This window comes from Nesoenas mayeri (assembly GCF_963082525.1).
Source record: "Nesoenas mayeri genome assembly, chromosome: 24".
NCBI lineage: Eukaryota > Metazoa > Chordata > Aves > Columbiformes > Columbidae > Nesoenas > Nesoenas mayeri.
This window is the reverse complement of record NC_137546.1, coordinates 5,567,655-5,689,000: the sequence shown is the minus strand read 5'-3', so window position 1 is coordinate 5,689,000 and position 121,346 is coordinate 5,567,655. Positions and strand designations below refer to the sequence as shown.

The 121,346-nt window shown below is 53.5% G+C and overlaps 8 protein-coding genes across 8 annotated transcripts; 3 read left to right on the top strand and 5 right to left on the bottom strand.

The window, feature by feature from the left end:
• Positions 1 to 3,195: 3,195 nt before the first annotated feature.
• Positions 3,196 to 31,127, top strand: CROCC (ciliary rootlet coiled-coil, rootletin; the record flags this gene model as incomplete). The annotated part of the gene is made up of 34 exons (XM_080358779.1): positions 3,196 to 3,330; positions 4,122 to 4,307; positions 4,386 to 4,469; positions 4,552 to 4,643; positions 4,717 to 4,882; positions 6,374 to 6,480; positions 6,557 to 6,757; positions 6,832 to 6,928; positions 8,106 to 8,201; positions 8,322 to 8,447; positions 8,531 to 8,667; positions 9,892 to 10,053; positions 10,650 to 10,794; positions 11,589 to 11,957; positions 12,714 to 12,907; positions 12,991 to 13,118; positions 14,444 to 14,595; positions 15,190 to 15,291; positions 15,374 to 15,508; positions 16,217 to 16,348; positions 16,420 to 16,658; positions 17,827 to 17,986; positions 18,069 to 18,236; positions 19,064 to 19,424; positions 20,327 to 20,445; positions 20,517 to 20,637; positions 22,725 to 22,864; positions 22,938 to 23,141; positions 26,131 to 26,328; positions 26,410 to 26,559; positions 28,822 to 28,929; positions 30,093 to 30,203; positions 30,901 to 30,993; positions 31,080 to 31,127. 34 exons carry the CDS (start codon positions 3,196 to 3,198, stop codon positions 31,125 to 31,127), a joined length of 5,166 nt encoding a protein of 1,721 aa, XP_080214905.1.
• A 1,241-nt stretch (positions 31,128 to 32,368) lies between these two features.
• On the bottom strand, positions 32,369 to 42,068 carry MFAP2 (microfibril associated protein 2). The gene is made up of 11 exons (XM_080358892.1): positions 42,050 to 42,068; positions 41,048 to 41,149; positions 39,699 to 39,768; positions 35,436 to 35,507; positions 34,204 to 34,290; positions 33,840 to 33,866; positions 33,672 to 33,758; positions 33,473 to 33,514; positions 33,136 to 33,223; positions 32,955 to 33,028; positions 32,369 to 32,532 (listed from the first exon to the last, which is right to left on the bottom strand). The coding sequence occupies exons 2-11, from the start codon at positions 41,135 to 41,137 to the stop codon at positions 32,429 to 32,431; spliced, it is 741 nt and encodes a 246-aa protein (XP_080215018.1). The 5' UTR covers positions 41,138 to 41,149; positions 42,050 to 42,068; the 3' UTR covers positions 32,369 to 32,428.
• On the bottom strand, positions 41,860 to 62,305 carry ATP13A2 (ATPase cation transporting 13A2). Its single transcript, XM_080358893.1, has 30 exons — positions 61,651 to 62,305; positions 59,573 to 59,680; positions 54,785 to 54,858; positions 54,409 to 54,576; positions 53,471 to 53,529; positions 53,259 to 53,370; positions 52,769 to 52,848; positions 52,218 to 52,295; positions 51,597 to 51,666; positions 51,046 to 51,180; positions 50,734 to 50,800; positions 49,739 to 49,867; positions 49,473 to 49,628; positions 49,154 to 49,264; positions 48,992 to 49,038; positions 48,545 to 48,733; positions 48,262 to 48,468; positions 47,787 to 47,900; positions 47,481 to 47,637; positions 46,961 to 47,081; positions 46,606 to 46,730; positions 45,670 to 45,830; positions 45,145 to 45,255; positions 44,558 to 44,637; positions 44,158 to 44,310; positions 43,951 to 44,047; positions 43,616 to 43,839; positions 42,966 to 43,117; positions 42,710 to 42,882; positions 41,860 to 42,521 (listed from the first exon to the last, which is right to left on the bottom strand). The coding sequence occupies exons 2-30, from the start codon at positions 59,580 to 59,582 to the stop codon at positions 42,351 to 42,353; spliced, it is 3,531 nt and encodes a 1,176-aa protein (XP_080215019.1). The 5' UTR covers positions 59,583 to 59,680; positions 61,651 to 62,305; the 3' UTR covers positions 41,860 to 42,350.
• A 127-nt stretch (positions 62,306 to 62,432) lies between these two features.
• Positions 62,433 to 72,881, bottom strand: SDHB (succinate dehydrogenase complex iron sulfur subunit B). Its single transcript, XM_080358891.1, has 8 exons — positions 72,754 to 72,881; positions 70,703 to 70,830; positions 68,810 to 68,895; positions 66,736 to 66,872; positions 66,340 to 66,456; positions 64,624 to 64,725; positions 64,330 to 64,452; positions 62,433 to 62,651 (listed from the first exon to the last, which is right to left on the bottom strand). The coding sequence occupies exons 1-8, from the start codon at positions 72,826 to 72,828 to the stop codon at positions 62,574 to 62,576; spliced, it is 846 nt and encodes a 281-aa protein (XP_080215017.1). The 5' UTR covers positions 72,829 to 72,881; the 3' UTR covers positions 62,433 to 62,573.
• A 1,196-nt stretch (positions 72,882 to 74,077) lies between these two features.
• On the bottom strand, positions 74,078 to 84,179 carry LOC308049304 (protein-arginine deiminase type-2-like; the record flags this gene model as incomplete). The annotated part of the gene is made up of 16 exons (XM_080358861.1): positions 74,078 to 74,311; positions 74,724 to 74,852; positions 75,088 to 75,173; positions 75,854 to 75,947; positions 76,724 to 76,868; positions 77,109 to 77,260; positions 79,439 to 79,546; positions 79,629 to 79,740; positions 79,882 to 79,985; positions 80,166 to 80,344; positions 81,115 to 81,240; positions 81,839 to 81,956; positions 82,037 to 82,098; positions 82,274 to 82,343; positions 82,427 to 82,613; positions 84,088 to 84,179. 16 exons carry the CDS (start codon positions 84,177 to 84,179, stop codon positions 74,078 to 74,080), a joined length of 1,998 nt encoding a protein of 665 aa, XP_080214987.1.
• Positions 84,180 to 90,564: 6,385 nt separating this feature from the next.
• Positions 90,565 to 101,535, top strand: LOC308049270 (protein-arginine deiminase type-1-like; the record flags this gene model as incomplete). Its single annotated transcript, XM_080358813.1, has 16 exons — positions 90,565 to 90,656; positions 92,568 to 92,742; positions 93,219 to 93,288; positions 94,542 to 94,603; positions 95,333 to 95,450; positions 95,569 to 95,694; positions 96,271 to 96,446; positions 96,525 to 96,628; positions 96,939 to 97,062; positions 97,583 to 97,690; positions 97,776 to 97,927; positions 99,636 to 99,780; positions 100,034 to 100,127; positions 100,321 to 100,400; positions 101,081 to 101,206; positions 101,302 to 101,535. 16 exons carry the CDS (start codon positions 90,565 to 90,567, stop codon positions 101,533 to 101,535), a joined length of 1,986 nt encoding a protein of 661 aa, XP_080214939.1.
• Positions 101,536 to 103,098: 1,563 nt separating this feature from the next.
• LOC308049262 (protein-arginine deiminase type-3-like) lies at positions 103,099 to 109,349 on the top strand (the record flags this gene model as incomplete). The annotated part of the gene is made up of 16 exons (XM_080358805.1): positions 103,099 to 103,190; positions 105,211 to 105,391; positions 105,464 to 105,536; positions 105,612 to 105,673; positions 105,766 to 105,883; positions 105,976 to 106,101; positions 106,347 to 106,525; positions 106,612 to 106,715; positions 106,790 to 106,901; positions 106,986 to 107,093; positions 107,261 to 107,409; positions 107,538 to 107,682; positions 107,761 to 107,854; positions 108,130 to 108,209; positions 108,905 to 109,033; positions 109,116 to 109,349. 16 exons carry the CDS (start codon positions 103,099 to 103,101, stop codon positions 109,347 to 109,349), a joined length of 1,986 nt encoding a protein of 661 aa, XP_080214931.1.
• Positions 109,350 to 111,245: 1,896 nt separating this feature from the next.
• On the bottom strand, positions 111,246 to 119,912 carry RCC2 (regulator of chromosome condensation 2; the record flags this gene model as incomplete). The annotated part of the gene is made up of 12 exons (XM_080358669.1): positions 111,246 to 111,801; positions 112,571 to 112,648; positions 112,772 to 112,844; positions 112,947 to 113,052; positions 113,148 to 113,328; positions 114,582 to 114,748; positions 114,984 to 115,098; positions 115,375 to 115,463; positions 115,555 to 115,686; positions 116,779 to 116,922; positions 118,120 to 118,213; positions 119,577 to 119,912. The coding sequence occupies 12 exons, from the start codon at positions 119,910 to 119,912 to the stop codon at positions 111,697 to 111,699; spliced, it is 1,620 nt and encodes a 539-aa protein (XP_080214795.1). The 3' UTR covers positions 111,246 to 111,696.
• Positions 119,913 to 121,346: the final 1,434 nt, after the last annotated feature.

The following is a 121,346-nucleotide window of genomic DNA, read 5'->3' as shown; positions in this document are numbered from 1 at the left end:
GCTCTTTGGGGGAGGAAGGTGAGTTGCTAGAGGCAGGTTTGGGGTGACAGTGGTGGGTGGGAACCCCCGTTTATTCCCCCTGCCCTGCAACAGCACAAGGAATTTTTGGCTTGAATTATAGATATTCCAGCAGCTTTTCCTGCCGGGGTGGGGGCTAAAGGCCCTTAATTACCCCCAGGGTAAGATTTATTGCCCCAGGGGGTAAAATCTGTTGCCCCAGCTCTGTCCCATGGGGGTTTAACCCACCCCAGGACGCTCCTCCCCGGAGCTTTTCATGCCAGAGCAAACCCCTGGGCGTTAATGAGCTTAACGAGAGCCGGGATTTAACGAAAGGGCCGGTTGACTCTGGCCAAGAAGCTCCTTTCCCCGGCGGAACCAGGACCGTCCTGCCCGGGGGGGCCAAGCACTGCAAAGTAAGGACATTTCCCCCCATTTTGGGCACGGGGAAGTGGTGGAAATTGCTATTTTTTAACGTTTTCCTTTATGTTTCCTCATTCCTCTCTCCACAAGAGTCGCTTGTTTCGATTTGCAAAGCCCTGGTTTTATTCACAAAGCCCTGCTTGGCAAGGGGAGGGGATATTCAGTGGTATTTTTGGGGGGGTGAGTGATAAATGCGGCCACTCGTGGTGTCACCGGAGACATCGGGGACCCCCGAGGTGACCAGGAAGAGGAGGGTCCCCGCTCCCGCCGTCACGCAGGGAGGGGTAAAACCAAGGATTTCGGGCTAATCCCGACCACGCATCCGCTTTCCGCTCGCAGGCCACGCACGGAGCGCGGAAATCGCCATAAAAGGGGGTTTTGGGAGCAAAAAGGCCACGGCGAGGGGGGCGCAAAGGGCTCGGCGGAGCCCATGAGTGACCCTGAGGCCGTGGCTGAGGTGGGTGTCCCCGCGTGTCCCCGTCGTGCGTGTCCCCCCATGTCACAGCGGGAAGCGGTGGCTGCTCTCGCGGGAGCAGCGATGGGGGCGGCGGGTTCACCGGTTGCAAGAGGCGCTTGGGGAGCGGGTTTCGCGAGTGCAAATGGGGCTTTTTGTGATGGAAAAGGACGGATCTGCGGGGGGTTTGTCGTCCAAAATGCGAATTCACGGCGGGTTTGCGACGGCAGCTGTAGGTTCACGGCAGTGTTGTCATGGCAAATGCAGATTTGCAAGAGTTTTGGGGGCACAGCTGCGAAGCTGCAGCGATTTTGTCATTGCAAACACAAATTTGGGGTGGGGGGGTTTCACCACAAATGCAAATTTGCAGCGGTGTTGTGATTGCAGCTGCAAACCTGTAGCGGATTTGTGGTTGCAAACACAACTTTGCAGCAGTTTTGTGGTGGCAACTATAAATCCGCGGCGGTTCTGTGATTGCAGCTGCAAGTCTGGAGCGGTTTTGTGGTTGCAAACGCATATTTGCAGCAGTTTTGTGATGGCGACTGCAAAGCTGCAGCAGTTTTGCCATTGCAAACGCAAATTTGGGGATGGGGGGGGGTTCACCACAAATGCAACTTTGCAGCAGTTTTGTGATTGCAACTCTAAGTGTTCAGTTTTGTGAGTGCAGCTGCGAATCTGCAGCACTTTTGCCATTGCAAACGCAAGTTTGCAGGGGGTTTGTCACCACGAATGCAAATTTGCAGCAGCTTTGTGATTGCAACTGCAAATCAGCACTTTTGTGATTGCAAATGCAAATTTCCAGGGATCTCACAATCACAAACATAAATTTGCAGCAGTTTTGCAGTAGCGACTGTGAATCTGCAGCAGTTTTGCAGCTGCAGACACGGATTTGCAACAGTTATGTGGTTGCAACTATAAATCTGCAGCGGTTCTGTGGTTGCAGCTGCAAGTCCGGGGTGGTTTTGTGGTTGCAAACACACATTTGCAGCAGTTTTGTGATGGTGACTGCGAATCTGCAGCGGTTTGTTAATTGCAAACGCAAATTTGGGGGCGGGGGGTGTCCCTGCAAATGCCAATTTGCAGCAGCTCTGTGATTGCAGCTGTAAACTTGTAGTGGATTTGTGGTTGCAAACGCAACTTCGCAGCAGTTTTGTGATGGCAGCTGCAAATCTGCAGGAGTTTTGCCATTGCAACCCCAAATTTGCAGGGGTTTTGCCACCGCAAATGCCAGTTTGCAGCAGCTCTGTGATTGCAGCTGCAAACCTGTAGTGGATTTGTGGTTGCAAACGGTGTCACTCTGCATGTTGAAGTTGTGCAGGGTGAAATATTTGCAGCTGAAGGGGGAGAAAGATGCTTTTTGTGGCTTCGATCGCGTGCGTGGGGAAGGCTCAGCCCGGGCCCGTCCCCGCTGGAGGAACAAAGCGGCTCTTGGCTGCAAAGGGCATCATGTCCCCATCCCGGGGCCATGTCCCCACCCCAGAGCTGTGTCCCCATCCTGGGGCTGTGTCCGTATCACTGGACCATGTCCCCATCCCAGGGTGGAATCCTGGGGTTGTGTCCCCATCCTGGGGCTGTGTTCCCATCCCAGAGCGGTGTTCCCATCCTGGAGCCGTGTCCCTGTCACAGGGCCATGTCCCCATCCCAGGGTGGGATCCCCATCCCAGGGCCGTGTCCCCATCCTGGGGACCGTGTGCCGATCCCAAGGCAGTGTCCCCATCCCAGAGCCATGTCCCTATTATGGGACCGTGTCTCCACTCCAGGACTGTGTCTCCACCCCAGGACCATGTCCCCATCCTGGGGCTGTGTTCTCATCCCAGAGTGATGTCCCCATCCTAGAGCCATGTCACTATCACTGGACCATGTCCCCCTCCCGGGGCAGTGTCCCCATCCAGAGCCATGTCCCTATCATGGGACCATGCGCCTATCACGGGACTGTGTCCCCATCCCAGGGTGGGATCCCCATCCTGGAGCCAAATCCCCATCCCTGGGACTGTGTCCCCATTCTGTAGCTGTGTCCCTATCCAAGGGACCATGTCCCCATCCTAGGGCAGGACCCCATCCCAGGGTGGGATCCCCATCCTGGAGCCAGATCCCCATCCTGGGACTGTGTCCCCATCCCAGGGCAATGTCCCCATCCTGGACAAACGTCCCCATCCCAGAGTGGTATCCCCACCCTGGGGCCGGATCTCCATCCCATGGCCATGTCTCCATCCCAGAGCCAGATCCCCATCCGGGGACCATATCCCCATCGCAGGGCCATGTCCCCATGGCAGAGCCGCCCTGATCCCGGTCCCTGTCCCGCAGCGGCCGTGGCGGGGGCCATGTCCTCGCTGCTGTCCCTCCAGGAGGAGAACCGCATCCTGCAGCAGGAGCTGTCGCGCGTCGAGGACTTGCTGGCGCAGAGCCGGGCCGAGCGCGATGAGTTGGCCATCAAGTACAACGCCATCAGCGAGCGGGTAGGGCTCACCCCAAACCCCCCCTTTTAACCCCAAAATCAGGGTGTTAGGAGCCATAACCTTTGCATGGCGTGTGCGTGGAGCGGCATCTCGCAACGTCTTGGTGGTGGGAATTTCGGTGCTGTGTCCAGACCTGTCCCGACTTGTCGGGGCTTGTTCTGTGGGATTCACAAAGCATCTCGTCCCCCATCCTGATTTTATTTATTCTGCTGCTTTTCGGGAAGCGGGGACCCCCCCGTCGGCATCGCTCACCGTCACATCCCCTTGCCGTGGCAACGGGGGAATTACAAAGGGGCTTTGGGCAGCGGCCAGAGGCTGAACGCGGCTCCTGCGTGATCCGGAGACACAAATCAAGGGGCCGCTGGGTTTTTTTGGGGGGCAGCCCCTGTTCGTGCCTGGTTATTTATAAAAAAAGCGCAAATATCAGGAAAATAGCCCAAGGGGTTCACCGCCACTGAGCCCGAGGTCCCTTTACCCATCAGCAAGTCAGGCTGGGGCTTTGCTGAACCCTCTGATTCAAAGCTGGGTTAGTTTTAAAAACATACTCAAATTTTTGTGTTTATTCCCAGCCTGTGCATGCAAAGAGGGGGGGATGCAGAATTTTAGGGGGGGGGGTCTCAGCTTTGCTTGCGTGCGGGATCACCCCAAAGCGATACCTTTGCCTCGGACAGGGCGTCACGGGCGATTCGGAGGATGCTCAGCGGGTGCTGGGGGCAGGTTGAACACCCCGATGTGTGGGGTGGGGGGTGTCCCAGCATCTCCTACATCCCCCCGCTCCAAAAAATCCGCAGCTGGAGCAAACCCTGCGGCTGGAGACGGGCGAGCGGGAAGCGGCCGAGAGCCGGAGCCTGGCGCAGCACAACATCGAGCTGCGGCGGCTGCTGGAGGAGGAACAAGCCGCCTACAAGCGCAAGCTGCAGGCGTACCAGGAGGGCCAGCAGCGGCAGGCACAGCTGGTGCAGAAGCTCCAAGCCAAGGTAAATCCTTCCCCGGGGACACGGGGACATTTTGGGGACCCCCTCTGTGGTGTCGCCCACCCCATCCTCTCCGCCCAGGTGTTGCAGTATAAGAAGAAATGCGGCGAAGTGGAGCAGCAGCTGCTGGAGAAGGCGACGGAGCTGGAGCAGGAGAGGCTGACGGTGAGTGCTTGTTTTTAGGGGGTCCCCTGCACTAACCACAGCCCAAATTGGGGTGCTGATGACCAGGCTGCCCTCCCTGCAGAGCCAGCTGGATGTGAGCGGCTCGCAGCCCGAGGAGGAGAGCAGCAACGAGCTGGAGAACGCCCTGATCCGGCTGGAAGAAGAGCAGCAGAGGTGAGCAGGGGATCCCGTGGGAGCTGCGGGACCCCCCGTTGGTTGATGCTCCATGTGTGACCCCCCGCCCCAGGAGCAGCAGCCTGGTGCAGGTGAACTCGATGCTGCGGGAGCAGCTGGAACAAGCCAACGTGGCCAACGCGGCGCTGAGCGAGGACATCCGCAAGCTGACAGCCGACTGGGCACGGGCCCGGGATGAGCTGGAGCAGCGCGAGGCGGAGTGGAGGCGCGAGGAGGAGGTTTGGGGGGACCCCGCGATGTGGGGGGTGCTGGGGATGTGAGAGGGAGCGGGACAGGGGGTGGAGGGGAGAGGGATGCGGGGAGGGATGAAGGAGCACTGGGAGGGATGCAGGAGGGATGTGGGGCCATGGGAGATGTTGCATGGAGAAGAATCTGGGGGTACAGGGCATGCAGGATACGATGGGAAGGGGAGGTGAGGCAGAGGGATGTGGCGTGAAAAGGGATGTGGGGCTGGTTGGGAGAGAGGCAGGATCACTGGGAGGGATGCAGGACCACTGGGAAGGATGCAGGGTCACCAGGAGGGATGCAGGGTCACCAGGAGGGATGCAGGGTCACCGGGAGGGATGCAGGGTCACCGGGAGGGATGCAGGACCACTGGGAAGGATGCAGGGTCACCAGGAGGCATGCAGGGTCACTGGGAGGGATGCAGGGTCACCAGGAGGGATGCAGGGTCACCGGGAGGGATGCAGGGTCACCGAGAGGGATGCAGGGTCACCAGAAGAGATGCAGGGTCACCAGGAGGGATGCAGGGTCAGCAGAAGGGATGCAGGGTCACCAGGAGGGATGCAGGGTCACCGGGAGGGATGCAGGGTCACTGGGAGGGATGCAGGGTCAGCAGAAGGGATGCAGGGTCACCAGGAGGGATGCAGGGTCACCAGGAGGGATGCAGGGTCAGCAGAAGGGATGCAGGGTCAGCAGAAGGGATGCAGGGTCACCAGGAGGGATGCAGGGTCAGCAGAAGGGATGCAGGGTCACCGGGAGGGATGCAGGGTCACTGGGAGGGATGCAGGGTCAGCAGAAGGGATGCAGGGTCACTGGGAGGGATGCAGGGTCACTGGGAGGGATGCAGGGTCACTGGGAGGGATGCAGGGTCACCAGAAGGGATGCAGGATCACCAGAAGGGATGCAGGATCACCGGGAGGGATGCAGGGTCACCAGGAGGGATGCAAGACCATGGGGAATGTTACACAGACAAAAATTTAGGGATGCAGGGGATGCAGCATGTGATGGGAAGGGGTTATGAGACAGAGGGATGTGGGGATGAAGGACCACCAGGAGGGATGAGGAACCACTGGGAGGGATGCAGGTCCATGGGGGTGTTGCATGGAGAAGAATTTGGGGGTGCTAGGGATGCAGCATGTGATGAGAAGGGGATACAAGGCAGAGGGATGCAGGGATGTGGCATGGAAAGGGATGCAGGAGCACTGGGAGGGATGTGGGGCCATGAGGGATGGTGCACAGAGAAGATTTTTTGGGGGCAGAAGAGGTGGCACAGGATGAGAGGGTGACATGAGGCAGGGGGACGTGTCCCCCGTCCTTCTTCATACAGGGTGGGTGCTGGCTGTGTAGCACCCAGGGGGTGATGGGTACGGACATGGGGGTTTTACCTGGAGATTTGGGGATCAAAAGGAGAGGAATGGGGGCTGGGGGAGGCGAGGGACAGAGATGGGACCATGGCCGGGACTAATGTCACTCTGTCCCCCCCCCAGTCCTTCAACAGCTACTTCAGCAGCGAGCACAGCCGCCTGCTCAGCCTCTGGAGACAGGTGGTGGCCTTCAGGCGCCACTTTGGGGACATGAAAGCCACCACCGAGAGGTCAGTGCTGTCCAGGGGGTGTCTCTGGATGTCCCAAATCACCTGTGGGTCCCCAACCCCACGTGTCCCCCGGCAGGGACCTGTCGGAGCTGCGGCACGAGGCGTCGCGCACGGGCAGGGCTGCACATGCCGCCTGCCTGCACCTGGCAGCCAACCTGCGGCTGGCTGAGAGCCAGGCGGGCGCCGCGCAGGAGAAGCAGGCGATGCGGCTGGCACAGCTGGAGGAACAGCTGGCAGCGCGGGACGCCGACCTGGACAAAGCCACTCTCAGCACCAGGTAGCAGGGTTGGGGGTTATTTTTTGGGGGGGCTGGTGTCAGAGGGCTGCGGTGCTGCCCGTGTCCTGCTGCAGGCTGGCGGAGCTGGCGGCGGCGCTGGAGCGGCTGCGGGCGGAGGACGGGGAGAAGGAGCGGGCGGTGGAGGCGCTGACGCTGCAGCTGCAAAAACTGGTGGGTGCAGGGGGTAAGGAGATGTGAGGTGGGGTGGGAGTGCCCGGTCTGGGGGTGCAGGGATGTGCACTGGGGCACTGTGCAGGCTAAGGTGTGCTGCACGATGCACAGTGGGGCAGGATGCGCAATACACAGCTGCAATGCACGGTGCACACAGTGCATGCCCAGCAGCCGTGCACGATGCACAGCGGTGCAGGATGCGCAATGCACAGCTGCAATGCACGATGCACACAGTGCATGCCCAGCAGCCGTGCATAATGCACAGCGGGGCAGGGTGCACAATGCACAGCTGCAATGCACAGTGCACACAGTGCATGCCCAGCAGCCGTGCACGATGCAAGCAGGGCAGGGTGCACAATGCACAGCTGCAATGCACGGTGCACACACTGCATGCAGCAGCCGTGCACGATGCACAGCGGGGCAGGGTGCACAATGCACAGCTGCAATGCACGGTGCACACAGGGCATGCGCAGCAACCATGCACGATGCACAGCGGGGCAGGGTGCACAATGCACAGCTGCAATGCATGGTGCACGCAGTGCATGCCCAGCAGCTGTGCACAGTGGGGCAGGATGCATGCCCAGCTGCAGTGCACGATGCATGACAAGCCATGCGGTGCACCAGGGTGCAGTGCATGATGCTTGCTGAGCCATGATGCGTGCTAGAGCGTGATGCACAATGCGCACCAGTGTGTGATGCATGCAGGAGCACAATGCGTGCTGCACACCAGGGTAAAATGCACGATTCGTGCTGGGGTGTGATGCATGATGCATGCCTGAGTGCGGTGCATGCTTGGATGCAATGCACAATGCATGCTGAACCAGGCTGCACATCCCAGACATTACATGCTGCGGCACAGCACATACCAGTGCATGCTGCACCCCAGGGCGTGCTGCGTGCCAAATTCCACCCGCCAGGCCATGGTGCACACCGCGGTGCAATGCACGATGCATGCTGGGGTGCATTGCACACCGGGGTACATTGTACAACGCACACCAAGGCATAACGCACCCAGAATGCGATGTCTGATGCGTGCCGGGGTGCAATGCACACCCAGGCGTGATGCACCATGCATGTCCGGGTGTGATGCACGCTGGGCTGCGATGCACAACGCATACCTGGCTGCAGTGCCCGGTGTGCACCGGTTGTGCCTGATGCCACCTCGGGGGGCTTGCAGGAGAGCTCGCGTGCCCAGGAGCCGTCGCCGGCGGAGGTGGAGGCTCTGCGCGCGGAGCTGGAGCTGCTCCGGCAGACGCTGCAGGATGTCACCCAGGTCACAGTTAGTTTCCCCCGCTCCCTGCCTCAGTTTCCCCCTCCCTGCCCCCAAATGCTGTGAACCCCCCCCTGCCCAGTTTCCCTTTGGTGACCTGGGGTGTCCCCCGACCCCCCGCAGGCAGTGCTGGCAGATGACCCCGAGCACCCACCGTCCCCCCCGGTGTCCCCCCAGTGTCCCCTCTCACCCAGCGTCGCCACCACCGCCGTTCACGCCGCCCTGTGCCGCCGCCACCTCCAGCTGCAGGTGAGCCCGCGGGGCTGCCGGGGGAGGATGCTGAGGATGAGGATGACGATGATGGAGGCTGATCCCCCTGTCTGTCCCCCCAGGAGGCGCGGGGCCAGGCGGAGGCCGGGCGGGAGGAGGCCGGGACGCTGCGGCGGGAGCTGGGGGACAGCGAGAGGCGGGTGGGGACCCTGGAGCGGCAGCTGGAGCAGCTCAGCGCCGAGGCCCAGGGCCTGCGCAGGTAGCGGCTGCCTGGCTGGCTGTCTCAAGCTCTGTCCACCTGTCCCAAGCTCCATCTCTCTATCCAGAGCTTCGCCTGTCTGTCCTGAGCTCCATTCATCTGTTCCAAGCTCTGTCCATCTGTCCTGAGCTCTGTCTTTCTGTCCCGAGCTCTGTCTCTCTGTCCTGGGCTCGATCTGTCTGTCCCAAGCTCCATCTCTCTGTCCTGAGCAACATCTGTCTGTCTCAAGCTCTGTCTCTCTGTCCTGAGCAACACCCGTCTGTCCCAAGCTCTGTCTCTCTGTCATGAGCTCCATCTGTCTGTCCCAAGCTCTGTCTCTCTGTCGTGAGCTCCATCTGTCTGTCCCAAGCTCTGTCTCTCTGTCGTGAGCTCCATCTGTCTGTCCCAAGTTCTGTCTCTCTGTCGTGAGCTCCATCTGTCTGTCCCAAGCTCTGTCCATCTATCCTGAGCTCTGCCTGTCTGCCCTGAGCTCCATCCATCTGTCCCTGAGCTCCATCCATCTGTCCCTGAGCTTCATCTGTCTGTCCTGAGCTCTGTCAGTCTGCCCTGGCCTCTGTCTGTCTGTCCTGAGCTCCGGCTGTCTGTGCGTGGCTGTCCCTGTTCCTGCATCCATGTGTGTCCATCTGTCCCTGTGCATCCTTGTGTCCCTCTGCATCCTGACCTGTCTGTCTGCCTCTCCATCCCTGCGTGTGCCTGCACGTCCATCCCTCTGCATCCTGGTCAGTCTGTCCGTCCATCTCTTTTTATCTTTCCCTCTGTCCCCCTGCCTGTCTGTCTGTTCCTGCACACTCTGGCACATCTGTCTATCCTTCTAGCCCTTTGCATCTTTCCCTGTGTGTTTCTGTATATCTGTCTGTCCCCACACATCCTGGCTTGTCTGTCTGTCCATCCATCCCTCTGGCCTGTCTGCCTGTCTGTCCCTGCACACCCTTCCCTCTCTATTGGTCCATCCTTGGGCATTTTGGCCTGTCCATTTGTCCATGCGTTCCTCCCTGCGCATCGTACCCGCTGCATCCTGCCTGTCTGTCTGTACCTCCCTTCCTCACCATGCCTGTCTGTCTGTCCCTGGGCATCCCCTCGCATCTGCCTGTCCATCCATCCCTACACATCCATCTCTATCTATCCCTCCATCCATCCACACGCATCCCAGCACACCCACCCCTGAGCACCACCCTGTCCGTCTGTCCCCCCACCTGCCCCTGTGTCCATCTGTCCGTCCGGCAGGGAGCTGCAGCAGGCGGAGGCGGCGCTGGGGGGGGAGCAGCAGCGGGTGGGGGCCCTGCAGCAGGAGCGGGTGCAGCTGCAGCGCCGCAGCGAGGAGCTGGAGGATGCGCGGGACGAGGCCGCCCGTGCCGCTGAGGACGCCCGCCAGCAGCTGAAGCGCAGGTGGGTGCTGTGAACCCCCCCCCAGGTGCTGTGAACCCCCCTGGGGTCCTGTGACCCCCCAGGGTGCTGCAAGGTATTGGGTTCTGCAGCATCCCCCTCCCCAAATGGGTGCTGCAAAATCCCCATGGGTTCCCCTGCAACCTCCCCCCATATCTGGGTGCTGCCACCTTGTGTGTGTGTGTGTGTCCCCCATTTTGGTTGCTGCACCCCCTCACCAAGTGGGTGCTGCAAAATCTTAGTGGGACTCCTGCAACCCCCCTCCAAGAGGGACCCCTGAACCCCCCCAAGGTGGGTGCTGCAACCCCCTCAATGAGTGGGTGCAAAACTTCAGTGGGTGCTGCAAACCCCCCTTGCAAAAGGGTGCTGCAAAATAGTGGGTACTGCAACCCCTGCCCCAAGTGGGTGCTGCAAAATCTTAGTGGGACCCCTGCAACTCCCCCCAAGAGGGTCCCCTGAACCCCCCCAAGGTGGGTGCTGCAACCCCCTCAATGAGTGGGTGCAAAACTTCAGTGGGTGCTGCAGACCCCCCTTGCAAAAGGGTGCTGCAAAACAGTGGGTGCTGCAGCCCCCCCTCCTCATGGGTGCCCCCCCCGCAGCCAGCAGCAGGTGGAGGAGCTGGAGGCTCAGCGGGCCGGCGCGCAGCAGGAGCTGCTGGAGCTGCGGGAGGAGCTGAGCCGGGCGGCGCTGGAGGCCGAGGTGGCTCGGGGCGAGCGGGAGGCGCTGGTGGAGGCGCTGGAAAAGGTGGGTGCCCCTGCAACCCTCTGGACCCCTTGCAGTGGGTGCAACCCCCACTCATGCAGCAGGTGCACCCCTACGCAGCAAGCACCCTTATGCAGTGGGTGAACCCCAAGTAGCAGGTGCCCCTATTGTGCAGTGGGTGCAACCCCCATGCACTAGATGCAACCCCTGAGCAACAGGTGCAGTCCCATGCAGAGGATGGAATCTCAGGCAGCGGGTGCAAATGCATGCAGTGCGTGCAACTCCCTGCACGAGGTGCAACCCCTAAGTGACAAGCTCAGCCCGTGCAGCAGGTACAATCCCAGGCAGCGGTTATAACCCCTGCATGGGGTGCAAGCCTTAAGCAACAGGCTCAGCCCAAGCAGTGTATGCAGCCCCGTGTAGCAGGTACAACCCCATGCACTGTGTGCAACCCCATGCACTGTGTGCAATCCCAATGCAGCAGGTACAATCCTGTGCACTGTGTGCAATCCTGTGCAGGTGGTACAAACCCTGCACTGGGTGCAACCCCTAAGCAACAGGCCCAGGACCTGCAGCACGTGTCCCCTGAGCACCGGATTGCCCCCATGTGCAGTTGGCACCACGATGGGTGCTGCAGAGCCCGACTCTCCCTAGAATCACAGAACAGTTTGGGCTGAAGGGACCTTCAAAGGTCACCCAGTGCCACCCCTGCCCTGAGCAGGGACATCTTCAGCAGTTCAAGTTGCTCAGAGCCCCATCCAGCTTGGCCTGGGTTGTCTCCAGGGCGGGAACATCTACCCTCTCCCTGGCGGGAACATCTACTCCCGTGTCCCCAGGCGCAGGGGAGCTGCGGGCAGCTGCAGGCAGCACAGCGCGGGGCGGACGCGGAGCGGGCGCGGCTGCGGGACGCCCTGGCCCGGAGCAGCGAGCTGGCGGCGGGACTGGCCCGGGAGCGCTCGGAGCTGGGCCGGGGGCTGGAGCAGCTGGAAGCGGAGCGGGAGCTCGGGCGAAGCCGGGAGCAGCGGCTGGGCCGGGAGCTGGAGCGGCTGCGGGCGCGGCTGGAGCAGGGGCTGCGCCTGGGGGCGGCCGAGCGGCGGGGGCTGGAGCGGGGGCTGCGGGCGGCCCAGGAGGGATCCCGGGGGCTGCGGGAGCAGCTGCGGGGGCTGCGGGGGCACCAGCTGCGGCTGCGGCAGCACCTGGGCCAGGTGGGTAAGGGAGTAACTGGGAGGGATGGGGAGGGTGCATGTGGTAACTGGGAGGGTGTTTGGGGCAATCGGGAGCGGTGGGGAGGGTGAACAAGGCAACTGGGAGGGATGGGGAGGGTGCACAGGGGAACTGGAGGGATGGGGAGAGTTCGTGGGTCAACTGGGAGGGATGGAAAGGGTGCTAGAGGTAACGGGGAGGGTGCAGGGGGGAACTGGGAGAGGCAGGGGGAATGCATAAGGCAAATGGGAGGAGGCATGGGGTAACTGGGAGGATCAGGGAAGGTGCATAGGGTTAACTGGGAGGATGCATGAACTAACTGGAGGGACAGTGCCGGATGCATGGGGTAACTGGGAGGATGCATGGAGTAACCGGGAGGATGCATGGGGTAACTGGGAGGATGCATGGAGTAACCGGGAGGATGCATGGGGTAACTGGGAGGACCATGGCGGATGTATGGGGTAACTGGTGGCTGGGTGGGGTAACTGGGAGGACCATGGCGATGTATGGGGTAACGGGGTGGCTGGGTGGGGTAACTGAGAGGACCATGGCGGATGTATGGGGTAACTGGTGACTGGGTGGGGTAACTGGGAGGACCATGGCGATGTATGGGGTAACTGGGTGGCTGGATGGGGTAACTGGGAGGACCATGGCGGATGTATGGGGTAACTGGTGGCTGGGTGGGGTAACTGGGAGGACCATGGCGGATGTATGGGGTAACTGGTGTCTGGGTGGGGTGACTGGGGGGTGCCCGGCAGGCAGTGCAGGAGCAGAGCGCGGCGGGCGAGGCGCTGGCGCAGGCGCGGGGGGAGCAGGAGCGGCTGCGGGGGGAGCTGCTGCGGCTCAGCCAGGCCCGCGAGGATTTGGCCAAGGAGGGGGCCAGCCTGGCCGTCCAGCTCGCTGCCGCCCAGCGCCATGGCCAGGATCAGGCTCAGGAGGCAGCCGGGCTCAGGTGGGTGCTGGCGATGGGGGGGTGAGGGTGTCTCCCACCCCTGGAGCTGGATTTCGGCAGCGTGGCCGGTGATATTTGGGCAGGTTGGAGAAGGAGGGGCTGGAGAGCAGCATCTTCCAGCTGCAGCAGGAGCTCACCCAGCTCAGCACCCACAACCAGCAGCTGCAGGCCGAGGGCCGGGACCTGCGCCAGGCCAAGGAGGCGCTGGAGGGTGAGGGGACTGTCCCCATCTGTCTTTGTCCCCGTTGCCATCCTCATCTTCATCCTCATCCCAGTCTATCCCCATCCATCCTCATCTTTGTCTCCGTCTTTTTCAACATGTATCCTTATCTTCTTCATCATCCTCGTTCCTCTTCATCTTCATCCCCATTCCCATCCCTGTCCTCATCCCCATCCATCCCAGTCTTCATCCTTATCTCCATTCCCATCCATCTCTGTCTTCGTCTCCATCTCTGTGCTCAACCATTCCCTTCTTCATCCCCATCCATCCCCACCTTCATCCCCATCTGCATTTTCACCCCCATCCATCCCTGTTCCTTCTCATATTCATCCCTATCCATCCCTATTCTCATCTCCATCCTCATTTCCATCCCTATCATCCCTATCCATCCCTGTCTTCATCTCCATCTTCATCCTCAACCATTCCCTTCATCCTCAACCATTCCCTTCATTCTCAACCATTCCTTTCTTCATCCTCAACCATCACCATCTTCATTTTCATCCCCATCATCTTCTTCATCCCCATCATCTTCTTCATCCCCATCTTCATCCTCAAATATTCCCTTCATCCTCAAATATTCCCTTCATCCTCAACCATGCCCTTCATTCTCAACCATTCCTTTCTTCATCCATGCCCATCTTCATCTTCATGCCCATCATCTTCTTCATCCCCATCTTCATCCCCATCTTCATCCCCATCTTCATCCCCATCTTCATCCCCATCTTCATCCTCAACTATTCCCTTCATCCTCAACCATTCCTTCCTTCATCCTCATCTTCATCCCCATCTTCATCCTCAACTATTCCCTTCATCCTCAACTATTCCCTTCATCCTCAACCATTCCTTTCTTCATCCTCATCCATCCCCATCTTCGTCTTCATCCCCATCTATCTTCATCCCTATCATCCTCAACCATTCCCTTCTTCATCCTCATCCATCCCCATCCCCGTCTTCATCCCCGTCTTCACCCCCGTCTTCACCCCCGTCTTCACCCCCGTCTTCACCCCCGTCTTCACCCATTTTCAGCTTCATTTTCATCCCCATCCATCCCTCTCCAACACCATCACCATCTGTCCGCATCTTCATCCTCATCCCACCCCTCTTCATCTCCATCCTCATCCCCACCCTTCTGCAACAGGCTCACAATAAACCCTCTGCCACCGCATTTCCCCCGTGTCCCTGCTCCCGTCACTTAACCTCCCCACACACCACTCTCCCAGGGGTGTCCCCACTGGCCATGGGAGTGTCCCCACTGATGGAGGGGATGTCCCCACTGATGGAGGGATGTCCCCACTGACGGGGGGATGTCCCCACAGCGGAGCTGGCTGCCGCGCGGCTGGAGCGGGAGCAGGAGCTGCAGGCGCGGCAGCAGGCGGTGGCGGCGGCCGAGACGGCGGCGGTGACGGTGGCTTTGCAGAGCGCCCGCGACGCGCACCGCGGCGAGCTGGACCGCCTGCAGCGCGAGAAGGTGGGCGTGGGGCGGGGCGCTGGGTTTTTGGGGTGCAATGCTGATTTTGGGGGCATGATGGTGATCTTTATTTCTGTACAAGGCTGCAGTGCTGATCTCTGGGGTGCAATGGCGATTTTTAGGGCACGATGCTGACTGTTGGGGTGCAGTGACTATAACTGGGAAACAACGCTGCTATTTGGGTTGCAATACTGGTTGTTGAGGTGCAATGCTGATTCTTGGGGTGCAATGTTGATTCTTTGGATGCAATGTTGATTCTTTGGATGCAATGCTGATTCTTTGGGTGCAATGCTGATTCTTGGGGTGCAATGTTGATTCTTGGGGTGCAATGCTGATTCTTGGGGTGCTATGTTGATTCTTGGATTGTGACGCTGATTGTTGGCGTGCAACGATGATTATTGGGGAACAATACTGATTTTTGGGATGCATTACTTGTTTTGGGGGTGCAATGGTGATTATTTTTGGTACAATACTGATCATTGTGCTGCAATGCTGATTCCTGGGGTATAACATTGACTCTTGGGGTGAAGTGTTGATTTTTGGGGTGCGATGCTGATTTTTGGGGGTTCGCTGTTGATTTTTTGGGGGCGGCAGGAGGAGCTGGAGGCCGAGCGGGACCGGCTGGCGCGGGAGCATGAGGAGCTGGAGGCCAAGCTGGTGGCGACGCAGCGGCAGCGAGAGAGCGAGAAGCAGCAGGTGGGTGACCCCCGTGTCCCCCCCGTGTCCCCCCGTGTCCCAGCACTGCTGTCCCCCCAGGCTGAGCCGTGTGTCCCCCCAGGCGCTGGCGCTGCAGGAGCAGGAGCGGGTGGCGGCGGCGGAGACGCTGGGGGGGCTGCAGCGCAGTCTGGCCGAGGCCACGGCCGAGCTCGAGCAGCAGCGGCGAGAGGTCACTGGGCAGCAGGAGAAGGCGCAGGTGGGTGGGTGTGGGGGTCCTGGGACCCCCCCCGAATGGCACAGAGCCCCATGTGTCCCCCACTGCAAGCCCTTGTGCCCAGGTGTCCCCTATCCTTGCAGCCCCCATGCCTGGGTGTCCCCCATGTTCCCCCCATTGTAACCCTCATGCCTGGGTGTCCTCTATGCCCCCCCATTTCAAACCCCTATGCCTGGTTGTCGCCTGTGCCCCCACATTGCAAATCCCAATGTCTGAGGATTTCCCCCCCCAGTTGCAAGCCCCCATGCCCAAGCATTCACCCCCATCGCACACCCAGGTGTCCCCCCATGTCTGGATATCCCCTGTGGGTCCCCCCACTATGCCTGAGCCACCTCCCCATTGCAGATGCCCATGTCTCAGCGTCTATTATCCCCCCCTGCATTGCAAACCTTCATGCTGGAGGGTTCCCCCCATCCCATCACTACAAGTACCCTGATACCTGGACACCCCCCTGCATTGCAACCCCAAATGCTTAGGGCTCCCCATAATTTCAAGCTCTTTTCAATGACCTCACTTCTTGCACCCCCCCCATCTGCAACCCCCTCATCTCCCCATTCCAAGCCCCCCCAGCACTGGGGCTGCTCGGGTACCACCTGCATCCCCATCCCTGCACCATCCCCATTACAACATCCCCCCAGGGATGCCCACACTTTCAGGGAGGGGGTCCTCAAACCTCCGTGTCCCCCCCAGAGCCTGACTGCAGAGCTGCGCACCCTGCGGGCACGGGCAGACGAGGCAGCAGCATCCCACGAGCGGGAGGTGAAACATCTCCGTGACCAAGCGACGGCAGCGGCCAAGCAACGAGACGGTGCCCTCCGGGAGGTGAATCCCCAACAAAAACCTTCTCCCACCCCCCCAAAAAATACATTCCCCCCTCTAAAGCGCGCGTGCAGGCGGAGGAGGCGCGGGCGCAGCTGCGGCTGGTGGCGGAGGCGCGGGCGGCGGGGCGGCGGGAGCTGCTGGAGGCGCAGCGGGAGGCCCGGGAGAGCCGGGAGGGCCGGGAGGAGCAGCGGCGGCAGACGCAGGAGGCTCGGCGGGCGCTGGGGGACGAGGCTCGGGAGAAGGAGGCCCTGCGGCGCTCCAACGAGGAGCTGCGGGCGGCCCTGCGGCGCGCCGAGGGCGAGCGCATCAGGTGAGGGGCGAGGGATGCTCGGGGTGGTGCCGTGTTTTGGATGCTCTGGGGGATGCTCGGGTGCTGAAGGTGGGAGGTGCAGGGGGTGATACGGCAAGTTGGAGGGTGGTACTCAGGGTCAGGGGGATGCTTGGGACAAGGGGATGCTCGAGTTGGGAGGTGCTGGGGTCAGGGGGATGCTGAGGAGAGGAGGATGGTTGAGTTAGAATCATAGAATCACAGAACAGTTTGGACTGAAGGGACCTTCAAAGGTCACCCAGTGACCCCCTTCCATGACAGGGACATCTTCACCAGCTCAGGGTGCTCAGAGCCCCGTCCAGCCTGGCCTGGGATGTCTCCAGGGATGGTTCATCCACCACCTCTCTGGGGACCTGGGCCAGGCTCTCACCACCCTCAGGGGCAAAACTTCTTCCTCATGTCTGGCTTGAAGCTGGGAGACGCAGGGGATGGTGCAATGCTTGGGTTTGGGGTGATATTTAGGGTCAGGTTGATGCTCAAGACAAGGGGACGCTCAAATTAGGAGATATATGGGGTGGTGAGATGCCTTGGAGGGTGATGCTCAGGGTTGTGTTGATGCTTGGGACAAGGGGATGCTGAAGCTGGGAGCTGCAGGGGATGGTGTGATGCCTTGGAGGGCGATGTTCAGGGTGGGGGCGATGCTCAGGACAAGAGGATGCCCAAGTTGGGACTTAGAGGGGGTGATGCAGCAACTTGGAGAGTGGTTCACAGGGTTGGGGTGATGCTCATGGTCAGGTTGATGCTCAGGGTAAGAAGACGCTCAAGTTAGGGGATATTTGGGGTGTTGGAGGGTGATGCTTGGGGTTGGGGTGACGCTGGGGACACAAGGATGGAAGTTTGGGAGTGGGAGGCTGCTCAGGGCCAGAGGGACGCACTAGAGCAGGATGCTCAGTCCAGATAATGCTTGAGACAAGAGGCACTTGGGATGGGGCAGCACCTTAGAGGGGGGGTGCTGGGGGACAGAGGGGACATTTGGGGTGACAGCACTCAGGGTGGGGACTGTCCTGGGGGGATGATGCCTGGCAGGGGGTGTCCAAGGTGGGGGATACCTGGGATGGGGATGGAGCAATTGCTCAGGACAGAGCGATGCTCAGGGATGGGGAGATGGCCCCGGGGGGGGTGACACCAGCCCTGTCCCCACCTCCTGCAGCCTGAAACGTGCCAACGAGGAGAAGGAGCAGCGGCTGGCGCTGCTGGAGGACGGGCAGGCGGCGGCGGAGCGGGAGGTGACGGAGCTGCGGGCGAGCATGCGGGAGCTGGAGCGCGCCCGCCTCGACGCCCGCCGCGAGCTGCAGGAGCTGCGCCGGCAGGTGAGGGGGAGGAAGAGGATGGGTCCACCCCCCACCCCAATTTGGAGTGTCCCTAAGTTGTCCCCGTCTCCTCCTTGGGCAGCTGAAGAACCTGGACAGCGAGAACAGCAAGAGGAGCAAGGAGGTGGGCGAGCTGCAGGCGCGGGTGGCCCTGGAGGAGCAGCGGGAGGAGGAGAGCCGCCGCCAAGCCTTCGGCCTCAGGCAGAAGGTGGTGGAGAGCGAGGCTGACACAGAGGCCGCCAGGAAAGAGGTGAGGAGGTCCCTGAGGGTCCCCAGTGTCCCCGTTGCTCGGTGCTGCTCATCCCGAAGTGTTCCCTCGGTGTCCCTGCTGCTCCACTGCTTGATGCCATGTCCCTGGGTGCCCCTGTCACCCCCCAGCTCTCTCCCCTGCATCCCTGGGAGGTTCTTTGCTTCCCCCGTTGCTCCATCCCTGGCAGTCCCCATCATCCCCTTGCTCTGGACCTGGTGTCCCTGAGTGTCCCCATCACCGCACCCCTCTGTCCCCTGCACCCTGGGGCTCCTTGCCACCCTCTTGCTCCATCCCCACCATCCTTGGGATCTCCCATACCACCCTGCTCCATCCCTGGGGGGTCTCGCATACCCCCTTGCTCTATCCTGTGCATCTCCATCATCCCAGTGCTCCACCCCCAGCATCCTTGGGATCCCCCATTCCCCCCTGCTCCATCTCTGGGAGACCCCTCACCCCATTGCTTGACCCCCTGCATCTCCATCACCCTGTTGCTCTGTCCCCTGCACTCTGGGGATTCCCCATCAACCCATTTCTTGCACCCCTGTTCCCCTGTGCTCCATCTCTTGCATCTCCATCACCTCATTACTCCATCACCTGCATCCCTGGGGTCCCCAGTACCCCATAGCTCCATCTCTGGGGGTCCTGATCACCCCATTACTCCATCTCCTGCATCTCCATCACCCTGTTGCTGTGTCCCCTGCATCCCTGGGGGTTCCCCATCACCCCAATACTCCATCCCTTGCAGCTTCATCACCCCATTGCTCCATCCCTTGCATCTCCATCACCCCATTTCTCCATCCCCACCACCCCCTTTCCCATCCAACCAGCTCCAGCACCTGCAGCAGCGGCTGTTGGAGGCGGAGGGCGAATTTCGGCAGCGGGAGAAGGACCTGGCCCGGAGCTTGGAGGAAGCTCGTGGCAACGAGAAGAAGCTGCTGGCCGATGCCCGCAACCTGCAGCTGAAGGTGGAGGCGGCGCGGGGCGAAGCGGCGGAGCTGAGCCTGCGCCTGAGCGCGGCCGAGGGCCGGGCGCAGGGGCTGGAAGCCGAGCTGGCCCGCGGCGAGTCGCTGCGCCGAGCTGCCGAAACCCGCCTGGGAGGCATCCAGTCTGCCCTGCGCCGCACCATGGGCATCGGCCGCGCACGGGCCGGCTCCCCGGGCAAGGGTGAGGGTCCCTGGGGACCCCTGGGTGCTCCGTCCCTAGCTTTAGGGGAAGGGGGTGCGTCCCTCTGGGATCTCACTGCATCCTCATCACCTCATTTCTCCAGCCCCTGCATCCCTTTGGGTCCTTAATACCCCATTGCTCCATCCCTGCGTCCCTATACCTTGTTGCTCCATCCTCTACATCCCTGGGGGTCCCTCATACCCTATTCCTCCATCTCTGAGTGTCCCCAATATCCCACTGCTCCATCCTTGAGTGTCCCCCGTACCCCATTGCTCCATCCCTGGGGTTCCCATCACCCTATTGCTCTGTCCCCTACATCCTTGGGGTCCCCCATACCCTGTTGCTCCATCACTGGGGTCCTCAATCCCTCATTGCTCTATTCCTGGGGTCCCCAATATCCCATTGCTCCCTCCTTGGGGATCCCCATACCCTCTTGCTCCATCCCCTCCATCCTTGGGGTCCCCATCATCCTGTTGCTCTATCTCTGGTGTCCCCTATATCCTGTTGTTCCATCCCCTGGATTCCTGGGTGTCCCCCATACCCCATTGCTCCATCCCAGGGGTCCCCATCACCTCATTGCTCCATCCCGGGGGTCCCCCATACCCCACTGCTCCATTCCTGGGGTCCCCATCACCTCTTTGCTCCATCCTTGGGTGTCCCCCATACCCCATTGCTCCATCCCTGGGGTTCCCATCACCTCATTGCTCCATCCCAGGGGTGCCCCATACCCCACTGCTCCATCCCTGGGGTATCCATCACCTCATTGCTCCATCCTTGGGTGTCCCCCATGCCCCATTGCTCCATCCCAGGGGTCCCCCATATCCCCTGGCTGCATCCCGCTGCAGCACATCCCTCTGCGGCTTGTGATCCTCCCTTGAGCGCTGCACCCAGTTTGTCCCCACGCTACTCAGTTTATCCCCATACAGGTGAGGGACCGGGGACCCCCGGCTCACCCCCAGACCCCGATGCAGCGAGCGAACCCGAGGCGGTGCGGGCGGCCCTGCGGGATTTCCTGCATGAGCTGCAGGACGCGCAGCGGGAGCGGGTACGTCCCCCCTTTCCCCTCCTCATCATCCCCCCAAAAAGCCCCTTTTCCACCCCATTTTGTCGCCGCAGGAGGAGCTGCGGGTGCAGGTGGGGACGCTGGGCCGGCGGCTGGCGGAGGTGGAGGAGGAGCGGGACAGCGCCAGCGCCCGCGCCCAGCAGCTCCAAAAACTGGTGGCTGAGGGCGAGGAAGGTGATGCAGGTGGTTTTTTTGGGGTGCATCCCCCCAAATGGTGGGGGGTGGGGTGATTTGTCCTGTGCTGGAGCCTCACCAGTGAGAAAGGGGGTTTGGGGAAACTGAGGCACGGGGAGAGGTGATGAGGGATGCTCGGTGGGATTTCCCCCAAGGATAGCACCAAAATCTGGGTAAAATCAGTGAAATCTCCTGTGCAAACCCCAGGAAACCCAGTGAAACTCTTGTGCATGGTTAGTAAACCCCGGTGAAACCAGTAAAACCCGCTGTGCAGACCACGTACATCCCAATAACATGAGTAAAACCCCCCTGTGCAGACCCCATAAAGCTCAATAGAATGGGTAAAACCCCCCTGTATTGCACACAAACCCCAGTGAAACTGGGAAACCCCCAATGGATCCCCCTGTAGGCTCAGTAAAATTGATCAAAGACCTGTGCATGCCCCATAAACCCAGTGAAATTGGTAAATGTCCCCGTGCAGACCCCATAAATCCCAGTAAAATGGGTAAAACCCCTGGTGCATCCCCAGTATAACTGGTAAAAGCCCCTGTAGACCCCATAAATCCCAATAAAATGGGTACAATTCTTGGTGCATTCCCAGTAAACCACCCTGTGCAGACCCCTTAAATCCCAATAAAATGGGTAAAACCCCCTGTGCAGACCCCATAAATCCCAATCAAATGGGTAAAACCCCTGGTGCATCCCCAGTATGACTGGTAAACTCCCCTGTGCAAACCCCATAAACCCAATAGAATGGGTAAACCCCCCTGTGCAGACCCCATAAATCCCAATAAAATGGGTAAGACCGCTGGTGCATCCCCAGTATAACTGGTAAACCCTCCCGTGCAGACCCCATAAACCCCAATAGAATGGGTAAAACTGCCTGTGCAGACCCTTTACATCCCAATACAATGGGTACAACTCCTGGTGCATCCCCACTAAAAGCCCCTGCCCAGACCCCATAAATCCCAGCAAAATGGGTAAACCCCCTGGTGCCTCCCCAGTATAACTGGTAAAAGCCCTTGTAGATCCCCTAAATCCCAATAAAATGGGTACAATTCCTGGTGTATCCCCAGTAAAACCCTCTGTGCAGACCCCTTAAATCCCAATAAAATGGGTAAAACCCCCTGTGCAGACCCCATAAATCCCAATAGAATGGGTAAAACACCTGGTGCATCCCCAGTAGAACTGGTACACCCCCCTGTGCAAACCCCATAAACCCCAATAGAATGGGTAAACCCCCCCGTGCAGACCCCATAAATCCCAATCAAATGGGTAAAACCCCTGGTGCATGCCCAGTACGACTGGTAAACCCCCCTGTGCAAACCCCATAAACCCCAATAGAATGGGTAAAACCCCTGGTGCATCCCCAGTAGAACTGGTAAATCCCCCTGTGCAGACCCCATAAACCCCAATAGAATGGCTAAAACTGCCTGTGCAGACCCCATAAATCCCAATCAAATGGGTAAAACGCCTGGTGCATCCCCAGTATAACTGGTAAACCCCTCCCATGCAGACCCCATAAACCCCAATAGAATGGGTAAAACCCCTGGTGCATCCCCAGTAGAACTGGTAAACCCCCCCATGCAGACCCCATAAACCCCAATAGAATGGGTAAACCCCCTGTGCAGACCCCATAAATCTCAGCAAAATGGGTAAACCCCCTGGTGCCTCCCCAGTATAACTGGTAAAAGCCCCTGTAGACCCCCTAAATCCCAATAAAATGGGTACAATTCCTGGTGTATCCCCAGTAAAACCCCCTGTGCAGACCCCTTAAATCCCAATAAAATGAGTAAAACTGCCTGTGCAGACCCCATAAATCCCAATCAAATGGGTAAAACCTCTGGTGCATCCCCAGTATAACTGGTAAACCCCCCCCGTGCAGACCCCATAAACCCCAATAGAATGGGTAAAACTGCCCGTGCAGACCCTTTACATCCCAATACAATGGGTACAACTCCTGGTGCATCCCCACTCGAAGCCCCTGCCCAGACCCCATAAATCCCGGTCAACCGGGTAAAACGCGCAGTGCATCCCCAGTAAAACCCCCCCCACGAAGGAGTGTGACCCGGGGGTGTCTCTACCAGGGCGCCGCAGCGGGGGGGAGCTGAGCAGCGCCCAGGCCGCGCTGCTGCTGCAGGAGGAGACGCTTCGGCGAGCCGAGCAGGAGCGCCGGGCGCTGCGGGACAAGGTGGCGGCGCTGGAACGCAGCCTGCAAGCCGCACAGGTTGGCACGGCCACCGCGCTGGGGACAGTCCCTGCCCCGTCCCCGGCGCTCTGAGCCGCCCGGTGCCCCGCAGGAGAGGGCGAGCGCGGCGCGGGGCGGCGAGGCCGAGCTGCAGGAGGCCAAGCGGCGGCTGGAGGCTGCGGAGAGCCGGGGCCGGCGGCTGGAGCTGCAGCAGCAGGTGCTGGAGGGCGAGCTGCAGCGGGCACGGGTGGCCCTGGGCGAGCGGCGAGCGGAGGCGCAGGCGATGCAGGAGCGCGGGGAGCGGCTGCAGAAACAGGTAATGGCATGAAACGCTCCAAATCCGCATCGCCTGGCTTGGGTTTTTTAAGTTGTAGGATTGTTTTGGTTGGGGAAGATGCTGAAGATGAGTGAGTCCAATTGTTATAGAATCACACGGAGTCCCAGAGTGTCAGGGGTTGAAGGGCCCTGGAAAGCTCATCCAGTGCAATCCCCCCATGGAGCAGGAACACCCAGATGAGGTTACACAGGAAGGTGTCCAGGTGGGTTGGAATGTCTGCAGAGAAGGAGACTCCACAACCCCCCTGGGCAGCCTGGGCCAGGCTCTGACACCCTCACCCCCAACAAGTTTCTTCTCATATTTAAGCGGAACCTCCCGTGTTCCAGTTTGCACCCATTGCCCCTTGTCCTGTCACTGATTGTCACCAGCAGAGCCTGGCTCCATCCTCCTGACACTGCCCCTTTCCATATTGATCCCCAGGAATGAGCCCCCCTCAGTTTCCTCTTGTCCAGCTCCAGAGCCCCAGCTCCCTCAGCCTTTCCTCACACGGGAGATGCTCCACTCCCTTCAGCATCTTGGTGGCTCTGTCCCCACTCCCTGTCACTGCCCTGTGTCCCTGAGAACCTCATCCGTTCAACCCCTCCAGGGGTGGTGACTCCACCGCTGCTTATTGGGATTTACGGAGTCTGCACATGGGCTTTTACCAGTTTCACTGGGGATGCACCAGGGGTTTTACCCATTTTATTGGGATTTATGGAGGATGCACCAGGGGTTTTACCGGTTTTTACCGGGATTTATGTGCAATACAAGGGGGTAAATGGGGACATTAAAGCCAGGATTAGGCCTGACCCACCCCAGCGCCCCAGGACAGAGTTACAGACACCAGGACGGACACATGGATGGATAGACAGACAGACGTGCAACTGTCCGTGTGTCCAACTGGGCATGAAAACACAGCATCACCCCCAGGGCACCCCAGAATCCATATGTCTGTCTGTCCGTGCCCCGTCCATGTGTCTGCAGCCAGGATGGGGTCTCAGTCATGCCCGTGGACCCTGGGTGGGTGATGGACACACAGACGGAGGCACAGACAGATGGACAGCTGCACATCCAAAGAGATGCATGGACAGACAGACACATGGGACAGCTGCAGGTCCAGCTGGACGTACAGATGGTGTCACAGCCACCAGACACACGGACAGTTGGATGTACAGCCAGACACACAGACAGTTCTATGGCTGGTTGGACATCCAGACAGACACACGGACAATTGGGCATTCAGACAGATGGACAGTTGCATGTACCACTGGACAGACAGACACTTGTATGTGCAGCTGGACAGACAGATGCCCAGCTGGACACTTGGCTCCCGCATCCCCAGCACAAACTGCCCCAATAAAAGACATTTTTTTTTCCCCAAAGATCCTACTTGAAAATCAGCAATTTCACACCCCACCCTGACCCCAGCACCACGAGTGGGTGACAGACACACGGACACAGACAGACGGACACATTGGGGGGCAGCTAAAGAGCCCAATCCTGTGCAGGAGTGGGGGCGGGGCAGGGGTGTGTCAGGGGTGTGGTGGGGGCGGGGCGGGGGTGTGAAATTGCTGGTTTTTGAGCGGGACCTTTGGGGCAAAATGTCCATTTTTGGTGAGTTTGTGCTGGGGGATGGAGGAGGTGCCGTGTGTGTCCAGACAGATGGACAGTTGTGCATCCACCCGGACTGACGGACACTTGTACGTCCAGCCGGACACTTGTACGTACCACTGGACAGACGGACACTTGTACGTCCAGCCGGACAGACACACACCAGCCGGACACTCACCTGCTGCACCTCCAGCACTAATGCACCAAAAATGGACATTTTGCCCCAAAGGTCCCCCTCAAAAATCAGCAATTTCACACCCCCACCCCACCCCCACCACACCCCTGACACACCCCTGCCCCGCCCCCACTCGTGGGCAGGATCGGGCCCTTTAGTTCCCCCACAATGTGTCCGTCTGTCTGTATCCCCATCCGTGTGTCTGTCTCTCACTCATTGCAGTGGGGGCGGGGCAGGGGTGTGGCAGGGGTGTGGTGGGGGTGGGGCGGGGGTGTGAAATTGCTGTTTTTTGAGGGGGACCTTTGGGGCAAAATGTCCATTTTTGGTGCATTAGTGCTGGGGGTGCAGCAGGTGAGTGTCCGGCTGGGTGTGTGTCTGTCCGGCTGGACGTACAAGTGTCCGTCTGTCCAGTGGTACATACAAGTGTCCAGCTGGACGTACAAGTGTCCGTCTGTCCAGTGGTACGTACAAGTGTCCGGCTGGACATACAAGTGTCCGTCTGTCCAGTGGTACGTACAAATGTCCGGCTGGATGTACAAGTGTCCGTCAGTCCGGGTGGATGCACAACTGTCCATCTGTCTGGACACACATGATACCTCCTCCATCCCCCAGCACAAAGTCACCAAAAATGGGTATTTTCCCCCAAAGGTCCCGCTCAAAAATCAGCAATTTCACACCCCCGCCCTGCCCCTGCCACACCCCTGACACACCCCTGCCCCGCCCCCACTCCTGGGCAGGATCGGGCCCTTTAGTCCCCCACAGTCTGTGTGTCCGTCTGTGTCCATGTGTCTGTCACCCACTCGTGGCACTGTGGGTGTGGCAGGGGTGTGAAATCGCTGATTTTCGAGCAGGGATTTTGGGGCAAAAATGTCCATTTTTTGGAAGGTGTTTATGCTGAGGGTGCAGGAGGCGAGTGTCCAGCTGGGTGGGTGTCTGTGTGTCTGTCTGTGTCTGTGTGTCTGTCACCCACTCGTGGCACTGTGGGTGTGAAACTGCTGATTTTCAAGCAGGGACTTTGGTGCAAAATGTCCATTTTTGGGTGGGGATTAGCGCAGGAGCCAAGTGTCCATCTGGGCGGGTGTCTGTGCGTCTGTCTGGTGGCACATCCAGCCGGACACCTGTACATCCAGCCAGTGTTTGTTCAAGGTTTATCCCACCCCCCGTGACCCTACCCTGACCGTGCCGCTGGTTTTCGGGGCGCAGCTCACGGAGAGCGAGCAGCGCGCCGGCGCCTTGCAGGTGGCCATGGAGCGGCTGAGCGCGGCGCTAGCCCCGAGCGCCTCCAAGGACGACGCTGCGAGCGCTGCGGTGACACCCGCCGATGGCCCCGGCACCCACGAGCGGCTGCAGCAGCTCCAAAGCGCCTTGGCCGCCGGCGAGCTGGACCGCCGGGCCCTGCAGGTGCGAACCAGCGCCCCGAGGTGGTGGGGGGGTGAGCCTGGGGTGGCTTTTGTCACTCTGGTTGTCCCTTTGGTGTCCCAGGAGGGGCTGGATGTGGCCCGGCGGGCGCTGGGCGAGGCGCGGGAGGAGAAGGCGGCGCTGCGGGAGCAGCTGCGGGCGCTGCGGGGGGAGCAGGAGCTGCTGCGGCGCTGCAAGGAGGAGCTGGAGGCGCAGGGGAGGCAGCAGCAGGAGGTGAGGGGGGAGTCCCCCAATTCCCTGTCCTTTCACCCCACCCAGCCCCCTGGATCCTTTTGCCCCCCGCAGCGCTCTATTGCCCCCATGCACCCTCTTGACCCCCCTCCCCAGGGCTCTATTGCCCCCATGCACCCTCTTGACCCCCCTCCCCAGGGCTCTATTGCCCCCATGCACCCTCTTGACCCCCCTCCCCAGGGCTCTATTGCCCCCATGCACCCTCTTGACTCCCCTCCCCAGGGCTCTATTGCCCCCATGCACCCTCTTGACCCCCCCTCCCCAGGGCTCTATTGCGCCCGTGCACCCTCTTGACCCCCCTCCCCAGGCTCTATTGCCCCCATGCACCCTCTTGCCCCCCGCCCCGGGCTCTATTGCCCTCATGCACCCTCTTGCACCCTCTAACCCCCCCATGCAACACCCTATTGCCCTCATACAGCCGCAGCACCCTGTTGCCCCCATGCACCCTCTTGCACCCTTTAACCCCCCCATGCAGCACCCTATTGCCCTCATATAACCCCAACACCCTGTGCCCCCCCCGCCATGCAGCATCTTTTGCCCCCCCACTCTATACATCACCCTATGGACCCCCATGTAGCCTCAGCACCCTGTTGTTCCCCACCCCATGCAGCCTTCAGCACCCTTTCCCACCCCCACAGCACTCGCCCCCATACAGCCCCCCCACTTCTGCCCCCCCCACTTCTGCCCCCCAGCCAGCATCCTATTGCCCCCCATGCATCCTCTTGCACCCTTTAACCCCCCTATGCAGCACCCTATTGCCCTCATATAGCCCTAGCACCCTTTTGCCCTCCCTCCATACAGCCCCCGCACCCTTTCCCACCCCCCAGCACCCTATTTCCCCCATATAACACCAGCACCCTTTTGAGCCCCCCATGCAGCACCCTATCACCCCATACAGCCCTTCATCCCCTTCTGTGCCCCTGCCAGCACCCTGTTGCCCCCCATGTACCCTTTAACCCCCCAAATATAACACCTATTGCCCCTATATAACACCAGCACCCTTTAACCCCCCCATGCAGCATCATTTGCCCCCCTCCCACCTTATGGACCCCCTCACATAGCCCCAGCACCCTCTTGCCCCCCCATATATCCCCCTGTACCCTTTCCACCCTCCATAGCACCCTATTGACCCTATACAGCCCCCCACACCCTTAGCCCTCCACGCCAGCACCCTATTGCCCCCATACAGCTCCCTGCACTCTCTTGCCCCGCCTTGCATCACCCTAGTGCCCCCCCCATTTCCATCGCCCTTTGCCCCCCCATACAACCCCAGCACCCTCTTGCCCCCCATGTAGCATCCTCCCCACCCTGCATCACCCTATGGCCCCCCCATACAACCTCAGCACCCTCTTACCGACCTTGCCACCCATGCAGCATCCTTCTCCCCCCCTACATCACCCTATTGCTCCCCCTTTGCATCACCCTATGGCCCCCCATACAACCCCAGCACTCTCTTGCCCCCTATGCAGCATCTTTCCCCTCCACGTCGCATCACCCTATTGCCCCCCCCACCTTCTATCACCCTTTGCCCCCCATACAACCCAGCACCCTCTTTCCCCCAATGGAGCATCCTCCCCCCCACATCACCCTATTGTCCCCCCCTCCTTCCATCACTTTATGCCCCTCATACAACCCCAGCACTCTCTTGCCCCCCATGCAGCATCCTTCCCCACCGCATCACATCACCCTATTGCCCCCCACACCTTCCTTTGCCCCCCATACAACCTCAGCACCCTTTTGCCCCTGCCTTGCATCACCCTATTGCCCCCCCTTTCGTCATCCTATTGCCCCCCCTTCCATCACTTCCATCACTTTATGCCCTCCCATACAACTCCAGCACTCTCTTACCGACCTTGTCCTCCATGCAGCATCCTTCTCCCCCCACTGCATCACCCTATTGCTCCCCCTTTGCATCACCCTATGGCCCCCCATACAACCCCAGCACTCTCTTGCCCACTATGCAGCATCTTTCCCCTCCACGTCGCATCACCCTATTGCCCCCCCCACCTTCCATCGTCCTCCCGCACAGCCCCAGCACCCTCTTGTCCCCCTTGCCCGCCATATAGCATCCTTCCCCCCCTACACATCACCCTATTGCCCCCCCACACCTTCCATCGCCCTTTGCCCCCCCATGCAACCCCAGCACCCTCTTTTCCCCCAATACAACCTCAGCACCCTCTTGTCCCCCACCCCTCTTGCCCCGTTGTCCCCCCCGTGCCCCACACGCGGGGGTCTGTGCCCCAGGAGCTGCGGGGGGCCCTGTCCCGCGCGCAGGGGGAGCAGCGAGCGGCCGAGCGCGTCGCCCAGCGCCTGCACAAGGAGAAGGAGGCGCTGAGGGGCACCCTGGACAAGGTGAGATTTGGGGACACACACAAACACCCCAAAAAACGCATCCTTGTGCAAGGCGAATGGAGAGCCCTAAACATGGCTTAGCTATAGGGCAGAAAATACACTTTATATGTTGATATATCTGCCGTGCGCTGCTCCTCTGTGCAGGGAGTCTGTATGCACCTCAAATATATACATCTAAAATACCTAGCTTTAAAGGTGCCCTATTTTATAATTTATATACAGCATCCGCTGTATTTTAATATGTGTTAGCTTCTATGTTATATATATGATCTGCTATACTTTATATTTTATATTTTTAATCTATAATATATTTTTAGAAATATATTATCTGCTATATTATTTATTTTTAGATTTATTCTCTCCTATATTATCTAATCTTCTGAATTATATATATATAATCTGCTCTATTTTATATACAAGAACTGCTATATTTTATATATATAATCTGCTCTATTTTATATACATGATCTGCTATATTTTATAATTTATATATATATATATATATATATAATTTGCTCTCTTTTATATATGATCTGCTATATTTTATGATTTTTTATCTATATAATCTGCTCTATTATGTATATGATCTGCTCTTTTAAAAATATAAATGATCTGCTCTATTTTATATTTTTATATACCATCTATATATCATATACCATACATAATATATAATAAATAATACATAATATGTAATATATAACACATATAACATATAATACATAACATATAATATGTATTATATTATATAATATATACTATATAATATATAGTATATTGTATATAGTGTGTTATATGTTATATGTTATCTGTTGTATGTTGTATGTTATATATAGAATATGTAAGATATATAATATACAATATCTTAAATACATATAACATAATATAAAATATACTATATGCTATATAGTATATACTATATAGTATATATTATGTTATATATGACATATTATATGTTATGTATTATGTATTTTATATTTTATATACATTACATGCTATATTCAGATAGTATCTGCTATATAGCATATATTACGTTATATATGACATATTCTATATTATGTATTTTATATACATTACATGCTCTATTTAATGTGGATAGTCTCTGCTCTATATAACGTACCCACCACCTGCTGTACTGTCTCTGGTTCCCCACGGCATTGCCGCAGGTGCAGCGGGAGCAGCTGCGGTGCCGGGAGGACTCTCTGCGGCTGCGGCGCTCGCTGGGCTGCGCCGAGCGGGACCTGGCGCAGGCTCAGAACCGCGTCCGCCTGCTGCAGGTGCCGGACTGGGAGGGACCGGGACACACTGGGCTCAGCTTTGGGGCTTATTCCAGCTTGGGGAGGTGCGGGCGCTTGGACTGGGATGGACTGGGCTCATTCCAGTTTGGGAAGGTGCTTGTACTGGGAGGTACTGGTTCCAATTTTGGGGCTTATTCCAGCTTGGGGAGATGCTGGTGCTTGTACTGGGCTCAGTTCTGGGGTTTATTCCAGCCTAGGGAGGTGCTGGTGCATGTACTGGGCTCAGTTTTGGGGTGTTTCCCATCTTGGGAGGTGCTGGTGCTTGTACTTGGATGTACTGGGCTCAGTTCTGGGGCTTATTCCAGTTTGGGGAGGTGCTGGTGCTTGTACTGGGATGGACTGGGCTCAGTTTTAGGGTGTTTCCCAGCTGGGGGAGATGCTGGTGCTTGTACTGGGATGGACTGGGCTCAGTTATGGGGTGTTTACAAGCTTTGGGAGAGGCTGGTGCTTGTACTGGGATGGACTGGGATGGACCTGGCTCAGTTTTGGGGCACTTCGCAGCTTATGATGACATGGGGCTCATCCCAGTTTGGGAAGGCACTTGTACTGGGATGTACTGGTCTCACCCAGCCTGTAGGGCTGTACATGCACTGGGAGGGCACTGGGCTCTTTCTGGGGCTCCTCCCACTTTGGGGACCAGTTTTTGGGGTGACACCCCCCCCCATTTCTCCCCCAGGCGCAGGTGTCGGTGCTGGAGCACCCATCCCCAATGTCCCCACGACTGTCGCCCCAACAAAGGGAGGGCGGCCACCACAGCCTGGAGGAGCAGGTGAGACGGCGGGGGGGGGGGACACCCCCCACATTGGGGACACCCCTGTCCCCTCCTCACTGTCCCCCCATCTCCCCCCATTGCAGCTGGCGCTGCTGAAGGGACAGGAGCTGCGTCCCCCCCCCGGCGTTTAGTGACCCCCGCAGAGACCAGCACAACTCAGCACACGGGTGACCCCCCCCGCTCCAAAAACACCCCATTTTGTCTCAATAGTCCCTTTTTTCGAACAAAAAAATTGCACTTTCCCAACAAGCCCATTTTTGAGGGTTTTTACCCCTTTTTTCTATGGCGATTTTTAACAAAAGAATTGGAAATGTTATTTTTTGTAACCCCACAACCAGCCAAGGTGCTGGATTTATCCCCCCCCACCTCAATACGTGATGCTCCCCCCGCCCTCACAAACCCCCTAATTCACATCCTCATCTTTTCCCTTTATTTCTAACAAAAAGTGGGATTTTTCTATCTCTATTTTTGGAATTTGAGGGTTTTACTGGTGCTACTTTGGGGGGGGGAGCTGAACCAGGCTGAAAATCAACCCCCCCTTATCACTCCTGGCCTAATAAATGTGGATAAACCCAAACTGGCAGCATTTGAGGGTTTATTTTGTGGGTGGTTGTTTTGGTTAATTTTGGGTTATTTGGGTTGGTTTTGTGTTGTTGTGGGTTTTTTTTGGGGGGGGGTTGGGTATATTTTGGGGATGCCCTAATGGGTGTCCAGTGGGACATGAGGATTGATTTGGGTCCCTAAATAGTAGTAATAGTAGTAATAGTAGTAATAGTAGTAACAGCAGTAATAGTACTAATAGTAGTAATAGCAGTAATAGTAGTAATGGCAGTAATAGCAGTAATAGTAATAATAGCAATAACAGCAATAAAAATAGCAATAATATCAATAAGAGACCCCCCCGAAACTCAGACATCCCTCCAAAAATAAGAACCGCCCCCCCCAAATAAATCAGAACCCTCCCAAAAAATTACACCCCCCCAAATGGAAAAAAGCCCAATGAAATAAGACATGAGAACCACCCCCCCCAGAAATGTGAAAACACCTCAAAAAATGACAACCCCCCAAAATCAGCCATTGAACCCCCCCAAAATCAGACATTGAACCCCCTCAAATCAGGCATTCCCCCCCACTCTGAAATAACAAGTCGGGAGCCACATCGACCCTTACGCTTTATCTCTTGAATACTCTACGTAGAAAACGGGGCGGCGGGGGCTCGCACCCCCCCCCCCCACTTTTACAATATAATAATGAAAGTAATAAAAATAATAAACCCTCCCCCCCCCCCTTTTTATTTTTATGTGCACAAAAAGTAATTGATTTGCTTTGGTTTGTTTGTTATACATTTTCATGCACAGTTTCTTTAGCACCACGGTGAGATGGGGATGGGGCTGGGGTGCTAAGGGGGGGGTGTGTGTCCCCCCCCCAGCGCTCAGCACCCCCCGCAGCTGCGGGCGCAGGAGGCGCCCAGGGTTTGGCACAGCCCGCTGGTCGCCATCACCCCGCACTTGGAAAACTTGTCCCGGCAGAGATCGGCTGCGGGAAATCAAAATTAAATCCCATTTATTACACAAAATTAACCAAAATATAGGGGGGGGTGACCCCTATAATAAAACAAAATAGAGGGGGTGACCCCTATAAGAAAAAAAAAAAAAAGGGGGGGTGACCCCTATAATAAAACAAAATAGGGGGGGTGACCCCTATAATAATAAAAAAAAAAATAGGGGGGGTGACCCCTATAATAAAACAAAATAGTGGGGGTGACCCCTATAATAAGGGGGTTGGGAACATGATGCTGCTCAGTCCCCATCAAATAACATCCCACTTTGGGTCACTGGTTGTAGAATGGAGCAGCTTTGAAGTTGCTGAGATTTTGTTTTCCACCCACCCCCACCAAGAGGAAAAGGAGGTGCCCCCCCCCCCCAAAATTGGGGGTGTCCCCCCTGCCACAGTGTTACCTCGCAGCAGCTCTTCGTGGGCGCACACGGTGCGGACGCAAATCTCCTTGTTGATCACGTAAACCCGGCGCAGGCTGGATGGAGAGGGGGTAAAAAGATGGGGGGGTTATTACAAAAGCAGAGGGGCTCCCCAAAATATATAGGGGGGCAGGGAAATTGTGTGTCCCCCCTCCCGGCTTGCCTGTAAAAGCAGATTTCATTCAGGCACTGCTTGCAGGGCTTGTGCACTGAGTAGAGCCTGGTGCAGGGGTATTGCTCCTCCCGGCAGTCTGCGGGGGGAAATAATGGTGTTTAATTTGGGGGGGGGATGAAAAATAGAAGCGGGGGCTGGAAAATCCTATGGAGGTGACCTGACACCCCAGGGGTGAGTGTAGCATCCCCTAGATGCTTGCCCCCGGCATGAAGTTTTGGCTGCGTGGCAGAGCATCCTCACCCCAGTTGGGATAAAAGGGGGGATGGACCCCCCCACAGGGACCATGAGGTTAAATTCAGGATGGGGGGGAGGGTTAAACACTCACCGAGGGGTCCTGGCTCCGTGGGTTCAGTCTCGGGGGCAACAGCTGTGGGGGGGTAGAGAAAATTAGGGATGGAGCAAAACATCTGGGTGCCCTTTGCCTGGGTTGGAGCATCTGGTACCCGGGAAGATGCTCCAGGGGGGGACACAAAAGGGATAGATAGAGACACCCCCCCCCCCCCCCCCCCAAAATTGTCACCCACCTGGGGTGGGGGCCGGGACGATTTCTTGCTGCGATTGCTGCTGGGACTGGTAGCGAAACTGCTCCTCGGGGGCACGGGGGGTGACATCTGTGTGGGGACACAGTGCAGGTAACACCCCCCCCCCCAAAAACCCTGCGTCCCCCCCGGCATCCCGCAGGAACCACTTACCGTGATAGTCGTAATAATCCTGAATTTCTGGGGAATAAAACAACACGGAGACTGAGGATGGGGCTTTGTTACAGCTTCAAAAATATTTGAACATCATATATAATACATGATAATATAACTGATAATAACTATATTATACTAATATTAAGCATATTTATGCTATGGCAAATATTGATTCTATTTAACATCTATTGGTATATTTAATATTAAATACAATTGATTTAAAAAAAGGATGAAATGAAGAATATTGAACTAAAAAAGAGGCATCAGAGCGATGGGGATTTGGGCAGAAAAAGCAAAATGAATAAAGGAAAAGGATGGAGGGGGAGGTGGGTGAAGCCTCTTCCCAGTTCGGGGCTCTCACCTGATTGCTGGTCGTACTGGGAATACTGGACCGGCTCGGGGTAGGTGATGCCTTCAAACCTGCTGTACTGTCCCTGGGCCAGGAGCGCTGCTGGGGGGGACAAGTGGCACCAGGAGGGGACGGGGTCACCCCCAGCCCGGCGGGGGTTGGGGTTCCCCTGCACTGACCCCAAAATATTGTCCCAGACTTATTGTCCCCCAAAATATTGTCCCACAGTTATCGTCCCCTAAAATATTGCCCCAGAGTTCTTGTCCCCCAAAATATCATCCCAGAGTTACTGTCCCCCAAAATACCGTCCCATAGGTGTCCTCAGGGACACGCTGCCCGAGGAAGAGGAGGGAGAGGAAGGTGCGATGCTCATGGGTGGGGGACCAGTGTCATTTTTACGTTATCGGGGCCCCAATGTCCCCCACCACCCAGGGGTGACACTGGGTGACCCTGACGTCCCCCAGTACCCAGGGGTGACACCGGGTGACCTCAATGTCCCCCAGCACCCAGGGGTGACACTGGGTGACCCCCATCTCCCCCAGCACCCGGGTACCACTCCAGCACCCCCCTGTCCCCAGTGATGCTCCCGACACCCCAGGGCACCCCCTGTACCCCCCAGGACCTCATCCTGCTGCAGTTCTAGGGGGACAAACAGGGCTCAAGCTGCCTGAGGACTTTTTTTTGGGGGGGGGGACGACACCATGTCACCCCCCAACCTCAGAACACACCATGACCCCCTCATGGTCCCTCCAGCCACCACATCCTCATCAAAGCATCCCTGGGAATAATGCTGGGATGGGATTTAATTTCTCTTCCCATCGCCCCCCCGCTCTGCCCCCCCTTTCCCAGGGCTCCCCCCGCCCCATTTAACATTTTCCAGCTGTTCTCCAGCCTTTGTGCTGGTTTCGCCCAAATTTTTCCTGGCTCCAGGCTCTGGGGTCTGTCACCTCCCTCCTCGTTTCCATCTTGTCTTTGCCAGCCCCCCCGGGCTGGGGGGGGCTTATAAATATAAGGTTTTCTGGATGTCATGTGCCCATTTTGTGCCACCCCCTTTGATGTCTCCAAAACACAAGGGATTTGCTGGATGCCAGAGTCCAACCTAGAGCTAAATCCCAGCCTAAATATAAGCCTAAACTAGGGGGTTGGGTTAATTTGGGGGGGGTGGGAATGGAGAGTCATTGGGGGGGTGGTTGGCTCCTGGGGTGTCACCTCACCTTGGGGACACTCGGGGAGGGGACACTCACCTGGCAGGCACAGCAAGAAGAGTCCAACTGCTCTCATCCTGATGGCAGCGATGGGGGAGCAGCCGGAGGACACTGGGGGGGCACAGAAAGGGGAGTTATTATGGGGGGGACACACACATGGGTCCCCCAACCCCTCGGTTCATCATCCCCGCTCTGTCCCCCCATGATGTCCCACACATCTCTGCCTGAGATGGAAATTTTTGGCTTCCCCCCCACCAAAAAAAATAAGAACCTAAACCAAACCACTAAAAATTGAAGAAACTTCAGAAATAAATTAAATTAAATGAAATTAAAAATAAAATAGAGCAGGCTGGGCTTTGCCAACCCCTCCCTCCCAGGGGAAATATTGCGAGGAACAAGCCCTGAAATCCCCGCGGGGGTGACAAATGAATCAGCGCCGTGGGGGGGATGGCTGGACCCCCCCGGTGACACCAGCCCCAAGGGCTGGAGCGTTTGGGGCACCTTTCCTGGGGCTTTTAGCCCCATTTTGTGGCAAAGGGCTGAGTTTTGGGGGGTCCTCGCTGTCGGGGGATGATGCGTTTGGTCAGGCATCCCCGAAATCTGAGGGGATGGGGAGATTTGGGGAGGAAAAAAACAGTTTTAAGTAAAATCCCGAGTGTCTGTGTTCCCCGAGGGGGACACCAGCCAAGGCCCCTGCCTGTTTCTCCCCCCCTCGTCACCGCTCCAGGAGGGGAAATTTGGGGTAAAATAAGCGAATTCTCCCCAAAAGCTCCTTGAAACCCAACCATTTGTCCATTGGAATAAGGCATGTTGGGTTTCCCAGCTTCTGGTGGGGATGGGGAACGTCTTCTGGTACCACCAGCTTGGCCACTGGAGTGGGGAAACTGAGGCACGGGTAGAGATAAGCTGGACCTGTTGGTATCTCGTCCCTGCTGAGGAGGAACATAGCCTCACCATCACCAAACTGCTGCGTCTTCTGGTGACCATGGTCACCCCAGCACAGCACCTTCTAGCGACCACGTCCTGCACCATCACCAAAGTGTAGGACCTTCTAGTGACCATGTCCCACACCATCAAACTACAGCACCTTCTAGGGACCTTGTCCTTCACCATCACCAAAGTGTAGGACCTTCTAGTAACCATGTCCCGCATCACCAACAAAGTACAGCACCTTCTAGGAACCTTGTCCTGCACCTTCACCAAAGTGTAGAACCTTCTAGTAACCACGTCCTGCATCATCAACAAAGTACAGCACCTTCTAGGAACCTTGTCCTGCACCTTCACCAAAGTGTAGAACCTTCTAGGGACCATCTCTTGCAGCATCACCAAAGCATGCAGAGACCATCTCTAGCACCATCACCAGTGTGTAGGACCTTGTAGGGACCATGCCCCGCACCATCAACAAAGTACAGCACCTTCTGGAGACCTTGTCCTGCACCACCACCAAAGCGTAGGACCTTCAAGGGATCATGTCCTGCACCACCACCAAATTACAGCACCTTCTAGAGACCTTGTCCTGCATCACCACCAAAGTGTAGAACCTTCTAGGGACCATCTCTTGCAGAATCACTAAAGTGTAGCACCATCCAAAGACCATCACCAGCATGTACGAGTTTGTAGGAACCATGTCCTACATGGTGACATACTGGGTACAGGGGTTCCCAGTACCATCAACAAAGTAAAGAACCTTCTAGAGACCTTGTCCTGCACTTTCATCAAAGTGTAGAACCTTAAGGGACCATGTTCTGCTTCATCAACAAAGTATAACGCCTTCTAGTGACCATGTCCTGCACCACCACCAGAGCACAGCACCTTCTAGCCACCATGGCCTCAAGATCACTGAAGCGTAGCATCTTCTAAGGACCATCTTGTACCACCACCAAAGCATGGAACCTTCTGGGCACTGTGTCCTGAACCTTAACCTAAGTGTAAAACCTTAAGTGACCACGTCCTGCTTCTTCAACAAAGTACAAAACCTTCTAGTGACCATCTCTAGCACCATCACCAAAACATGCCACCTTCTGGGGACCTTGTCACGCACCACCACCAAAGCGTATGACCTTCAAGGGAGCATGTCCTACACCACCACCAAAGCACAGCACCTTCTAGCTACCATGACCTCAAGATCACCAAAGCACAGCACCAAAGGACCATGTCTAGCACCATCACCAAAACATGCCACCTTCTGGGGACTGTGTCCTGCACCATCACCAAAGCACAGGACCTCAATGGACCATGTCACACACCACCATCAAAGTGCAGCACCTTCTAGTGACCATCTCTTGCACCAACACCAAAGCACAGCACCTTCCAGGGACCATCTCCTGCAGCATCACCAAAGCGCAGCACCTTCTAAAGACCGTCTTGTACCATGACTAACATGTAGGACCTTCTAGTGAGCATGTCCTCCAGATCACCAAAGCATTATTGCATCTTCTAGCAATCAAGCCCTTGTACTACCACCATAGGTGCCTCTTCTAGGCAGCACGTCCTGCTCCATCCCCAGCCTCGCAGGAACTGGAGAAGTTGACAACTGACTTCCAGACCTTTCCCAGCTTTGGGAAAGCTGGAAAGTTGGTCCCAACTTGAGCTGGGACCAGATAACCAAGCTCAGAGTTTGGTGGTCACAAACGAAGCTCCATCCCCAACCCACCGGTACACCTTGGTGGGACCTGAGTCCCTGCAAGCCCCATCTGCTTCCCACAACAAGGGAAGCCCCAGACCTGGGTTTAACCGAGGTAAAACTTGTCCTGGGATCAAAGGGATTGCGCAGGGATGAGCTGAGATCAATGTGTGGCTTTGGTGGGGTCTGGGAGGCTTTATGGAGCCTTAGCTTGGGCCCTGGCCAGGACAAGGCTGCTGTGGGGGACCGGGGGCTTTTAGGGCCACCTCAAAGTGACAGAAAGGGGCTGGAGATGCCCATCTGGACCCTTCCCAGTCCCCCAGATACTGGGATCCTGCGGGATACTGGTGCCAACGTCTTGTGGCCCCGAATCACCCTGATCCGGCGCCCGTGTCCCACCAGAGACAGTCTGGGTGCAGATGGGGACATCCCACGCTGTCCTCACATCGCTCCCCCAAATCCTCAGCATCAAGCAGCCGCATCAGCCCATTTTTTACCCCAAAACACCACCCGAGGCTCCTCTCAAGCTCTAATTCCCCCGGAATTTCCCCCAAAGCCGGGGAATCTTGGATGGAGCCGGCGGGGATTTGGCCGGAGAACGGGGACAGATGGTCACGTCTCCTGCAGACGGCAATACCAACATCTTCTCCTCCCGATGGGGGACACCACAGCGCCCACCACCCCCTCCAAACTCCGGGGGTCACAATGCCGGGTGGGAGACCCCACAACACCACCCTTAAACTCAAGAGGTGCCGGTGGCACCTTCACCCTCCTCCTCCTCACCTTTTCCACCCAAGGAAACCACTAAGACATCCCGGGAGGGACCCAAGTTACCCCCACCCCAAAATCTCCTCTCCCCCCCGTGCGGGGGTCCGGTGACTCCAACCCCGCCAGATGTTTTTGCAACTGCACATCTGGGAACAATCAACCCCGCAGCAAGAACACCACAGTGTCTGCCTTTCATTCTGCGAAACCCCACCTTCCCCCCCTCCCCCAGCAGCGTTTTTTGCCTTTTTCCCTTTCTTTTCTGTTTTTTTTTGAAACTCTCCATTTGCCAGAGTGGGAGAACAAAGGGAATAGGGAAGGATTCGAATGGTTTTTGGCCCCCAACCAAAGGTAAAATCCAATCAAATAAATAAACCAAACCAAACTTCTTTCCCCCCACGCCCCATCCTCATTTTCACACATCGCATTTTCATTACATTCCCGTCCCCCCTTTTGGGGCAGAAAATACATAAAAGTATTAAAATATCCCTTTACAGACTCTTTCCAGGATGGAAAAATATCTACAGCTTCCTTTAGGGTATTTTTAGACTTCTTGGAAATGGTTTAAAATCAACTACAACAACTGTCAGGCCGCAAAGAGGGGTCCCCCCTACAGCCCGCACCCCCAAAATGAAGTGGGTTTTCTTTTTCTGAGCTTAAAAAGGTTGGAAATGGGTCTAGTGAGCTCGTCTGCTCCGACCCGCGGAGTTTTTTAAGGCGGTTTTTGCAAAGTGCTAAAAATGGGGGTTCAGCCCCATTTGGTGTTGGAAAGGGGGGTCCCCAGCACCCTATGGGTGGGTTGGGGGGTCCTTACCGCGTTAATGCTGCTCCTGCCCTCGCCCGGCGCTTTGGGCTCTTCTGCTTTCCAAAAACACTCCAAAATGAGAGTTTAAAAAAAAATGCACAATTCCTACCTCCACCAAGGGGGATCCGCTGGGTCCTAATGCCACACCTGAGCCGGCCCCTTTCTCCTCCCCAAGCTGCCTGATGGGGGGGGAATAAAGGAATAATTAGAAATCAAATCACTGTGTGTATATTGATGCGACGGTCAGCAAGGTTTGGGGTTTTTCTTCCAACTGGATGAATTTTAGATGAATTTTAAAAGCCAGGAGGAGGGAGGATTTTTTGCACAGCGCCAAGCACGCCGGCGCGGTTTAGGCTGGGCTTAGGCTGGGTTTAGTGCTGCTGGAGGGGGAGATGAAAGGATCGCATCAGGGCATTGCTCTCAAATCCCAAACTCCCCAAACTTTAGGAGCTTGATCCCAATCACCCCAAACCAAACATCAGCGCTCCATCTACCCACCCCCCGGAGCAGCGAAGATGCTGCAACCCCGCGGCGGATTTAAAGCTTTATCCCAGGATGGAGAGGATAAAACTATTTAAAACACGTAAAAGTCCCCTTTTCTTTCCCAGCCGGGCTGAGGATGCCGGAGCAGCTCAGCATTGCTGACCGTGGGGCCCTTTTTCCCCTGGCTCGCTGGCGGTTTTCCGGAGGACGTGGGATCCCGGTTGCATCCCGCTGGGAATGGGGATGCTCCCAAAAACCCCCCAGCCCGATAGGGACGGCGAGTCTGGAGCTGAGAGATAAAAGCATTCACATTTTAGGTGTGTTTATAGACAGTAATGGAGCAACTGAGAGTGCAGGAGGGATGGGATGGAGGGAGAAGCTCTTTGGAGATAAGGATGAGCAATGGGGAGATTTGCACCCATTGCACCTCCTGCACCCATTGCACCAACCCCACAACCATTTCTACTGAAATACGAGCGTTTCTGCAGCCAGGACGGGGTCTAATTACTTTAAAAATAAGGAAAACCCCATCTTTTCAGCCCAGAAGGAGTAGGGTGGGGGTTTAAGCTGCTCCCATCTCATATCAAACCTGTTTTTCCAGGCTGGAGGATGGATAAAACCACCACGACGACTCTAAATACATTTAATAGCTGCTCCCTTAAAGCTTCTACACCCAGCACCGTCCTTGTCTCCAGCCTTGTTGACCTTTAATTAAGGGCAGGAGCTGCCTGTTAATGATTAAATGGGCTTTGCAAACCAACCAGTCAAGCAAAAGACCCCGGTTTAGGGGGCAAAAATCAAGAGGCAAATGGGTCCCTCACACCCCAACCGCTTCTCCTTTTAAAATCACCAAGTGCAGGCAAAAATCTCCAAGGGTTGTATGTTGATTTTTGATGTTTTTTCTTCTTTTTGAAGGGCAGGAAACCTCTGGTTTAATAACTCCAGCCTTGGCTGGGACTGCAGGAAACCTCTTACCTCTGCTTGTGCCTCATTTCCTGAGCTAATCCCCAGCTCCCGGAGGGCAGAGAGGCGCCGCCGGCGCTCCGAGGGGTTGAGACTTTCCATGCAGGCCAGTCCCTGCAAAAACCAGCTTTAGAGCCAAGAACCAGGCTTAAAGGAAGCTGAAAACCCCCCAAAACCCCTCAGAGGACGATGCAGACAGAGCATCCCCCCATCCCCGCGCATCCTCCCCTTTCGGGATGCGGCATCTCCATCCACCGGCTTTTCCTCCGTGGAAGGAGCGAGGTTTTTGCAGTTTTGGCGAGGATGACCTGGGTTTTTCCAGTGATTATGATGATTATTTTCTAGGAAATTCCAGCTCTGGGGTTATTTAACTCATTTGGGCTGGTGAAATCCCAGCGGTGCCGCCCCCTGGGTTCGCTCTCTGCTTTCGAGCATCGAGGAAAAGCATCTTCCAGGCCAGATGGGTGAGTGAAATGACCCTAAAACCTCCTGCGCTTGCTCATCTTCTCTGTTTGATACTCACACAACGTCGTCCTGCCCCAAGCTCCATCCACGCACAAGCAAAACCCTCAAGAAAATACTGTTAATTTATTAGACAACGCTCACGACAGCACCATATGGAAACCGAAAAGCTGTATGTCATGTTCCCGACTGCATTGACATTGGAGTAGAGTTAAAAAATAAAGAGATTTGGGGTTGTGTTTTTGCAGTTTTTGGGGTTCTTTTAATGCTACAAAGGTCCCGTGCTCGGCAGGGGCATTGCAAGTGGAGAGGCTGGTCCCTGGGTGGTGGGGATTGAGCAGCATCCTTGGCAAGGTGGGGATGGGGGGGTTGTAAACCGTTCCTACACATCTAGGGCAGCCGTGGGGGGGGGTATTTTTCACAGTGAGCAGAAACATGACGCTGGGTGGATGCTCTCGCCATGACAAGATCGAGCACCCTCTTCATGAGATCAAGGAGCCTCTTCATGGTGGTTTTGACCAGCCAGGAGATGGAAAGGAAAAATGTGTGTACCCTTATGTACTCCCAGCATGGGGAGATGGGTCCAAGGCTGGTGCAGGAGAGGAGGAAGAGCTGAACTGGACCATTTCTCCTCTTTTCTGGACCATTTCTCCTCGTCTTCTGGACCTTCTCCCCCAGTTTGCTGCTCCAGCACCTCCTCCTCTCCAGCCATGGGACCGGCACGTGTGGCTTCACAGCTTTGACACCACCGCTCTCCCCGTGGGGTCCTGCCCACCGCATCCCTCCATTTATGGGGATAAATAAATAAACGACGGCATCCGAGGGCTGGCAGGCGGGCGGAGCCCGACACGGGCTATCTAATGGCGATGGACATCTTGGGGGTGGCGAAAAGCGGTTCGTTCAGAGGCGGCCAGGATGGTTGCTGCTGGCTCAGCTCCTTCTCCAGCCTCTTGAAAAGCTTCTTGGATGCTTTTTTTCGGCGCAGCTTGCGGAGGCAGCTGAGCAAACCGTGGTCCAGGGCAGTCTGAAGGAAAAATGGGAAGGGGAATGGATTTTGGGGAGGTTGTGGACCTCAAGGAGAGGGCAGAGCCAATGCCAAGGCGAGGCCTGCTCCCTCAGTGCCCACAGCTCCTGGAAAATAATTGCTGGGACAGACCCAAAAGGACAACACGTGTCCCTCGCGTCCCCAGTGCCCACCCTGGGGTGTCCTACCTCCAGCACGAAGGCAGCGAAGAAGTTGAGAACAGCGATTCCCAGCAGCAGCAGCTTGAAATTCAAGTCGTCGATGCTCTGCAGCTTCAACAGCGTTTTGGGGAAGCCCAATGGGTAGAGGGTCAACCACACCATGAGGCCAAAAAGGAGGATGAGGACCACCAGGAAGAGCACTGAGGGCGAGAAGGAGGAGGGTTGAGGAGGAGGAGGAAGGTTTAATGTCTCCTTTTGTCCATGTAGCCGGCATCATCCTCACCGTTGGTGTAGAGCGGCTCCCGGAATGGGTACCCCTTGGACATGGCCACGGCCAGGATGAGATACTGGAAGCCCGTGATGCAGAAGAGGACCGTGTTCTCGTAGTTGGGCAGGTTTTGGGGAGCTGTCACCGTGCTGTTCAGTGGGACAAACCTGAACCGGGTTGGGGGACAAGGTTGGGGAGGGTCAGATGAAGGGAGAGGCAAGGAGAGGGTTTAAACAGTGACCCTGTCTTCTCCATGAGCAGATTGTTCATGGACCTTCTCTCTACAATTATCTGAAAGAAGGTTGTAGAAAGGGGGGGTTGGTCTGTTCTCCCAGGTGTTAAGAAATAGGATGAGAGGAAACAGGCTCAAGTTGCGCCAGGGGAGGTTGAGGTTAGATATGGGAACAATTTCTTCCCCAAAGGGCTGTGGGGCATTGGAACAGGCTGCCCAGGGCAGTGCTGGAGTCACCATCCCTGGAGGGCTGGACAGACGGACATGAGGTTCTCAGGACATGAGGCAGGGACAAGGGTGGGGAACAGTTGAACTCGATGATCTCAAGGGTCTTTTCCAATCAAAATGATTTTAAGACAAGCACCCAGGCTTCATTGCAACCCCCTGTTGTGGGTTTCCCATCACCAAAGCCACATGAAGCCGGGTCCCTCACCAGCTCTGCGAGACGGTGACGAAGTAGCTGAGCACTTGCACGGTGATGAGCAGGGTGGTCTGCAGGAGCAGGCTGCCCAGCACCAGCACGCTGATCAAGGCTCCTTGGGGACGCTCCACTCCCAGGTCCTGGGCAGGACCCGTCCGACCCATCAGCACCGCCACGGTTGTGGTGATGATCAGGTCGAAGAAGAGGAATTGGAAGTCGCTCAGGTTGGTGTTGATCTGGGAAGGAGAAGCCACCCGCTCGCAGCCACAAGAGGGCTGGGAAGGTCACCCAGCGGTGACAAGGTGACCCAAAGGCACCGCAGGCATTTGGGAAACCACAGGACTCACCGTGTAGAGCAGCAGGACGGACACAAACTGCACTAAGCTGTACAGCGCCATGTACTTAAAGACGCCAAAGGAGGTGACCAGCGAGCACCTGCCCTCCCTGCGGAGAAAAACAGCCTCACCCACCACCCCCCTATGAATTGTCCCAAAGTGGGGACACAGCGGCACCCAACAGACCCCCATCCTGGGTTTTATCCCCCGGCAGCTCACCGGATGATGGTGGGGACGCACTCGATGTTGGCCACACGGGAGGTGAACGGCGAAGCCACCGACGCCTCCGCCTCGGACAGCGAGATGCCCACGTCGGCGGCTTTCAGAGCCCCGCAGTCATTGGCGCCGTCCCCGCACATCCCCACGCAGTAGCTGCGGTGAGAAGGGAGCCAAGAAGTCACGATGGGACAGGGGAAAAACCTGGGGCTTTGCAGTTGCACCCCTGTATTCAGGATAAATCCACTTCTGGTTCTCAGGGACATGAGTTAGTGCCAGGGTCGGGTTAATGGTTGGACTCAATGATACTGAGGGGCTTTTCCAAGCAAAATGATTCTGTGATTCTATGAAAAACCCCTTGTCCGCCTCTGTCCCCCATCCCTTGGGGCTGGGGGGTCCTTACTTGAGCTCTTGCAGGCTGCAAACCAGCTGAGTCTTCTGGTCGGGCGACATGCGGGCGAAGACGGTGGCTCGGATGAGGATCTGCAAAGAGGGAAAAGGCTCCACGATTGTATCGCAACACCCCACAGCCCAGGAGGAGCCGGGTGATTCTGAGCTTTCCCAGCTTAGCAGAGCACAAGGTATCATCCACTAGTGAAGAAACAAACCAAACCCTTTGGGCATTTTGCTTTGGAGCTCCAAGGCTGCACCGTGAAACCCTAGTGAGGTCAACCTTCATAGAATCATAGAATATTTTGGGTTGAAGGGACCTTCAAAGGTCACCCAGTCCATGACAGGGACACCTTCACCAGCTCAGGTTGCTCAGAGCCCCGTCCAGCCTGGCCTGGGATGTCTCCAGGGATGGTTCAGCCACCACCTCTCTGGCCAACCTGGGCCAGGCTCTCACCACCCTCAGGGCCAACAATTCCTTCCTCATGTCCAGCCTGAATCTCCCTCCTTCAGTTTAAAACCATCGCCCCTTGTCCTAATCCAACAGGCGCTGATATAAAGTCCCCACCTTGCCGGAGGATTCCCCGCCATCGGACTCACCTTTGGCAGCAGGTCAGGGAAATGCTCGCAAACCACAGCGAAGGATTTGCCGTTGAGCGCGAAGTGGCAGGGCTGGGGCTGGAGGCAGCAGCCGTCCCGCCGCTGCAAACCCTGCCAAGGAAAACAAGCTCCTTTTTTCTGGTTCTTTTTCTCCAAGTCGCGCTCAAATCCCTGCTGAGCCCCTGGGCGATGCTCTGCGCCAGCATCCTCAACCCACATGCTAAAGCAGCTTCCCTTAAACCTCAATTTCAGGCATTTAATAGTGGTATTTTGGATAAAAAGCTTGTGTGAGCAAGCCCTTCGTATCAAACCTGAAGCAGGACCTGGCTGCATCTCACGAGGGTGTTTGGAGCTTGATGTGCTCCCAGGGAGAAACAGGAGCAAGTTATTTTCTCCCATTTAACAAGGGGCAGAATCACACCCATAACTGCCTCTCTTTTCCCAGCTTTGTTATTTGTAGAGTCCTGCAAGGTGACCAGCAGCTTTGGCTTTACAAAATCCCCCAAGTGTTGCCTCGGGACTCACCTCCAGCTGCTCCTCGCCCTGGGAGTGCTCGGCGAGGACGAATTTCAGAGCGGCGGGTTTGTCGTGGCCGGGGGGGGAGGCGCTGACGAAGATCACCCCCTCTTTGGCTTCCACCATGCGGCAGCTCCTGGCCACGTTCACAGCCGTCAGCATGTTGTCCCCTGGCAGACAGAGGTGGTGGGGGCTGAGAAACCACCAGCGCAACGATGTTTGCCAGGGTCTCGCATGGCTGTGAGATCCAACCCACCGCATCCCCCTTCCCGGTTCACTTTGGAGGTCCTTTTGCTTCCCCATTTTTTGCGGGAAAGCTCCAAAATCTCATTGCTGCCCTACACCAAATCATAGAATACTAATAGTTTGTGTTGAAGGGACCTTCAAAGCACATCCAGTGCCACCCCTGCCATGACAGGGACATCTTCACCAGCTCAGGTTGCTCAGAGCCCCGTTCAGCCTGGCCTGGGATGTCTCCAGGGATGGTTCATCCACCACCTCTCTGGCCAACCTGGGCCAGGCTCTCACCACCCTCAGGGCCAACAATTTCTTCCTCATGTCCAGCCTGAATATCCCCAAAGAAAAGCAGCAGCTCCAAACCTTGGCAGCGCCACTTGGTTTGGTGCAAAAGACCCAAAGGTGACTCCTACATCCCTCTCATTAGCTGTGCAATCCGGGGTGCTCAGGAGAAGTCAACATTTATGTCATTGCAGTGAGACAGGGAGCAGTTTTGCTATTTAAGCCACCCACTCTGGGTTTGCAGGTTCATGCTGCACCCACAAAAAAGCAGCCTGCACCAGTCCAGGAGTCCTCGCCGAGCATCCCAGCCGCTTCAGGCCACGATTTCTGGTGGAAAAGCCCTTCATCCCTTGCACAGCATCAAGGATCATCCGTGTCCCATCACCGCCCCAAGCCGGGTGTCCCCGGTCCCCTCCGCAGGGTCACCTGTCACCATGACGGGGCGGATGTTGGCGTTCCTCAGGAGGTGAATCACGGGTGCAGACTCTGGCTTGAGGACGTTTTTCATGACGAGGAAGCCCAGGAAGGTCAGGCTGCTCTCCGCAGAGTCCCTGGTGGGACACAACGAGCTGGTCAACACCGTCTTCAACACAAGGCAGAGCAGAAAAATGGGTATAAACAGCTAAAAATCCATCTAGGGGGCAGCCAGCGATTGCTTTGGTACGGGGTAGGGTTTAATTCCTTGCAGACTACGACAGGCTAGGCTGCTAGGACAAAAGCATCCTGTGAAATGCTCAGAGTGAACATCTAAACAGTGAAAAAACAAGTTGTTGGCACCAACCTTGGGAGCTGCAGGGCCTGCTCGAAGGTTGACACTGCGCTCAGGGGTTTGCAAGCCAGAGCCAAGACTCGGAAACCATCGGTGGTGTAGTGTCGCAGCATCTGGGAGAAATCCATGGGGACTGCGGCCACGAGGAGAAAAGCAAAGTCAGAGCAGGTCCTGAACCCAGTGGGGTAAACCCAGCAAGGGGAGCTGGGGCTGGAGCTGCTGAAGGACTTTGGATGGTCAAGGAATCAAGGAATTGTTTTGGGAGAAGAGATTCAGGCTGGACATGAGGAAGAAATTGTTGCTCCTGAGGGTGGTGAGAGCCTGGCCCAGGTTGGCCAGAGAGGTGGTGGATGAACCATCCCTGGAGACATCCCAGGCCAGGCTGGACGGGGCTCTGAGCACCCTGAGCTGGTGAAGATGTTCCTGCTCATGGACTGGATGAGCTCTGAAGGTCCCTCCAACCCAAACCAATCTATAATCCTACGATTCACAGCTGGGCAATGACAATGAACCACCGTCCCCCAGTACATACCAGTTTCCTTCCTGCACAGACTGGCCACCATCTCGGGTGCGCCCTTGGTGTAGACGTGGGCCGAGGCTTCTCTGGGCAGCTTCACCAGGACACTCATCCTCTGCAAGGAGGAGGAGAAGGGGAAACGCCGGAGGATGCCCAGGGGTGACTGGTGCTTCTGCGGAAGAGAGGGAAGGTGTCAGGGCCAGGCAGGAGCTTCTCCAGGAGGTACAAGCTCTCCAGGGGCCATGGAGGACACAGCAACCCTCTGGGGTTACAAACCGAGTGACTCGGGTAACCTGAGCCGCTCTGGTCCACAGGACCTACCCTGTCTCGCGGCTGTTCTTCCTCGGGCGGAGGTTTCATCACAGCCAAGACCTTTGTCCCAAACTGCTGGCAGGCGGGCAGCTCACCTTCCTCCTCCTCCATCATCTCCAGGCGCTGGAACCAAGGCAGATGCTGAGATGACAAAGCCCTGCCTGGCAAGAACCAAGCCCTATCCACCCCATAAGTGGTTTGAAACACCCCCTTCTCCTGGCAGAGCAAGATCATGGAATCATAGAATGGCTTTGGTTGGAAAAGCCCCTCAAGCTCATCGAGTCTAACCGTTCCCCACCCCTGTCCCTGCCCCATGTCCTGAGAACCTCGTGTCCGTCTGTCCAACCCTCCAGGGATGGTGACTCCAGCACTGCCCTGGGCAGCCTGTTCCAATGCCCCACAGCCCTTTCCAGCAAGAAATTGTTCCAGAGATCTGATACCTCCTTCTTTACAGACCCGCAGCTTTGCCCACTGCTTGTCTTACCCAGCCAGTGGACTCCACCATCTTGAGGTCCACAGGGTCCCCAATGGGCTGTGCCCGCAGCAGCGTGACGGTGTGACAGGCGGCAAGAGAGTAGAGCAAGGGACCGGCGGGCAGGCAGCGGGGCTCGTGGACGATGGGCATGAAGTGGTTGTTCTCCAGCGGGACCACCCCCCAGACATCCAGACCTTCCTCTGTCAGGGTTCCCGTCTGTGCAGAGGGGACAATGGGTCCAGACGAGCCCCCCCGAGATGGAAACTGTGGTCCCATTGTGCCCAAGACTCACCTTGTCGAAGCAAACCAGGCGGATCTTCCCGCAGAGGTTGATTCGGGGAGGGCTGATGCAGAAGATTCCTTGTTTCTTCAGCCTGTTCTGGGCGTAGATGGTGCCCACGGTCATCGCAGCTGGGAGAGCTGGGGGCACGATGACAGTGATGAGGTCGAGGGCGCGGATGATGATTTGCCCCACGGGGACCTGGTGGGTGGGGAAGAAGAAGGTTGGGCATCCTGACAGCCCTCACCCATCTCCACCCTACACTCAAGGATTCAATTTGTTGGCCCTGAGGGTGGTGGGAGCCTGGCCCAGGTTGGCCAGAGAGGTGGTGGATGAACCATCCCTGGAGACATCCCTGAGCTGCTGAAGATGTCCCTGCTCATGGTAGGGATGGGACTGGATTAGCTTTGAAGGTCCCTTCAACCCAAACTGAGGATTCACCAACTCCAACAACCCTACCTGGTTTTTCACCAAGATGAGGATGCTGTACAGCGTGCCGATAAAAGCTGTGCGGGAGGAGAACGGGCTCGGTTACAACACAAAGCAGATGATGAAGGGTGGGTTCAACCATCTAAAGAGGAGTTTGGCTGCTCCTGGCCATGCCTCCACCCTCAGACATACCCAGGACGGCGAGGAACAGGACAAACTTCACAGCATCCTTGTAGAACTTGAAGCTCACGGGTTTGGGGTAGAGGATGGAGCTGATGAGATCCCCTTTGGCAGTGCAGAACCCTGCGGAAGACAGGAAGGAGGTAAATATGTAATCATCGCTCTAAACACATGGCTTAATCCTGGCTCTTCATATAATTATAGAATCACTTTGGTTGGAAAAGCCCCTCATGATCATCGAGTCCACCCACTGCCCCAACCCTGGCACTAACCCATGTCCCTGAGAACCTCATCTACACACCTATTTTGGTGTTTTTTCTCAATCCCTCACCTGTGCGGGTCACCACAGCCAGCACGTCTCTGTCCACGTAGGACTTGGCTTGGATGACCTGCGTCCCGCAGAACAAGGTGTGCCGCCGGTGCTCCTCGGGGGAATAGACGCCACTGCCCGCCGGGAGAGGGGTTTTCATCACCGGCACGCTCTCCCCTGCGGCGGGAACAGCACGGAGCAGGGTTTATCACCCTGGGGGGTCAGGATCCGCCCAGCCTGATGGGAAGGGGCTGCTCCCAAAAAATCCCCCGTCCCGGGGCTCTCACCCGTCAGCATGCTCTCGTTGACCATGCACTCGCCCGTCAGCAGCGCCGCGTCGCACGGGACCAGCGTCCCGTCCGTGGGGAGGCTGATGCAGTCGCCCGGCACCAGTTCTGCAGAGGTGACCGTCTCCTCTGGGAAAAACACAACCGTGCTCCGGCATGTCATTTTGGTTGGAAAAACCCTCAAGATGACCGAGACAAAGTGTTCCCCACCCCTGTCCCTGCCCCATGTCCTGAGAACCTCATGTCCGTCTGTCCAGCCCTCCAGGGATGGTGACTCCAGCACTGCCCTGGGCAGCCTGTTCCAATGCCCCACAGCCCTTTGGGGAAGAAATTGTTCCCACATCCAACCTCAACCTCCCCTGGTGCAACTTGAGGCCGTTTCCTCTGCTCCTGGCGCTTGTTCCTGGGGAGCAGAGCCCGACCCCCCTGGCTCCAAGCTCCTTTCAGGCAGTTCAGAGATCAGAAGGTCTCCCCTCAGCTCCTGTTCTCCAGCTGAACCCCCAGGTCCCTCAGCCGCTCCATCACATTGTGCTCCAGCCCCTCACCAGCTCCGTTCCCTTCTCTCCACTCGCTCCAGCACCTCAAGGCCTTTCTTGGTGTGAGGTGATCCCGCCATCCCTCTGGCCGCCATTTTGAGCCCTGAGGTGATCTTGGTGACGCCATTTTGAGCCCTGAGGTGATCTTGGTGCTGCCATTTTGAGCCCTGAGCTGAGGGGCCCAAAACTGCCCCAGGATTCACGTTTTGGCCTCACTGTGCCCAGCACAGGGACGGTCGCTGCCCTGGCCCTGCTGGCCACACCAGTGCTGGTACTAGCCAGGATCCTGTGGCCTCTTGGCCACCTGGGCACACACTGGCTCATGTTCAGCCGCTGCCACCAACACCCCCAGGTCCTTTTCCAGCCACTCTCCCCTGAGCCAGCAGCATTGGAGGTGTCATCGCAGCACCACCCCAAACGGCTTTGTGAGCCCTCGTTCCTCGTGGACATTGCACTCACCTCCTTCAGGACGACGGACCCGGACACCGACCGACATCTTGGCCATGTTTTGCAGGGTGGCACTTTGCTGCAAGGGAGGGAGCAGTTACCAGCCACTCCTGGGCAGCTCAAAACATGCAGCAAAGCTTCATTAAACGCGTCTCAAAAGCTCAGGACCGCAGAGGAAGGAGGAGAAAACCTGCCCCAGCATTGGAATATGGGTTGTGTTCACCCAGCTGGGCTCAGAGGGAGTTCAGCAGCAGCACGGAGGTCAAACAGTATCAGAAAACGGGCTGTTTTCTGAGTGCTGCATGTCCCAAACCCACCACCCACCTTCCTCGTCTCGTAGAGGGACAGCCCTAAGGAGACGGTGGAGATGAGGAAGATGCAGGCGGCGTAGTAGTAATAGGCATCACAGACCCACAGCACGATGCTGAACACTTGGAAGATGTAGAAGGGGTTGAGAACCTGGAAAAGAAGAAGGAGAAAGAGCAGATTTGGAGGGGTCAGAGCTTCCTCCAGCCCACCACGAGACCTCCAGGCTCCTTGAGGGACAACTGCTCATGCAGAGGGGAAACTGGCCCTTCCCTGGGGATAAATGAGCTGATTTCTCGCAAACCCTCCATCCTCCCCGGCTTTGCTCTATGGTCAGGACTGCTGAGGATGCTCAGCCACCTCTGGGGATGCTCGTGTCTGAGCTAAGAGGCAGGATAGGTCCCCTCCACAGCTCTGCCTTCTCTGATCTCTGCCCCAAAACAGTCCTGAAGTCCTCTCCTCCCCACCAGAGAGGAAAAGCCCACAAAGTGAAGGACACGGAGATGGGGCAGGATCTGCCCTGGGACAACTCAGTGTTTTCACAGCTGGGCCCATCAATGCACACACACCTCCTCCACCAAGAGCCTGGCGTAGGACTTGACCGGCACCTCAATGAGGTTGGGTCCATAGATCTTCGTTCTGCAAACAGGAGAGAAAAAAGCAAAGGAGGAAGCAAACGGGTGCTGGGGAAAAGCTGCATTTCCATCCTGGGGGCCCTCATGCTGCCCAGAACTCCATGGGAGCCTGGTGATGTGGAGAAGCCAAGCCAAGCCAAGGAAACACAGCTGACCCGGCTGTCTTATGTTTTGAGGTCTGGGTGCAAGAAAAAACCAGATTCTAGAATTCACCAGCCCCTGGAAAAGCGTTATCTGCACTGCTTGGGTGTCCCAGGGGGCTGGGAGATCCCATGTGGGCCGGTTGTGATAGGACAAGGGGTGATGGTTTAAACTAAAATGGGAGATTCAGGCTGGACATGAGGAAGGAATTGCTGGCCCTGAGGGTGGTGAGAGCCTGGCCCAGGTTGGCCAGAGAAGTGGTGGATGAACCATCCCTGGAGACATCCCAGGCCAGGCTGGACGGGGCTCTGAGCACCCTGAGCTGGTGAAGATGTCCCTGCCCATGGCAGGGGGGGCACTGGGGAGCTGGGAATGTCCCTTCAACACAAACCATCTGTGATTTGATGATTCTACCTGGTATTGTGGTCTTGCTGGTCAAGCCCAGCCTGGGAGAGGTGGAGATCTGCGCAGGTCCAACCTTCATCCAAGACACTGGCAAGGCCGAGGGGAAAGAAAAAACAGAGAAACGGAGTCAAAGTCAGCAGGAGCTTGGCCGGGCGGAACAAAACCCACGGCCAAGTCCTTCGCAACAACAAAAAAACCCCCTTTGAGTAAGGGAGAGCATCTTGTTCCTTGGCATCTGCCGAGGAGCAGGGACAAAAGGGGCACAGTTTGGAGAGCTGCGAGCGGCACAGCGCGGTGGGACCATCCAGCATGGGGCTCTGCCAAAATACTTCACCCACAAAGACAGGGAACATCAACAACTCAGGGCCAGAGGCAGCGCTGCTTCCCCGACCCAACACCCCTGGGATTGGCTCCAAAGGTTTCACAGCGTGGAGAAAAGCTCCAGTGCGGTTCTGTGGCTTCCAGCCAGGTCAGGATTATTCCTGGGGGGGCTGAGGGGTCAAGGAGAGGAGCAGAGACATGCAGAGAGGATTGCTGGGGCAGAGGGGGTGGAGAAATACCTGACTTTGCAGAACGCCTGCCGCTGCTCCATCCAGACGTAGCGCATGCCCTCAAAGAGGTAATACCGCAAGATGTTCTTCTGAGCAGGGCAGGATGGGAAAAGTAAGGTGTTAGAGGGACACAAGGGCAGCCCATGCCATGGGAGGTGGGAATCGGAGAATCATTTTGGTTGGAAAAGACCTCAGGATCCTTGAGTCCAACCATAACCCAACTCATGTCCCCAAGAACCTCACGTCCGTCTGTCCAACCCTCCAGGGATGGTGACTCCAGCACTGCCCTGGGCAGCCTGTTCCAATGCCCCACAGCCCTTGGGGGAAGAAATTGTTCCCATATTCAACCTCAACCTCCCCTGGCGCAACTTGAGGCCGTTTCCTCTGCTCCTGGCGCTTGTTCCTGGGGAGCAGAGCCCGACCCCCCTGGCTCCAAGCTCCTTTCAGGCAGTTCAGAGATCAGAAGGTCTCCCCTCAGCTCCTGCTCTCCAGACGTTACCTCCTCTCTCTCCTGCAGCCGGACGGTGTCCCTGCTCTCCTCCTCCTCCGACACGCCAATAGCGATGCTGCTCCTTCGATCCTCCAGCCTGGCCCCGGGGTGATGCTCCAGGCTGCTTGGGATGCCAAACCAAGCGTTCATCCCCCCTCTCCCACTGCAAACACCCCCTTCCCTGTAGCCGAAATCTCGAGGAGCGTCCGCTGGTATCTCACCTGCCCTCACCCAGCGGCTCTGCGCACACACGGGTGGTGAAGCACTGTCCAAATCGGTCCTGCAACACAGCATGGGGCTGAGCAGAGGGAAATGGGGTCCCCGGGTGTCCCCCCCAGTTCCTTTGCATGGGGACAGTGTCACAGGGAGTCCCCAGGGACCTGTCCCAGGTGATCGGTGGGTTTCAGGGATGATCAAGGGAAATGCAAAGGCAGGCTGGCTGCTACGGAAGGGGAAAGCACGGCATTATTCCAGGAATAATATTATATTATTATCAGATTATATTATGTTATATTATATTATATCACATTATACCACCTTATGTGATTGTTACATTACATTACATTAGATCATGCTATATCACATTATGTAATGTCCCATTATGTTACACTTTATCCTGTTATATTATGTTACATTACATTATATCATGTTACATCACATTATATCATGTTACATCACGTTATGTTACATTATATTACATAATATTACATCACATTAGGTGACATATTACATCATATCATGTTATATCACGTTATATATTACATTATTTTACGTTATATCACATTACGTGATGTTATATTATGTTATATATTACATTATATTATATCACATTATGTGATGTTATATTACGTTATGTCACATCATGTTATATCACGTTATATTTCATTATATTACATCATGTTATGTGACGTTATATTACACTATATTATACCATGTTATATTATATCACACTACATTATATTGCATTATATTATATTAAATTCCATTACGTTCTATATAATAATTATTCCTGGAATAACTTGGCTCTGGGGTAGCAAGTCACTTGACGCGAGGAGACGTCAAACACAGTGTGGGGAGGGTGACAAGGGACATCAAGGGACATGCCCAAGGCCCTCCCAGGACGCTGGTGGCAGAGTCTGCACCCCAGTTTGGGACTCACCCTGATGATGACCCAGTCGGCCTGGCCGAGGGCGCAGGGTTTGCATTTCGCCTGCACCTCCAGGCTGGGTTTCCAGTGGAAGAGGACGAGGAGCAGCCCGGCGGTGAGCACGGAGCCCGCGTGGCACAGGGCCACCCGCCACCGCTTGGTCTGGTAGCCCGTCACCTCCTGGCAGACAGAAACCCCACCTTTACAGGGACACTTATCCCCAAAATAACTACCAAGCATCTAAATCAATAAAAGCCCCGAGCCTCCTAGCGTGACTTAACACCAAGCAAACAGCAACCAAGTCATTCTGGGGCTGGAAAACCACTGTTTTTGCAGATAACACGCAATTTTCGTGCCTCCCTCCCCGCGGCGAAGCCCTGGGACCTACCATGCGGGATTTCTCAGCGTCCGGCTGCAGCGTCCCGTAGCCCGGCCGCCGCCTCCCCAGCAGCCTGCTGCTGTCTGCAGGGAGAAAGAACAGCGAGGAAATAATCAGGGGAGCTGATTCGAAAGGGTTATTTAGGAGATGTTGCAGTGACGGGCTCCCAGCTGTGCTGGTGACATCCCTGGGTGTCCCCTCTGTCACCCAGCCCGGCTGGTGCTGTGCAGGGGGACGCTGCGGGCACGGGGACACCCAGCGCTGCCCGGTCACCCTCCCGCAGCACGTGACGGTCACACCAACAGCGCCAAAGGAGCTTGGGGAGAAAAGCTGGCACGGAACGCAGCGGTTTGGCAGCTGGGAAAAGGGAGCGGGGCTGGGGCAGCGCCAGGGCGAGCACAAGGAGAGCTCTCCCGGCCGCTCTGCACGCTTGTTTGCTCCTCGTGTTTCCCTCTGCATGGAGGACGTGGCCACAAAATTTGCTTTTGACTGGTTTTAATGATGCCCAGCACGGCTCAGCACCTCCGATTCCTGCTGGTCGTTGCTGCGCTAAAACGGCCAATCTGGAAAATGGGGATCGCCAGGGAGGTTTAAATTGGATGTGGGGAACAACTTCTTCCCCAAAGGGCTGTGGGGCACTGGAACAGGCTGCCCAGGGCAGTGCTGGAGTCACCATCCCTGGAGGGCTGGACAGACGGACATGAGGTTCTCAGGACACGGGGCAGGGACAGGGGTGGAAAATGGTTGGACTGGGTGGTCTTGAGGGGCTTTTCCAACCAAAATGATTCTGTGACCCCCAGTGGGATTTTAACCATCACCCTCCACCCCATGAAGTTAAACACACTGATACCCTCAATCTACTCTGAATTACACCCCAGGGAGTCCCAGCTCTGGCAGCTCAAAGCAGCAGGGAGAAAACACGTGGCACAAACACAAACCAGGAGGTATTTCGGTAATTCCCACCCTTGAAACGTGAGATAATTTCCCGGTTCAGGTTTCCAGGGCACTCAGGCAATTCACGGGCTGGGCGAAAGCCCAGGGGCCCGTCCTCTGCCAGAAAAGCCCCCCACAAGCTCATAACAACAGCAATTAATTATAACCATCATCATTTTGATGATCACCAGGGTTGGGTCTCAATCTCCCCCCACAAAACAGCCAGTGCTGCTCCAAGGTATAAGTTTTGCGTTGGGGAAGTGGAGGGGGGGGATGAGCTCAAGGGAGGGTTTATTCAAACAAAAGCCCCCCCTAGGAGGCAAACAAGCAGCTGCAAGGTGGGGAGACATCGATCTCCCCACTGCCACCATCAAACCCCGCGAAAAACCTCGATTCCGGGCAAAACGAGGCCGGGAGCAGCAGAGGAGGCAGAACAAAGGGGACGGAGACAGGGTCCCGGGCACTAAGGCTTTTCCCCAGCACCCAGGGTTTGCAGGAGGGGGGAAAATTACTGCAACACCCCCAAACCGACCCAAATTTGCTCCCTGCGCCTCGCTAAGCCAGGCTGGGCGGCAAGAAGCACAGCCCACCTCGCCACTCGAACTCCGCTCTTTGCAACAACTCAATTATTACCATTTTCTTGACCTTTTCCCATAAGCAGCAAATTTTTCGGAGCGGCGAGCGGGCGCAAGCGGCTCCGTCCATGGAGCTGCAGCTCTCGCACAACCATGTCCCCACCCCCAGGGGGTTTCTGACCCCCCGTTCCCATTCCCGCTGCTCCCCAAAATCCTGCAAGCGAGAAGGAGCTCCGGCCTCGACTCACCGCGCTTTACCCCGCTCGGGATGGGGCAGGTAACACCATCCTCAGCCGTGTCCGGGACGCATCCGGCACCGGCCGGGGGGGAGGGCAGAGCCCTGCGGAGCTGCGATACCGGTTTTGAATCGCGACGCAAAGGCCACACCTCGTTGGCAAACACAGCGTGGGGACAAGCGGCTGTCCCTGCTCCCGCTCCCAAAGCTGAGGGTTTTGCCCCAAACTTGTTTCTGAGAGCTCTGGGAAGAGATTTGCTTCTCTTGCTGCTGATAAATGGGGTATAACAGTCCGGAGCTGTTGTAAATTTGAAGGGGGGGTCAGTGGTGTCCCGGCCCAGCTTGCAAAGGGAAAAGGGGACACAATTCCCCGCTGACACTGGGTTTGCATGGCCAAAGCGCAGCTGCCAGGCTCCCAGGAGAGTTAAAATCATAGAACAGAATCATCAAATTATGGTTGGAAAAAACTTTAAGATCATCGAATCCAACCATTCCCCACCCCTGTCCCTGCCCCATGTCCTGAGAACCTCATGTCCGTCTGTCCAGCCCTCCAGGGATGGTGACTCCAGCACTGCCCTGGGCAGCCTGTTCCAATGCCCCACAGCCCTTTGGGGAAGAAATTGTTCCCACATCCAATCTCAACCTCCCCTGGCGCAACTTGAGGCCGTTTCCTCTGCTCCTGCCACACGTGCAGGCTGGATGTTGCCCACAAGATCCACCCAGCACAGTCACTGCTCCAAGCAGCAAGGTCTGGTGCTGTCTGCTTGATGCTATGGGGTTGACAATGTCAATCCAGGCCCTTGGGGACGAGGACACTGAAAATCACGATGTGGCAAAAGGAAGGAAGGATGAGGGAAGAAAAACAGCGTTTGGTCACACAGAGCAAGATTTAACCCCTTGCGGAGTTTGGGATGGGAGACGTCACCGCCGTCAGACCCAGCGAGGGCTTGGGATGAGACGGCGTCAATTCTCCTGCCTGTTTCACCGAGCCAACGTAAACTCATCCACACCAGAAACGCGTTGCCTTGCCTGCCACCGGACGGAGCAAACGTGTTCTACCAGCTCCCGTCTTGCCCCATCCGGAAAAACACCCCGAGGTTGGAAGAAACAAAAGGATGAGACGAGCTTGAGACACGATGGGGACACGGCAGATGGGGACTGAGTGGAATCGCTCTCATACATCAAATCCTTGAGACGGGCGAGAAAATAAAGTAATAAAATCAAGTCCTTGCGGGCAAAGCGTCCTCCCAGTAGCCCCGTCCACCTCTAACTGGTTTTGGTCCAGGTCTGCAGGGAGGGTTTGTCTGCGAGGAGGAAGCCGGCGGCACAACCAGCGTTTCCTTTGCCACGTGCTGACGACAGCGGCGGCTGAATCCGTCCGGACCAGCACTGCCCTGACCTCTCCTGCACTCGAGTTTTGCAAGACCTCGGCGTGCGCTAAAACCACCCGCTGAGCTGGAGAGAGCGCCCGGCGGCTTCGGGAGCACCCGCGCTTGGGCAAAACAACCCCATTTATATCCAAAATGCATCTTTTCTCTGAATTCTTGTTAAATAAAGAGCTCCTAAGTTCTTTAAGGAGAGAGGAGCCTCGCTCCTCACAGCCCATCATGACCGTTTTGCTGCGTTAGGCCAGGATTAAAGCACCTCCTGCCTCTTGAGCCAGCATCCCAGCGTTAAACCTGGCTACCCTTCAGCAAAATAGGGGGAGGTTCAACCTCCGAGTGCTGCTGCGCTGCAGGTTTGGAGCAAGAAATGGGTGGTGGGGACCCCAAGGGGTCAGCAGGGTGGTGGGGACCATGGTGGCAGCACAAGGACCATGGTGGCACCATAAGGACCGGCCACCGCATCATCACCCTCCTCCCTTTCCTTCCTCCCGCGCCGATCGGGGCAAATTCAAAAGGAAACAGGCAAAGGTTGCGCAGGCCGAGCTGCTTCCGTCAGCCGCCGAGACGAGGGGTGCAGGGCACCTCGGGTGATGTTTTGGTGCCATATCGCATGTTTCCGAACCCCTGGATGCTTTTTTTCCCCATCACCCTCAACCCTGCAAAGGGTTTTTTGGCTGTAGGGTTGGCCAGTTCGAGGCTGGGTGGGTGACATGGTGTGACATCCCCCAACAGCGCAAAGGGGACAGAAAGGTAAAGCAGTTCTGCAACGTCCCATGATAGCATTTTCCAGCCCCATTGCATCCCGGGGGGACATTGCTGTGCTGGTCCCCCCCCCAAATCTGTGACAGTGGAGGGGGGGCAGCATCTGCTTGGCTACATCAGTGGCTCCTGATTTTGGAAACCTCGTTGCACGGGGAAGCAAAGCAAAGTGAAGTGAAATAAAATAAAGCAGAATAAATAAAATAAAATAAAATAAAATAAAATAAAATAAAATAAAATAATAAAATAAAATAAAAAGCAAAAATAAAGCAAAGCAAAAAGGAGCAAATTAAAATGAAGCAAAGCGAAAAGAAGTGAATGAAAATGAGGCAAAGTGAAAAGAAGTGAATTAGAATAAGGCAAAGCAAGAAGAGGCAAAATAAAGCAAAAAGAGGCAAAATAAAGCAAAAAGAGGCAAAATACAGTGAAGCAAAATCAAATAAAGCAAAGCAAAAAGAGGCAGAATGAAGCAAAGCAAAGCAAACTAAAATAAAGCAAAAGCAAATAAAGCAAAGCAAAAAGAGGCAAAATAGACCAAAGCAAAATAAAAGCGAAAATAGACCAAAGCAAAATGAAGCCAAATAAAATGAGACAGAAGAAAATGAAGCAAAAAGAAAAGAAAGCAAAGATAAAGTGAAGCTGCCCGCCCCCCCCCCCCCCCCCACCTTCCAGCACAAGCCGTTGCACAAGCAGGGGCCGAGCGGGGGGTGAGCGCAACCCCCGGGTGGGGGGGGACCGCAGAATGCACCCGCGGGGCCACGCACGATGCGACCCCCGTGGGCCGCGCACGGAGCTGCAAAGCGCTGCAAAGCGGGAGGGGGGCCCTGCACACCCCCCCCCCCCCCCCCCCCCCCCAATATATGTGTGTGAATGTCCCACCCCCCCCCCCCACCGTGTGTGTCCCGCTGACCTGAGCTCATGTTGGGGACACGCGTGGGCCGGGGCCCCGCGCGCGCACCCGCAGCTCCACGGCGCGCGGCGGAAGGGCGGAGCGCGGGGGACGCTGGGACTTGGAGTCCTGCACATCCCCCCCCAAAAAATAACAATTAAAACAATTAGCAAAACACTCCATAGGTGCTGCTCCCACCCCCCACTCGGGGCTTTGCAACCCTCCCCGTGGAAGGGGAATGCACCCGGGTCCTGCCCCAAAAAAGGGGGTTGCACCCCCATATCTTGCAAGGAAATGCATGAAGCTCTGCCCCAAAAAGGGGCATTGCACCCCATTTCCTTGCAAGGAAACACAAGGAGCTCTGCCCCTCCCAAAAGCTTTGCAGCCCCATATCTGGCAAGGAAATGCAATGAGCTCTGCTCCAAAAAAGTGGCTTTGCACCCCATTTTCTTGCAAGGAAATAAACTGGGCTCTGCCCCCAAAAATGGGTTTTGCAGCCCCACAGCTTGCAAGGAAATGCATCAGACTCTGCTCCCCCCCAAAAAAAGCTTTGCACCCCCATACCTTGCAAGGAAATGCAGTGGACTGTCCCAAAAAAGGGGCTTTGCACCCCCATATCTTGCAAGGAAATGCACCCAGCTCTGCTCCCCCAAAAAGGCTTTGAACCCCTATATCTTGCAAGTAAATGCAATGGACTGTCCCAAAAAGGGGCTTTGCACCCCCATATCTTGCAAGGAAAGGCACCAGGCTCTGCCCCCCAAAAAGGCTTTGCACCCCCATATCTTGCAAGGAAAGGCACCAGGCTCTGCCCCCCATAAAGGCTTTGCACTCCCATATCTTGCAAGGAAATGCACCAGGCTCTGCCCCCCCCAAGCTTTGCACCCCATTTCCTTGCAAGGAAATGCAATGAGCTCTGCTCCAAAAAAGTGGCTTGCACCCCATTTTCTTGCAAGGAAATAAACTGGGCTCTGCCCCCAAAAAGGGGTTTTGCAGCCCCACATCTTGCAAGGCAATACATCAAGCTCTGCTCCCCCAAAAAGGGGCTTTGCACCCCTAAATATTGCAGGGAAATGCACTGGGCTTTACCCCATAAACGGCTTTGTACCCACATATCTTTCAAGAAAATACACTGGGCTCTATCCCCAAAAACGGGCTTTGCAGCCCTAAATATTGCAGGGAAATGCACTTGGCTCCACCCTAAAAAAGTGGCTTTGCATCCCATTTTCTTGCAAGGAAATACACCGGGCTCTGCCTCCAAAGAGGGGGTTTGCACCCCCACATCTTGTAAAGAAATGGATGGGGCTCCGCCCTAAAAAAAAGGCTTTGCACCCCCATATCTCACAAGGAAATTCACTGGGCTCTGCTTCAAAAAATAAGACTTTGCGCCCCCAAATCTTGCAAAGAAATAAATGGGGCTCTGCCATAAAAAAGGGGCTTTTCACCCCCTTTTCTTGGGAGGAAATCCATTGAGCTCTACCCCAAAAAGCAGGAGGGTTATTGAAGCCAATAACCATGTGCAGCCCCATTAAGACCAGCAGCCCCCTCCAGCCCAAACCTGGCTTTTGGGGCTCTTAATTACCAAAAAAATGCCACCAGAATTAGACAACACCTGCAACAAGAGCTGCTCCTGCCCCCCAAAACCAACCCTTGCACAAGCGACTTTTGGTTTCTTACACAGAAAGGGAGATAAAACCCAGTATTTCCATTAGAAGGAAGAGCTTGTGCTTCTCCCGAAGCCAAAAACGACGCAGATTTTGTTATTCAGGGCGGAAAAACCTCAACCATCGAAAACCATTCTGGTTCCTTTGCACTGCGTTTCCATCTGATCCTCTTCTCGCCAATGGTGGCTTTTAAAAACGAAACGAGGTAAAAACCAGTTTGTGTTCAAATAAAACCCATAGAGCTCTTTTATTCAAGCTGTTGATGGGCAACCCTTCGATTGAAGCCAGGAGATGCTATTTCAAAGCAGAAGGTATCGAAACCTCATCATTTTGGGAGTGACAACATGTCACAGCTGTCAGACACAGAAAACAGGGACAGTTTGGTGACATGGAAGAGCAGCCCACCATATTTTCAATATAAAAAAATCTCTGACCTACAGAATTCGGTGTCACATCAGCTCTTGGGAATGAAGACATCGGCTCCAGCAATTAAAAGAAATACATTTCTGCAAATGAAAATTAAGACGGTGACATCAGTTTGGTCTCTCCAGACACCCACAAAGCTCCCTGACCATAGGATAGATAAATGTATGGAAAATAAGCCCAACCAACCAACAAACCAGCAGCATTTTTTGGGCAAGGCTTTCCAGAGCCGTACACAACTTTGGTGCCACCTCCATTTACCTTTGCTGCCCAGTGGCAGCGGGTTGGTTACCACACCATGTGTCAGGACACTTCTAGAAGTTCCTACTATATCTAGACAAATAAAAAGCACACATTAAAAATCTATTAAACAGCAGAACACAAAGCGCTTCTTTCCTCTCCACCTCCCTATGTTGCTGCAAGCAACAATTTACCATGAACATAACGAGTTTTAAAAACCTAGAGCTAAAGATCACTTGTACCAGAGCAATGATTCAACCCTAAGAAACCTGCTCTAGGACTTGGAATAAAGATGCAGGTCCTCACTCCAGGCCCAGAGGATTTCAAAGCAGGGTGAAACTCCCCCAAAATTCCCGTTTCCCAGCCAATTCCATTGTTTTCTTGCTAATTGCCATGGGGTTTATTACTTGCAGGTCTCTTCCCACATGTGCATTTGATTTAAAGACACAGGATCAAAGTCATTAGAGAAATGCTCTTTTTTGTCTCCGGAGATGCTTTCAAATCTTCATCCCACAGCAGAGCCGATGCTCAAAATTGGCTTAATAAAATAACAACTCTTGGTTTTTACAGTTATTTATTGTACATGCAAACCTATGGCAACAACACCAAACCCCCTGGTGGAACCTTCTCTTGCTAAATCAGGTATAAATTACTTTTGGTAAAGCACGTTTGTGTGTGATTCTTCCAGTTGAACAGCGTTACGCGGCGGTCGCCTTCTGTTTGTACGTCGCCATCATCTTCTTGATCTCAGCAATTGCTTTGCCAGGGTTCAAACCCTAAAAAGAAGGAAAAGTTTCAGTTAACTCCTTTGGAAATGAGCATTTTGGAGCATCCTCCCCATCTTCGCCTTGATTTAAGTCGCTAAACTCACAAATATGCTGCTGTTTGTACAAAAAGCAGCTGGCAGAGTGCTCAGCACCCCGTGCTCAGCTCCTCTACCCAGAGGCTGCACCAGCAGCGCTTTCCCACTGCTTGAAGAAGGGAAAAAAACCACTAATTTGACTTGGAAGGAGCTGTTTTAATCAGCAACACGAGGATCAAAGAGAAGAGCGAGGGACAGAGCGATAGGAACTTTTAATGAAGCTCAAGCAGGGCAGAATCCAAGACTTTTACAGGTATTACAAGATGATTTCTGGAGGTAGGAAACTGCCTTGTAAAACATGGCACATGAGATGTGTTTATTTGCCTTGTGTGCAATAAAAAAGCTGTATTGGAGGACACTAGGGAAGGGAGCAAGAACATGAACTCCTAAGATTAAAATGCTCCTCACACAAGCTTTCCAAAGAAGGGTTTTTTCTACAATACAGACAAATGTCATGTTGCAAAAGCCCTTAATCCTGCGGCACTGCTACTAAACCAAGCGTGTTCAACCTCAAAACGAGATGGGGGAGATCACGACCACCCGTGATTCCGGCCACAGGACGGGGAAGGAACAGGAATTAGCTGGGCACAAACTTTGGGGGCTGATTGAGACAAGAACCGGGATTAGAGCACACGAGGGGAAACGTGTTGTTAACCAGAGATTTGTCTCTGAGTTGAGACAAAGCATCAACGTGCCATTTATTTCCCAGCAAGATCTTCGAGCTGAACCTTCACCTTTAGCTGAACTACAGGCGACATCAGATGATGAGCTGGCTCCCCATACAAAGGGGGAATTATCTGTAGCCAGTGAATCACTTGAGAAAAATAACACACACAAAAGATATCAGCGTGCAGAGGTCCTGACCAACGCCTGGCGACTCAGATCTCCAGCATCTCATCGTCCCCACATCTCAAGCATTTGCCTCCGTGTTATTTCGCAGCTCAAGAGTAATGGCCCCACCGCCAGGCGCAAGGAAAGGCTGGCAAGAAAACACCACAGCTGGCAGGGAAGCAAAACTTGATAATCTGCCCAACAACAGGCATGAGGTCACAGCAATAAGGAAAAGACATGCTCTGATTTGGGAGAACTTGCTCGGTTCTTGAAAGAAATAAAGAGATCAGCTGGGAAATGCCCTGACAACAGGATGTCAGCACAAAACACATCCCCCAAAGGCACTAAAAACTTGCCGGAGTCTTCTCCATGATACAAATTGCACAAGACAGCAAGGGACAGCTGCTACTCTTGCAGTTTAAGGTTGTGCTGAGTGGGGGTTAAGTGTGTTAATCATGCTGCTGATCAGACTATGCAGGACAAAATTTCCCGGTCAGCCCCCTACAGTCACGCTCCTAAACCTTGGCAACGGGTTCTCGAAGTCATAGCCTTGCTCACGAGGAAGAAATGTTCCTGTGACGCAAAATAAGAACATTACCACGTCCTCTCATACCATGAGCACAACTGTTGGCAACTCGCTGGGGGTCAAGAGGTTGAACGAGCCAAGGCAAGCGGCAGCAAAACAAACACCAAAGCGGGTGTTTTCCTACCGGTTTCAAACCCGGTGCTTGGAAACACGTGCAGGACACACACACACATACCTTCGGGCAAGTCCGCGTGCAATTCATGATCGTGTGACAACGATAGAGAGAAAACGGGTCTTGCAGCTGCGCCAGGCGCTCCTCTGTGTAGTCGTCTCGAGAATCGATCATCCAGCGATAGGCCTGAAAGTCAAGGGCAGGGGACACCCCAAAATGCTTCGTCAAGGTGGTGTCATCACGGGAGGTTTCAAAAGCAACACCTAACTCCAGAATCCTAGGTCCTATGTCGTTCTATCCCACTTGCAAATATCTGTAGTGATTTCACCAGGAGCCCCTATAGGGATCTGGCCTTACCTGCATCAGCACGGCAGGACCCAGGTACTTGTCCCCGTTCCACCAGTAACTGGGGCAACTGGTGCTGCAGCAGGCGCACAGGATGCACTCGTAGAGTCCGTCCTGGTGGGACAGCACAGTCAAGACGCTGCAGAAACTCATGACAAAGCCTGTTTTTTAAAGAGGGGATTTACGAGAGCACGTGCTTCCCTCACCGCCTGCCCCTCTAGAGACTCCAAAAACCTTACACTGAAGCAGTTCCTCTAAAACAAGCTGCATGAGATCCTCCCTGCTCAACCTGTGCAATGAACTGGGGGGAAAAGATAAAGTGGAATAAAAGAGAAGTGAAAATTGCTTGATCTTCCTGCATTCCTTCCTTCCAGCCTCTCCCAGCAAGCAGCTGAGGAAAAGCACAGACATGCAACCAATTAACAGCTCAAAATTGTGTTAAAGAAGAGCAAAATTTGCCCAGCAGCTTCAAAGAGCTCATAGTTATCGTGTGTTTTCAGGGGATCTCCGGGCACTTATAGAACAGGAATGGTGTGAGTCTTTAGCCATTTTTACAGAAATCAAGGCCTTTTTATTTTGGGTGCTGAAGAACTTTAGACCTACATGGAAGTGACACTGGGCAGACAACTGTTAAATCCCCCCAGGTCTCCCAGTTCAATCACCCCCCCAGGCTAAGAGAGGGAGTCCAGTCTGGCTTAAACTACATCTCTGCAAGTTGCTTTTTTGTGCAGGTAACTCATTAAATTTAGTTTAGAAAGACACAGGACGCCAAAAACCTTCTAGGAGCTTGTAGGATATCTACTGCATTGGAGGGGCTGCTCCAGTCCACTTCTGGAAAGACTTGTCAAAGCTATTTGAGTTAACTCCTTGCTTTAAATTTATTTCTAATCACAACATTTCAAATAATTGATGATTTTCAGAAAAAGTGGGAGTTTTTCAGCTGACACTGTATCTAAGGTTCTCCTGCACGCAGACCATTCTCAAAGCAAGAGAAATGTCAGAAATGAGATAAAAAGCAAATTTACTAGTGGTGAGAAAGATTCAGGTAGCTCTTGCAGCTGCTTTTAACTTTGCTTCTTCCTACCTAAATGAGAAAGCAATTGCGAGGATGCTGCTTTATGAAAAGCACGTGTAGGGAGAGTCCCCTTTAGTTCTTATGTATAGATTGGATAAGGTCATGAAGTGGTGCAGAACTAACGCTTGCTCTTGGATTGAGATGCTTCCAGATTGTACAAATCCTGCAGTTCAGATACTGGCAGCACCAGTTGTGCCGTGTGAACACACGATGGAAAACTTCCCAAGATCCTAAAACTTGCGCGAACGCGGAGTTTAGCTCTTGCCATTAGTTTTTGAGGCTAAAACGCAGCTAGACGAGACAGACAGCACTGCACCCAACATCCTACGTGCCCGGCGTAAACTGCAGCGCCTTATCTCCCTGGGGTTATTACAAACCTGGAGCCTTCGCAACGTTTGTACAAACACACGTGGTTTCGCAGCACAGACAGTGGAAAATCAGAGTCCCCATCACAACCATGACTGCGTTTCGTCAGCAAACATTTCCCCAAGCAATACAGGCATGCTGTGACGCTGCATTTCAGGCAGCAGATGCCACCCACGCCGGGTTTTGCACCAGACGGCTTTGTCATCAAAGCAACTTGAAGCTACTGCAGGCTAACGCTTAACCCCAGTCTTATCTGGAAGGGATTTAAACAGAAAAGAAGCAGTAACCAGTTTCTGACGGTCTTCGATGGACTGCAGATACTGCTCCTTGCCCTGTTTTGACTCATCCTTCTTCTTCAGGTAAGGCTCGATGGATTTGTATTGTGCGTAGAAGTTACTCAAGTCCTAGGAGTCAAAAGGCAAAGAGGTCACGTTTAATAACCCAAAGCGATGCGCGAGATTGAATGGGTGGCATTTTGTACTTTAACCTGTCACATTCCTCCAAACAAGGACAGATTTAGTGAAGCTCAGACCCACCCACACCAGAAAACATCAGCATGAATAAAACGTGAATTGGGAGACCTGATATTGTTGGTACCTCCCAATGTTTCCCCCTCCAACCCCATCTGGACCCCCCGCTGCCCGGAACGGTGTCACCGCGGTCACAAGCTGACAGATACTCACGGGAACAAGGTCCTTCACCACGTACATGTGCGGGAGAGGGTAGATTTTAGTGATTTTGTTGAGATTGGGGTCAATTCTTTTGATACAGGCCAGCGTGTTGCCACCTGCGATGTTCATAGCACAAGAGCCGCAGATGCCTGAGTGGGAAAAGAAGAATAAAACATTCAATATTTACCCTCTTATCCTCCTTGAGGAAGATCCTCTTGGCCCCAAACATGCCCTCAAGTTGTCGTCAAGAAACTCTGTACGTGACAAGAAAAATGCCTCAAGTTGTCACTGGGCCAAACACTTCATTTAAATAAAGAACAAACACAAGAGTCACTTTCATTAAAGCTTAAACACATTCTCAGCATTGAACTTCCTTCCACAACAGAAAACAAGCAGCTTGGCCGCTTCACCACTTTCGCATCATTCATTAGTTTCATATTAGTGGGGGAAACGCTCAGCTTTGCTCAGAGGTTTGAAGCACAAGTTTGTATTGATGCGAAACAGCTACCGCTGAGATTTTAAAATGGGAAGCAGGCGCAGCCCTCATCGGCCCCACAGTTACGGTCGGAACTTCCCTGAAGGTCAGGAACATAAAACAAAGTCCCTAAGATAGAGGCTTCTTGCTGTGCTTTCTGCAGCGGCGTAGAGCGGTGCCATAAACTGCGTTAATTACGTCCCAAAGGCGAAAGGACAGACAGTAAACCAGAACAAACAGCATAAAAATAGCTAAACAAATGGATTAAATGACACCGCTAACGATCTCCCAGTTACAGAAGGATCAGATGTAGCCAAGGAAAGGCCAAGGTTTACAGGGAAAACCAGTGCAGAGCTGTCACAGATACGGCTCCGGAGCTCGGGTGTCCAATTCAGAGCGATGTCGAAAACATCCCATTAGAAAGAAGACAAATGTTGAAAGGGCAAAACTCTCATTTGGGAGGATTTGACACATATCAGTTGATAAGAGAGACAGAAATGCCACCGCTCCTCACAGGCACGAGCTGCTCGGCCGTCCCATTGTTGCCAGATAAAAGCTGGCGCCCAAACAAGGTTGTTCCTCCCACTCCAGAAACGGTTACCAGTATTTTCCAGTCAACTGGAGAGGGAACTGGGACTGCAGACACAGGCCCATGAGTGTGCAACAGCAACGCGCCGTCATTTTTATTGCATGGTAGAAAAAGGGACAAGATTGAGCCAGCTCAGCTCAAAAAAATCCATCTCCAGGTTCTTAATGAAAATTATTCAGGGCAATTAATTCCAGCTGCTCAGGAGCAGAGCTGGTTGTCCAAATATCAAACACTGCATGAAATTCCTCCGCCTGCTATGCAGATTCTGCAGGAAACGGCTGCGTTGAAGCGGCTTTTCATGTAGGTCCAAGTCCAAACATCTTCAGGCAGCAGCTGCGCCTGAATTTCTCATACTTGCAAACTCACCTCATTAAATCCAAAGTTGTTTCATTAGGCGTCCTCCCTTCCTGCATTTCCACAACTATCACTTTAAGCTCAGCATCCCAACATTATCCAGGAATTAGGATTTTTTTTTTTAAATAGGAAAGCCACCTCTAATGCAGCCAGAAATGCCGATTTGTACCCAGAGGAGAAGCCGCCGGTAGCTCTGCAGCGTAAAACCACCAGATGGCCTTTTGCTCAATCATTGAGCTTAATCAGAGGGCCAAAATAAAAGAAATTCCTGAAGCTATTCCTGGAAGTCCCAAGTCCTTTTCCAGCTACACCCTTTCCAATTCCAACAGCAGCTCCTACAATTCACTTCCTCACGCCTGCCTCCTCAATTTTGCTGCTGTCACCTCTCTCGCTGGATTTCCCTCCACCGGCCGTCACTGGAGGGCAGCAAGATAAACGAGATTAGGCCAGAAACAGGAATTACCAGGGCTGTTTAAGCTTTATTGCTCACAGCTCAGTGTTCTGCGGTTCCGCCCTGGGAATATAAGCTTTAACTTTACTATCTGATTCATTATTTCAAAGGCTGGAGGAGAGGGTTGTTTTCCAGTGGTTACACGTACACCGTCAGCAACCAAGAGTCTTCAAGGACAATCTTCAGTTTAGGACAGTGGGGAAAACGTCCTTCTTACCTTCCCGACATGATCTGCGGAAGGTCAGAGTGGAGTCCACCTCATTTTTTATCTTGATCAGAGCATCCAGCACCATAGGCCCACATCTGTAACAGGAAAAAGAGAAGTCGGTGAACCCCAATAATTCATCCCCCAGCCTCAGTACTTGACCTCTGGCACCCCAACTGAGCAGCACCTAAAAGGATTTTGAGCAACTGCAATTAAAAATAGACTTTTTTTGCCAATTTCAGGCAACAGGACAGATATCTTGATCAGCAGCACAACCCGTTCGCCTCAGGACACTCAGGAGAGAAGCCCTTCCATGTCTTGATGCCCAGAAGATCTGGCTCAGCTAGAGAAAGTTCAAACACAATTAAAAACCGAGTCCCTTCCTACCGGTTCTCTCCTTCTGAATCAGGTTTTGACAAGCCTGTCTATCTTTAGTCACAAGAGGCAGCGCTGCACACAAACCCAAACAATTTCGGACAATTTAGGTAATGTTTTATACAGCAGATGAGGCAACACCCAGAGATTATTAACTGGGGCAAGTCAGACAAAAATTTGAGTTCTCTGTCATGCGCTTCTTGAGCAGAGCTGCGTGGTTTTGTAGCTGAAGCTTTTGGAAAGAGCTTGAGGTGAATTCCTCTGGCAAGAGCACGAGGAAATCAAGGCGCATGTGTCCACACGGAGGTTTCTGTGCCACAAGGAAGTCTGCACCCGTTTGCAGAATTATGGAGAAGAGCTTTCTTGGCAAGAGCTTTTTTGACACTGCTTTCCATGTGAGTTATTTGTTATGGTAATGGTACTTTGTGACATGCAGTTTCTGGATTTATGACCCATTCTCGATAAGCATGAATCCAGCTTGCATGTGCATCTTTGATAAGGTTCCAATTGGATAGTAGTGACCTTTCTGAATGTAATTCTAGGAGGAAGATTAAAAAGCAGTCCAGAAAGTGACAGGTTTGGGACAAATAACATATGAATTCAGCTCTGCTGGCAGGCATGAGATCTAAGCCATGATAAATTAGAGACAGGCCAAGCAGGATGCTGAATTTCTGCTGCATCCTTGGGTAAAATCCCACGAGCAACCCCAATGGTGCCACATTTTCCCTGTACTCTAAATTCAGTGTTTACTAATTACACATGCTACAAAAATCATATATCTAGTAAAGTTTCAGAAGACATTGAGAAGAACCTACTGGGCACTACTCATCTGAAGGATACTGTCTCATGTGCTAGTGGAGTCATATACTTGTCCTCATTCAGCTGCTTGGTAATAGCCTGCTTCTGCTTGCTTTCTGTTACCCCAAAGTGTGCAGTTGGTTACTGCAGGTTTAACAAAATGTGGAAATTAAAAGTAACTAAGTGTTAAGAAACCTAAGAGAAGAGTTGGTAAAGCTACCACCTTGTCTGCCAGGTCTGGGACTGTGCAATATAGGTAAAACACTTTCCTTTTGGAACATACCCCAAGAACTGTATAAATAAAGCTTATTAAAGCCACAAACACAATTAAGTTTTCAACAGAACTAAGGGACACGGATAAAATCTCAGAGAAGTGGCAAAACAAAGCAACAGCTATTGGGACAGTGGCATTCAGGGAACAGTTTTGTTTGCCACACTTAACACTGACAGCTGAGGGAGGGAAAACTCATCCCATATGATCACAGTCAAGATTCATCAAGAGATAACTCTTATCTCACCAGTGCTGAGGACAAGCAGCTCTAACACAGCTGAGGCACCACCTTCCCAGCCACTCTAACGAGATTTTAACAATAACGAGGCTGCTGCCACCCTTTGCTCTCACCCAAGTGCTTCTCAAACACCTTCCATTATCACTCTGCAGATAACCTGTGCACACACAGGCCCAGAGCACCTGCCCAGCAGCAAAACCTCTCCCCGCCGGGCCACACTCACTTATTCAGATCCACTTCGTATGTCTGCATGCGGGGCTTGTCCCCAGGCTTGTCGGGATCCCATCGGTAGATAGCAAACTTCTTGATCCGAGGCGCGGCTGCGGCTGCAGTCTGCGCTCCCCGGCACATCTGAAGTCAAACAACAGCAAAAAAACAGCCCTGAGGTCCCTTGAGGTGGATTTAATTGAGGAACAAAATGACATAAGGATGTGTGGTTTGGGGCAAGAGCTGCAGGACCCGTCGCCGCTTCATGTTCGGGCACTTATATGGTTTTTGGCAAATCCTTCCAAGGCAGCTGGGCCCAGGCAAGCAGCTGTGTCCTGGGGCTCCTTCCTGCTCCGTGATTAAGAGGAGATAATACAAAACTAACGGGCAGCCCCAGGTGCTCCTGTGGACACTCCTTTCACTCCTCCACAGCCCTGAACACTCTCTCTGCCCCACAACTACCTCTAAAGCTCCCAGCTGTGTCTCTACCCCACTCCAGGGCAACAACCTCCAGCTCCCAGTGTCCCCCCAGGAGCTTCTTCCCTCTTTGGGCCACTCACCTCTACTCACCTCTCCCCAAATTTCCCCATATCCTTATTCTTCTTGGTCCCACATCTTTTCCAACTTGTTTCTAGAACACCTGCATCTTCTACAATTCCTTGTCAAACATTACCTCCCCTAAATCCTTTCCAGACCCATTCCCGCTCCTTTTTGCCCCCCACATCCTCTCTAATATGTCCCTCACACATCCTCTTGCCCCTCCAAGTCCGACGCCCTTTCTCCTATCTGCTCTGAACCCTCTTCCCATCCTGCACCCCCTCCCGCCCCCCAGCTCCCTCCCAACCCTTCACTGACACCCTGCAGCTCTCTCCTAAATCCTTCAGTTACCCCTCCCACCTCCCAGTTCCCCCTCAGCACCCCCTCCTGAACCTCAGCTCCTTCCCAACCCTTCCTGCAAGCCCTCCAGAACCCCCCAGCCTGCTTTGCACCCCCTACACCCCCCCAGCTCCCTCTCAGCATCCTCTCCAGCCCCTCAGCTCCCTGCACACCCCCTACACCCCCCCAGCTCTACCTTAACCCTCTCTGCACCCCCTCTTGCCCCCCAGCTCCTTCCCAAATCCCTCTGCACCCCCTCCTGTGCCTCAGCTTCCTCCAACCCTTCCTTCACTCCCTCTTGCCCCCTCTACACCCCCTCCTGCCCCCCAGCTCCCTCCCAATCCTTCTTACAGACCCTATAGACCCCCTAGCACACACTGCACCCCCCCTGCCATCCAGCTCCCCCCCAATCTTCCTGCAACCCCTCCTGCCATCTCAGCTCCCCCCCAATCTTCCTGCACCCCCCCCGCCATCCCAGCTCCCCCCCAATCTTCCTGCACCCCCCCTGCCATCCCAGCTCCCCCCCAATCTTCCTGCACCCCCTCCTGCCATCCCAGCTCCCCCCCAATCTTCCTGCACCCCCCCTGCCATCCCAGCTCCCCCCTAATCTTCCTGCACCCCCCCTGCCATCCCAGCTCCCCCCCAATCTTCCTGCACCCCTCCTGCCATCCCAGCTCCCCCCCAATCTTCCTGCACCCCTCCGCCATCCCAGCTCCCCCCTAATCTTCCTGCACCCCCTCCTGCCATCCCAGCTCCCCCCTAATCTTCCTGCACCCCCTCCTGCCATGCCAGCTCCCTCCCAATCTTCCTGCACCCCCTCCTGCCCCCCAGCTCCCTCCCAATCCTTCTTACAGACCCTATAGACCCCCCCAGCACACACTGCACCCCCCCTGCCATCCCAGCTCCCCTCCAATCTTCCTGCACCCCCTCCTATACCCCAGCTCCCTTCCAGACCCCTCTGCACCACCTCCTGCCCCTTCCTTCCCCTCAGCTCCCCCTCAACTCTTATTGCACCCTCTCCAGCCCCCCTAGCCTCCTCTTGCCCCCCAGCTCTGCCCAACCCTTCCCTCATCCCTTCCAGCGCCCCCCCTGCCCCTCTCCTTCCCCTCAGCTCCCTCCCAGCCCCCCAGCTCCCTCCAGCCCCGCCTCCCTCGCCCGGCTGCCCGGGGCAGGGCGGCTCCAGCCCCTCACCGGCCGCGGCCCGGCCCGCAGGAGCCGTGCGGGGACGCGGCTCCTCAAGGAGACTGCCACCACGGCCGCCGCCATCTTGGTGTTGCGCACTTCCACCCCCGGGAGGGGAAGGAACGGCCAAGGGCCGCCATAGAGCGCGGGTGTAATCGGGACAAAAGGGCGGGGCTTTTCTGGCGGCCATCTTGGGTGCGGCGCCATGTTGGGTGCGGCGCCATGTTGAGTGTGGCGCCCTGTGGCACAAGGCGGGATGGCGGGGTCAAGACGCCCCCATCCCAACTTTTTAAGGAAAGAAGGGGATCGGTGCATCCCCCTTTTAATTCCCAGCCGAATTCTTCCTAGAGAGAAGCAACCCAGAGCTTTCCACCTGTCACAACCCCAGGAAGGGCAAAATGGTGGGTGCTGAGGGGTAAAATGGTGTCCCCTCCCTGAGGGCTTCCCTCCTTTTCTTTCGCCATTATCGCCCCTTATAATTTAAATTTCTTCATCTTTAGATATTGCATCTGGGCAGGAACAACACCAGGTACCAGTATAGGTTGGGGAATTACCTGTTAGAGAGCAGCGTAGGGGAAAGGGAGCTGGGGGTCCTGGGGACAGCAGGGTGACCATGAGCCAGCACTGGGCCCTTGTGGCCAGGAAGCCAATGGGACCTGGGCTGGGTTAGAAGGGGGTGGTCAGTAGGTCAGAGAGGTTCTCCTGCCCCTCTACTCTGCCCTGGGGAGACCACACCTGGAATCTTGTGTCCAGCTGTGGCCCCTCAGTTCCAGCAGGACAGGGAACTGCTGGAGAGAGTCCAGCGCAGCCACCAAGATGCTGGAGGGAGTGGAGCATCTCCCGTGTGAGGAAAGGCTGAGGGAGCTGGGGCTCTGGAGCTGGACAAGAGGACACTGAGGGGGGACTCATTCATGGGGATCAATATGGAAAGGGGCAGTGTCAGGAGGATGGAGCCAGGCTCTTCTTGGTGACAACCAGTGACAGGACAAGGGGCAATGGGTGCGAACTGGAACACAGGAGGTTCCGCTTAAATATGAGAAGAAACTTGTTCCCAGTGAGGGTGGCAGAGCCTGGCCCAGGCTGCCCAGGGAGGTTGTGGAGTCTCCTTCTCTGCAGACATTCCAACCCGCCTGGACACCTTCCTGTGTAACCTCATCTGGGTGTTCCTGCTCCATGGGGGGATTGCACTGGATGAGCTTTCCAGGTCCCTTCCAACCCCTGACATTCTGGGATTCTGTGATTCCTCACAGCAAATTGATTTATTAACTGAATCACAAGCAACACACGCTGGAAAAGCCGCCAGGGACCAAGGCGGAGGGGGGAACAGGCCCCGCTATGGCATCATGCGCCACCATTGGAAGGTGAAGGGCCGGCGCTGGACGCTGGTGCCGCAGCGAACCTCCCCCAGGCTGCCGTGGTAGGAGGACACGTCCTCAAGGAAGCGGCAGCGCAGGCCCAGTGGCTCCAGGAGGGAACGGGCCCGTCGCTCCAAGCAGCATTCACCTCCCGTCACGGGGCCGAAGGGCTTGGGGATGCCCAAGTCCTTGGCCAGAACCATCATGGTGACCTGTGGGGTGACACAGAGGGGGAACCCGGCGGCGTCAGGACTGGGGAAGGTGAAGAGAAGCCGCTGGATGCCCTCACCCATTGGCATCGCCTCAAAATGGGGGCACGGACACTACTTTTGGCAGCCCACCCTCCTGCTGACCTCCAAATCCGGCAGTGTTTTCCCCCTTTTAATCATTAAAATGTGCCTCACACCTTGACATTTCACCACTTTGAGTGGTTTTCACGTCAAAATCATACAGTTTAACCTAACCGCAAGCAACATGAAGCTACAAAGCTGTGGTTGACCTGGGTGTATTTGGAGATACTTTCTTTTTTTGGGGCAGCTGTAAAGACTGCTTTTTTGGGGCAACTCGTTCGAGCTGAATAAGCTGTTTTTTGGGGAGGATCCAAGGAACGGGAACGCTGCTCACCATGTTGGGGAAGTAGGACACAGCTTTGCCCTGCTTGTCAAGCTTGAAGAGGGCGGGCAGGTCGATGATGTCCTCCTCCGTCAGCTCCAGCTCCTTCTTCAGGATGTCCCTGTTCCAGTCGATGCAGCGCTGGAGGAGATCGGGAAAAGCAGGCCGAGATTTGAGGACGTGGGTGGGCACAATCCCCAAAACCATCTCACACAGAAGAGCTAAAATGTGTCACCTTCTTTAAGGGTTTGCACCGCCTCAGGTGATTATTGCAAGAAATATATCAATTATTGCAAGAAATATATCAGTTATTGCAAGAAATGTATCCATTATTGCAAGAAATGTATCCATTATTGCCAGAAATGTTGGTTATTACCTGGACATACTGGTTCTGCTGCGCCAGGATGTCGTTGGAAAGAACCTTGTTAATGGTGACGCGTTTTGTGTCTGTCCCCGAGTACCCTGCAAATGCAAAAACACCCTCCAAATGAAGCGGTGCTGGTAGGAGCCCGGCTTAAAATAGGCCACAGAAATGGGAAAAAGAATAAAAATACAACAAATTCTGATTCCTTGAGCTTGGAGTTAAGGCTGCTGGGAATCCCAATTCTTGGTTTATGGGGAAATTGGGTGGAAGACAAACCTCTGCCTGTTGGGAAGAGCACTGGAAAGGTCCTGTCATCCACCCTCCTGCCCATGGGGGTCATTAGCTCCTAAATTTCTCCCCTCAGCTCCATAAAAGCAGAGGTGCCACCTCCAGCCCTTGTTTTGGGGCAGGCATGTGCTGGGGGTGACCCTGGAGGGACAAAACTCTTCCCTTGACCCTGCTGTACATGGATAATATTCAAATTAACCCAAACCAGCAAGGGAGGGAAGGGTAAGCGAGACAAAACGCTGCTAATTTGAGTTGTCCTTTGTGCATCCCCTCCGTGCAGAGGTTCTTGATCCATCCCATCCCACTCGCTTTCCCAAAATAGGGCTTGAGGAGGCCGGGAACGGTGGCCCGACCAGGTGTGAAGGACAAACCATGTGGGAAAGTGTCCCCAACGTCCCTCCCCCAGCCCATGGACACCCGCATGTCGGTCAGGCGCTGCCGCCCTCGCTGGCATCAAAGCTGGGCCTGAAGCCACCCGCTGTCCCCTTGCCTTTGAACATGGTGGCTTCACCCTGACCCTCCTTCTGCTTCTCCCGAAAGAGCTTGTAGCAGGCGGCGGGGCTGGCCATCAGCATCCGAAACCGCTGCGGGGACAGAAGAAGAACAGCAGTCACCAAAAGTGCCTCATCCAAAGCCTTGGGGGACTTATTTTTACAAGGAATTAATTTTTTGGGGGTTGGACTAGATGATCCTTAAGGTCCCTTCATTCTATGAGTCTACAAACTTGAGCTTAAACTCTTAAAATTAGGCATCTTTGCGGTTATTTATTCATTTTTTTAAATGCAGCGCTGAGAAGGTGTATCTAAATGAGCTATCGGTGATTTGTGCTGTTGGTAAATCCCCGTCTAACAAACCTCAAGGGGTTAAACTGCTGCCTGGGCTTGGCTGCAGCTGGGTCTAATTCTGCCCAGCCCAGGTGAGGTCTATAAAGCCCAGGGAGGCCTTGTAGGGGATTTTTTATGTAGGTACTACTTTTTTGGAACCTTTTGGTTAAGATGTGATTTTCCCCAGCAGGAAAAGTCCTTTATCAGAAGCACTGAAAACCAGGAAAGGGCTTTTACAACCATCTGGAAATGCTGAGTTGCCAGGAGCCTTGGCCAGTGTGTGTGAATATTGAGATTTAAATTTCTTGGATTACCTTTGCAAGTACCTTTTTTCTTTTATCTGTGTTGATTATTCACCAGGAAAGTCTGTTTTTTCCATTCAGAGCCCTCCTTTTGGGGATAGGAGTGAGAATTCAAGCAAATAACTGGCTGGGATTGTCAAGGAAAAGAGCTTTGGGTTTTTCTCTAGAGGTGCCCCAATGGGATTAGTGTCTGAGAGGAGAAACCGTGGAGCGGTGTGGGGGTTTGGGGGCTACCTTTGCGTCGGAGGCGGGCACAAAAGTGACAAATTCGTTGATGTGACCCACAGCCAACCAGTCGGAGTAGAGCTCTATGGGAGCCTGGACTTGCTGGGCATAGAGAAAATCCCACACCGCCTTGGTCATCCTCCTCCCTGCGGATCTGTGGGTGAGAGAACAAGGGCAATAAATACTTATGCAGCAATATGGACATATAAATAATTTGAGGGGGGTGCGAATATGAAGGCAGAGGTTGGTTGCACACACTCTGTAAGGTGTCAGATTTGCAGCTGGTCAGGGAATGGCTAATTAAGGCTCTTAATGTGGTTTTTTTTTTTTTTGTTATATTTAGGGGCAGTTGTGGTTCCTTTGCTCCCGAACCCATGGATTTCACCTCTCTTACATGGGGAAGCTGCTGCCGATGAGGATCCTCCCCAGGGGATACTCCTTCCCTGCCACGGTCACGGGTGGGCTGACCTCCAGGTATCCGAAGGAGTCAAGGCTGGTGGTGGCTTCAAAGAGTGGCTCTCGCCTCACGTACCCAAAATCAGGGCCCTGGGGTAAGAGAAATCTCTGTGGGCTTTGCATGAGCCCCCTTTGCCTCCATATCTCTGGTTTTATCCCTCCTGTTGAGCTCAGACCTGCTCCAGTGGGTACAAGATAACAAGAATGAAGCCTTTTGGTGGATAAGGAGAGGCTCAAGGGAAGGCAAGAGGATAAAGGTTGTTCCTAGGCTATTTTGACTCAGAAATAAATGGTAAACGCTGGGAGTGGAGCTCAAGCCTTGAGCTGGGCTGAGATCTCCTCTGCTATCTCATAGTCAGTGTTTAAGTGTTGGCATTAAGCTAATGAGGTGCTTGGGTAGCCCTGAAGTGTCTGGATGGTTCTTGTTGAGCTCCATGAAGTTCAGCTCCTGAGGGTAAATCCACCCCAACTATAAGAGCCACCCCAAGGGCTGCACTTTGTTTAAATCCCATTTAAACCCTGATTTTCAACACTTAATATATATGGGATTTAAGGTGTTGTGCGCACGGGGGTAATTAACGCTCAGTTGTGATGTGCCAGGGTCAAATGCTCAAGGGGAGTGATAGCGGCGTTTAAAATGGGGCAAAAATGGCAGCGGTGGGACACAAATCCTGCCTTGAGCCCATCCTTGCGCTCTGGTTTATGTGGACTCAGAGCTCAGGGCATCCCCTGGGGACAAGCTCAGGGATCGGTTGGGTTTGCATTAAATCCCAATCGCTTATAAGTGTTGGGTTTCCTTGGGGTAATATATTATATATATAAGTTGGTAAGAATGCATGGGGAGACCTGAGGTTGAGTGGTTATGATCTAGAAGTTGCTTTTTTTCTTTTAAATTGAGGGTGTTCGGAGGAGCTGGGAGCTACTGCTGCCTTTCCCCAAGGCTCCCCCTACGTTTTTGGGGTGCATATCTAGAGGATCAGATCCTTCCCCTGGGTGCTATGAGAGGGATCGAGCATGAAACAGCTGCTCTTGGCTTATTTCAGTTTAATAAATGGCGGAGCTGATACGGTTTCAACTGTCAAGGCGCTGGTTCATCCCAGGTTTGAGTGTCGCATCCAAGGCCTATCAGTTCCAGATTGATTTTTGAGGGGCTTAATTGCCTCCCGTCTCCTTTTTCCCTGGCGTGGGGTCCTAAGGGTTTAGGGCTTGGCCGGGGCGAGAGGAGGGCCCGTCCGTGTTGTGTTTGGCTCAATATTCTGAGCTGGAAAATGAGATTGGAAAGATAGGAGTGGGGATTAGGGGAGGCTTCAAAGCAGAAATTGGAGTATGGCGTGTTAGCGGCTCCACAGGCTGAGATTGCTTCGCTAAATATGAAGCGGAGCAATTCCTGAAGAGGAATTCGTCCTGCTTGATGAATCTAGGACTGTGTGTTCTCATTTCAGGCATGAGAAACGATGTATTTTAACACTTCTGAAAGTGCTTAACCTTCCCCACAGTGACGTGCAACAATAACAAAACGACAAGCTATCCTCTTCTCCCATTAATTATGGGGAGAATATCAGGGCTGAGGCTGCTCCCAGAGCCTGGCCGGGTGTACGGGGTGGCTTTGGTGGCTCCTTGGGGATGTCCCACCCTTTCTGGATGGCGATATCTCAAAGGGATCATCCAAACCATCTTTTTTTTTCCATGTTTTTTGATGCTGGACTCTCCCAAAATGCCCCAGCCAGCATTCCTGCTTTCTTTGCGCGCCCTGCCTGTGACTGGCCCTTTGCCTCCGTGAAGAAGCCCCGCAGAGATGTTTTTTGGCAGCCGATTGTGTGTTGTTTCTCTTCCAAGGAAGTAAACTGACCCTCTCACACTTTCCTTTCCTGTTCGGGAGCCGCTGTGTAGTCACGAATGCGGAGAAGGGAAGGAAAAACCAGCCAATTCTTGGATATTCAGGGTGGAGAAATCCATTCCTGTCCTGAAGCATGGCAGGAATCCTTTGTTCCCTGAGGTCCTCCTTGCCCATCTCATCCAGAACTTTGTGGATAAAGGGTTTTCTGGGTGGTTGGGATGTGGATTAGGTTCTGATCCTTGTTTTTAGAAGGTGAGGAGGTTGTGGATGGAATAGTATCTCCATGCAGTGCTGTTAACTCTGATTTTTCAGCTAATTCATTACAGGGCCTCCAAGGAGCCAAGTGCAAGTGAGACTTTTAGCAGAGGTTAAATGGCATAAAAACCTTCAAGCTGCTCCTTGGGCACCACAAGCAACTGTTCTGCTCTTACCAGCAGCTCCTTGATGGGGAGTTGCTCCATCCCTCCGTCTCGAGGGGAGTCCAGCACCACCGGGAAGCTTTTATGGGGGGCATGAGTGTAGCCAAACTCAATCTCATCCTAAAATAAAGGGAGGAAAACCCACAGGGGGCACATCAGGGAAGGAAAAGGTTTTGTTTTTTGCACTCTGGTGTCCACCTACCTGCATCCAGCGGTCGCCGCGGTTGATGTAGCCGGAGCAAACCTTCAGCTCGCAGCCAGCTTTGTTCACCAGGTTTTTGATCTCCTTCATGAAGAGGTAGTTTTCCTTCATGCTGGGAAATGGGGTGGCAGGAGGGAAGGGGTTGAAGGGCTGCTGGAAAATCAATGTTCCCTCTGCCTGTCACCTCCCCAGCCTGTCACGGTGACCCTCAGGGAGACCGTGGGGCTGATGCTGATTTGGTTGGGGACTTTACCTGCAGACAAAGACATTCACTGGTGCCAAAGTGTTGGGAGTCATGATCCACGGCGCTACTCTGAATGTTACCGTGTCGGTGAAGATTGGGGTGTGGGGGATACCCTGGGGGAAGCAAGTAGAAATCAGGGACTTTCCACACCCTGGTTACCACTATTTCCCCCCAAATACCTTATTCTTGAGGTCATTCTTGGGGTAAATTAATGGGGACCACACCATTCAATCCCCACCCCCTTCGGGCTGTTGCAGCCTCCCATCTGCACCCCTTCCCCTGGACCACCAAACCTCAGCCAGTGTCTCCAGGAGGCTGACGTGGATGGAGACCAGCCCAGGGAAGGTTTCATCAGGAAAACGAAGACCCTCAACAAAGAAGTCGAGCTCGGCAGCCCCGCCAGTGTACTGCACAGCATGGTACAGCTTCCTCCGGCCCAGCACTTGGACGTAGCGCTGCCCAAAGAAGGGGTCTGCAAGAAGAGAAAGTGGAAAATGGGCAATTTCCAATGTTTTGGGTTTTTTCCAGCCTGTTTTCTTGTGCACAAGGAGGTACCGTGGTCCCTCTGCGCTGGGATTCTCTGCCTCTGTGGGTGGATGAGACTTCACCTGGAAGAACCTTAAAACAGTTGTGGGGCTTGCAATTTTATAACTAAGCACAAGAAAGGTGAGGAAAAAGTGTCTCAGCCTTTCCTTGGACGGAGCAGTTACTGGGGAGATGTTGCCACGGGGGTTTCTACCCTTGCAGCCCCCTCTGACCTGCTGTGGGGTGACAATGCCACCAACCCCCCTGCCACTGTATGGAGGGACAAGACCAAGTGACTTCATGGCACATTTCTGGGCTGCATGAGAGTTTTTTTTTGATCCCAGGGAGTAAATCACTGTGCCCATAAAGAATAAGGAGGGAAAATGTTTTGTAGAGTGTGTTGCCACCCTGGATAAAGTGTCTGGATATCAGGACAAGTGGATTTTATTTATTTGCTATTCTTTTGCTGGCTGACCTTGGGTAAATGGCTTTGTGGCCCTGTGCTTGTTCATCTCCAAAGTTTTTCAGCTGATTGAGAAGAGAGAATATTCAGTGCTGGAAAAAATTGGAGGAGGGATGCTGAGGACATGGTTTGCATCAAAATGCCACTTGCAGAGTGTAAAGAGGTCAGAGATGGAAAGAAAAGAGCTCACAGGAATCTCAAAAACACCACAAATGAGGAGGAAGAGGCAGAGGAGGAGGTGAGGAAGGACTTACTATCCACATAATAGACCCCAACTTTGTCGGCGTCGGAAACGGGAACATAGAGGATGATTTTGTACCCCCGGCGCAGACGCTGTGGCCCTTCAGTCCTCAAGATCATCCGAGACATATCCAGCAAATCTGGGGTTGCAAGAAAGAAAATGGTAATAGCATGATGGATGATTGCACGGTGCAGCTCTGCCCATGCTCCCTCCTGGGATTTGCGTCTCCCACGCAAAAAAATCTGCTCTTCCCTCGCTACCGGCCTCTGCAAGCTGGAAAAACAACCTGCGGCCCTGCTACTAAAGCTTAGGCTTTGAAACAAATGCTTTTTTTTTAATTTTAATTTTCCCCAACAGCCCTGACCCAGCCGGTCCCCGGCCTCGAGGAGTTGATGGGCATCGACTCCGCGTGGTTTTAGTTTTCCAGGAATGGACGGGAATTCCTGGCTGGCGTCGCCGCGAGCTCCTTTCACCCGCACAAAGCATTCCTGGGCCAAGCTCTGCAGCCGGTGGCACCTCTGCTATTTTTCTGGCCGTGCTTCATGCCCTTGCTTGACTGCAATTTGTTTTGCATGGCATTAAAAGAAAAATTCCCATGTTGGGAGCTTACTCAGCAGCTTGGTGGAGAGCAGCTCATGGGAGCTGCTTCCCAAGTGAAAATGCATCTCTAAAATGTTAAAGAAGGGCAATAACGGAGCGTTTTTTGCTTTCTATGATTTTTCGTTTGAAGCTGTTACCTTCTTTGCTGAATACCCTTTCGTTGTCACAGTCGGATGCTGGAGTGAAGGGACTCTCCTTATCGCAGCTGACGAGCAGGATGGCCCCGTGTCCCTCCGGGCCCCAGGTCCAGCTTGCCTAAAACACCTCCTGGGCCTTAGCAAGCTCAGGCTTTTGCAAGCCCGTGGACTTTCTGTGCAGCAGAAAGGCTGAATTACCTTGTTGGGGTTGTTTTGTTCCACCACGCCATCCCGATCCGCGTCAACGTCCAAAGAGATTCCTGGATGGGCCGATTCCAGTGTCACCTCAGGGTATAGTGAGCTTGGGTGGCTACAGAAGCCCCCCCAGGCCCAGCAAATTTGGGTCTATCTTTGACCCCCCATCCCAGCATCCTCCTTCAAGGGACCGAGGGGGTGAAAATGGATTTTTTGCATTGCAGAGACCTTCTTACTCACCGATGCCGGTGAGGAAGACCCCAGCTTGGTTGATGTGCTGCCCTCCCTCTGCGTAAAAGCTGACGGTTACCTGTAAACCCCCAAATCCTTGCTTGGGGATGGATTTTCTCCCTCCAGGTGGGGGTTCCCCATCCCAGCACCCCTACTTCTTACCTTGTTATCGTTGACCTCAGTGCTGGCCTGGCTCATGCTGAACCTCAGGACTGTCCCCTCGTCCAGCGGCCATCGTGTCCCGCTGCCGGTGGCTGATCCGTCCTCTGCTTGGCCCCGGCACGTCACCTCCACGCTCACCCCCTCTGTGTGCTTCACGCTGAAGGAAACTGCCCCGGCTGGGGCCGCCCTGCCAAAAACACTCTATTTTTATATGTTTGCACCAAAAAAACCCCTGGTTCTTGCTGCAATGAACTTTGCTGTGCAAAACACAGCCAAGACTGGGGCTGGTGTCTCCACGCTCACCACTGACATGTTTCTGTGTTTCCTCCCTGCCTGTGAATGCTTGAATTGTCTTTTTTATTGTGTAGACAAGCACATGCTATTTTAGCAAACAGAGTCTATTCTGCAGCCATCAGTGTGGATTATGATCCATAATAATCACAGCCAAAGCATTTAGTGCCGCTGGAACCGAACTTGCATTTGCATTTCAATGAAGAAATCCATGTCTCTTTTCCAGCCGAAGCAAACCTGGTATTTAGCAGCTTGTCATAACCCAACTGAGAGACTTTACCGTGAGAAACTCTAATTTTTGAGGTGTTTTTACCCAACTCTGAAGCAGCTGGTGCTGCACCGCTCCCAGTTTGATGTGCCCTTGTTATTTTCCAGCTGCTCTGCACATCCCCATCCCCTTGCCTGGCTCCTTGTCCCTAATTTCCCCGTCTTTCCAGGGTTTTTATTTTTGGGCTGCTTTCAGCTCCTGCGGCGCAGGCTCCCTCAGACCGTACATGCTTCTGACACCCGAGCGTTCGCGCCCTATCACCGTTACAGCATCATTTATCAAATTTCTGGATGCCAGTGGTCCCGCCAAACCTGCAGCAGGGTTAGAGGGGGGGGAGAGGAAATCTGAGCGCTCATTAACTGCTGCCCTGGCATTTCTTAAACGGTTAAATTATGTTTAATTATGCACGGAAAAACTGGTTTGGTTTCCTTGTTTTTTGCTTTTGGGAATCCCATCGGGAGAAGATTTGACCCAGATTGATGCCAGATGAGTTGTAACTGTGCCGCTTGGCTTGAATATTGAGGGCGAGATTTGCAGAAGTGGCGAAGACCAGGATTGACTGTAAAACGAGCTTTTAAACTTTTTCCTTTGAGGAGGAATAATTATCTTGAAATGCAGCGTCAGGTTTGTTTTAGGGGAGCAGGGCTGGTGTTGTGGGGCTTGTGTCCTGTCCCAGGACACTGTTTGCTCACTAGATCTTGTTTTTTCTCCCCTCTCCCAGCTGCATCTCGACATTTTCAGTCTATCCCTGTGGCTCCTGCTCATCCCTCCGCTCTCCAGCACCTTTCTGAGATGACGCTGGATCCATTGACTGCAAAAGGATCAAACCCATCGCTGTCACAGACTCGGGGTAAATATTAATACCGTAGCAAAAATGTGGATGCTCAAAGCTTTCCTGGGATCTGTGCAGATTTGCAAAGACTGGGGAGGATTTTGCTCATGAATTCCATTAAATCACAGCGTCAGGGCTGAGAGTTTTGGAGGAGAATAAGGAAAAATGAGGAGAGGGGGATTTGCAGAAGGATAAAAAAGGAGGTAAAGGTGGGGAGAAAAGTGGAAGCTCAGCAATGGAGGAAGGGGAGAGTTGGGGCGTCCCACTCACCCATAGACGTCAGCGGAGATATGGGTGCCCAGCACGCACAAGGCCTCGATGCGGTTCCCGTGCTGCAGCCTCAACGTGCGCTCCCCCGACATCTCCGCAGCCCAGATGCCCCGACGATGGGCACACGCGCCCTTCCCCACCCGCTTCGGGTGCCACCGAGCCCCCCAACAAAACCCAACCGCTTCTCCTTCCTCCCTGCCACACCTCCCTCCTCTTCCTCGCCTGGCCCCACAGCAAATCCCTCAACCTTGGAAGCATGCGGAGTTTGGGATGACGACTCCGCAGCCCCCACCCTGATGCAATGGGAGGAGGCGGCTGGATTGGACCCTCTAAAGCCCCATGAAAATGATCTCGGAGGGGAGGGAAGGGATGGAGAGGGAGGGCAGCTGGCCCTGAGCCTGGCCGGCTCCCAACCCTACGCAAGGAGCTCCCCCAGCTGTCCCCAGCATCCCCCAGTCCCTCCAGCATCTCCCCCACCCCAAACTGGGACAAGCAGCCCAACGCAGGGGCGATTTTGTGCCGCTTTGCGTTTTCCAGCTGGCATTTCCATCTGTGGGGTGTCCGCTCTTATCTACTCTATGGAAAAACTCTGGCTACACTTGGGAAATAAAAATACATTTCCCAGCCCTTAGGATAAAGCAGGACACTCTTTTTTTTGTTTTCCCCTTATTTTCAGAGGGAAACTCAGCAGCGAGTTGCCAATGAGGGGAAATTGGAGGTGGTTTTGCACAGCAAACCTGTCGCTTGCCACCCTGCAGCGGAGCACATTGGGAGCAATTGCCGCCCACACAGGTGTTTGCATTTTCATTAGCATCGAGCTAAATATTCATCTTTTAAAACCAAAACTTGTGCCCCAGATTTTGGGAGCCACAAGCAATTAGCGAGGGGCAGAAAATGTTCAGGTTGCTGTTCCCTATTTAAATCCCTTTTGGGCTCTTCTTTTTTAGTGCTCTCTTCCCTCTGTGGCTGGGGCATAGGAAATAACTCAAATCCAGTTTCCCATCTGAAGTAGATCCTGTTGTGTTTGTGTTTTTTTGTGGTTTTTGGTGTTTTTTTTCCCTCCATGACCTGAGCAAATATGAGTGAGGACTTTGAAACACACACCAAAAAAGGGGCAGTTTTGCTGCTTTTCGGCAACGCAAAAATGACATTTTGTGGTAACGGGGAGGTTTTATTGAAGCCCGTAGATGTTCTCTCTGAGAAATATAAGAAAATATAAACCACTTTGCTCTTGGCTTGTCTCTTTTGTAGAACATCATGAGTTAAATGACGCCCTGACCCAGGAGCTGACCTGCTGACATGTTATTTTTGAGAAGCGTCGTGATTTATCTATTTAACCCCTGGCTATTTAAAGCGCCAGTAGTAGGAAACGCTGTTGAAAGAGGAACTAGAAAGAGAAATAATTTAAAAAGAATAAAAGAAACGGAAACTGTGTTGTTTGCACAAGCAGACTGTGCTTTTAAGCACTGTGTGAGACTTATTTTGTCTCTTTTTACCCCAAATTGGAGCCAGGGGCTGGAGTGGCCTCATCTTCTACACCCTCCTGGGACCTGCGGGCTGGGGAAATAGAGGTGTAAACCCATCAGTTTAGAGGAAAATGAACAAAAAGCAACTTCTCTTTAACCATTTTCATTTCCCTATTCCTCCATCCAAGGATTTAGTATTGCAGTTATCAGGGAGGAAAACATGTGCTCTTTAAATCCTCCTCTTCTTCAAAAAGAAACCCAACAAACCCAACCCCAAATCCTTCCCATCTTACAGAAAAACCCCAAGGTCACCGCATCACTTGTAAGTTTTTAGAATTCCCAGCAGGATTTCTAATTGGTCGCATGGTTTCTTTTATATATCTATTTTTAAATGTATTTATATTCCACCTGATGGTGCTGGTTTGGGTTAAATCCCCCAGCACTTGTCAGGCAGAAGGAAACTTGTGGACCCTTAGGAGTGAGTGTCACCTGCTTGCAAATATGGGCTTGGAACTTTGGTTTCTCTGTGGATTTTGGGGTGATCTGAGGTTTATTTGAGCAGCCCTGGCTCCCTGGGAACTTGCAACAAAATGAAAGAGAAGAAAATGCCCCATTTTTGGGGAAAAAATGGAGAAGGGCAACTGGATTGCGTGGGGAAGGGGCTGGGAGAGCAAATTTCTGCTGCACTGGTCCCTGTCTTTGAGGCATCGATGTGGAAGGAGGACGAGGTGTTTGCAAACTTCCCAGGCTTTTTGGAAACTGAGTTTGGTCTTTGCAAACTCTGGAGGATCTTTGAAAACTTCTTGGGGTCTTTACAAGCCTTTGGGGGGACTTTTAAAGCTTCTTGGACTTCTTTGCAAGCTTTCTGGGGTCTTTGGCTTCCCAGAGACTTTGCAAGCCTTGGATGTTCTTTCCAAGCAGGTTCTGTGTAAATTTGGGGTGTCTTTGTAGAGCTGCAGTGGGGGAAATATTAAATCCTGCCTGGGGAGGCTTTGGCAAAGCACCCACCCCTTGAAATATCTCAATTTGGGGAGGAAGGAGAGGGACAATTGCACTCAAGAGGCATCCAAGGCATCCTCTCTGTACCTGCATTCAGTGCTGGGGACAAGTGCAAGGACCTACTTGTCCCCAGGGAGTGAGGGGTGACAAAGCCTGTGTGACACCCCCCAAACAGTTGCTGAAGAAACCTTGGGTTATGCTGCAAAAATGCATTTCTTTTTTGCAGGAGGCAAAAGTGCTGTTCTTGCTGCTGACTCTGTGCTATCAGGTGGGAGATCAGACAGGGTAAACCATCACAGGATGTATATAGATTATATATATATATATATATGTACACACACGTAGATGTCTAGAGGCTGGTGGTTTTGTGGCTGTAGTCAATCAGGTCAGAGGAGTTCTCAGCTCTTTTTTTCTAAATCAGATCTGCCAGATTAGGAGCTGCTCTGCATGAACTTCCCCGCCGCTCATGGATCTCTGCCTGCCCTAATTTTGAGGACCTGGGAACACATCCCAGCGCTGGAACTCGCAAATAACCCCGGCCAGCTGATTCCTGAGGATTTCCACGTGCGCATCGCCCAGCGTCTCTTAAGAAGCTCCGAGCCGGTGGGTGCGAGGGAGTTTGAAGCTCCGTGGATGCTTGGTGAGGGATTTTGGGGGAGGGGGATTGCTGCATCTTTCCATCAGGCACATGCCTTATTGCAAAGAGTAGGAGGAGAATATTCCCCCCATGGAGTCTTTTCAAGCCGACCTTTTGAGGTGCAAACAGGTGCCTGTCCCAATCGAGCCGTGAGGTGCTGCCTGTTCCTGCCCGCGCTGCCTTTATTTTGGAAGAGGCAGGTGGCTTCGAGAAGGTGAAACCAACCCACCGGTGAAGGATGAAGGAGCTCGGGCGAAGCTGAGCCCACCCGTGGCTTTATTGCTGTCCCCGGGGGGGGGCATCCAGCACACCCCAGCAAGGGAGATATTTATAGGGCAGTGAATTTTAACACAAAGCTGGGGAAGAACATGGGCAGGGCAAGCACAGGGGTGCTTTCCCCAAGGGAAAAAGCAGTTTTATGGGGTGTTTTGCTCTGCGATTGCCAGGTCTGAAGTTTGCCAGCAGGCAAACACCTTGATTTTGGGGAGAAGAAAGGATGGAGGGGGATTTTTTTTTGCTTTCTCACCCAGGAGAAGGTGGTTGCAAAGCCAGCTCTGACAAGTCCTGGCTGTGGATGTTTTACTAGGATGGAGACCAAGCTCTCTTGGGTTTTACTGGCTTTAAAAGTATATTTTACCGGTCCAAACCTGCTTCCTGCCCTTTTTCTTTGGCTTCCGAGTGGAATGGGGAATGCAGGTCTTTGGGAGGGGACTTGGTCCACGCCTGGGATGCTCCTACCCCACTGTTACAACCACACACCTAAAGAAAATAAACCCTCCTGCAAACCCGAGCGGGACTCGATAACTGGTTTGATGCCTTGCTCTACTGCGAGTAATTAGGCTGACATGGCTCTTAAAAGTTCCTGCCTGCAATTATGCATGCAGACTAATAAATAAAGTGTAATTATCGGCTTAGGGAGATTATCAAACTTTCCTTAATGGAGTGGCAGTGCAGGATGGGCGAGAAAAAACACCCTGAGGGAGTCTGGGCTATTAGAGGGGTTCCTGGGGGAGCACCGAGGGGTCAGATCTTGCTCCATCATTGCTAGAAACAAGCTGAAATTGGGAAAAAATATGAAATGAGCCTGAAAAAACAAGGCTGACCAAGCTTGATGTGATGGAGAGGTGGGATCCCATCTGTCGTGTACCAGAGATCTGAATAGCAGCTTCTCAGGACAAAGGTGTTATTAGGAAGAAACACTCAACTCTGAATGGGCCAGATGACTTAAAATTGTCATTCTCCTTGCAAACGGACATGATGGTGCTAATAGGAGGTGGAGGAGGAAGAACAGATGAGCGTAGGTACCACCCAACGAAGATGAAGTGTTTTGGGCTTGAGTGAGCGTCCGCGGTGACCATGGCAGCTCAAAATGAGCCATGACTAAACTTAGAAGTCCTCCAAACTCAAAACGAAGGTGAGGTTTTGGCACTGTGTCTCCATCCTTTCTGGCTGGGTGTGATCCTGGGTGGATTTGGAGAAACACATGATGTCCAACCTTCTGCTGAAACTGTCGTCCTCACTGGGAGCTTAAAACCACCATCATCCTCCTCCCTCCAGATTACAGACCGTACCAGCCTGACCCCGTGGGGATTAAGGTGTGTTCTCCTGTCCAGCACAGGGCTCAAACCAGCCAAGCAGGATGCGATGCTAAAATCAGCACTGTGCCCAGTCCAAACCAGTGTGACCAGCAGGCATGAGTGGGAAATCCAGCTCTCTTCCATAGAGATGCTGCTGTGGCCGGAGTCTTCCTCAGAGGATGCAGCGAGCTCCTCGCCCACTGTGCTGGCTGTTATTTGCCCCAGCCTGGAGGCTTTTGGGTGTATGTGAAGGCTTGTGCCTCCCTCAAGAACCAGCAAAACTCACAAATCTATGAACATCAGGAGTTTGACTCACGCTGGGTTTGGGGAAACGGGGTTTTATTCAAAATCTCAAGCAGGGCGAGAGCCTGGAAATGCCGCTAGCGTTCCCCGCTCGAGCATCCTGGCTGCCTCGGCAGGCTCCCACGATCTGATTAAAGCCGCGCTCGCATACGAGACATAGTGCTGTTTTGTTTGTTTTTTTCTTTTCTTCTCTCTGCTGCAATTAAAGTCGGAAGGAACCCTTTAATGTAGACTGGCTGGGAGATGTTTAAAGCAGCAGGTTTGATCTCCCAGGGGAACGTGCACGCGGGTCACTGCTCCTCCGGCTGAGGACGTGCGGCTCGCTGCGGCGATGGGGACTGGTCCTTCTAGCTCTGCTGAATTTCCTTTCACCTTTTTGGCTCGCAAGGGGTCCTGCCGCTGGCAAACCTCTTTTTCTCCTGGCTCCGGCCCCCTCCTGCCCATTGCATCACTAACGCCCTGTGAGAACAGGGACCACGTTGCCCTGTCCCCTTCGCTACGAGGGTGAAACTCGCAGCAACGCGACGCTCGGCATGTTTTCCAACCCTGTGTTGCTCTTTTCCTCCATCTCAGCTGCTGCCTCCATCCCAGAGCGCAGTGGAAACCTCCTTACTGGCTTCGGTGGGATTAATTTCACCCAGTTTCCCCCTGTGCAGGCAGGCGAAGCCTCCGGGCTGGCCCGCAGAGCGGTGCTGTCTCTGGCAGACGGCATCTTCCAGCCATGGGGATGCTTCCCATGGGAGCTTCGCCTCATGCCCAATTCTCCCGAAACTTGAGGTCCAAGCGAAACACGGAGAACTTTTAATTTCCACTGAAAGCATATTGTTGTTTTGTTGTTTGTTTATTTTTTTCCCCTTCCCTGCCTGCTAAATAACCAGTTTTCCCTGCACTCGTTTCTACCTGTCGTGCTCCTCGGGAGTTGTTATGATGGGAAGGACTGACCTGAACAAACATTTCCTTTTGTTCGGCTTTATTCGGGCATTGCCCTAATGGGGTAGCCGAGGCCGTGAGTCAGACCACAGAGAGGCTAGCTGGAAAATTTGGGTTGTTTTAAAGAAAATACTTTATTTTAATGATACTGTGTATTCTAATAACACATTGCACGACAGGAGGAGTTTAAATGTTTAATGCATTAAGCTTTGGAGTGCTTATATGGAGCTAGAAGGGAATAAAAAGGTGAGAGGCCCTGAAAGAGCTCACTGCTGAGCATCCTAGGGCAGGGCTGGATGTCACCCACCCTGTCGTGCCTTTTGTCCCCTCCCTGGAGTTGCCTGTTACCCCCCGGGGGCTGCCTTATCACCTCTATCTCCCCATAAGTGGGGAGGCAGCTTGTTGGGTGGCGGAGGTGGAGACGACAGGGTCCCCTGCCTAAACCCCGTCATCGAGGGGAAGGAGGAGTTAAATTCTCCTGCCTTTTAATCCAGTCCTGCTGGTTTACCTACCGAGCCAGGCAGCAGCTTCCTTCGCATGCAGCCGCCGTCCTCGGTATATCATCATGCCTCAACGTCACGTTGTGCAGATGTCCACCAGCCACGCCAGCTACGCTGTCTGCGTGTTGGGTACCGAGGTCTTCCTTGATACACGCCGGTAATGCTTGGGATTGGGGTATCCCCATGGTTTTCTATCAGGCTGATGGGTTTTGGGGGCACCCAGCGGTGGTTTTGCTCTTTGTTTGGAGGAGGAATGGGTGCTAGAGGGGAAATCAGAGCTCATTTTGAGCCCACATTGTGAGTTCATCCAAGGATTTGACAAGATGCTTTGACATAGACGAGGCTCTTAGAGATGTGGTTTAGTGCTAGACGTAGGTTATAGTTGGGCTCAACCTTAAGGGTCCCTTCCAACCAAAATGATTCTATAATTCTATAATTCTGTCTCTATGATTCTATAGTTCTATTCTGCCACATCTCCCACTGGATCTGTTTTAGGGGAGCTGCGCCCAAAGGAGGGACGTCGGTTCTGGCAAAACGTGAGGCGTCGAAGCGTAGTCGAGCCGTGACAATTCGCAGGCAAAGCCCATGCACACCCCGGCTAAGCGGGATCTATTTCTGGCTGTAAAAATATTAGGCAAGAGCAATTCAAGATGAGCAACTTGGCCAGAGCTAAAACGGGGTAAAGAATAAAATGTGTGGCTCAGGCAGAAAAAATCCACCAGCAGGTTTGCACGGGTGATTTCACAAATTGAGATTTTTTTTTTCCAGCATTAAATACAGAGGTTGCTTTACTGGCCAGATACGAGGCTGTATTTACCTGGCTGTTACACATTGTCATTATTTAATAAATTATATTTATAATGATAGAGACTACAGGACAAGCCGGTCAGGATCGCATCCAGGGCAATTATTGGGATTGTGTGTTGGAGCCTGGCCAGGATGTGCTGTTGTCCCCACAAAGGGCTTCAGATTGAGCTAAAAAAGTATTAATCTTCCCCTCGGCCAAATGTGAACATATAAAACCTATTTTTGCAATTTTTTTTTTCTGAATTTGGACTCAAAGTAAGCTCAGTCCCATTTAAACGTGGGGCCTGAGCCCCAAAATGAGGATTGTTTTGTTCCTGGAGAGCGTTGGATGGGGGGAACTCCGTGATGGATGTGTCAAGCTTTGTGGTTTGATTTGGTTTGGGGCAGAAAATAGAGCACAGTGGGAATCCGGTGGCGACGCTGAGGCGCAAGGGCTGTAAAATCAGGGCAAACAGACCCAAATGCGAGAAGTCGCGGCGTGCAACTGCACACGGGTGGATTTACGGTGTTGGCATGATGTTAAATACAAGGGGTGACAAGCGAGATGATGCTTTAATCTCTCATTGCAAGCTGCTGCAAGCACCAGAGATGCGGTGCCGAGAGCAACACTGGGGATAAATCTTTTCTGGGGTGTTTTGCTTCATTTTTTTTTTCTTGTTGTTAAAATTTACCACTCTGACCCTTTTTGCGTATGGCTGGGGCCACCGGCTCCCAACAGCAGACAGGTCGGAGCACTCGTGCTCCTGGGATGGAGGTGCTGGGGCTGTAATGAGCAGGTAGGCAACACTTCAAAGGTGAAGGACGTCATGAGATGGGGTGCGGGTTCTCCGTGCTTGGATTCAGGTTCTGCCCCAGTTTGAGCACCTCTCGGGTCTGTGTATAATCCTGTGATAACCATCTAGTGGTTGATATCAAAAATTGTCCTGGCTCTTTGTTGGGGTTTTGTCCTGGGATGCTGCAGGTTTGGAGGTTTTCTTGCTGTTGTGGAGAGAGGTTGGATGCCCAAACTTCAGCTGTTCACAATCTGGGCTTAACCACAGACGGACATGGGGAAGAACCAGTGGGAGCTCAGCTTGCTCAATGCCGCCACAGAGATCCATATGAAATTCAGACGATGTGTTTCATCACCTGAAGATGGTTTCTGAGTCCTTTCCACCCAGTTACGACTGGATTTTAATTCCAGGTTTATGTATTTGGCTCCACAGAGAGAAGAACAGGAGGGACAACTTGATTTCTAACCCAGCACCATGCTCTGTTTCAGATGTACCCCCAAAGCTGCTGTATCCTTCGATGTCTATGCCACCTCCGCGGTGACCGTCCACATCATCCACAACCCCACAACAAAACCCATGATGAACTCCAGGTGGCCCCTGGATCCTGATATAGAGGTTGCAGTGACCATTGGTGTCACCAGCACAGCCATCAATGACAATAAGGTTAGTTATTTTTTTATGCACTGAAACAGGAAAAATAAATTGAATTTTCCAGGAAAGAAGGGAGGGTTGTGAGCAGGCTCAAGTATTTTGAGGTAGTGGTGTCATCGCGTTCATTTCCATGGAGGACACTCAGACTTAAAAGGAATTGTGTAATTATCGTGTATGAAAAATGAAACCAAGAAGGAGAACATGACATTTTGTGCCTTAAATACAAGATAGCAATGGTTGCAAAACCTTTTGACAGAAACTCTGTGCCACGCAGAAAAAATCCTCCAACCTTGGCTTTTTCTCTGCCTGTTTTTGCGCTGAAGCAGGCAGAAATTATTCCACTGAACTGTGATTAATGGAGAATGGCTTGGATGAACCCTCCAAGAGCTTGTCATGTAGTGTTGATTGGTTAACCCCAATTAGTGGGAAAACCTACTCAGCATGACGGGAGATGGGACTTGGGTCATGATCCAGGGATGTCTTTACAGGTGAAGATTTCATACTATGGCCAGGAAGACAATGAGCTTTCGGTGGCTTGGTTGTACCTCACCTGCGTAGGTAGGTGTTACAACAGTGCGCCTTCAAACGCGGCCAACCCTTCCTGCTGCCAAGATCTAGTTGGGTTCTAGTTGGGAGTTAAGTGGGGGGCGCGGGCTGCCCATCTGTGACGTGCAATGAAGGTTTGGGTGTTGACTGATGCTGACAAGCAAGAGAGAAATAATTAAAATGCTATTATCCTGCCTTATATAGTGCAAAAAAGACAAAGGCTGGGCTGTGTCCCCACCCAACGTACACGCCAAGCATCCTCCTCTGCTTGCCAAGACCATTGCATTGGCAGAAGAGGATCCAAAGACACCATCTTACCCAACTTTGGCCGGCATCCCCCTCCTCAACCTCCATTGCAGCTGGTGCAGAAAAATAGGAAGCAAAGTGTAGTTGTCTGACCTATTTTAGAAGTTTAGGATGAGATGAATCATTCCCTTGAAATACCTATTTTCTTCTGCTGACTACAAAGGGAGTCTAGACAACCAGTCTGGATGCAGAGCCTTCTACAGGGATGGATTAATTACCCTAAACTTGTGATTTTTCTAAAGCTTTCACATGACAGTCACACCTGTGTCCTTAAGTCATGCAGATGCTTCCCAAAATTGCACCTAACGAGGCTGATGGTTTCCCACATCCTGGAACCAATGGGCTCTGCTGGAGCCACCACCATCTGCAGGGCTTTCACTTTACAAATTCTCTTCATTTCCTTAGATGTAGGGCTTTGTTTTCAGCTTCTCCACGTCCGCTTCTCTACATCAAGGAGAGGACAAACTCCACTTCAGTGTCTGTGTTTTCCACCCATTCAGAGGTGTATTAAGATGAGCTTAATACAGGTTTAAGTAGAGTTTAAATGAGGTTGCTGGTAAAACCTCTATTGCGGCAGAGGCAGAGATTTGAGCCAAGAGCAGCTGTTTAAAGGAAAATCCTTCTCAAACATTGCATCAACCCTAGTAATTATTTAGGTGTCCACTCACCCATGGTAGAAACACTTCATGGCTTCACGAACAAAGCTTGAAATTGCTGGAAACACAAAATATACCACAAAGTGACCCAAGGCAGGAACAGATAGGTGGAGAGTGAAGGGGGAAAGCCATGAAAAAGCCACAGGGTTGGCTTTTCTCTCAGTGTTTTGTTGGAGACATTGAGTCTGGAGTTGATTTGGGGTACAAAGGTGGAGCTGGTGTTGGGTGACTTGTGGCTGGTGCCAAGGATGAGCCCAAAATGCCACCGAGAGCCAGTGGCTTCCTTCTTTCTTGATCTTTCAGACGTATCCCTGGATGTGGACTTGAACCGTAACGGCAGAGTGAAGAGCAGAGGGAAGGACAAGGTAATGAGAAGCTTTGCTGTAGGCAGCGGACAGAGCGTCAATGCGGGGCAGACCCATTTGAAATGTCTTCCCCCAAAATCTCCAGGAAGGAGAAGGACTCGGGTGGTGTTGCTGGAGTCTAAATTAGGGAAAATCACTTGGCAAATTCTCAACCTATTATTTGAGGAAGAAAATACTTTCTTTTTTAAATTCTGTGCCAGAATCTACCTCTCCAGCCCAGCCCCAAGGATCGAACAGGATAAAACACTCTGCTTTATTTTCTTTTCCTTTTCTTTTTTTAACTTTTTGGATGTGAAACATGCCACTGAATGAGTCAGCTGCAAGTTTGGCAAACAGCAAGAGATTTACCCCTTTGGCAACAAATCTGCATATGCCCAAGTACTTACACCCTGGTAATTAGCTGCAACCCAATCGGCGGCACAAATTGTGCATCGTGATGAGATGTATTTCTAAAAACAGCGTAGTGCTGTCCAAATGAGGCCTGGCAGATACTCTCTGGCTTGTTAGAAGATAAGATCTGTTTGAAATAGTCTTTGTTGGCCCTGCGAGAAGCTGAGATTAGGAAATTTAGTGGCTTGAAAGCATCGCTCCTGTCTCCTCACCAGCTTTGACTGCATGTTGTGGGTTGTCCTCCAAGCGTGCCCGTGGCGCTGGGGTTTTCCCCGGGCCGGGAGGAGACTGAGATGGGGAAGATCTTGCTCACATTCCCTTTGGGTGCTTCTCTTCCAGGCCAAGTGGACGTGGGGTCCAGATGGACAAGGCGCTGTGCTGCTGGTCAACTGCGACCGGGACAGCCCCGGCGCGGTGGGGACAGACAGCGGGCAGGTGGACATACGGACCACCGCAGGTATGGCGTCATCTGCAACGTGAGGAGAACCATAAGGTCTCGCCAGGGTGTTTTCCCACTTGCAACACCGCCGTCACTTCTCTCCGTGTCCCCTCTCCCACCTTTTCCCTCGCTATAGACCTTCAGGACATGTCGCTCATGCTGCTGCGGACTCAAGGTCCCGGTGCTATCTTTGCCGAGTATCAGGTGGTTCTGCATGTCTCCGAGTCGGACGCAGATAAAGTGCGGGTTTTCCACGCTCTCCGTGAGTATTTCTCCTTTCTGTGGGCAAATGCTTAATTTTTTATTCACTATCTGAGCACCTCTGATTGCTGGAAACTCTCATTTGTCCCCAAAGCTCCTCTGCTGTTGTAGATTATGAGGTTATCTAGGAAAAATCAAGTGAAAAAGCATTTTAAATAGGCTTTTCTCAGCGGGATTGCTGAAATTTTGACATTCCCACGGGGGTGGATAACGCCGACGTGGCTTCCGGCACCTTTTTGGCGCGGGCTCTGACCCGACCGCCGAAGCAGCTCATCTCGTCGGGCAGCACCTTTTGCCTTTGAACGCCCTGGCAGCTGGATCTCCAACAGCTCCCTGCCGAAAAATCAGGTCAGGGAACGCAAGCGTATCATTAGTTGCTTAACTCGAGCCACGCACCTTAAAAGGTTTGGACCTGAGGGTATAGAGTCCTCTTTGTAGGAAGAAGATCAAGTGTATTCCCCAAAGACGAGGCGGCACACCCGCTTGTCCGCGGACTTCCTAGCCGGTGCCTCCTTGCAGTCCCATGGACAGCTTGGTCACCCCGTCTGGGCTTGGGTATTTTTTGGTTTTTCTCCAGGGACTGACTCACACCCCCACTACAAACCCGTGTTGGGGCCGGACAAGCTCTCCTACGTGCTGGACCACGTCGGTAGTGGAGAAAACATCTTCTACGTTGAAGGGTTGGCTTTCCCTGATGTGGGCTTCTCTGGGCTGGTTTCTTTCAACGCCAGCTTGCTGGAGGTTCCCCATCAGGTATGTGCCCCATGCCCTGCAAAATCCCCCAATTTGGAGTTTTCAACCACCACTCTCTGGTGTATTTCCCCCTTGCAGAATGCGCCGGGCACCTCGATTTTCACAGATACAGTGGTTTTCCGTGTGGCGCCGTGGATAATGACGCCCAACACGCAGCAGCCTCTGGAGGTTTTTGTCTGCAGGTAGGAGGGACGTCAACCCATCGCTCTCCTGCTTTGGGGGGACTCCCCAAGGGGGAGTTTTTGACCCTTCCTTGCTACGTAGGGTAAACCAGGTGTTATGCATGCTATATAGGAGGCAATATTTGGATAGAGAGCCCACTGGTGCTGCTGCAACCCCAAGGAGAAAGGCTGGAGAACCCTCTCCAGGGTCTCACCTCACCCAGAACTCTTACCCCAGTGCATTTAGGAAGGAGGAATGGGCTGCACAGTTGGACTGGGAGGGCTTTTTGTGTTCCCTCCCTTAAGTGTTCACTCCTTGCTCTCCCCGCAGCATCCAGCAGGGTTCTGACTCCAACGAAGCCTTTCTGGAAGGACTCCGGGCCCTATTGAAGAAAGCCAACTGCAAACTGACCATCTGCTCGGAGGTGGAAACCCGCAGTGACCGCTGGATCCAGGTCAGCAGTTGATGTTTGTCAGATCATACACCGCTCTCCCGGTCTCTCACAGGCTCCTGGGGCATGTGGGGTGTCACCCACCATCACTGGCACCCCAGGAGAGACCAGCTGAGGTGCTTGGGGGAGTGAGAGGTGAACTAAATCATAGGGAAATGCTGCTGGTGGTGGCAGCAAGCACAGGCAGGAAAGTTGTCCAGGGACTCAATAGGTCATTGCAAGGGGGACCCCATTCCAAGAGGGACCTCATGGCATTTCACGAGACAGTAATGTCCTATAGGACATTGCAAAAGGGTTCCCACTGCAAGAGTGACCCTACAGAACATTGCAAAAGGGTCCCCATTGCAAGAGGGACGTTGCAAAAGGGTCCTCACTGCAAGAGGGACCCTATTGCAAAAGGGGCCCCTTGGGGCTTTTTAAGGCTTTGCCAGTTTTCCCCATTTGCTTTGCCACCCTCACCAAGGTGGCTCTCACCCTGCCAGGAGCCTTCCTCATCTTCCTCCTCCTCTTCTTCCCACAACAGGATGAGCTGGAGTTCGGCTACGTGGAAGCGCCGCACAAGACCTTCCCTGTTGTCTTTGACTCACCCAGAAACCGAGGCTTGAAGGATTTTGCTTTCAAAAAGATCCTGGTGTGTTATCATGTCGCCACCTCCCCTTTATCTCCCTAAAATTCCCCACTTGGGGGGTCCCCATCACCACTCCCCTCTTCCCCAGGGCCCCGATTTCGGCTACGTGACCCGCGAGTCCCCTGGGAGAGAAGTCACCAGCCTCGATTCCTTCGGCAACCTGGATGTCAGCCCGCCGGTGACGGTGCGAGGGAAGGAGTATCCCCTGGGTCGGATCCTGATCGGCAGCCCCCTGCCTTGGTGAGACGCTGCGGGGCTCGAGCTCTCCCTCCGGGATGTGGGGAAGCAGCGAAAATGCCTGTGCAAGAAGGGGAGCAGAAATTTGGGGCCGGTTCCCATCAAAATGGGAATTTGGGGTTGGTTGCTATCAAATCCCAGATTTAGCGTGCGTCGTTATTCCTTTGTCCCTTACAAAATCCTGCCACTGGCCTGATTTTTACTCCCTCCCAAACCACTGATGCTTTTTCTCCCATCCTACAACGCCGTAAGCATCCTGGCTATTATTTCCACCCACCCCCATTAAAAGTAGGGCAATCCAGGAAAGGGTAAAGTCCTGAAGAACTGGAAATTGTTTTGCTCTGGGCAGGCAGTGCTAGGCAGCCCCACGGGAACAACAGCGCCCTGCAAAATCCTCCACAAAGGAGGTTCTTTTCCTGGAAAAAAAGAACAACGGAGGCGAATCCCGATGGGGTTTGATCTGGGATAACAAACGGGATTCTCCGCCCCCAGCCCTGCTGTAAGCCAGAGCGTTTGCTTCGGTTACGGCAGCGGGTAAACGGCATTTTCCCAGCCTCACTGGGACCATAATTATCCCTTATTAGCAGGAGTTTAATTAATGTTTTCCCAGCCTGCTGCTGTCTGTCTAAGAAAACTTCGCCCTCGCACAAAGCGCGTGATTGAAGATTGACAAGGATGGGGGAAATTAAACCCAACGGCGTCTAAGCAGAATTGGGGGTGCGATGCACAATTGCCTGTAGATATGTACAGCCTATATATATAGTAATATGTAGTATAGGTCTATATTAATATATACTCCAGATATAATAATATAGAGAAGAGTATTAAAGTAGAATGCAGATATAATAATATAGAGAAGATATATTAAAGTAGAATGCAGATATAATAATATAGAGATAAGATATTAAAGTAGAATGCAGATATAATAATATAGAGATGAGATATTAAAGTAGAATGTAGATATAATAATATAGAGAAGAGTATTAAAGTAGAATGTAGATATAATAATATAGAGAAGATCTATTAAAGTAGAATGCAGATGTAATAATATAGAGATGAGATATTAAAGTAGAATGTAGATATAATAATATAGAGAAGAGCATTAAAGTAGAATGTAGATATAATAATATAGAAAGGAGATATTGAAGTATAACTTAAATATAATAACATAGAAAGGATATATTGAGGTATAACATAGATGTAATAATATAGAAAAGAGATATTGAAGTATAACGTAGATATAATAATACAGAAAGGGATATTAAAGTAGAATGTTGAGATAATAATACAGAAAGGAGATATTGAGGTATAATATACATAAAATAATATAGAAAGGAGATACTGAGGTGTAACATGCATTTAATAACACAGAAAGGAGATATTGAAATATAACATAGATATAATAATATAGAAAATTGATATTAAAATAGGACATAGAATCATATAGAAAAGGAATATTAAAGTAGGATGTAGATATAAAAATTAATATACGTAATATAGATATATTAAACCAAAATGTCTAGATATATTAATATATGTAATATAGATATATGTTGCTCAGACTATTTCCCTCCTCTTCCCAGCGTTTCCCATAAAACCAGGATGTGCAGCTGCATTTTCTCCCCTTGGCACGATGTTTGGGGGAAGGATGGGGGTCAATCTTTGGGGGGGATGCGATGGCCACCCGCTTTCTCCTCCCTCTGCTCCCCAGGGCCGCCGGCCGGCGCATGTCCAAAGCCGTCAGGGCTTTTCTTTACGCCCAGAAAGTGCAGGCGCCGGTGGAGGTTTACTCGGAGTGGCTGACCGTGGGCCACGTGGATGAATTCCTCACCTTCGTCCCTGCTTACGACAGGAAGGTACCGCTCCCTGGAGTTGTCTCTGCTCCTGCACGGAGCATCTTCTGCAAACACAAAAAATAATAAAGCCATTTTGCAGTTGCTCATCCTCCCCAGTATGGCTGGGTGATGCGCTTTCTTCTGGGGTGGTTTTGTTGGGTGGCATCTCCCACATCTGGGGCTGGGTTTGAGGTCAGCTTGGTGTCTCTTAGGAGGACATGGGGATAAAATATCCCACCAGCAGCAAAGTGTGACTCCTGGGCTCTCTCTGCAGGGTTTCCGTCTTCTCTTGGCCAGCCCCAATGCCTGCTACAAGCTCTTCAAGGAGATGCAGTGGCAGGGCCACGGTGAAGCCACGCAGCTCGTCGGTAAGGGCATCAACATTTGTAACCTCATCTGGGTGTTCCTGCTCCAGCTGGGGAGATTGGACTGGATGAGCTTTCGAGGTCCCTTCTAATCCCTGACATTCAGGGATTTGTGTGATTTCTGTGATCCCTGCGGCATGTCAGGGACTGCCGGTGTCCCTTAGTGGCATCCCTTAATGCTGCTGTCCCCACGCAGGGCTGAAGGGCATCAAGAGGAGAAGCATCGATGAGATCCTGGCAGATGCATCGTTGAAAAATGACAACCAGCATGTGCAGGTGGGTCTTTGTGGCCGTGGGTTTGGGTGGATTCACTCTCCTCGCTTGCACGTCACTGACGGGTGGTTTCTGGGTATGAGAAACAATTCTTGAGACCCCAGGGAAGAGCAAGAAACTGTGGCTTGAGTTACTCTGTGCAGTGTGAAAGCAGGTGTGCAAGAATCAGAGAAACATTTTGGTTGGAAAAACCCCTCAAGATCAAGAGTCCAACCATAACCCAGCCCTGTCCCTGCCCCATGTCCTGACAACCTCATGTCCGTCTGTCCAACCCTCCAGGGATGGTGACTCCAGCACTGCCCTGGGCAGCCTGTTCCAATGCCCCACAGCCCTTTGGGGAAGAAATTGTTCCCAGATCCAACCTCAACCTCCCCTGGCGCAACTTGAGGCCATTTCCTCTGCTCCTGGCGCTTGTTCCTTGGGAACACCCATGAAGGAGCCAGACACCCTTTGGTGCTGGGTCACCCCAGCCTGTTGTCCCACTGGGAGGTGACTGCGGAGGTGTCAAACTAAAGAAAAGAGGTTGCTGGGGTTGGGGGTGCATTCAGGAGGTTACTCAGAGGTGTGGAATGGGATGCAGTGGAGCAGCTGAGGATCCAGGCAGGATGCTACATGCACACAGGGGTCTGTGCATGGGATTTGGGTGGCCAGGGATGGCAATTCCAGGTCCCCCATCTCCACAGCGCTGCATCGACTGGAACCGCGACCTCCTGAAGCAGGAGCTGGGCCTGAGCGAGCAGGACATCATCGACATCCCTCAGCTCTTCATCCTCAAGGGCACTCACGCGGATGCCTTCTTCCCGAACATGGTGAGACCCCGCACACCTCTCTTTTTCCATCCACACCTGCTGCAAATACACCTTTTGGGTGGAAAACACTGTGGTTTTTTTTGGTCTGGCTGCAGGTGAACATGCTGGTGCTGGGCAAACACCTGGGCATCCCCAAACCCTTTGGCCCGAAGGTGGGTGGGCAGTGCTGCCTGGAGCAGCGGGTGCGGGAGCTGCTGGAGCCCCTGGGACTCACCTGCACCTTCATCAACGATTTTTTCTCCTACCACCTCCTCTCCGGTGATGTCCACTGCGGCACCAACGTCCGGCGTAAACCCTTCGCCTTCAAATGGTGGCACGTGGTGCCCTGAAACACCTGGGGACGGGCTCAGGTCCCGCAATGGGAGAATGAAGGTGCATTTGGTGCATCAGAAGATGCATCAAAATCGAGGGGTTTGCCAATAAAGCTGCATTAACACTGAGGACGCAGCTCTTCCCCCTCTCCCGTCCTTTCTTCCTCAGCTACTGGGTTGAAAATATGTTTTAAACATTTCTTTTTTGGTGGGGGGGTTGTTATAGGAATGGTGGCTTTATGGGATGGGGCCAATCGTGGTGGGTGGAGGATGGACACAGAGTGGCTTCGGGAGCGTGGGATGTGCGAGTCAGCTGGTTTGAGGCCCCATCCCACTGCTAAACCTTCTTATTGTCCATTATGCCAGGTTTGTAGCCAATAATTCCGCCCCCCCACCCCCAATTCCCTTTATCAGTCCAAAAAAAACAACTCCTGGGGGCAGACCAGCACTTCGCCCTGACACAGTGACAAGGCAGAGCCCTGTCCTTGTGCAGATCGTTTTACACCTTCCCCAGTGAGCAAATTTCCTTTTCTCTTTCTTTCTTGTCATGGCAAACAAAGCGTGGCGTGTCCCCGGACCGACCTGGCACCGCTGCCCGTCCCTCACCCAGCAGGAACTGGCACCAGGAACCGAAACCTGTCCCTTGTGCCTGGCACCGCTCAGCCCTCTACAACTATTCAGGGGCTAAAAACATTTCTTTCGGACTGCAATTTTCTTTTCTAGCAGCACTTTTTGAGGTGTAAAAGTGTAACCATGATGCCGTGTTTGCAAGCAGTGCTGGAGAAACAAGGGAGATACCCCCCAAAAGGGTCACGCATCCCTCTTGGCACCCCTCTTTTTTACCAAAAAGCTGATTTCTAACCTCAACCCCCCCATTTTCCTCACAGTTACGGCTCTGCTGAGTTTCCCCCAGCCCTGAGCGGTGATATTAAATTCCAGCAGCGTGTGACCCCGGAGGGAGTTGGTGGGGGGACAGCTGCATCGGCAAAGGGCTCTCCCACGCCGAGACGAGGATTTAATTAAAACAAAGGCGATTAAAGCCGTGGCAGGCTCTGCTGTTCCCACCACAGGTGACATGCCCACCCCCTGATAGGACAAGCACACAGAGGATGGGACAAGCACCAAGCTTGCACCTTCAAAATAAGAATTAAAGCCGCTTTTTTTTTTCCAGCTGGGCAAATAAAACCCTTTAGGAGGAGAAATTAAACCCCTCTGAGCCGAGCGCTGGCACGTCCCCAACTTGGCTCTGGTGTCACACTGAATATTTTACAGCGTGGGTTTAAGGGTGACTGGTCACATCAGCGCCTCTTTGTGCTTAGAGGGGAAAAAAACCCGCCCCCGAGCTGCTTAAAAATAATTAAAAACCCCTTCGTGGGTGTCTTGGGGTTCTTTTCCCCGGCGCTGATTCATGCTCCATCACCGGGAAGCACGACCGGGCATCATGCACGCCCCACCCGGGGGCCAAAAGCCTAGAGGTGGGATTAAACCAGGCTTTGCTTAATCCCCTCCCAGCAGCCAGGCTTTATAAATCCCCTCCTGCCACCCAGCGCAGCACCCAAGGGTGCTCCGGGGGCCGCCGGCATGGCCCAGCAGCGCCGCGTCCAGCTGTCCACGCAGCGTCCCACCAGCACTGTCTGCGTGCTGGGCACCGAGCTCTCCCTGGATGTCTGCGGGTAAGTGGCTGCAAAAACATTTAAAAAATTAAATAATATAAATAATCTGCTTCTTTAAAACTTTTAGCCCCTTAAAATAGCTCAAGGTGGGGGTGATGCTGCTGCTTTGGTGATTTTTCTAGGGAACGCTGAGTCCAGGATGGAGGGGATGCTCCAAATCGCGACGCAGCAACCCCTCCAAGGTGGATTTTGCACTTTTTGGGGTGCAAAAATCCCCCCCCAAGGAGGTTTAAGCAATTCCCCAGGCTGAGTTACGCACCCCGGCCTGGGGGCTGCCGTGTTGTCACACAATATATAAATAATTTCCCTGTTTTGGGGGAATATGGGGAGCGAAACCACCGGCCAGGGCGGCACCGCTGGGTGTTTCAGCTGCTTCCCTGGCCCCAGCCCCAGCCCAAGCTCAAGTGCTTTTTGCCAGCAGGTTTTTGCTTTTCGCTTCCTTAAAGCTCAGCTCAAGCAGCAGCTTAGGGGAGTGTTTCTATTCCTTAAAGCATCCAAACTCTCTGCAGCATCTCTGCATCCTCTCCTGCGGGCCCCGGGGTGGGATTTTCCTTCTCCCTGCGGGGATGGATCCAAGTTTTCCTCCCGGCGGGTCGGGATTTGTGCTTCTTGGCCCATCGCCTGGGGTTTCTTTATTTTGCACCGAATAAGAGCGATGCAAGCTGCAGCCTGCCCGTCGTAGCTCCACTTTGCTTCTCAGGGGATGCACCCACTCAGCACTCGCTCCTTTGGGGCAAAACGTGAATATTTGGGCAACCTCGTAGCAAAATAACCCCCCAAAACACCTCCGGAGTTTTGCAAGATTTGTTGCAATTGCATTTTGCAGGGTTCACTGCGATTTAATATCGCCAGATCTAGTGCATATTGTAGGGTTTATCGCCATTAATATTGCAGGATTTGTTGCAATTGCGTTTTATAGAGTTGGTTGTGTTTTGCAGGATTAGTGGCGTTTTGCAGGGTCTTTTTTTTTGTCTTGAGGATTAATTGCAATTGCATTTTGCAGGGGTCTCTGCAATTGAATTTTGCACATTGCAGGGTTTGTTGTTGCAATTGCATTTTGTAGGGTTTGTTGAGTTTTGCAGGGTGGTTTTTTTTTTCCAATTGCACATTGCAGGACTAGTTGTATTTTGCAGGGTTCACTATTATTTAATATCACAAGATCTAGTGCACGTGGCAGGGTTTTGACCACTAATATTGCAGGATTCGTTGTGGTTTCACATTGCAGCATGTGTTGCATTTTGCAGCATTTGATGCAACTGAATGTTGCAAAGTGTGGCGCGTATCACAGGCTTCGCTGCAATTAATATTGTGGGATTTGTCGCCATTGCCTTTTGCAGGATTTGTTGCCTCTGCCAGGATTTGTCATAATCGCCTTTCGCAGGATTTATTGCAATTGCCTCTTACAGGATTTATTGTGATCACGTTTTGCAGGACTCGTTGCGATTGCCGTTTGCAGGATTCGTTGCATGTTGCAGGGTTTATTGCAGCTGCGCATTGCAGGATTCGGTGCATTCCGAAGAACTGGTTGCAACTGAATACTGCAGGATTCGTTGCATTTTGCAGGTTGCATTGCATGTTGGAGGACTGGGTGCAATTACATATTGCAGGATTAATTGCGTTTGGTAGGGCTTGTTGCAATTGCGTATTGCAGGACTTGTTGCAATTGCACGGTGCAGCACTTGTAGTTAATTTTGCAAGATTAACTGCATTTTGCAGGACTTTTTGCAATTCATTTTGCAGGATTAATTGCACATCGCCCAGCTTTTTGCAATTGCGTTTGGCGGAATTAATTGCACATTGCAGGACTCACTGCAATTGCACCTTGCAGAACATTTTGCAATTGCATTTTGCAGGAATATTTGCATTTTGCATGACTTGTTGCGGTTGCACATTGCAGGATTTCCTGCATATTGCAAGATTTCTTGCCCACGGCAGGCTCTGCATCCTCTGCAACCCCACACTATATTACTCCAGCTATTCCCCCCAAAAACCCCTCTCACTGTGTTTTCCTCCTGCTTAGATCCGCGCCCAAAGATGCCGTCACCTTCAACGTGCAAGGCACACCGGGCGTGAAAATCTACGTGGTGCACGACACGCAGAGCGTCAAGTTGCCCTCCAGCGTGTCCCGCTGGCCCCTGGCCGCTGGTGCAGAGGTGCTGCTGGCCATGGACACCCTCAGCAAGGATGTGGGGGACGAAAAGGTGGGTGTCAGGGTCCCCGGCAGGGTCTGGCCCCCCCTTGATGCAGTGACGAGCACCCACTCGTCGTTTCAGGTCAGGATTTCATATTACGGAGAGGCCGGCGGGGTGCCCGTGGGCAGAGCCATGTTGTACCTCACCTGCGTGGGTAAGTAGTGGGGGGACACCCCAAAATTGTGGTGGTGGTGGGGATGTCCCCCCCCAAGCATCCTTGTCCCCACAGAGATCTCGCTGGACGCCGACACCACCCGTAGCGGCGCGGTGAGCAAGACGCTGCTAGATAAGGTATAAAAAGGGGGGATGCGAGGCCCCTGGGATCACCGTGGGATGTGGAGGGCGTGACAACTGACACCCCCAACCCTGTTTGACCCCCTCAGACGACGTGGACGTGGGGTCCTGACGGACACGGGGCCATTCTGCTGGTGAACTGCGACCGCGACGACCCCAAAGCCGAGATGCTGGATAACCACGACACCGCTATCCGCTCCTACGATGGTACCAGCACATCCCGTACAAGAAACCCCCGTTTTCTTATAGTTTCCCCCCAAGTTTTCCTTTTTTACCCCATTTTGCCCTTCCCTCCCCAGACCTGAGGGACATGTCACAGATGGTCCTGCGCACCCGAGGTCCCCGCACCATCTTCACTGGCCACCGCCTCGTCCTCCACGTGGACTTTGGTGACGCCGATAAAGTCGGAGTTTTCTATGGTGGCAGTGAGTGCCTGATGCTGGGGCTTGGGGGGGCGGCCAGACACCCCAAATTATCAGGGGTCAAGCAAAGTGGGTACCACTTCTGCAACATCTAACCTCCATCTCACCCAGGAGGTTTTATCCAATGCACCGGGTGATTTTGCTCTCTGGGATCAAAGATGCCCTTTTCTCAAGGTTTAGGAAAATAATTAAGCTGGAACGCTGCAGAAAAGGGGTTTGGTTGGTTAAAGGGGGGGTTGTACCCGCAGACAGCGTCGCACTGGAGGAATACAAACATGTGCTGGGGGGGTCGAAACTTGTCTACGCTGTCAAACCCAGCCGGCACCAGGAGGAGAGCATCTTCTACGTGGAGGGACTCGCCTTCCCCGACCATGACTTTTTGGGGCTGGTGTCTTTTCACATCACGCTGCTGGAGAGCCCTGAGAAGGTACCGGCCACAGGGGGGTCAGGGTGACACATAATGGGGGGTAAAAGAGTCAAATATCACCAAATATCACCCCAAACCCATCGCAGGGTTTGCTGGAGACGCCGATTTTCACCGACACGGTGGTTTTCCGCGTGGCTCCGTGGATCATGACGCCCAACACAGCAGCACCGCTGGAGGTTTTTGTCTGCAGGTGGGTGCAGGGGGGCGGCCGCATCCTTCCCCGGTGCTGGATCAACCCCTTAAATTCTATTTTTCTTTTTCCAGTGTGGACAATAACGAGGATTTTGTGGCGGCTGTGGGTGCCCTGGCCGAGAAAGCCAAGTGCCCGCTCACCGTCTGCCCGCTGCCGGAGAATCGCCAGGACCGCTGGATCCAAGTGGGTGCAGGATGATGCTCAGCCCCATCCTCACTGCCGCAGCTCCTGGGGGGCTCCTCCAAATCTTCTCCATCCCTTCTCCAGGATGAGGTTGAATTTGGCTACGTGCAAGCTCCCCACAAGACCTTCCCCGTCGTCTTCGACTCGCCCCGTGACCGCGGGCTAAAGGATTTTCCCGTCAAGAGGATCCTGGTACTCGACCTCTTCCTCCTCCCTTCCCCAGCGAGACCTAAAGCTTTGCAAACCCATCAAAAAATAGAGGATGATTCAGGAGTGCTGCATTTTGGGTGCTGATACCTATTTTTTTTAACCATTATTGCCTTTTTTTAACCATTGTCACGTTTCTTTTCCCCATACAGGGCCCTGATTTTGGCTACGTGGCCCGACAAGCACCAGAAGGTGCTTCCAGCCTCGATTCCTTTGGGAATTTGGAGGTGAGCCCCCCCGTAACGGTGCAAGGCAAGGAGTACCCCTTGGGCCGCATCCTGATTGGGAGCAGCTTCCCCAGGTGAGATGCATGAAACAGTGGAAATCAAACCCGAAAAAGGATTTTTATGCACCGTTTGAGGTTGGTTGCGCGCAAAGCATCACCTCAGGCACCCCAAAATTGCAACCCCTTCCTTGTGCTCCCCCCAGATTCGGCGGCCGGCGGATGGCAAAAGCCGTCCGGGATTTTCTGGTCGCCCAACGCGTGCAGGCGCCCGTGGAGCTGTTTTCCGACTGGCTCCGCGTCGGCCACGTCGATGAGTTCCTCAGTTTTGTCCCTGCGCCCGATCGGAAGGTAACGAATCCTGGGGAGGGGGGAAAAGGAGGTGCAACCTTTATACCCCCTCAAAATCAACTCTTTCTCCCTTCATAGGGTTTTCGGCTGCTCCTGGCCAGCCCCAGCGCCTGCTACCAGCTCCTCAAGGAGAAGCAAGAGGAGGGGTTCGGCGAGGCCGTGATGTTCAAGGGTAGGATGGAAAACTGGGCTCAATGGGTTTATTTTCCCCTTTTGCAACAGGGTGGGTGAATGTGTGAAGCCCCGAAACCCAGCTAATGGCTGGGAAGTGCTGCCAGCAGCAAGAAATGAGCAGAATTAATTAAAAAGCCGCGTGGATTTGATTTCCTGGGTTGGCGTGGAGGTCGCGGGGGGATCCCCGAAATGAGGGAGCTCCTGGCTCAGAGCTGGGAAACGTGTCCCAGATGCACTGGGGGAGGAATTCCCACCCGGTTCGTTGTGCTGCAGGGCTGGCGGGGGTGCCCAAGCCGACGATAAGCGAGATTCTGGCTAACGAAGCCCTCCGGAAATTCAATAATTACGTCCAGGTGAAGAAAGGGGAGCAAGGGGGTCCTTTCCAGCCCCCTGCATCCCTCTGTCCATCCACCCATCCATCCACGCACCCCTTTGTCCATTCGTCCATCCCTCTGTTCGTTCACCTCTCTGTCCCTCCATCTGCCCACCCATCTTTCCATTCCTCTGTTCTTCTTTCTTTCCATCCTTCTGTCCCTCCCTCTGTTCCTCCATCCATCCACCTGCCCCTTTGTCCCTCTGTCCATCCACCCTACCTCCATCTGTCCATCTATCCTCCTGCCCATCCATTTGTCCATCTACCCATCCCTCCCACCCTCCATCTACCCCTTCCTCTATGCGTCCCTCTACCCATCCCTGCACCCTTCTGTCCATCTGTCCACCCACCCCTCTTTCTATCCCTTCACTCTTCCTTCTGTCCATCCTTCTGTCCCTCCATCCACCCCTTTGTCCCTATGTCCCTCCTTTTGTCCCTCCACCCATCCCTGCATCCTTCTGTCCATCTGTCCACCCATCCCTCTTTCTATCCCTCCATCCATCTCTTTGTCCTTCTGTGCGTCCATCCCTCTGTCCATCCATCCCACCCTTCTCTCCATTCCTTTGTCCCCACATCCCTTTGTTCCTCCATCCACCCACCCACCCCCACTCTGTCCATCCCTCTGTCCACCCTCTGTCCGTCCATCCCTCCTCGCTGACCCCCTTGTCCCCCCAGAGCTGCATCAGCTGGAACAGGGACATCCTGAAGCGTGCGCTGGGCTTGGCCGAACCCGACATCCTGGACCTCCCCCAGCTCTTCCGCGGCGATGCAGCCACCGGTGCCGACGCCTTCTTCCCCGACATGGTACCCGCTCTCCCTCCCCGCACCCCGGGGCACCCGTTTGGGCTGAAATCCTCCTTTTTTACACCAAATCCTGTTGCTCCAGGTGAACATGCTGGTGCTGGGCAAACACCTGGGCATCCCCAAACCCTTCGGCCCGGAGGTGGGTGGGCAGTGCTGCCTGGAGCAGCGGGTGCGAGAGCTGCTGGAGCCCCTGGGACTCACCTGCACCTTCATCGACGATTATTTCTCCTACCACCTCCTCTCTGGCGAGGTTCACTGCGGCACCAACGCCCGCCGGAAACCCTTCGCCTTCAAATGGTGGCACATGGTGCCCTGAGGTTCCTCCTCCTCCTCCCCAAATCCCTCTCCCCATCCCTGCAAGTGCCTTTGGTGGCGGCCGTCACGTTTCAAATAAAAATCAGGGCTGCAGCTTCCTCGCGGGAAAAGGTGTTTTTCACACTGGGCAATACTTTGTGGTGTGTGGGTGTTGCTCTGAAATTAGAATTAAAATGGGTAAAGAGGGTGGAAAAAGGTGCTGAGGGGGGTTATAGAGTTCTCGGTCTTGCTGTAGTGATGCAGGTGCAAAAATGCAGGTGCAAAGATACACGTGCGTGCCCAAAATCACATGCACACAAAGGGGTGTGTGTGCAGAGATATCCATGTGCAAAAAGGGGGGGTGTGTGCATAAAAATGCATGCAGAAAAACAGACGTGTGCACAAAACTACACGTATGCATGAAAATACATGCGCATGTGTGCACAGAAACGCATGCAAAAATGACACGTGCGTATTAAACGCGTGCAGAAAAACAAGTCTGTGCGTTGCAAAATGCAGGTGCTGGAACATAAACCACACATGGCTGCACAAAACCCTGCGTGCACATGCAGAAATGCACATGTGCGTGCAAAAAGCACGCGCAAACCCACATAAAACGCTGTATGTACCCAAATGCACACATAAAATGCTGCGTGCTTTGCAAAAACGCACATGCGCGCACAAAAACGCACGTGTACGTGCATTAAAATACAGAGAAATGGACGCACTGCCCTGGTTTTGCACCCTGCCTGTGGAATATGAAGGGGAAATATTTGGGGTGAGGGGGGGGAATATTTGGGAATGGAAGATGCTGTTGGCTGCAGGACGGTGCCCTCTAATGGCTGTGGGTTTGGGGATGCTGGATGTACCTTTGCTTAAATTAATACAATTGAAATTAAAAAACCCCCACACAATAGGGAGGGATCAGTTTGGTTGAATGAATTAAACATCGATTTTAAAAGTGATTAAAAAGAATAGGGAGGGATGAAATTAAATGTCGATAATTTTAACCGAATAGGGAGGGACGAGGCGAGCGGAGCGCGGGGTGTACACAATGACGTTGTTTATTTAAACAATTTACTCCGAGAAATATAAAAAGAACCATGAAGACAATTACAGCACTAACCCAGGACCCTCTCGGCTACAGGACGAGTCGTTCCCAAATCCTCGCGGTTCGGGATTTCTTCCTGAAGGTTAATCAGGCTAAAAAGGTTTTGCTGGCAGGTAGGATGAAGCAAAATGATGCTTTTTTGGGGGGGGGTAAAAATGCGGTTTTGGTGATTTCTCCACCCCGTGTTTCATTGAGGCTGCAGCATCCGCTTGTGCCGCAACCCCCAAAATACTTAATATTGCTAAAAAAGCGGAATATTTGGACTTTTCCACCCAGCTGCTCTCCCTGCCCTGGATATTTGATCTCTAACACACCCCCAAAAATAGCTGAAAATAACCCCCCAGCCCCAAAACAAATGAGAAATAAAAACCCCAAAACAACCTTGTTTTGTACTGCAAAAACTCCCCGAGCGGGCGCGAACGCCCCCGAGGACCCAGCGCCACCCGCCGGGGAGGCAGGAAAGGGCTTAAAAACCCCACGTTTAATTGAAATTCAAACTTGAAAGGGCTTAAAAAACAAAGAGATTGAATTGAAATTCAAACTTCAAATTTCAAAAATAAAAGAATGGAAAGGAAAATCACCCTTAGGTTGTGTGGAGGCAGAGCCGGGCTCCGCTCAAAAAGGCACCTCGTTTCTCCAGCACAGTGCACAGCGGCATAGGAGGGAATCCCAGGCGGAAATAATTAATAATAATTAAAAAAAAGAAGGTAAAATAATTTTAATGAGAAGCTTTAGGGTTCCCCTCTTCATACCTGAGATCTCCCTGGGGTGGGCGAGGGCTGCGACAGCGGGGAGGGGAACCCCAAAAATGCTGCATCCCCTTGTGGGGGATGAGGAAAAATGGTTTAATCTGGAATCTCTCCGGAAAGAGGGAATTTTTTTGGGGGGGGGTCCCCAAAATTAAGAGAACTCAAAGAGGAGGGTATTTGGGAAAAATGTGAAAAAATTGGTATATTGGGGGGGGGGAAAGAGGCGTTTTGTAGCTTTTCAAGTCCCCAGTTTTGCCCTGATGGCTGGTGGGGGGTATTTGTGGCTGGGAAAAAGGGGGAATAATAAAAAAGTGATGTGGGGAAAAATAAAAATAATATAAAAATAGTTTAAAAAATACACCCCCCCCCAAGAAAAAAAAATCCTGTTACCGTCAGGGACTCAAAAAGCCCCGGGGGGGTGGGAAATAACCCCCCCCGCGAAGGCTTTAGGAGAACAGGGGGTTAAACCGCGGCTGGAAAAGCGGGTCTGGGGGCCGGGGGGGCGCCCCTCAGAGGGTGCGGGGGTTGTACTCGGGCAGCTTGCGCAGCTTCTCCTTCTCGGCGTCGCTCTCATCCCGGGCGATCACCAGAGAGTGGGCATAGCCCATGGCCACCTGGGGGGCACAGGGAAACTGAGGCACGGGGGGGCTGAGGCACAGGGAGACGGAGGACGGGGGGACAGAGGGACAAGGGAAACTGAGGCAAAGGGGAAACTGAGTCACAGGGAAACTGAGGCATGGGGATCCTGCACCTCATCCCCACCTGGGCTCTTCCTGCCTGCTTTTGGCCACTTGGAGCATCCATGGGTGTGATGAGTTGTGTATGGTCTCAGCTACCGTAGTTATTTATTTAAGGGGGGGCCCATGTGCCCTCCCTCCAGCACTCCATGGGTGTGATGAGTTATGCACGGTCTCAGCTATTATATATAATTAAGGGGGGGCCATGTGCCCTCCCTTGAGCATCCCAGGGGTGTGATGAGTTGTGTACAATCTCAGTCACCACATCTATTTAAGGGGGGCACATACTCCTTCCCTCCAGCACCCCATGGGTGTGATGAATTGTGTATGGTCTCAGCTACCGTATTATTTTAAGGGGGGGCACATGTGCCCTCCCTCCAGCACCTCATGGGTGTAATGAGTTGTGTACAGTCTCAGCCAACGTATTTATTTAAGGGACCCCACACACCTTCTCTTGAGCACCCCACAGGTGTAACGAGTTGTGTATGTTCCCACCTACCGTATTTATTTAAAGGGGGGGCCTGTACTCCTTCCCTCCAGCACCCCATGGGTGTGATGAGTTGGGTATGGCCTCAGCTACCACATTTACTTAAGGGGGGGCCCACACACCCTCCCTTCAGCATCCTCGGGCGGGTCGCCCCCTCACCTGCTCTGTGTAGATCCCGTCCAGGGTCTTCACCTCTTGTGCTGCCGTCGAAGATTTGGGCTTGTGGTCCCCATAACCCTGCCGAGTGCACGCCAAGGAGGCAAAAATCAGTGTGGGGGGGTGGGAAGCAGCCGGTCCCTCCCACTAGTGGTTGGAGGGGGGTTTGGGGGTGTTGAGGGGTGCCCAGTAAATACTTCTTACCAGTTCCCCAAAGGTGGGAGATGGACCCCAGCTGATGGTGCTCTCATCCGCCGCCACGATGATGCTGCTCTTCCTACAGCAGGGTGCAAAGCAGGGTGACCCTGTGCCCCCTCCCGAACCACCTGCACCCCCAAAATCTAAGAAACTGGTGTTTTGAGGGGGATCTAGGACTTACCCACAAGCCAGGCTGCGGATTTTCCAGCCGCAGAGGTCCTGCACAGCTTTGGGGTACATGGTAGACTCCCGGGAGGTGTTGGTGGCACCCCAAAAAAACAACCCACCTGCAAAGCCCCACACATCGCTGCTCAAGCTGCGGCACCACCAAAACCTCACGAATTCACGATGGATTTGCTTTAAAAATCACCCAAATCCCGACCTGTCTCGCTGACGGCGAAGGAGCAGGTGTAGCCGGCGTAGATCTGCGTCGCCCCGCGCCCCGGGAAGTCGAAGAGCTTCACCAGCCGCGGCACCATCTCGTCCTTCTGCTCCGCGTGGCCCAGCCGCCCGTAGCCCCCAAAGCCCCAGGAGAAAACGCGTTTCTGCGAGTCCAGAACCAGCTGGGGACGGAAAAATGGCCCCCCCGGCCGTCAGCAGCTGAGACCTGAGCGGCTTGGTGCAGGGAGAGCCACAGCAGACGCAGCAAATCGCATCAACTGCGGTAAGTGTTGCAAATGCTAACTGTGCATTGCAAATCTTTAGCCTTAAATGCACCCTGCAAATATTTATCCTTAAATGCATCTTTCAAATCTTTAGCCTTAAATGCACCCTGCAAATATTTAGCCTTAAATGCATCTTTCAAGTCTTTAGCCTTAAATGCATCTTTCAAGTCTTTAGCCTTAAATGCATCCTGCAAATCTTTATTCTTAAATGCATCCCGCAAATCTTTATTCTTAAATGCATCCCGCAAATCTTTATCCTTAAATGCATCCCGCAAATATTTATCCTTAAATGCAACCCGCAAATATTTATCCTTAAATGCATCCCGCAAATATTTATCCTTAGATGCATCCTGCAAATCTCTATCCTTATATGCATTCTGCACGTATTTATCTTTAAAAGCACGCTGCAAATTTCTAGCCCTAAACGCAGCCTGCACGTATTTATCCTTAAACACAACGCTGCAAGTATTTAACCTGAAATGCATGCTGCAAATCTTGATCCTTAAATACATGTGGCAAGTATTTATGCTTCTATGTGCGCCGCAGTCTCTGTCCTTATATGCATGCTGCAAATTTCAATGCTTAAACACACTCTGCAAATTTCAGTCCTTAAATGCATGCAGCAAGTATTTATCCTTGTATGCACACTGCAAAACTTTACCCTTAAATACACACTGCAAATATTGATCATTATGTATATGCTGCAAATCTCTATTCTTAAATGCATGCAGCAAGTATTCATCCTTATATGCATTTTGCAAGACTTTAAATGCGGCCTGTAAACATTTATCTTTATACACACGCTGCAAATTTCAGTTCTTAAACACAGGTTGCAAATCTCTATCTGTAAATGATTCCTGTATGTATTTAACCTTATATGCACACCGCAAATCTTGAGCCTTAAATACACGCAGCATGTATTTATCCTTATATGCACGCTGCAAAACTTTATTAAACGCAGGCTGCAAATATTTATTGCCAGATGCACACTGCAAATTTCAATCCCTAAATGCATGCTGCACGCATTTATCCTTATATGCACCCTGCAAATCCTCATCCTTAAGTGCTCCTGCAAGCACCCTCAAATGCACGCCGCAATCTTTACCAATGAATGCGAATCTCTAGGGTGAAATGCACGCGTTGCCCCGTACCGTGTGGTTGGCCCCGCACGCCACGTCCCGCACCACCACGTTGGGGACGGGCAGGATCTGCCCATCTTTGGTCTTCTCGATGAAGATGGCCACGCGCCGCGGCACCAGCTCGCAGTCGTACTCGATCCGCTGCGCCCGGGCGATGAACTTCCCATCGGAATTATGGCCTGCGGGATGAAAACGGGGTGTCCCCCCCAGCACCCCATTATTTCCAAGCTAAAAATCCCCTTTCCGCTTGCAAATCTCTTTTTATTTACAGCTCCCCCCCCCCACTATTTTTGCTGGAGGTGAAGGGGAGGGATGCGGCGCTTGCCCAGATGGGGAAACTGAGGCAGGGAAACTTTTCCCCCAGCCCTGTGAGAGCTCAAAATTGCAGTAAATCACCCCAAAATGGCATCGTACCCAGCTGCCCATACTCGGGGCACCCGAAGGAGTAGAGGTTTCCTTTGCAATCCATGATCATGCTGAATTCCGCCCCGCATGCCAGTTTGGTGATGGGCTGCCCGTTGTACATGATCTGCGGGAGGAAAAAGGCGAAAAAAAGGATTAAAAAAACCCCACAACCAACAGAAAACAGGTAAAAACTTAAACTTCCAAGGGGAACCCTGAAATCTTCAAATCTGGGGGTTTATTTTATATTCTTCTTTGCATGGAACAACATCCCTAAAAGGGATGCTCCGGTATCCTCGAGGGGTTTGGGCTCTGCTAAGGGGTTTTTTTACGAAGTGAAAACACCAAATCTCTGTTTTTTCACCCAAAATAATATAGGGAAGCAGAGCAAAGGTGGCGCTACCTGTGTGGGGCTGGGCACGGCGTCCGTCTGGTTCCCCAGCCCCAGCTGCCCCATTTTATTCTCCCCGAAGGCAAACACTGAACCGCTCTCTGCAAAATAAAAACAACAAACAGTGGTGTTTTGGGGCAAAACGGGCTGATTTCAGGCAATTTGTTTAAAATATGAGGGGTTTTTTATCACCTGTCAGGGCCAGTGTGTGGTTGCGGCCACACGCCGCCAGCACGATGGCTTCGCCCCCCAGCACCTCGATGAGCTTCGGCGCCTCCACCCGCTTCGTGTCCCCGTGGCCCAGCTGCCCCTTCTCATTGCGACCTGGCCAAAAATCACAGTTATAATCCCAGAGTGTCAGGGGTTGGAGGGCCCTGGAAAGCTCATCCAGTGCAATCCCCCCATGGAGCAGGAACACCCAGATGAGGTTACACAGGAAGGTGTCCAGGCGGGTTGGAATGTCTGCACAGAAGGAGACTCCACAACCCCCTGGGCAGCCTGGGCCAGGCTCTGACACCCTCACCCCAACAAGTTTCTTCTCATCTTTCAGTGGAACCTCCTGTGTTCCAGTTTGCACCCATTGCCCCTTGTCCTGTCCCTGGTTGTCACCAGCAGAGCCTGGCTCCATCCTCCTGACACTGCCCCTTTCCATATTGATCCCCAGCAATGAGTCCCCCCTCAGTGTCCTCTTGTCCAGCTCCAGAGCCCCAGCTCCCTCAGCCTTTCCTCACACGGGAGATGCTCCACTCCCTGCAGCATCTTGGTGGCTGCGCTGGACTCTCTGCAGCAGTTCCCTGTCCTGCTGGAACTGAGGGGCCACAACTGGACACAATATTCCAGGTGTGGTCTCCCCAGGGCAGAGCAGAGGGGCAGGAGAACAAGGGAGTGACAGTGACCCCCAAGCTGCCTCAAAATGGCGGCACCAGAATCACCTCAGGGCTCCAAACGGCGCCAAAATCACCCCAGGGCTCAACATGGCGCCAGAATCACCTCAGGGCTTCAAATGGTGTCCCTAAGGGAACCAATCTGGGGTTTTATGGCCTCGATGCAACACTCTACACTTGCCCTTGTTATATTTCATTACATTTTTCCCTGCCCAGCTCTCCAGCCTGTCCAGGTCTCTGATGGCAGCACAGCTTCCAGTGTCACCACTCCTCCCAGCTCGGTGTCACCAGCAAACTTGCTGATCCCTCCCCCAAGTTGTTGATGAATATATTGAATATTGGTCCCAGTAGATACAGACCCCAACTGGACTCTGCCCCATTGACCACAACCCTCTGCCTTCTTCCCTTCCGCCATGTCACTACCCCATTGCTCAGACTGCGCTTCCTCAGTTTAGCGCTTTTTTTTTACCAGGAAAACCTTCAACGCCGCGCTGTATTTTTTGGGGGGTGTTTTTATTTGGGGGTGGCTCACCCCAGCTCCAGAGTTTGCCCTCGGCGGTGATGAGGAGGCTGTGAGCGGCACAGGGGCCCGACACGACGCTGCGCACCTGGATCCCCGAGAGGCAGCCATACCTGTGCGGCCCCCACAGGTTCTGGCCCAGGTTCCGATATGCAACTGGAGACAAGAAAACAAAGGATAAATCAAGATTAATTAATTAAAAATAGTCAATTTAAATGCAAATGAAAAAGGGCGGGGGGGAATAGTGAAAGATAAATGCAATACAAAGGCGGAAAAGGTAGCAAAATGTAAATGCAAAAAGGGGGGCATAATGAAATGTGAGTGCAATAAAAAGGCAGGGAAGGTAATGGAATATAAACACACATGAAATAAGCAGAAAAAAGGAATGAAATATAAATGCAAAAGAAAAAAAGCAGGAAAAAATGTCGCTATAATATAAAGGCACAAAAAGTAATGCATTTGTTTTGTTTTGCAGGAGATGCAGCGCGCTCTAAGTTTTGGTCCAGGTTAGGAGATGTGACAGACTTCTCCCCATATTAATTAATTTAATTAAATTTAATTTAGATGCATAAAAATGAACCAGAAAACTTAATGGAATATAAATGCAAAAAAAAAGCAGAAAAAAAAATATTGAATTGAATATAAAGGCATAAAAAGTACGCGGCGCATTTATTTTGCTTTGCAGGAGATGCAGCGCACCCCTAGTTCTGGTCCAGGTTATGAGATGCAACTGTAATTCCTTCCAAAATTAATTAATTTAAAAGATAATTAAATATAAACGCATAAAAAGTGAGCAGAAAAAGGAATTAAATATAAATGCATTAAAAAACAAGCAGCGTGTTTATTTTGCTTTGCAGGAGATTCGGCACACCCCAAGTTCTGGCCCAGATTACAATATGTAACAGTAAAAAAACCCCTTCAAAACTATTAATTAGTAAAAATAATAATTAAATATCAATGTGGCATGAATAAGCAGAAAAAATAATTAAATATAAAGGCATATAAAAAATAAGCAATGCCTTTAATTTGCTTTGCAGAGACTCAGCGTGTCCCAAGTTCTGGCCTGGGTTATGCTATACAATTATAAAAAAAAACACCCTGTAAAAAGGTTAATTAATAAGAATAATAGGGTTAACTAATAAGTATAATAATGCTGTAAAGGTAAGCAGAAAAAATTAATTAAATATAAAGGCCTCAAAAATAAGCAGCGCCCCTATTTCGCTTTGCAGGAGACCCGGCGCATCCCATGCAGCTGGTTTAAAAACTCCTCAAAATCAGTAATTAAATAACAAATAAATGTAAATGCATAAAAAGTAAGATGAAACTAACGACGGTATGTTTGTGTCGCCTCACCTTGCTGCTTAGGCACTTCTTTGCGGCCGATCAAGTCCCAGTTGGTGGCCCCAAAAATGAGGAGCTGCCCCCGGCACTTGGCGCCTTCCAGCTTCTGCAAGGAGACGGGACCGTGAGGGACATGGGGACACTGGGGACATTGGGGAGGTGGGGGACATCGGGGACACTGGGAACGTCAGGGACATAGGGGACATTGGGGAGCTGGGGTGTAGGGGGATACTGGGGATGTGGGGGACATGGGTGACACTGGGGACATGGGGGATTTGAAGGACATGGGTGACATTAAGGTTATGGGGGACATGGGGGATTTGAAGGACAAAGGGGACATGAAGCTTACAGGGAACATGGGGGACATGGGTGACATGAAGATTATGGGGGACACGAGGGACATGGGGGACATGAAGATTATGGGGGACACGAGGGACATGGGGGACATGAAGGTTATGGGGGACATGGGGGATTTGAGGTATGTGTGGGGGTGACACTGGGGACATGGGGGATTTGAAGGATAAAGGGGACACAAAGGTTATGGGGGACATGAAGGACATGGGGGATTTGGGGGACACAGGTGACGTGAGGGATGTAAGGGACATCGGTGACACATGGAAGACACTGGGGATGTGGGGGACATGAGAGACATGCATTAGGGGGCACAAGGGGCTGCACTATGGGGTGCAAGGGGGGATACATTAGGGGTGCATTATGGGGTGCAATGGGGGTACAGAGGTAATACAAGGGGGGTGCATTGGAGGTGCAATGGGGATACATTATGGGATGTATGTGGGAGGCATTAGGGGTTGCATAAATGGTGCATTGGGGGTGCATTATGGGGTGCATGGGGATGCATTAGAGGTGCAACTGGGGTGCATTACAGGGTGCAATGGGGGGTGCAGAGGGGATACAAGGGGGTGCATTATAGGGTGTAAAGTGGGTGCATTAGAGGGTGCAAGGGACATGCATTAGGGGGGGCAAAGCCGGATGCAAAGGGCTGGGTTACAGGGTGCAATGGGGGGTGCAGAGGGGATACAAGGGGGTGCATTATAGGGTGTTAAGTGGGTGCACTAGAGGGTGCAAGTGGGATGCAAAGGGCTGCAGAGGGGATACAAGGGGGTGCCTTATGGGGTGTAAAATGGGTGCATTAGAGGGTGTAAGGGACATGCATTAGGGGGTGCAAAGGGCTGCGTTACAGGGTGCAATGGGGGGTGCAGAGGGGATATAAGGGGGAGCATTATGGGGTGTAAGATGGGTACATTAGAGGGTGCAAGGGACATGCATTAGGGGGTGCAAAGGGCTGCGTTACAGGGTGCAACGGGGGGTGCACAGGGGATATAAGGGGGTGCATTATGGGGTGCAAGGTGGATGCATTAGGGGATGCAAAGCGGGGTGCATTACGGGGTGCAATGGGGGCTACATTAGGGGTGTAACGAAGACCCAAGGGGGGCCGCCCCGTCTCTCACGATGCGCTCCTTGCTGTGCTCGGGCTCGCAGATCACCACGCTCTGTCCCCTCGCCGCGCCGCCTCCTCCTCCTCCGCCAGCACCGGCCCCTCCGGGCCTACCGGGCCGCCTCCCTCCTCCTCCTCCTCCTCCTCCGGGGCTGCCGTCCCGCGGCCGCCGCTCCCGGGGCGCCTCATCCTCGCTGCTCCCTCCGCTGCTGCCGCCGCTGCGCTCGGAGCGCGGCCGCCGCCTCCCGCCTCCTCCCGCCGGGCCGGGCCGCCTCCTCCCCGCCGCCGCCGCCGCCCCGTTGCCCGGGCCCGTCTCCCAGGGCGGCCCCGCCGCTTTCCTCCGGGGCATGGCGGCGCCTGGGCACACGGAACCGCCGTCACCCGGCCCGCCCGCCGGCCCCCCCGCCGCCGCCGCCGCCGCCTCCTCCGCCCCGGGGGACACAAAGGCCGTGGGGGGGTGACCCCCCTGCCGAGCGCACTTGGGGAAAGTTTAAGGGGGAGGGAAAGGGGGTGCAAGGGGGGCGATCTGCAAATTTGGAAAGGGGAGGGAGTGTAAAAGGGGGTTACAAAGGGGCGATTTGCAAAGTTGGAAAAAGGGGGAGATGCATTTGGGGGGGTGCAAAAGGGATGGAAAAGGGGGACTGGAAAATGGGGGTGCAAGGGGGGCGATGTGCAAATTTGGAAAGGGGGGCGTTGCACTTGGGGGGGTGAAAAGGGACGATTTGTCAATTTGGAAAGGGGTTTTGTACAGGGAGGGGTTGCAAAATGGGGTTACGAAGGGGCGGTTTGCAAAGGGGGGGGTGCAAATGGATGATTTGCAAAGGGGGGGTTGCAAAGGGGTGATTTGCAAATCTGGAAAGGGGGGGGTTGCACTTGTGGGGGTTGCAAAGGGGCGATTTGCAAAGGGGGGGTTGGGAAAGGGGGACTGGAAAAGTGGGGTGCAAAGGGGGCGATGTGCAAATTTGGAAAGGGGGGGGTTGCACTTGGGGATTTGCAAGGGGGCGATTTGCAAAGGGGGGGATTGCGAAGGGGAAGATTTTGCAGATTTAGAAAAGGGGGGTTGCAAAGGGGGCGATCTGCAAATTTGAAAAGGGGGTTGCACTTGGGGGGGGGGGCTCCAAAAGGGGGGGGGGCTTGCAAAGGGGCGATTTGCAGGAGGAGCTGAAAAGCGGGGGGGTTGCACGGGGCGGGGGGGGGGGGGGTGTGTAAAGGGGCGATTTGCAAACGGGGGGTGTAAAAGGGGGTTGCAAAGGGGCGACCACCCCCCGGCTCCCCCAAGTGCACTTGGGAAAAGTTTAAGGGGAGGGGGGCAAGAGGGTGCAAAGCGGGGGGATTGAAAGATTGAAAAAGGGGGGGTGTAAAAGGCAATGTGGGGGGGGGGGGGGTGTGCAAAGGGGCGATTTGCGGGGGGGGGGCCGTTCAAACGGGAAGGTACAAAGGGGGTACAAAGGGGGGGGCGAGGAAGGGGAATTCACCAAGCGGCACGAAAACGGCCCGGAGACAAAAAACCCGCCCCCCCCCCCCCCCCGGCCGGCAAGTGGCGGGAGCTGTGCCCGCGGGGGGGGGACACACAGCCCCCCCGGAGCCCCCTCCCCGTCACCCCAACCCCCGCACCCACACCTGCTCTGGGGGGGCCCCTCTTGCGCTCCTCCGGCCTTTTTAATTCACTATTTGGTGGGGGGGCGGCGCTTTTTTTAACTTGGGGGGGGATGCTATTTGAGGGGGGGGGTGCAAAATAACCCCCACCCCCTGCTCGGCTGGGGCCGCCCCCCCATCTCTTTCC

Bases quoted from the DNA above. Each gene is read 5' to 3' on its own strand.
- MFAP2 (XM_080358892.1), bottom strand. From the start codon at position 41,137: ATGGAAAGTCTCAACCCCTCGGAGCGCCGGCGGCGCCTCTCTGCCCTC. The intron at 33,867-34,203 runs GTGAGAGCCCCG...TTTATTCCCCAG, and splicing joins CCAGTACGACCAGCAATCAG to AAATTCAGGATTATTACGAC. The intron at 32,533-32,954 runs GTAACACTGTGG...GATTTCCCGCAG, and splicing joins CCACGAAGAGCTGCTGCGAG to CCGATCTCTGCCGGGACAAG.
- ATP13A2 (XM_080358893.1), bottom strand. The intron at 49,868-50,733 runs GTGAGTGCAATG...TGTTTTTCCCAG, and splicing joins GGTCCGTCGTCCTGAAGGAG to AGGAGACGGTCACCTCTGCA. The intron at 49,039-49,153 runs GTATGTCTGAGG...CCTCCCGCACAG, and splicing joins CCTGTTCCTCGCCGTCCTGG to CTTTTATCGGCACGCTGTAC.
- SDHB (XM_080358891.1), bottom strand. From the start codon at position 72,828: ATGGCGGCGGCCGTGGTGGCAGTCTCCTTGAGGAGCCGCGTCCCCGCA. The intron at 66,457-66,735 runs GTGAGTATCTGT...TTTGACTCCTAG, and splicing joins TGGTGAAGGACCTTGTTCCC to GACTTGAGTAACTTCTACGC. The intron at 62,652-64,329 runs GTATGTGTGTGT...CCTTCTTTTTAG, and splicing joins GCACGCGGACTTGCCCGAAG to GGTTTGAACCCTGGCAAAGC.